The sequence below is a fragment of the Prinia subflava genome, chromosome 9 (genome assembly GCF_021018805.1).
Source record: "Prinia subflava isolate CZ2003 ecotype Zambia chromosome 9, Cam_Psub_1.2, whole genome shotgun sequence".
Lineage (NCBI taxonomy): Eukaryota > Metazoa > Chordata > Aves > Passeriformes > Cisticolidae > Prinia > Prinia subflava.
The window spans coordinates 6,592,907-6,714,288 of record NC_086255.1 but is presented as its reverse complement, the minus strand read 5'-3'; the positions used below and the strand labels follow the sequence as shown (position 1 = coordinate 6,714,288).

The window sequence follows — 121,382 nt, the reverse complement described above, 5'->3', positions numbered from 1 at the left end:
ACAGCCTCGGAAATAAGAGACCAAACAACTCTAATACTTGGTTTCCTGACAAGAGACTTAAATAGCAGAAACTTTTGCTTCAGATTAAATGCAGTTCAGTAGCAATTAATGGTAGACTTTAAACATGTATTGAGGTAATTAACAAAGGCAGAGGAAAAGAAAAGAAGCAACCAAGAAACTCGTAAACACATATCCAAATCATATACTTGCTGGGGGTGGGAAATATAGTACTCAGGGTAGTTTTTCATGATCCCTCAAGCAACAAAACACACAAAAATAGCATTTACTGGGTACAGACATCTTTCCGAATGTCACGGCAGTGACTACGTTATTCAATATCAAGCCAGGTTGCCTAAGTTACACACTCAGCTGTAGGTGTTTTGAATAATGCAGAAGGAGAATATTTGAAAGCATGTGACTGACTGCTAGTTTCAGAAATTAGACCCTTTTCCAGAGAGCTTAGTATGTCCTTTCAAAACCTAATGAGAGGAACCACTTAAAAAAAAAAAAAAAAGCATTTGAAGTAAAATTAGATTCTCAACTTGAAATATAAAATGAAGAACTAAGGCTCCTTAAATTTAATTTTGTTTTATAAAGGCAAAAAAAAATCATAGAAAAATAAATTATAGAACAATAAAATATTGCGCTTTTTCCTCATGTCATCTCTCTCTCCCTTGGAAATGAAAAAAAAGTACATTTCATGTGAAAGAAAAACACTTTTGGAAAAGGTCACCATCTCAAGTGAGCCTGCCCTGGGGCTGAAGAGGCTTCATTTTTGTTGCTTATTCCATAGGGAGTTTGTCATTCTTATGCTCATTTGCAAAGTTATTTGTAATCTGTGGTTTTAAAGATTATCTTATAAGCATAACAAAATGAGTCAAAATATAATGATAAAGATGTAAAAATGGATGGTCAAATTTTGAAAAGGATGCCATGAGTTGTCATCTACATCCTCTGTTCCTGCAAACATCTTGGCTTGCCCCTTGCACAAGAGTCAGTTTTAGTGTGGGTCTGGAAAGAGTTTCTTTCCTTCCCAGGGAACTGACATCACCTGGCTTAATACACTACAGGGTAAAGCAGCAGAAAGGAAGAACCTTTTTTTCACCCTGAAACATCAAAGTGGTTTTGTGTCAGACAACCAAGGCACCCATCAGTGTTCAGCTCAAGCACAAACTCAGTTGTTGTGGTGTTACTCTGACTATGGAGAAAAGCGTGATTTCTGCAGAAGCTTGGGGCAGTGTCTGCTGTTAATTCCCCTTTGCATCTGCTTGGGAGTGAACACCTCAGGAGCAATCAAGAAGTGATTTAATACACTGTACTCTTTGTCTGCAGCCCAGGTGATCCCTGAAAAGCTGCAGCCTCAAACCATTCCATTCATCACACAAAGGGTTCAGATACACTGGCACAAACTGACAGTGCAAGAAAAATAGCTGCTTAACCCAGCCCTGATTTTAGCAGAGCTACCACATGCATGTTCTCCATTAGCATCAATAAAAATTTCATGAGAACTGGAGATCACCACAGTGTCCTCTCAGGGCCATTCCCACACGTTGTAAGAGCTGCACGAAACTGTGCCTGGTCAGTGAAAAGAGCTATGTGCTTCTCACTCCTGAGCACCAGAGTCTAAGTGAGGCATTGATGGGTAGCACTGAGAATCAGTGAGCTGGAAACACCAGGCACAGAGATCTGGAACAAATACAGTTATTTGAATATTGTTTTCAATGCACCTGGCAACAAGGTGTGCACACATTATCACAGACAGAGAAACCAGTGAGCCACTGGAGCCCAACACCCGGTTCAGTACTGGCACCAGGGAGAGTTGAATCTTTAAATAAAATACACCACATTTAAAACAAAATAATAGAAAGCAGGTAAGCATGCCTTGCAGCTTGGCAGCTCAGGAACCCCTCATCAAGCACTGTGTTCATCTATTCAATTAAAATTCCTAGAGTAAAGGTTTCTGAGTTCAAAATTTCCTCTTGTGTAGTTTCTGGAGCATCACTAAACATACAATACCTGGTTTTTGTTTGTCACCTGTATAACTGTTATTGCAGTCTCCTCCTGCATTCCAGCTGTTCGATTTTTCACCTTTATAGCATTTTAACCTCTCAATTTCTGCTTATTCCTGGGATAAAAACTTAGTAATTATTTTTATTACAGAGCCAACTGGCAATCTGTTTCCCTAGATGCAATTTTATTTTCTCCCTCCCTAAAAACAGACTTTTATTTTAATACTCAAGAAATCTCTATAAAGATAAGAAGAACGCAAAACTATTCATCACTGTCACAGCTTTTCAATTAAGAAGCTTATTGTGCATGAAGGGACATGAAGGGTTTCTTCAAAAGGAACAGGTTATATAATTTTCACCTGTCTTACACATATCTCATTCTAATATCCCGACATGTGTTGGAAGTGTATCACTCTGGAAACACTGCCTGCAAAGAATTCTCCAGCATTTCTCAGCAGAATGGTTTTACAGGAAAACTGCTGGGTTGGAGATGCTGAAAGTGTGTTGTGCTCACAGATGTCTGGCTCACTTACTTATCTTGAGAGTGCTTTCAAGTATGACAGTCCTCACACCATCGAGGTGTGACCAGCACGCCAAAAAGATAAATATTCTATAGTCTCATGGACCCAGTGGGCTGTGGGAGCTGCTGTGTGCACAGAACTAAAAGATAAGTTCAGTCCCAAAAATCTCCACTCGTACTGTATGTCCTGAACACCATTTTTCCTTAAATTCATTGCCCTTCCTCTACCTTAGATGTATTAAAGCCAAAGCAAAATTAAAAAAGCACCAACCCACACAAACCTCCAACAAACAAACAAAATCCCAGAAGAAACAGATTTATTATATAACAATATTGTCACCCCATCATCTTTTACTCTCCAAACATGCACCCATGCATATACAGTAAAAAATGCTGTTCTGTCAAGGCATTTTAAAATATCAGCCAGATTGTGCATCCATATTGGCTTGTTTCACCACTCATTTCTCATCACTCTAAAAGAAACAAAGCTCTAAATAAATCAAACAGTTAACTTAGTTTTGTGGCATGGCTCTTGTGAACATTTACACTGCTTAAGTAAGTGATGAGCAGGTTGGCTCCCACTGAAGTCAATAAAAGTGGCAGATGGCTCAGCCACCTCTAAAACCAAGGAATTACAGCTGGGCAGGACAAAATTCTGCAAAATCACCAGCCTACTTTTTGTCTTATTTCTCTGTTCCAGAGAAAGATGTATATCTCAGGAGGCAAGATTAGGTAGCATTGTCCACACCCTTGCTTTGCAGACTGCTTCACTGAATTATACAGCATTAGCAAAATTGCAGGGTTATTTGCAGTGTAAGGAAGAGTTCTGTCCTTTAAAAATGTCCTGCAGCAGCTCAAGAATACAAAAATTTGCCAGAGTAAAGGGGAAAACGATCAGACTCATCCAGTGACATGGGAGTCCATTCTCTCACTGTGCACCTGTGACAGATAAAAATGTCATCACAGAAATACCCAGAACATGAGAGCCACCAGGCTCCTTCCTAACTGCTTTCTGAAGATTTCTGCGGGCCAATTAGATACTAGAAAGAAGAGGCAGCATGCTGAAAGACAGGCAACACATGATTGACATGATACCCAAAACAAATTGAATCCAAGGGGAAAATCCGAATCTAGAATTGTATGTAGGCTTCACAGACTGATTGCTCATAAACAGACATTTAGGTTTTATGTAGGGATATATCAGCAAATGGTTTTAGGGATTTTTCCCTAAGATGTTTCAGAAACTGTGTGGAGAATATCCAGACCTAATAAAAATGTCACCCAGATCCTCCAGATTAGTGCAGAATAAACTGGAAAAGTGGGAACTGGAATGCACATGATATTTTATCCATCTCACTCTCTGTCTAGGGGGCAGAAGTGATCCCAGAGACACACACAAACAGGAATGAAAGAAGTTTAAAGGCCAACTGCAGAAATGGAGGTGAGCAAAGTCACAGAGGAAATGAGAAATTACAGCAGAAGCTACCTGCAGTATACAGAGGAATCCGTGGCTCCACCTGAGGCTGGACAAACTGATTATTTACTGCAGTAAATCCTAAGGAATTCCACTGACCTCCAGCTTCCATCTGACATTTAAATGCAGCAGGGACATTTTAGATTTTGCAGGGAAATGAAAAATAAGTAAAACCCCTCTGACACTCTTAAGAAGTGCCTGGTAAATATTGGTTATTTTTTCATTACAAATACATTTTGATAGGTTTTATAACCTTTAACATTTCATATATATGAACATCATCTATATGAATTTTATATAATTTGAATTTTATTTCTAAGAATATTATTCAAAAATAAAAGGCTAAGCTCTTGTAACAGATGTACAAAGATATGTCTTGGGAATGCTCATGAAATATAAATCTGCAGATATAAGTGATGTTGGATATTTTTAGAGTATAACTTCTTTTAAAAAAATATTTGGCAGAAAAATAAATTTAGAACATCAAATGGTACTATTTATTCAGTCATGGGCAGAAATAGCCCAGTAAATCACACACAGGAAGGAAAAATAGAAATGCTCCTAGACATAGTAGACATAGATATTTTAGCATGAATCTACTGGTTGAAGTATGTTCTTACAAAACATTTTAGAAAATTCTGATAGCTAACACATTTGTAAAAATTAAAAAGCTGAATTGTCAGTCACCACTGTGAGTCATTTATTTACTCTTGGTTACGATGTCTGAAATGAATGGTGTCATGAGCATCACCAACATTTTCTCTAAATCTTGATGTGCTACTCCTCTCTGCACATTCTCTTTTAATCCCACATAGTTCTATTTTTGGAATCTTTAATGAGGGCACACACATATAAATGGAAGCACAGAATATCCCAAATGAACTGAGTGAGGTTTTCCACTCAATGTCTAATTTATCTCACCACAGGTTGCACAAGACCTCTGGTAATTTCTTTCCTCCCTAATCACTAAAGGCATGCAAATTCTATAAGATTATACCATTCTGTCACTTGTTTTAAAATCTCCCTGGGGAAAGACATCAATACCATTTTTTTTTACAATTTCTAAACATGGAGTGTAGTATGCTAAAATAAAGACTATGAATCAATAAGTTTTATTATTCCTGCAAGGAGGAGGGAATACCATGAGTAGTAGCAAGTAAGTAAAAAGTTGAATTATATAATAAGTAACAATCCAACAGTCATCTATTGACATGACTATTTTTAAGAAAAGTAGCTCATTTTACAAGATTAGCATCACTGAAACATCCAATCTATCTAGCTTCTATAAATGAATATTGAATTAATTATAACAGCTATATAAAAAATGGAAGAAAAAATACGCCATTTCCTGTATTTACACAAATGTAAATGAGAATACAATTTGTCTCTGACTTCAGGATTCAGTAATGAAAAAAAAATAAAGATAGCATAGCTCCACTACTTAATATGTCTTTGTAATCAGGAACCATGACTTAAATTTTGCCTTGGTGAAGCATAAAGCTGTGAGTTGAAGAAGTCCTACAATTTTTTTGTTCTCTTTTAATTACAACAACCCAAAATCTTTAAACTGGCACATACAATGCAAGGGACATCCTTCCTCCTATTAAACCTGTTGCATTTGCTTGAGGTGTTTTCAATAATACCCCATATCATTATTTTCAATAATTATTTGTTATTTTAGTCTTCTTTTCCAGCAGAAAAGAACGTTGTTGACATTCCTCTGAGTGTTTAGCTTAAATTATTACTAAACTGCTCAGGTCTGGTAATTCAACAAACCAAGAATTTGTTCAGGAGAAAAACTAATACTTGTTTAATATTGTCACTTTCTTAAACTTAACTACCAGAAAAATGATGCTTTAATTCCTTAGAAGAAACATAATGAAATCATATTAATTTCTTTTTTCATTGATGAAAGAAGAATCCCATAGCATTAACCCGTTAGTTGCAATAAAAGATGTGATTTTTATTTCTTGTTGAATATTACCATTTAGAAAATGACATAGATTATTATTTTACTACTCTATGTATACATGTGTGCCTTATAAAGCCAAGATTTTCACTGAGCACAAGAATACTGGAGGCCTTTTTGTGCTTGAGACATGAGGGCAAACCCTGGTGACAACTTCTTTCCTCTGGATCCAAAGCCTTTAAATCAATTGTAAATCTCCCAGTGAATTTTTTTGTGTGTTTGGTTGGTTGTTGTTTTTTTTTTAATTTTTTGATGTTAATAATTTTAAATCAAGTTAGGTGATAGCTGCCTTGGTGGCTGGGAATTGTACAATAGAGGGTGTAATATATGCTGATGTTTTTAATGCAGATATTCCATAGCCAGCACATCCTTCACCTGTGCTGTTACACAGGAACTGTGTGTTCATCCCCACAATGGCTGTCACAGAATTTGGATTCAGGTTTTTGAAGAAGGCTGCTACATATTAGGAATCTGGATTTTAAAAAAAAAACAGGGGGAGGTCATGCTGAAAAGGAGACTGAATTGCTCTCAGAATCCTGCAACACCAAGCAGATCTCAGGGAGGACATTTGGAAAACCAAACAGAGGGAATGCACTGAGATTAATGCATTCACACCAAAGATGATCTTTGTCCATCCATAATCTCCTGACTTTGAAACACAAGGCAATGAAAATAAATGTAGGGGCATCTTAAAATCAGTTCTGCAAAAGGTATCTGTCATATGGGCAGGGTGTAGGCACAATAAAAAAGCCATCACCACAGGAACCTGCATTTTGGTTTGTTTAGAATGGCAGCATAACGTTTCTTATGAAAAGAAATGCTTGACAGTGTTTGTGAAAAGTGAAATAGGTGTTAAAAAACTCTTCAAATCTATTTGACATCTCTCTTCCAAAGGACTGTATTTTCAATCTTTGACTTCAGCTTGCGTATGACTGCTCTGTTATTTGGAAAGTAGTGACCTTCTTTTTACTAATATAAAGAATGAGCAATTTTAAATTGAAATGTACAAACCTGCTGCCATTAAATTATAATTTAGTGCTGTGCTCAATGCAGAAGCAGTCCTCCTCCTGGAATAGCCTTCTTCCAAAGAAATGGAAAAGAAACAGTCAGAGGCAACAAGCTTAAATCATATCAAATTGTTCACTAACATAATTCTGGTGCTAGCATAAAAGTAGGGCTTCAGGTTGCATGACTTAAACAAAAAAGGGTAGTAAACAAAATAATAACTATGAAGATATGGCTAAAGAAACAGAAGGAGCACAGGGTGAGGAATTTACAGTGAGGAGTCATGGCCTGGAGAAGAATAAGCACGAGGAGATAAGAATAGTATTTTTGAAAACAAGGTCATTGCAGAAAAGGTTTCAGATTCCAGACTATGTTTATAGCCTTTGGTGTCAAGCTGCCTAAGAAGAGATTCAGAAGGACTGACTTTGTAAAAGTAAATTTTCTCTGTCATCCTTTTTCTCACCCGAGGTGCTATCTGTCAAGGCCTATAGACTTCACTGTAGATAGATTATGTTAATAAGACGTGAAATAATGTATATGGCTACAGGGAAAAAATAGGGTGCTTGTATCAAATACATTTTCCTGTTCACCAATGCAAGATCTGAGGGGCACTTTCTGCAGATAAATGGGCCTGGGATTATGTTAATTTAAAACTGTGTTCCCAGCTATAAACAGATCACACAGACAATGGACATGTAAGCAATCTGAACGTGGCCATAAATAACTCCTTACAGTTACCCTTCCTTCTTGGAACTATTCAATACTGGGTATCTAATCCATAGAAGAGCAATACACTCAACTCTCATCATCTCAATTTTGCACTTGAGGTAACTTAAACAAGGGGTTATAAAGTCAGTTTTTCACAGGAATCTGTAACTCATTTTCAATAGCACTGCATGGGAGCTCTGAGGGTTCCGTATCCCTCAAGACTTAAGGTCGGGGCAACAATAGTTCAGAAGTGCTCACTAATTCTGAATGGCTAATTTTAGATTTTCAAAGAGCCAAATTCACTGCTGCTTCCTCTGAGCTGCAGCTGCTGAACATCAGAAAGAGCACTTAGAGTACTTGGATATAGCTAGATGCCTATCTTGATTTTCAAACCCACAGAGGCACCTAATCCTTTGTGAAAATCACAGGAGATAATTGTAAAATTGCTTTTCAAAGCAAGCAGTAAAGTCATCTCCATTTCCAGGTCCTTTGACAACTTTACTGGCACAATAAAGACTAGCATAAGTGTCTTTCCCTGTAATAGATATTTCAGTGTACTCATGTGTTTGCAGGATTTTAGAGTCTGTTAGCAATTACAAGGATTTTTGCTGCAAAGAAAATTAAGTTTGCCTTGAGGTAGCTCTCTTAAATCTGTGACTTCCTACAGGCATTTGCAATTTTAAGGACCTTGAATGGGTGGACACATACAGTTATCACAGACAAAGAAGGGAAGCAGTTATACTTACATTTGAAATCTTGTGTGTTATGCGTGAACAGGTTTTATGTGGATACATGCCATATTTTCCCACCAATGTGGTAAAGTTTATAGGAAAAATACAATTTTAGGTGAGTAATTACAATTATTATTCCTTTCAATCCACTGGTGAGTCTCCTCCTTATGGACTCTTTTGTTTGTAATGTTTCTTTATGTGTGGCTGGCCCTTCTCAACGAGTAGAGCTGAGCAGGAGCAGCAGATAAGGGTGATGGACTGGCCTCTTTCTAGGCCCCTTTGTTCACTGGTCAGGGACCACTGCTCTCACCAACTGCTGCTGTAGCATATTTCTGTGTCTGCAGGTACCTGAATTGCTGCCAGCTGGCAGATGCTGATACTCCTGCACAGCCAGCAAGCTGCCTGCAGCTTCAGCTCCAGCTGAGGCCTCAGGAATAGAAGCAGCATTTTGAAAGTGTGACTTTCTGTGTTTTCACTGCCTGTGCTCTCTGATCCTTTTAAATGCTCTGAGCCAAAAGCTGTCCAGATGTGCATGGGGAGAGAGAGGTGCCTGTCAAACAGGTGTTCTGGTGTTCTAACATGGACACTTGAACTTTCTCTTGCCATCAAGAAATGCAGGTTCAGGACCTTTCCAAATCATGCTGAGGAAATACCAGCATTCTGCAGGCATGGCTACCACCTCCTTCATGTCTCCTGGTCACACACTCATGGTGTGTTCTCACAACATGATTTAGACATACCCCTAATTCTAGAAAATCATGTTTAGGAATCCAAATGGGAGTGTCTGCTTGCTCCAAGCTCCATCTTAGTTCTCGTCACAGTTCCTGATGTTCGTGTGTTGTTCAGTCAGATTTTCTCTCTAAGCACTGGCATATGTGGGGCTGCTCTGGGTCACCCAGCCCTTCCCTATAAACTGCTTGAGGGAGTTCTGGAACTGAGCACTCAGTTTAGCTACAAGGCTCACTGGAGACAAGGAGAAAGGCAGTGCCAGGGACTAAAGTGTTCAAATACCTTTAAAGGTCTAGGTTGAAGCCAGCTGGATTTCTTTTTACCCCAGCAAGAGGTCTTTTAAATACCTTCATGTAAGTAATGCCACTTGTCACAATAAATAAATCACAACAATAGGCCTGGAAAGCATTTTAAATCTTTAAGGGAAAGATCAGCTAAACTCTCTCTAAAATACAAAATCTAATGAGAATTCAGAAGAGTTTGTTAGTGTCAATGTGAGACACCCACCCTGAATATAAAAAGAGATGCAATAGTATGAATCCATTGAGGCATGAGTTTCTGCTCAGAATCTTTGTTTGTGGGTAACCAACAGGTAGACTCCAGCTTCACAGTTGTTTGTCTGACAGTCATCCCCACAAACCAGCAGGCATTCCACCCCCACTAAACAAAAAACCTACAAAGCTCAGCTAAAAAGGCCCAAATTAAATTCTTTGCAGAGTTTCCCTGGTACAAGTTCCTTGCCCCTTCCTACTGAAAACAATCATTTCTGCAGGAAAATCCATGAGAACAGAAAAATTATGCTCAATATCAAAAGCTCAAAAGCTGTACAACATGCAAGTTAAACACATTCCCATTGGCTCAAAGTTCCCTAAACCTTTGTAACCAACTCCCTCAAAGTTTAAAGTAGAGAAAGGATGCTCATGAGTCCCTAAGCCTGTACTTTTACTGTAACATCACCTTCTGAAGTTAGAAGTCATCCAGGCTTCTAAAATCATGCTGGATCCAAATTCTTTAGGACTTTGAACACTTGAATTATTCTCTTTAAATAAGGCAGCAACCACTTTCCACAGCAGTCAAAGTTTCCAATGACTTCAGTGTGTTACTCCAGATACCATGTACTCCACTAATCTCCTCAGGAGGTGATGGAGGCACAGAAAACCCTGTAAGGCCAACCTCTGAAAGGAAAGGTTGCAGACTCTTGGGCAAACAGGGATGATAAAAGCATTCCTGGCAGCTGTTGCTATCTAAGTGTTCTGGAACAGTCAAGGACATCTTCAGAATGGCACAATACCATCTTCAGAAATCCACTCCCATTATCTATTTTGTTTGTGCAATGCTTATTTGCCCCTCAGCACCCTTGCATGACCCTCTTTAAAGCTAATGGATGTTAAACATACTCAGGCAAGAACAAAATGGAAATCAACTCCTTGCAAAACATACATATATAATCTTTGGGTTGACAGACAAACCTGAACCCAGGAACATTTCTGGATAAACATCACTTTGATTTGACCCTCCAGACCCAATCATGTAACACAGAACCAAACCCACAATTGCCAACATATTGGCAATGAACTGAACATATGCTAAAAACAGAAACAAAACCACACACAAAATCCAAATTCAATATCAACAAAAATCTGAAAAAAATCTGAACCAATCTGAGAAAGCATAAGGTTGAGACCATGCCCTTATATTTCACAAAAGCCACAAGGCTTAGACCAAACCCTCTTTGTCCTTAGACCTGAATTTTACAGTAAGTTTGTATCCTTAGGTTACCTTTTCTACTCAGGCATAAATGAAGCAGCCTGGAGGTTTCATTCTGTGCTCTCTACAAAACCTGTAAGCACTCAACCACTGACAAAAATACTCATGCATTTGCAGTGTTATTCTCACTGTATCTGCTTTTGGGCATTCCCATGCCTGGCATTAAACATGCCAAAAAAAGTCTTATGACAGGAGCTCCAGAAACACAGAGCCAGGGCTTTCTTAATAGCCAATGACACTGTTCCAGCTGATTAATCTGTGCCCTACGATGTGATCTTTTTCTTTCAGCCAAGTTGATATGCAAGCTTACATTTGAGAAGGAAATCGGTCAAGTTCTGCCTACATTTCCAGCAGTGTAACCCTGAAGCCAGTTCACTGTTCCATTCCCAGTGTTACATTTTAGACCCACAGCACTGTGATGCATATCTAGGATCAGACACTGGTAATGCAGAAAGATTACATTTTACATAAGCAACAATGTCCCAATGGTGCACAAGGAAAACAAATGCAAGGAAGCTTCAGGAAGAATCATTTGTACACACAGTAAATTCCAAATGAAAGGTGTTGATCTCTTCTACCACCTGCAAACTCTGAGCAGAGTCAATGAGCAAGGAGTTCTCTAACAACTGTAATAAACAGCTTCCAGCTGCACATCATTGGGACAAATCTGACCTTTCCCAAACTAACCCAAAAGATCTCATGTATCTATACATAAATATGTGCATAAACACACACCGTTTAAGAACTGTATTGATTGCTCCTCGTTATCTTTTTAGAAAAGATTAGAAAATATTTTCAGATGCAAAAGGACAGAGGAGCCCCAAATTTTCACTTTCTTTTGGGAAATCTCTGCTGAAATATCATCACTGGAAAGTCCATACTTTTATCACATATTTGTTTTGCATATGTTGTTAACTATCCCATGGATTTAGGTTGTTCAAAATTCTTAATGTCATTTTGATGCTATGAAACACATTAGCACTGGTGGTTTCTCTGGATGGCTCCTTTAATCCTTTCCTAGTGGCCCTTCAGTTTTATTTTTCTAAAGAAGTTTACAGCTTATTCAGAATCATGCTGCTCTTTTAATCTCTTGCTGAACCTGCTGTTCTCTTTGTGATAACTATGTTATGTCTTGAGCTACATTAAGATGACTTGGAAATTGAGAAACAGGATTAAATCTTTGTTGTTAATCTTTATGACTGTAACAAAGCCTAATGGGAAATTGGAAGGGATTCAGAGAAGAGTGAAAATTATTAAGGTGCTTGGGTAGTACATATTTAATTACCTTCAGAAGGCAGCAGCTCACTAATGTGGGTGTAACCAGTGTTACCCCATCTTCAACACGAATCCGAGGAATATGGGGTCAGACTCACAGTAATGGGAGATCATTATTTACTGTTAAAAAAACTGTAAAGAGATAAAAGGATGAAAATTGTTTATACTAAATACCAGGAAGTATTTTAAAACTTTAAATCGGATGTTATGAACAGATGATGTCACCTAGGAAATAGTTTGAAGATGGAGGTGGGTGGCTGTTGTAAACTGCCCACCCAGGCTGCAGCCTGTCCCCAAGGCACTCTCATGAAAGGCATGGCCCAAGCAGTTCCTGGACTCTGTGACCTGCTCTGCTGCACAGCTGGTACCCCATGGCTGGAAACCAGCCCTGGTGTTCACTGGAAGGTGCTGCACATACTGGCTGCACCTGTGCAAGTTCCTCTTAAATGTCTGTTTGCACCATTTCCTGTAACCCACTGAGCTGGGATCTTTCTACAGCTCCTAAAAAAGCTGGGCTACACAACCCAGCAGAGTTTAAAGCTCAAACATTTTGCCTACCTTTGAAAATCTCAGCCAAAATGACCTTTTTGGTTTCTTCAGAAACAGCCCCTCTCACCAAAGTGTGTAACAGCTAAAATTCATCAGGCCTCAAGCTACAACACTTGTCCATTCAGAACTGTTTAGGGGAAGGGAAGGAGTCTTAATTCTGGAGTTTGTTTTGCCTCTAATCTAGCAGAAGTCAGCTATCAAACCACCCTGTGACACTCCTTCATTACACATTGGAAGAAAGTTAAATTTCAACAAATGTGAGAGGAGGGAGGGATGGGCTGTTCCCCACTGAAAACCCTGGTGCACTTTTTGCATACTCTTGTTTTACAATTGTTTTAAAACCATGCTGAGGATCATGGATAAGAATATTTTAGGCCAAATAAATAAATGGGACAGAGCAATTTTGCAGTGTCATTCTCCCCGCTCTCCTTTTTTTGTGCTTTGAACAGCTAAGTCCATTGCAGACTATTTGACTTGGCAGTTAACCACCAAGGCAAAAGGTCAGGTACAAAATCTTAGCTTCCAAGAAACACTCAGTTTAGCAGTTGCCACTAATTGACACCAAGAAAAGATCAGACTCCAAGCACTCAGACACTCCATTTCTCCCCAGCTGTCAGTAAGTTAATTGCTGCCTCTTTCTCCACCTCAGGAGAGGCACTGGCCTCTGAAACCAGAGTGCCCAGTTTTTGAAGGGAGTCACACACATTGACCCTGACTTTTGCAAATGGCCCTTCAAAAGCCATCCTCTGGTGCTTCTTACAAAACACATTAAAATTGTGATCTTTCTTTGCTGTCTCTAATTATAAGGCTAATCTAATTCTCACTAAATGTTACAACAGTTTTAATATTGGCTCCAGGAGCAGTGGAAACATAGAGTTATATTTAGCATCTAAAGATGATCTGGTGTTCACAAGGTCATGCAGTCTGGAACCCAGAAGAAGCTGCCACTTCTTTAAGTTTACTCTCATGCTCCAGAGTTTATTGCAAAGAAGCTGCTGGTGTTTTTCAAAGAGCTTCTTTGTGGATATATTTAACCAGATCCTTGGGGAAATCCTCCTAGTGCTAAAATTAGGATTCGATGAGCCTGAAAGACAGAAGTTTCAGTAACCCTAGGTAAAAGTACATTAAGCTAAGTTGATGTTCAGCCCGGTTCAGCACAGTCCCTGTCCTTAGCCAACAGCACACTGCCATCCTGTGGTTCAGGCTGTCACCGGCAACTGGTGGAATACCGGGATGTTTTCACAGAGCTTTCCTAGTTTTATTTCCTATTATGCTAATAATCTGCCAGCTTTATACTTTCTGGGTGTTTATTGAACGATTTTTTAAATGAAGCAATTAAGTGATTCCCTCTTCAGGCTAGAAGAGTCAAAAATGTTCAATAACATTATTCAAACTGTATTTTTTTTGCTTTACTTTAATAGTGGGATGTTTCTAATGCAGACCACTGCCATCCTTCCATTTCCTTCAACTGATCCAAAATTCGTGGTTTATAGTATTTTTTATGTGTCTTCACGCACATAACTTTACTGATCTGTTCAGTTGCTTCTCTAAACTGAGAAAGAAGGAATCACTTTCTAGTCATTCCCTCAATCAATTTGGATCAGTCTTCTAATAATTTTCCACTCTTCTCCCAGTTTATATTTGTGCCTGGCTTTACTCCATCCTAGGTGCAGAATCCAGCATTTGGGATTGTCAAATTTCATCCCATTAATCACTGCCCAATGCTCCAATCTATCAAGATCTCTCTGCAAGGTGTCTTGTCCCTCAAGAGGGACAACAGCACCTCCCAGTCTGGTATCAATAAATGTGCTTATGGTGCATTCCACTCTTACATCCAGATAATTGATAATCAACATATTGAACAGAACTGGCCCTAAAATTGAGCTCTGAGGAGCACTGATGATATTCTGGTGTGGTATTTTTTTAGGAATTTGAGTTTGAGGGGGTAGGCTGTCACCAGTTGTCACTCATAACTGAAACTGCACAGTGAACAAGCAACAGCTCACTCTAAAAGGCTGGCTTTATTTTTATTCAGAAGGATTGCAGCAGCACCTCGAAGGGACACTTAGTTGTTGCTATCAAATAAACAGCTTGTTTGGAGAAGATAGCATTCAAAGCTCATACCAGTTATTTGTTATTGCAGGTGCATGGAAAAAGGTTTTCCTGACTCAGGCACTACCACGATTACATGACATCCTGGAATATATTAACAAATATTTTTCTGAGCTAAAATTACTAAAAAGTAAAATTTGCTTTCCTTCTGGCACTTCTGTATTGAAACATGTAAACCTCATTGATGTGCATACAGTTATGTATCTATAAACATACACATTTACATTACTGTTATCTATTAGTTTTCTGTTTTATAGTGTAGCCCTTAGCTGTCGCACGGGGAGGACAGCTATCTCCAGGTTGTTCAGTCTGTTCTGCCATACGCTGTATGACCTCGCTTTCCCTCATGTTCCAGGGAACGGGGTTTATCCAGAAGCCTTTCCCAGCGGCGCGCCCTTCCCTCCGCGCTGCTCGCTGTGCCGGACGCGGCGCACGGCGCTCCAGAGGAGGGCGTGCTGTGGCTTTGCAAAGTGACCGCGTCCCTGCGGCCCAGGGCTGGCACAGCTCGGGAGAAACAGCCCCAAAGCAGCAGCGGGGTAGGGGAGGCAGGCGAGTGCAGGAAGCCAGGACAGTGCATTCCCCGCTCCTGGGCACACCGAGCGCTCCGTGCTGCCCGGGCTCTGGGGATGGTTCCGCTCCCGCATCCCTGCGCTCCCCGGCGGCCGGGAACTCCCCGATCGCCTGGATCCCAGCCTTCCCCCGGCTCTTCCTTGGACTTCTCCAAGCAAATCGTCACACAACGACCCTTGGAGTCCGAGAAGTTTTGTAGCGTGGGGCGTGTGGAATGAAAGGTGAAGATTCTAACCCTGGCCAGTTGTCTGAGCTGCTAAACACCGATGGCTGCTCAGAATTTTAGGCTGAACTCGATGAAAACACAATTTAACATTGAACCCCAGCCAGTTCCTACCAGAAAAGAGGTCCCATATCCCTTGATGAAAACGACTGTTCAAAACTGGACACTCAGCTGGTCATACAGTCACTAAAAATATCTCTTTTGTAAACAGATAGCACAAGGGACACCCCAAAGACGAGGTCAGGGCGTGGTGCTGGTAACACCAAAATTGTGGGTTTCAGCCCTGTAGGGGTCACTCATTTAAGATTTGGACTTGATGATCCTTGTGGGTTGCTTCCAACGCAGAATATTTTCTGTAAAATATTATGAAATAGGACGAGAACCAACACAAAAACTTATCAGAGGATCTGGATCTCTGAATTCAACAGAAATATCTGCACACTCTGCCCTCTCTAACAATTTATGAGATTTACTTTATCAATCCTACGCCTTCAGAAACCCTAAGAATCATGGAGTAAAAGTTCTTGAGTAAAAGTTCTTGAGTAAGAGTAAAAGTAAGAAGTTCTTGCCTTTGAATAAAAGTTCTCTTTTAAGTTTAACATCTTTCCGACAGTAAAAGAATATTTTTAAATGGAAGAAGCTAGACTTGATAAAAAAGCTTCACTAACAGCTGGCAGGCGCATTTTGCTTAAAACAGCAAATATATTTCAAACCATTCAGTGATGAAAATAAAAGAAAACTTATAGGAATGGTAAATTTAAATAAAATTATAATTTTTAAAGTATGAAGTCTTTTTTACATTATCAGCCTCCATATAACTATGTGATGCAGAAATAACTGTTATAGGCTTTTTTAACATTTAAATTCTATTGCTTTTCAATTATTTGATTTGGTCAGGATTTTTATTAATTGAAAGCTAGGATAGCTTTCATGTCTTCTAATGCATTCTGCTGTTGTATTATTGAAGTCAATGTCAGCTTGTCCATGGACTTGAGTAAGAATTGAACTTTACAGTTCCAGTCAGTGGGACAGATCTTAATTCTTAATCTTGATGAAAGGTGGGTACTTTGAATTGCTAAACATAGTTTTTGACAACTTTTGGACAAATTAATATCTTGAGGCACTTACCAGAAAACCAGACAATGCTGCTCTGAAAATATGCACTTTTACCTTTTCATGGTCTTTTAAATCTGAATTTCCTGTCTTGACCTGTGAACTGTTATGATACACAGTTAAACAATCGTGGCCTTTTATTTCTGTGATGTTTCATCCCACAAGACCTTCATTTCAACCCATCACATGCTGGTGCTGTGTCTGCAGCACAGTTTGCAAAATGCTCCGAGGTCCTTTCAAATGAAATATAGTGTGGATTTAAGATGGTCAAGCTGACCACTGTAACACATCAGAAAGCTGGCATAGTCCATGATATCTGACCAAAGAAAAATCCTCATCCTTTTCACAATATTCAGCAGGTCCTGCAATTTTTCTCTCAACAGGAGACAAAATGTTAGGTTACAGAACCCTTAAAATTCCCTGCTGGATCTCACAGAATCTGCAAGTCCCACCCTGTGGAGAATGCCACTTTGTGGCAGTCTCTGCACATTCCCTGAAAGAGTTCAAATTCTTTACACCAATTGAACGCATTTCTGTCTCGTTTGAATGGCAGAGTGAATGCAGACACTTGAGAGTTCTTGGTCGCAGACATTCTAATTGATCTCTTGGCTGCAGTATACTGTAATTTGTATGGAAATATGCATTTCTCTCTGGAGGCTGTCCTGCAGTGGACTAAGCATAGCCATGTCACCTAACAAGAGCACTTTATGAACCATAATTTTCTCTGTTCAAATTATATCTCTCAACTTAGGACATGCATGAAGAACCTTTTCCATATACACACACACACAGGAGAGAACCTGTCAAAACATGTAGCTTTGATAACATTGACTCAAAACCTGAACACTTAACAAGAGCTCTCTACGAAATAAATGGAGAAGAGACTAAAAACCATGTTCTCTTAGGCTAAACTGCTTTCCACACCATCTACAAGATGTGTGTGTCCCTGGTGTGAATCTCATTAGACGGGCTGGTAAGTTATGCACACAGAAACAGACTTCTGAGCATTGCTCTGCCAAGAGGGGGGATTGGCAGCACACAGAGCACACTTCCCTTCCCTCTCCCCATGCTGTGGGATCTGGTGAATCCCCAGCTGTGCTCTAAAGCAGACCTGTCAGGTCTCATGCACTGACTCACTCTTTGTGCCACACTCTGTCACCGCCGGCATTGCTCGTTTCCCCACGGCGCTGCCGCGGCCTCTCTCCCACTTTGGGTCCCACACATCAGATGCAGGTGCTCCTGTGCTGGGTGATTATCTGGCCAGCTGCTCTGATGTGAGGGTCAAGGAGCAGAGGAAAGGTCACGGTCCCGGCACTGCAGCTGGGGAATGTGCTCCTCAGCAGGAGCCGGCGCTGGCAGCAGCCCTGCTGGAAGGCGTGCTCCCCTCTCGGCGCTGTGCGCGGCAGGATTCGGCTCTGCAAGCACTGAGCAGTGCTCAGCACCCAACCCTGCACTGGAATCTGCGCCCCAGCACACGGAACCTCATGTCTGAACACCAGAGACTTCATAGGTTTGTTTCACAGGCTTATCCTTCCCATGAAATTTCTGCAAGAGACACGACGAGACCTCAGAGATCTGGCTGGTATTTCCACAAGAAACCTTTCGCTGACCTTACCTTTACCCTTGTGCTATTACTGATCAACTATTGGAGACACAGAAACAACAACATGAATTCAGATGATTTTTTAAAAACTTTATTTACAGAATAAAAAGGCAATAAAGAAGTACTTAGGTGAAGGTAACAGTTGTGGACTGATTTATGCCCACTTCTGAGTCTCTCTTGGTGGCAATCAAAAATTACATTTCATAAATACATGTTTGTATACAGTTACTTAAAATGAAAAAGGCAAGTTTTTCATTCCTGAGATTTTAAATGTCATCCACCCAAAAAAAGAACTGTTAACATTTTAGCTGCCCTCAGTAGAGGAGGCCAGTGACTGACATATGAAAAGCCTCAAGGCTGTAGTTATTTACAAATTTTGACTTTCTAGATTCTTCCACATGTTTAATTCTGCTCCTCACCATAAACTTTCCCACTGTATTTCATTGACTGGTATTTTAATAATTATTTCATTTATTCCTAACATTTCTTTTTCTGGCCTGATTTTTCATCTCCTTCAGTACTATGCCAAGCAAGAACAAGAGCTGGGAAATATCTTTATGCAGAAAACTTCTGTTTGGTCTTTTGTACCATTTATTCCACACTGATGGGTGCAGCAGGTTTTCACTGCTGCACATGACCCTCTGTGCTATTTCCATAAAAAACAGGAATAGCGCTGCCTAAGCAGAGGTGTAATAAATAAGCAGAATTTAACAATTTTCTTCAGAAATGTAGCCCTAAAATCCAGTAAAATAAGACTGAGGAAAAAAATAAATAAGCTGTATTTTACATTAATTAGAATCTTATGGTTTATTTGTCAGAAGAACTCCCTTCGGCAGAATCTCCACTGACAACCACATGTTGTTTAGGGTATCATATTTGTTGGAACATAGATATCTGTTCTTTTAGGCATTAAATCTTTCATTATACGTGAAAACCACAGTCTTCGCATGTAATGAGAACTTCTGATCTTAAAGATTAATTATTTCTATTACATTTCCTGAATCTCAATTAGTAATGTGCAATTGCATTTATTTTTATGCACTGAGCCCTAAACATCTGTGAGGCTGGAAAATCCTAGTGCATTTTAAAAATTTAATTTCATCTAGAGGTGCAAACACACACACACACAAAAAACAAACCATAAGAAACAACAAACAGGCCACCCTATCCCAAATAATCAAATCAAATAATCAATTAAAATAATAATGTTATTTTTGTATGGAACAGTGGATAAAACCCAAACAGACAGTCAATTTAAAACTTAAAAATAGTAATTCATGCTAAAAGAAACTTTTAAATGGAATGTGTAAGTATGCTATCCATCTTATAAGGTAAAAAGCAGTGGCAAAGCAACATAGGGAAGATATAAAAACTGTCAAATACTTCAAGAATTTAGAGTATCTTTCAAAGACAGGTGTATTAATAACCCCCTCAGTGTGTAAGAAAACTGTATCCATATTCAGAAGTCATTAATTACGATTAACCTTCAATAGCAGTCTGTCCACAATACTGTTCTGCAGAACTTAATGTGTATCTGCTTTCTCTAAGCATTTTCCTCTCTAGCTGTAGCATTTTCAGCTACCACTGTTGACTGCTATTTCTGATCAAAGTGAAATAAATATTAGCCCCTAGATTTCATTCACCCTCCTTTTTCCTATGGTCAAATGAATCCAGATATTCAAGAGGAAAACCAGCAATCAGAATTCCACACAAGATCTAAATTGTCAATTGTCAGGTTCCACCCAAGAACTTGAGCCTTCCTGTTCCCATGCCTTTATTTGCCATATTTCACCCACTATATTCCACTTGCTGCCTTTCCATGCGCTACCACCAGCTACAAGGGGGTTTGCTATTGTCATTTCACTAACCCTAAAGAAGCTTAACTCTATCTTCAGAGTCGTTGTAGGGGTGGAGTCTGAGGCACCTCCCACAATGTGGCTTCGGTAAAATAAAGCAGAAGCAGATAGGAACTTACTGGGCATTTTTTCTGTGTGTAAAGTTGTAACTTGTATGCAAGAAGATCTCAAGAAACCCTAAATTCTCCATAGCCAAGCACCCCTTCAAAAAAAATTCCTACCTGTTCACTTGTTTCTTAATTTTGCTCACAGTTCTACCAATAGTTGATCCTACACATCTACTTTAACACCAGTGGAAGAAAGGAGGAGATCTACATCTCCTGGGCATTACTCAGCTTTGAGTAATGCATCTCCATGCCTCCACTTAGAAAGGAAAATGTTACTGGAAAGGTTTGGCAGATGAGACACCTTGTGCAAAATTGAAGTTTTAAATATCTGGTTGCTTTGTGTTTTGTGCACTGCACACATTGGAACTAAGCCCAAAGGAACAGCCTCACTTCTCCGTCCTCAGCAAGCTTCTCTCCCCTTCCTCCCTTCTCCCCCCAGTGTTCCTAGTGAGTTAATCAGTTCTTCCACACCTGCACAAGGATAGCTTTTAAAAAAATCTCATTATTACACTTTGCAGTACATTACAATGGTGATAAAAGGGGCATCTCTGTTTAGCCTTACCTGCCTCTAGATTTCAGTCAAAAACCAGCTTAATTTTAAGGATGATCTTGCTACCTTCTCATTATCACATAAGATCCAGATACTACATTTCTGTCTTTATTAACTGATAATCTATGTTGTTCTGGATGTCCAGTACTTTATTTACTTAGTTTCCCAAAGAGAGAATAAACTATTTAATTCCTGAAAGCTTTCTGATTTTTCCCTCCTCAATTTTTTGTTGTTGTTGTTTTTGTTTCATTCTGCTATTGAACGTAAAACAGAAACACGTAATGTAACAGAACGTAAAACAAAGAAAGACAAGGATGGAAAGAGTGTTCTAATAGCCAGGATTAATTAATCAAAGAAAGATGACAATAATGTTTCCTACAGGCAGGTTTGCAACTCTGTGTTTTGTTTCAGTGGATCCTTAGCAAATCTAGAAATAAACACAGGACAAGGAAATGAAGAGGATGCAGAAGCTGCTCTGTGTCTGGGATTGATTCTACTTCCTCCTACTCATTTCCTCTACTATTTGAAAATAAAGAAAGAAAAGATACACACCCCATGACTTTTATTTATTTCCAGTTAAAAGATTTGCGCTTTTTTTTTTTTTTTTTTTGATGCTGTAAAGGCTGAACACTCAACTAACCCACTGTGTTTAGGTTTCCCTGAGTGCTTCACAGAGATTTGTTAAAGATATAAAATAGCACACCAAACAATGAAAGAGCTTGTTTCCCCAACCATTTCTGTTGAAAGCTACTTTGTATTTGTTCCTATGCAACAAAAAATTAAGTTTATGTGTAGGTGTTCCATGTTTTTACAAACTCTATACTCCTTAGTTGTTATAAGATTAAAACAATTTTCTCCCTCAGTAAATGCTTCCCTTGAAAACCACTGGAAGCACATAATTCATCTGTCCATTTATAGCTTCTATTTTCTTCTAGGCACTGAGAAACTACTGATTGTGATTGTTGTTTTCCCTTTTAAGAAGCTGATGTTGAACAAGTGACAGATAAGACAATTTAATGTTTCGGTGACCATACAGATCGATTTTTCATTTATTCTGAAGTTTAAGAGACAAAAAAGACAAGCAACTAAGGTATGATTGCAGAGATTTTGTTTAGCAAATTACTCTTCCATACCCAGAAAATTTAACAGGCACTCTCATTAAACCTGCAGGGAGTTTTAAGGTAGCTTTAGTACCAATATTTTTCAAAAAATGCAGTCAAAGATTTTTCCCCTGAATCATTTTCTTCTTTATGGAATCTATCAGAACAGTTTGGAGATACAGTATGAGTCTTTAAATGTGAATAATAGAAAAAGAAGAGGGAAAAAAGAAATTTATTGCCATTGGATGCAGAAGATCTCAGTAAAAAGATAAGTGAAAAGGGAACATTTTGGGGCATATGAATTGGACAAAGAAATGGAAAAACCATACAAATTTGGGAAAGTGTTTGCATGGAAAAGGTAGGGATTGGTATCACATTTCACATGGTTTCAAACAGTAAACACTGCTGAAATCTGCTGTTCTGCATGAAGAAATCCTTCTGGGGAGAGCAGGGGGCCTTGGATATCTGACCTGGTTTCCTCAAGAAGGATGAAGAACACCTAAGTCAAAATATTCTTCTTTCCATTTATTCTTCAGGAGACTAAACTTGGATGCCAGAACTGTTTCTCTGTACCGAGTCCTGATGTCAGGTAAGGTGGCATTTGCAGGAACTTATGCAGTTTTTATAGATAATACCCAAAAATAAAAAATGAGATGACTAATCAACATTGAGTAGTCAACAGAGACATTTAAACTGCTTTCAGTAATATCCTAAATAGCTTTCAGTCATATTTCAGTAATATCCACCATTTTCAGGTTACTGGATATTTGCAAGAATTTTAAAAATTATGTCAAGTTTTTGACAGTGATATCCCAAGCACTCCTAGAAATGTCCTGGACATACTATGTTGTTTTATATTCACAAGTCTTATTGTCTTTGCAATGTTAAACATCAGAGAATCACTAGAAAAACCCCAGAATTTTACACTCAGAAATCCCAGAAGTAATCCTAGAGATAAGCCTCGTTCCATCTATCTATAGACAGACAGATATAAAAAACATGAAGCTACTAAAAATAGTGTTGTTCTTTTGAAGCAATTTTTTTCTGCCTGATCATTTTACTGATGGGAAGCAGAATTTTACATCCCAGGGATCCATAACTGTGAGAATAATTTAGAACATGTGTCTATAGATAGTTATTTTGCACAAGGATTCACTATGTGATTTTTCCATGGGCTTAACTGTTATTCTCATTAGTAAAAATATTACATATTACAAATTTTAAGCCATATTAACTTCTATGCAAGTTTTGCAGTACAGTAGAATTACATCACTATCAGTATCCTAAAAATAACCATTGGCTCTGCTAAATGCTAGAAGCAGATTTTATTGCCTCATATACTACTCTTGACGACTTAATTAACTACTACAAAAGCTAATTAATTAGACATCACAGTCTCTAATCATTCTGGAATTTGCTCTATTATGTTCAGCTGGAATATCCTCTTTCCTCAACAGACCCCCTAAAGTTTAGATGAACACAATAAAGCACTAGGGGGTTTTATTTTCATCTTTCCAGATACTCAAGATCAGGGTTGAATATTTAGACTGACTATTTTTTTAAGATTTTCTCTCTGTCTTTATTACAGTGGATGTTTTTGTGGGCTTGAAAGGCTTCAGCCTGTTTTGGTGTCAGTGTTCTAGCATTTTAACCTAGCATTGCCAAAACACCATTCTTAAGAAGGCAAGAATTTCTTCAGCTTAACTCAATGACTGCCTACTGCTGCTCTATCACAACATGCATGTCACATGCACAGGTATTTTATCAAGTGACTTATCAATTAAACTCAAATCTGTACCTCCAAGATTCGAAACTGTTTTGTCAACAAGATGCAGCCGCTCTGTAAAGTCAGCCAGTGTATGGTGGTGGAATGAAAGTACCAATGAGAAACAAGCTGATAAATTGGTTTGACTAATCATTAAAACCCATCCAGTATAATCGTTTTAGCTGATCTCGTTTAAGTCATTCCGTGGAGCTGCCAAGAGAGTTCAGGGACAGGTCGATCTTCTATTCGCATCATGCAAGGATCAGGCAGATAAAATCCGATCAGTTACCTGACCATTCTTGCATTTATACGTAATTATTCCCTGTTGTTTTAAAGCTTCCATCTGGAGGAAAGAAATCTGTTCTGCTCCTGACCTTTTCAGACCTCATGTCACTGTATTTAGCTTTAACAGATGGATTCTACTGATCTGATATGAAAATAGAAATAAAAGATTGAAAACATGAAAAGAGCGGAAAAATATAGAATCATTAAAGCCCTGATTCACTGCTAAGTGCAGGTCAGTGGGTGAATCTTCACTGGATTCATGGGTCATTGGTCAGGCCTCACAGCTTGTTCCTGCCCTAAACTGCAAAAGAATTAAAGAGACTCTATTAAGAAGGTGACTGGCACTACCTTCCTCTGAGTGGGAGAGAGCAGGAAGGATGTTAGCACACACTGTATTCCCAAGGCCAGGACTACCTCCAACACACAGCTCCAGTCTAAAGTGCCAGCTCTGAACAACACTCAGATCTGCCTTGTGGCAGTGAGAGCAATTGCACAGCAGATTTCTGCACAAAAGCAGAATTCTTCCTGCCTGTGCATGTCTGTTCAACAATTTCTTCAATTTCTTACTCGATTTCACTGAATGCAACAGGTGAGTATTTGTTGTCTCCAAAGTGGAATGCTTTTTGAGTTGTCTCTCGGATCAGAGATAAGTGCAAATAAAAGAAATAAATAATTTTTAAAAAGGAAGTGTTTAACATCATTAATAAGAAGAGATGCAACTGCTTCCTATTTTAGTCTTCCTGTTTAAAAAAACCCTATACACCCTATCATTACAATGTGGCTAAAACTATCAAAGTGATATAATTTCCTTTATTGTTTCCTGCCCTTAATGCTATTGAGTATTATTAACCAGTTGCCTGTTATTATCCAACTGCTGCCTTTTACTGCAGCAGTGGTTTCATTCCATAGATGCCAAAGCAATTCCTGCATGTAGTGACTTCTATGTAAATGGGGAATGTCAAATTCATCAGCCTAAATTTAGGAGTAACAAGTCTTGGTTGTAAGTTCTATAAACCAGACACTTTCTGGAAATTATATTCACGTTACATTAAAGAAATCCAGTAAATTATTTCACCCTCCATCAGTCTAATGCTTTGTGCCATTTCTGGGTAAACCAGTTTGAAAATCTTGACTTACTTTTACAATGGTCAGCAATGGGTTTATGTTTTAAGGGCTATTTTATCAGTTAACATAAACTAGCATAACTCAGCTGAAGTCCAAGTGCTATTGACTAACTAAGTGAAGATTTATGTTTAAAAAGCCAATTCTCCAATAAGTTTGTGATCCAATTTTCAAGCCTCCTAAAACTGGCCAGCTGTTCCAAAACACATGGCCACATATGAAGACAGTCAGTGTGCTGCTGAGAAACAGATGAGGTTGAAGGAAAACTATTCTATTTTTCTCGCTATTTTTAAGAAACCATTTTTTTCTACAGTAGTGATGAAATAAACTTTTAAACATGTTCTAGGCTTTTGATTCTGACTGCAGAAGCATTTTATAAGTGTTACTCAGGGTGTTTATTTAATACACATTATTAATAAGGAATAGGTTCGCATCAAAGAAGTAGGAGGGATATTATTTATGCAAGGATCTACATTTATTCTTTTTCCTTTCCATATGTGGGCTGCCCAGTGCCTGGCTTCTGGAACCTGTGCTGTTTCTGCACCAGTGCCTAAGGTTTATTTGGGGAGGGCAGAGAGAAGGGCTGCTAATGGTCTCCCAGAGATAAATGAAATTGCTGATTTAGTCAAGCTCATTCTTGACCTTGACACAAGATGGGACAGGCAAAGGGAAGAGCTCAAAATAGAGCAAGTGTAAAAAAGGAAGATCAAACGAATGCTCAGGTCTGGCCAAGACCCCCCCTACATTCAGCTAACACCTGGCTGAGTTAGAAAACATGACCAGCCCAACCTTCCTGTAGGAGCCGATTGAAGCTGTCAGCTCCCGGCTTGTCACCCACTGCATCAGGAGGCCCCTGGGCTGCCACAAGAGCCCTAATTAGGCAGAAATGGCACTTCGGCAACTGACCCGCCAGGACCTTTGGCAAAGCATTTAACATCATTAGTTAACATTTTTATTAAAAAAAGTGTGAATGTAAATGAACAGCCAATGCATTTCAATAGGGTTTGTCGGTGGCATTGCACGCCCCCCCACTCTCCCAACCACACACACACTTTTTTGCATGAATAGTTCACTTGTTTTCTCTAAAGGGGGATGGGGAGGTAGAGACTGTTTTTCAAAGGGAACAAGACACGTTCAAAGCAGAAGCGAGGTCTTAAACAATCAGACACAAACTCTTGCCTTTTGGGAAGCGTGTTGGGGAGCGAACAAACAGCCAAACGAAATCCTACCTGCAACATGCCTAAGGGGACATCTGAAAGGGAAAGCAGGCATAACCCACACCTGAGCACAGAGATACAAAATCACATGTTCACCTGATTGTTCTAAGGGTATTCATTGTGTTCTTGTTCTTTTCTCTTACATCCAAGAATAGGTGCCTAATCCAGTAAGCCTGCAACCCTTTGCCACAGCTATCAAATACTACAGCAATGTAAAAGAATGAATGTCTAAGAATATACTGTCCTCCTCTTTCTTTGTAATTTCTTTATTCATTGCACATTACCTTTGACAGATTACTAAAAAATACCACTCAAGCACATTAGCAACCTACCTTAATTAAGACCCACTAGCAGGAGTTTATCTGTGAAAAGTTATTTGTTAATACAGAAGAGTATGCAGCCTTGAGGCAGTTCATTAGTACTCCATTTTTTCTCCAGGTTATTTAACTGAAGAGTTTCTGTAATTTATCAATATCTGCCCAAAGTCCTGGAACAGATTTTGGAAATAAGAGGCACATAAAAATTATTATAAATATACTTCCTAATAAAGAACTGGACAGGATTTGGAAATGTGTACTGCCCTGTGATATTTTATGTCTGCTTCCTATGAACATCCCCCAGTCCAGGTAACTTTTATTTTCTCTGAACCCATTATCTCTTTCTTCCTCCAAAGGAAGCTACAAAATTCAACACTAGGGCTGATTCTTTAGGCCAGATAAAGACCATATTACCCCAGATTATGGAATTTTCTCCCTCTACAACAATGGCAGTCTACAACAGCCATATGTTGCCAACAACACTTTTTTCCACCAAAAGAAAATACGTTTTCATTTGTTAGGAAATCATTCCATTACATTCTGTGTACATTCCATTACATTCCATTACATTCTAGCCACATGGCCTATCACTTGTGCTTTCTAAATAAAGTACAAATGTAAGAAGAGATTAAAATAGATCTCCCACAATTCGGGACTCAGGGACTGAAGATATTGGTTCAAACCCCAACTCATCATTCTTGCTCTGAAGCCCATGGAAGTTTATCCTTTTTCTCAGCACCTAATTTTTAAAAATGAAATAATAATATTATTATTTTATCACACATTGGCCTACCCAGAGATTCCAGTCCCTGACTGTTTCTGAGCAATGTACATGTCATATCAGGGGAAAAAAACAAACCAACCAAAACAACAACAACAAAAAAACTCCACCAAAATTTGGCTATGCATCTCTCCTGGTCTGAGCTGGGATAAAGCTCATTTTCTTCCTAGTAGCTGGCACAATGCTGTGCTTTGGATTTAGCATGAGAAGAATGCTGATAATACACTGATGTGTTTAGTTTTTGCTAAGTGGTGTTTACTCTAAGTCAAGGACTTTCAGTTTCCCATGCTCTGCCAGTGAGGAGGTAATCAAGAAGTTGTGAGGAAGCATGGCCAGGATGTGATCCCAACTTGCCCAAGGGATACTCCACACCACAGAAGTGGAGGGAGTTGGCCAAGAGCCACTGGTCTCTGCAGGAGGATGGGCCGGGTATGGGTCAGTGGATGGCAAGCAATTGCATTGTGTATTGTGTATTGTGTATCACTTGTTTCTCTTCTGTAAATGCTCTGAGATATATAGATTATGTCATGTAAATTCTTACTCTCTTTGTGTGTGTACCTATACACAATCAAGTGTTTGCATTCTCTTTTCAAACAAATGTGTGTAGCCTTTGAAACAACATGGAATTCTAGATATGCATTTTTAAAGCATAATACTAAGTTTAGAAATCCATGTAAGAAGCCTGGCTTGATCTTTAGACTCAGCTGTTGACAGTAAGTAAATAGGTAATTTTCGCAGCATTGAAATATTTTTTTACCAGTGAATTAACAAAAACAAAATCCACATCTTTCTTTCTAGAGCAGAAATAAGGCAAGATAGATATTTAAAAAAAAATTTGCTAATGATATTTATCTGGTGACTTGCCTATCCCCATGATGCAGTTTTTTAGCTTGAAAGCAGAATTAGCAACAACAACAACAACAACAAATCCTTAGGAAATGCCCAAAATGTGGAATCATACCAGGCTCAGAAAGTTAGTAACTGTAAAGAGTCTATATGTGACCCTTTTTCCCATCACATGACTGTTTTCCAGTCTAGTTCTTCAGTATGGCTTCTCCTCTCCTGCTGGGAGCTCGAGGGGTGGGTGAAGGCAGAGAGAGGTGACAGCTTATTGAAAAGCCAGTGCTCCCTGCCTGGTTTTGGCACATTTTCTGCAGGTGCCTCGCACTACAGCCACAATGGGCTCTGGAAGAGAGGATTCAGACCTGTCAACAGCTACAGGAGGCAACTGCAGGGCTTTGTCTTCCGGGCTAACTTCATTGTCCGGCATTGTGAACCCTGCAGCACAGGCACCCGTTAATGAGATGAGCCCCTTTCCCTCCATTTGTTCCTCCCTCTGTTCCTCTTGCCTTTCTGTAATGATTTAACTTGATCGCATTGGTTGCTTTCTAGTGAGGATTGCTCCAACAATCAGATAAGATAATTGCCTGTAGAATATTGCTCAGCAACAACTATTACTTCCTTTGCTGAAAATGTCAGAGCAATTGAAAGCTCTTAGTGAAGTTCAAGAACAAGGAGGCAAAGAAGAGGCAGCTCCTATATAGGTACCTATCTGTGTATATTTAGCAAGTTTGCAATGGCCAGCTCTCCTGGGTGATCTGACTTTATAAGCAACATTTTGAGCATATTTTATATTTTCATGACTTTTAAAACAACCTAAACAATGTAAACATATGCGCCAAGTATTTCTCACATTTACTTCAGCTTTGGAAGACAATATTATAGAATTGCCTGGTTTGCATTTCCCCCAATTCCTATTCCATTTCTAGAGACCAAACTTATGCAATTTCTTTTTAATCTTAAAATACTTTCTTTATACAAAAGTTTCTGAGGTGAAATGACAGCTGATAGAAAAGTGACATACCAAGAGAAGGTCATTTAAATACTGGACTCCAAATGTAAGTACAATTAAAATACCAGAAATAATTTGGGCCACTATTTAATTCACTTCTTCACCTGAAACACACACTGTCACTACAAAAGCCACGTGATGTTACACCCTGAAGAACAATTCAAGAGCACACCCACAGACATAATGCTTTTTATCACTAAAGTATACAGGCTCTAGAGGTTTTGTATGACATCAAGATCTCCATTTATTTGACTGACAGGGCAAATAAGCAAGGAAAAAAAATGCACATTCAAAAATTTACTCAGAGTACAATTGGAAAACCTGCACAAAACCTTATCCTTTATCCTTTTCCATTTCCCAGTTTTCCCATACTGCATATGCACTGTCAACAATAATACACCATCACATAGCCAAAGACATCAATGCTTTTTACTGTGAATTTCATAAAGAAAAAATAGCTTTTGAAAGCTTCTTAGAGTTCTGTGAAAAGAGTAGAGAGCTGAATCAGCAGCTGGATCATTACAGGCTATTCATATGCTGAGTTGCTGAGGAACCAACATTGGGAAATTCCTTATTCTTTGGAGAGGAACTCAACATAAGCTACCATAAGACAGTTGTTTTTTGCAGCATCACGGGATTACAGCACCCAAATCAGTGATTGATATCTGGAGAGACCAGGCCTCAGTCTTGCAATATTGTTCAACCAAACTTACACTAGTTTAGCTACATAGAGAGCCAGATGTACCACTTGTTTATAAACTGGATGTTTCAGAAAGTGAACACTATTTTAGAGCTAATTTCATGTTTATGTTTTGCTATATAAAGCTGCGTGCTGTAGGACTTGCTCTTTGAAAATATGAAATAATCATAGTGTGGGTATCCAATTAAACTAAGCACTGATTTCTGAAGTCTGTATAACTCATTCTGAATTACTTAGAGGCATTTGCTGGATGACAAGTTTTGCAGTAGTGAACTAAAAGGATTATGTAGACATATGAAATATAATTTCCTCTTATTCTTTTCATGAGTATTGATCATTGCAAGAGGCACAATTGTTTTAAATAGTGCCATAACTTGTTTATCAAAATTAAAGTTGAATTTAAACCTAAAACTTCAACATGAAGAATTGTCATACAGGAAACTGAGAATAACTGATCTCTCTTTGTGTCTGAAGCTTAGGCTAGCAATCTGACTCCGGAGCCCTTGACAAAAACTCACACTTCTGGAGAAAAGCTGGAAGTGGTAATTGCTACTGATGCTTGTCCTGAAACAACTTGGCCTTTGAATGAACTCCCATTACAGGGCAGACTAGTGCAGGAGCTTCACAAACACTTCATGACAATCTTGAAAAAATGGTCCTTTATAAGCAGGAAACACAAAAGAAAAGCTCTGCTATCTTCTGACAAGGAGCCAGGGAATTTAGGATGTTCCTGTGCTCTTTTTTTGATTCTTATCCTCACAGAATATAGGTAGAATTAAAACAAAATTGAGAACCATGTTTATTGAGATGTTTTGCTGCAAGCAGGCAGTAATCCATCTCAGATTTAAGCCTAAAAGCCTTTCAACTTGTAGATCATATGCTTGACATACACATGAGGTGAGGAACAGATGATCCAATAGCTTTTGTGGATTTCAGCTTTTAAGTGCCAGGATACCATTTAACTTTTAAAATAGAGCAATAGTAAGCACTTCTCAAAATAATTTCATTGTGTCACCTACTTATACACAGAATGTTTTAGTCTGTATGTGATGGACTGCTTCTCTCCCCATGCATGGAGCAGGTAACTGAGAATTAATAAAAAACTGGCACAGCCAAAAAACCTGAAGGTTTTACACTCTGACAAAGGCAACTGTGTACATTTGGTACTGCTCTTGGCTTAATCACTGAACACCAGCAATTGCCAAAAATTACATCCTCTTTCTTTGCTGAGAAACATGGTGAATTTTATGATGGATATTTGAGCACATTAGGTGTAGTGATTATTTTCTGGTTGAAGACTGATGAGTTTTACAAACAGTCCTCATCTATTTAGGGCATTTCACGAAACATACAAATGCAAATTTACCATTTTCTTCCTGTTCTACAAAGTCTTCTGTCAAAAACCTCTTTTTCTCACTCCTCCCCTCATGTTGTTTCATCAGCTATTTGTAAGAAATGGAGATTAGAAAGCAGGAGATGTGTATAAAATTAAAGGTACATTCCTATCAGTGCAATAGACAGAGAGTAGACAATATTTTCAGTGGATAACAAGCATATTTTCTAATAAACAATACATCCTGACAGAAATCTGACACTGAATTCTATTCTTCAGCACAATTCCAGTTACGCTCCATTGAACCATAACTTTTCTTCCACTAATATAATGAAATACACTGTATCAATACACCATAACCAAACAAGGTTGTGCAATTCCATCAGTGCAATTAATGCAAGAAAGAGAAGGACTTACTGGAGTGAGTCCTGTACAGGGCACAAAGATGATTAAAGGGCTGCAGTGTCTTTCATAATGGGAGAAGCTGAGACAGTTGGAACTCTTCAGATGGGGAAAGAGAAGGCTCAGTATCAATGTGTATAAATACCTGATGGGAGGGAATAAAGAGAAGAAAGCCAGACTCCTCTCAGTAGATCCCACTGGCAAAACAAGAAGCAAAAGGCACAAATTTAAAAATAGCACATTCAGTGTAAGACAAGAAAATAATTGTTGCAATGAGTGCAGTCAAACACTGGAGCAGGTGGCCTAGAGAGGTGATGGAGTCTCCCTGTGGGGACATTCCAAACCTGACTGCCCATGGTCCTGGGAAACCTGCTTGAGTGGACCCTGCCTGAGCAGGTGACATGGAGGAGATGATCCCAGGACTCTTCCAGCCTAAATGATTATGGGTCTGTAATTTACATCATGTGATAGCTCCAGGAAAGAAAGATCCAGTTTTGTGAAAATTCATTTGAAAGCTGCACCCTTGTGCTCTAGGTTAATATAATTAATATTAAACAGCATTTTCTTCTAAAAGTCATCATGTTAATGATCCTATTTTTTCATAGAGTTTTCAATTGTTCAGTTGAACCAAAAATATTTTCCAAAACCAAGCCACATTCAGAAAATAGAATATTTCTACATTGGTCCATATCTGTTAGCATTTTGAAACATTTTTATCAGTGTCTGAAGACAATGAATGCAGGTTTTGTATTAGAAACATTCCCTATCTCTATGTTTGTATCAGCCACTGCATAATTCTAGAAAACAGAGATACTTGAAATCTGAACTAATCCCTTCTGTGCAAATTCACCACGCCTGGTTATTGCGCCAAGAGTCACATCTCCTCCAAAACACTCCAACCCCACCACACTGACCTCATGGTCATGGAACTCTTTAATTTCCAGCCTTTCTGTCAGAAATGCTATGCATTTACAAGTGTCATCGATTTTCAATAGAAGTCAAAGGTGCACAGGCTCACTCAAAATCTACTGCTTTGAGACAAGCCACACAACGAGCTTCTAATGGGATTCTCTCAGTACAAAAAATTTATAAAAACAGTATTTCATGGATGAGTACACCCCCAAGCACTAATGGCAGTCAATAGATTCTTTTCCTACAAAATAAGGTATATTTCATCCAGCATAAGCTGGATGTCATTCAAACATATGTCTGAGTGTCTTATATGGATGTGTTAATATTATGTATTCTTCAGAAGTCAGACTTTGAAAAGCTTTTCAGTTTACAATCACATCTCACTTCAAAAATGTGCATAGAGCATGTAAGGTCATTATTTCCTTTTTTTTTTTTTTTTTTTTTAATTAACTAAATGAGTCTTGAAGTGAAGAAAACAAAGATAACAACAGAAATAGGGGAACATAGGGAATTTTGCCTCCACAGCTCACACAGCATTTCCCCAGCCCCAAGGGAACTATTTAAAACTTGTTATAGCAAGAAAGGGACCAAAATGGTTATAAATGTCATGTGACTTTCATAAAAGATATGAAAATTTTGCAGAGTTGTGTAAAAATACCACAAGAAGAGGCAAGTTTTTTGAAAAAAAAGCCAAACAAACAAACATATTTTTTAACTAAAGAAACCTAAATTACTGAAATGGAAGAAATGAAGTCAGTTATAAATTCGTATGATCTTATGGGCTTATCACGAAATGATAGTCAAGCTTTTGCTCCAGATGGTGCAATAGTGCTTGTGACATCCACTTTGAACTGCAATCTAGTTATGTGTCAAGCAGGAGAGTCCATTATTCACTGCATCAGTGCTGGGGAAAGAAGGTTAAAAGTTCAAGACATGCCCCAAGTGATTAAGGTTGTAAAAATCAGGAGATATACCATGGGGAAAAAATGCCACTCTTCCTTTTCTTCCATACTTGGTTTGTTCCCAAAAAAATGTGTTTAAGAAAAAAAACAAACAAAACAAATACTAAAACAACCAACCAAACCAAACAAAACAAACACCCCCAATCAAACAAAACACCAAAACCCCAAAACAACAACAAAAAAATAACAGGATGCAGAAATACCACAATTCCCTACAGTAATGTACAAATTACCTTTTTATTTGAACTCCTTAAACCATTCTGCTATGACAGAATTTTACCTAGAAAGAAGCATAAAGGCTTCTCTTAAAATGTGTCCACAAGTTACAGGACTTGAGAATTCCGTTAATGCTTTTTTAAAAAATCTGCAAAATTCTTCATAGTGAGAGTAATAAATGGAAAGTATTAAAAAAAAAGGGTGCTTTAGTGCTCAGAATCTTTGAAAAGGTATGAAGTAATTCTTTTCAGAAAGGTCTCTTCTTTCAACAAACAATTAGAAAACAGTAATTCCATTGTAATAAATTTTCTGTCTGCTATTTTCTAACTGTTTATTTCTAAGTTTGATTGCACATTTGTATAAATTATATTATGTATTATGTACTATAAATGTATTATGCCTGTGTTGCTGCATCCTCTTTGAAATTAAGTCAATACCTCATATGCAGTAACTGATCTATTAGCACACATTTTCATGTAAAGGAAAATATTCCATATGAATTTCACAAAATCTGATAACATTCTGAATATATTTGTAATTTGTTAACATTTCAGAGTGGCATATTGACAGTGCAGACAAAACTCCTTGTAATCCATCACATTGGGGTCCTTGAACTATGGAGGATTTAGTAATGCCCTAAAGTTCCCAATAGTTATTTCAAAATGCACATACAAAGAAATCCTGTAGCAAACTTCTCATATCCAAGACTAAACCTAGGACTAATCAACAACCTGTGCACTAGATTAAAAAACCTACACACTACAAAACCCATCTATACCCCACAAATTTGAGGACAACCTTCTGTAAACGCAAAACTGAGCTCAAAACCTTGTCTTTAAGTACTGTGTGTTCCAGATCCCCTCTGGAGTTGGAGTGATAAATCAGAACTGTGAGCTCTCACCCTGCATTCAGCAGGCTCCTTGGACAGGGCCAGGCTCACCCCTGGCACAGCAGGAGCTGAACAGACCCACAGGAAGGATCCTCAAAGTTTAGAGAGAAATTAGTACGAAAGCCCACTCAACTTGAAGTAACCATTGGAGCGGAGAGTGATTACTCAAGGCAAATGAACTCTCATAGGAGTACTTGGGAAATTAAAATAATAGTGCTGGGGGAGTTGGGGAAAGTCTTAAATAATTATTAGAAAGTTTCAAATATGAAGTATATATGTTATTTAAGTTCTTGCAAGTTTTAATCTAGACTAAAAGTCTAATCTAAATGTTGTGTTCAGCCATGTCCAAAGACAGAATCTTTTGTTTAATCTTATACATAAAGTTATATTTAGCTTTGTTACTGGAGTTTTTTCTTGAGAGGATACAGAATATTAAGAATAAACAAGAAACACTACAGAAGCATTTTAGGTATAGAAAGAAAAATAATTAAAAAGCTTCTTTTAAAAAATTGAAATGTCTCAAAAGCAGTAACATATCTGTAGAAGAGAATTTGTATCAGCAACCTAGAAAGACAATCCTGATTTTATTGGAAATGTCACGCACTTTTTATGTACTGAGAGCCAACTTCAAAGAAGGCCTTGTTAGGAATGCACACACATTACTCCTCTGTGAAATCCTACAAGAACACAGATCCTACAGAACACAACCCTACAGATGGCAGTGAGACCATGATCTTAATTGATTTAAGGGTCAAGTTTATATCTTTAAAGATGCATTTTAGAACAGCAAAAAGCAAATCCTTCATGCAACCCTTAAGCATGTGGTATTATACTTGGGTTTAGAGCATGCCTGATTAGCACCACGTATTTATACCCAAAGGAGGTGCACGTGAAAAAGGGAACACACACAACACAGTATCATAAACGAGGAAGAGCAGACTGTAATTTGTTTTCTGGCACAAGAGGTATAATAAAGGCTTGAGGTGAGAAAAACCTCTGAACAGTTGCTCTCAAAAGAAGCATGACCCATTTATCTCTGAAACCAAAAGAGGAGGCAATCTAGAAGATTTGGGGCAAAATCTGTTGAGAAGACATCAAAATATGATGTTACCCCTAGGAATGTCATGATTGCAATTATACAGATGGGGGTTTATAGTACATGTTGATATAAGTGAAGTACCTCCACTGTCTAAAAACAAATAAAAAGAACTACTAGAGGGTGTCATTTGTACCCAGTCATTTTTCAAAGGCAAGAGTTACACCAATCACAGGCTTTTCCTCACTGGGTTTGCTCCTTGGCTCTTGCTACATATACTTTGATTAGAGAGTTTTTAATTACACTTTAGCCTGTTAGCACCATGGGGCCAATAAAACTAAGAGAAATAGAACTAAATTCTTTTCATTCAACACAACTGGTAACTAAACACCAATTAATTACACCCACACAAGCCTAATGAAGATAATGGGGTTGCAGAGAGTTCAGGGATGGTATGAAGTGGCTTGTGGTATCCTAACCTTAATCAGTTAACTACTTTGTAATAGGGAGGATCACAGGATAAGCCACCCTCTTTCTACATGCTTACAATTACTATTACTCTTAATGGAAATTACATGGCCATACAGATAATTCTTGTAACATTCACTTGATCAGGAAACAAAAATGATAAATACTTCAGGGAACTCCCTACTAGTATTTCCAACAGTTTATTGAAAACAAGAGTGCAGGGTTAATAAATGAGTATAATTCTGCTTCATCTCATTGCTTCCCTTAAGGCAACCTGACAGATTTCTTCTTTTCCAGGGAGGAGGCATCCACATTGTCTCTGGGAAAGCTGTGCCAAAGCCTCACCAGCCTCACATTAAAGAATTTCTTCCTAATATTTAATCCATATCTGTTTCAATTTAAGGCCATTGCTCTTTCTTCTATTGCTACACACCCTTGTAAAAACTCTTTCCCTCATTCTTGTAGGGGGCCCTTTTAGGTTCTGGCAAGGCTCTAAAGTTTCCCTGGACTCTTCTCTAGGTTAAACAATGCCAACATTCAGCCTGTCTTAAAGCAGAGGTTCTCCAGCCCTCTGAGGATCTCAGCTGCTCTCCTCTGAACTCATTCTAACAGGCCCACATCCTTCTCATGCTGAGGCCCCCAGACACGGATGCAGTGCTCCAGGTGGGGTCTCAAACAAAGGACTGAGAGCCACTATCACCTGCCTTGACCTGCTGCTCCTCCCTCCTTTCCACGCAGCCCAGCCCACGGGTGGCTTTCTGGGCTGGCAGCACAGACTGCCAGCTCATGCTGAGCTTCTCCTCCATCCACACCTCAAAACCTGTCCCCTCAAACCCTGTGCTGAGGGGGAGCTCCAGCCACTCTCTGGTCACTGGCAAAGCCATTCAAGAGCCCAGGGACCAAGGGCAGAGCCCTGAGGGACACCCTTTGTCCCTGGCCTCCACCTGGACATGGAGCCACTGACCACAACTCCCTGGCTGCACCCACCTGGCTGATTCCTCATGCCCTGCACAGAAGAAGCAGAAGCAGAAGCAGAAGCAGAAGAAGAAGAAGAAGAAGAAGAAGAAGAAGAAGCAGAAGCAGAAGAAGCAGAAGAAGAAGCAGGAGAAGAAGAAGCAGAAGAAGAAGAAGGAGACGAAGAAGAGGAAGAAGAAGCAATAATAAAAAGAAAGAACTGTCTAGCATCTCAGAATGGTTTAATTTGGGAAGAATCTCAAAGATCATCTAGTTCCAACAGATTCTCTTCTGCTCTCTTTCTCTCTCCCTGAGATCTCTTTCCTATTTCTTTCTATCTCCCAGACATTTCTAGTTAAATAAAATCCATGTTAAATAAAATCTGTATCTTATCATCATATGGTCTCATTTGCACCTTCATTCGGGCAGAGGCATCTCTCCCAAATCCAACTGTAACACATTCCCTGCCCAGCCTGTGTGTGTGCTTGGGATTGCCCCAACCCAGGTGCAGGACCCTGCACTTGCCTTTTGGAACTTCATGAGGTTGATATGGGTCCATTTCTCAAGGGTGTCCAGGTCCTTCTGGAGGACATCCCTTCCCTCCAGCACGTTGACTGCACCACTCAGCTCAGGGTCATTGGAAACTTGCTGAGGGTGCCTCAGTCCCACTGTCAGTGTCACCAACAAAGATGGGTAACAGCGCCAGTCCCAGCACTGACCCCTGAGGACATCTCATGTCACTGCTCTCCCCTTGGACATCAAGCCACTCACCACAAACCTTTCCGTGTGACCATCCAGCCAATTCCTTATCTACCAAGTGGTCCATCCATCAAACCCATCTCTCCAGTTTAGAGAAAAGGATGTTGTGCTGGCAATGTCAAACGCTTTACACAGGTACAGGCAGATGACATCAGTCACTCTTCCCTCATGTACCAACACTTACTCCTTTGTTCTCTCAGTCCTTGACTCTTGCGACTTGGGTGGTGTAGCTGCAGCACATGTCAGTGAATGGAGGCACAATAGTCATTGAGTATATCAGCCTTCTTCACAGCCTAGGTAATCCCCCACTTCCTTCCAGAGAAGTCTGACATTTTCCCTGGTGTCCCTTTTATCTCCAACATGTTCCTTCATGGTGCACTTTGTTCAGAGCCTGTGAAAGGGCAGAAGCTGAGAAACTGACACAGAGGCACTAAAACATACCAGAAGGCACAGCTCTCACATTGGCTGGCATTACCCAGAATTTGATCCTGCTCAGAGACCACCGCACCAGCACCATGTTCCACCAGGAGCCTGTTCTTCCAGGAATATTTAATTAAACTGGAGCTTTCTGGGGCAAGCCTGTGCATGTGACAAATCTGTGGCACTATTTGACTACTGCCACCCAGGTCTCTGACTGCACAAGCCCCTCCTGAAGCAGTTCTGTGCCCAAAGGAGCAGCCACACACTGCATCAACTCCTCCTGAAGTAAGAAAATCTAACGAGGCATTCGCTACCCACTCTCCTCAAGGAACACGTAGTGTCAGTTTAGAAACTTTTCCAGAGGAAACAGCTTTTAAAAAAGAGGGTTTAAATCTCTGGACAGGTACCATAGTATTTCTAAAGGATGTGAAGGGAAAAGAAAATGATTCCTTAGGGATTTTTCTTCATTATCACCCCACCTGGAGAAGTGAGCACACAATGAGCAAAGGTCCACACATATTGATTTTAGAGCTGGGGAAGTGTGCAGCTAACAGCTTTTAAGTATCTCCATTTTCAGTTACTTCAACAAAATTACCAGTGAACAGTGTAAGAAAGCAAAAGTTTTTGTAGGAAATTGCGGTCTAAAAATGATCATTTAGGTCGCGAAATGTTTCTTTTCATTGAAAGTGGAGGGCTTTCAAACGTAGGAGTTACTGTGGGCGTTTTGCAGCGTCGTCTTCACCAGATATTTCCCAAACCACAGCCTGACCTCTTTCAGGACCGTAATCGTACACAGTTTTGTTGCTCGGAGACTTTTAAAATCGAGGAGAGCTTTGGTCGGTCCTGACTGGGAAGGCCATGACCGGGCTCTGAGGGAAGTGCGAGCACCGCGCGGCACTGAGGAACCAAACCGAACCAGACCGAACCAAACCGAACCAAACCGGGCCAAACCCACCCATCCCTGCTCCCAGCCCGGGGCGCTCCCGGGCAGGTCTGAGGGAGCAGAGCCCCGGCAGGTGTGGGCCGGGCACAGCCCCGAGGTGCCGCTGTCCCCGCCGCGGGTGGCGGCGAGCGGAGCAAGGGGCGGGCGCCGCCTCGGCCGTGTTGCCCGGCAGCGGCCGCGGCCCCGCGATGGAGGCGGCGGCGCGGCTGCGGCGGGAGGCGGCCGAGTATTACCGAGGGCACCGAGTGCCGGAGCGCATGGAGGAGGCGCTGAACGCCCTGTTCCCGCTGTGCCCGGAGGATCTCTACGGGGAGCTGGTAGCGCGGGGCGGGAGCAGCCGGGCGGGGCCGCAGCGGCCTCTGCAGGCCCCGCGCCCCGCGGAGGGGCCGTGTGGGTGCCCGCCGTGCCCGTGCCCCCTCCCGGCCCCTACCCTCAGAGAGGGAATTGGCGAGGAGATCGGCGTGTCTGTGCTGAAAGTTCAATGGTTTGCCCCCTGGCCCGGGCAAGGGCTGCGATGGCTCTGTGTTTGTGGCCAGTGGCACTTGGGTGCCGCGCCAAGTAGATGTCTGCAGCAGCCGGGCTTCTTGTCCTCTGCTGGTTGCTTGTCTCGACACAAAAACAGAGTAGTCCGCAGACGGAGTGCAAAACGGGTTTTGTTTGTCGCTAACAACACCGCTGCTCAGCAGGGATGGCTCCCGCGCCAGCAGCAGCGAGAGAATGGGTGCTCTTCACACTGCAGCTGCTCATGAAAGGCAAAGGGGCCCCACTGGAAGGGTCAAGAATCAGACCGATTTTATCTGTTCCCACTTGGCAAGATATTGTTGACAGTAGTCATAACAAAACCTCGATTACTGGCGGTACTGGAATTGCCAATACTAGAATAGTGAGCAGCTCTCAAAAGAAAAAATGATTTCTAGTATGGTCTCTAGTATGGTCTTTGATGGGAGAGTGTCTGTGGAATTGAATCATTTCATTCCATCTGACACTGTTTCCCATCTCCAGGTGTTTTGCCATCATCAGTGAAAGGGACTGGAACCTTGCTTTGCTTGGTAGCTGGCATGTTCCTCTTCTTTGTAGTCCTAAGTGTTTTGTAGTTTTCCCATTTGGTAAACCGTGGTTTGGTGACTCTCCAACACCAGATTAAATAATGAAACTAGTAAGGAAGTATGTAGAAACCTCAGGTAAAAATGTAATCCTTTTTCTAAACCAACATTAGTGTTTATTAACTATGAACAGAGACTCAAATGTATTGAATTATGATAGTTCATCAGGCCCATTAAAGACCATTTTGGAAGAAGAATGAGGACTCTGCCTAGCAGAAGTAATGGTTTGCACCTTTCTCACAGGGCTCTAAGCTTGATGGAATGTATAAATCATAGAATAATAGAATATTCTGAGTTGGAAAAGGCCCGTAATGGATTTTTTCAGTGGTCATTCATGGAATAAAAGCCTCGTGGCCTGGAAATTGACTTTTAATTGAGTTCTTTCTCTTTCATTTAAGGCTAACTACCTTTCTAAATTTTCAAAAGCTCCAGTAATATGCAAATTAGTTGGAAGAAAAGTTCTTGATGGAGTTGGTCAGCCAACATTAGAAGTGGAAATATACTGTACAGTTAAAAACTATGAGAAGGTATGCGCTGCTTCTTCTTGTTTCATTTATTTTACTAAGACAATATCTGAGGAGGCAACTATTCTCACATCCCAAGGAACGTTTTATTTTCCATCTTTATGGCAAGATATAAATCCCTGTGACTCAACAGTTGAGTGTTGTAACTTGCAAAAAAAAAAAAAGTGTCGTGAAAAGTTAGTGGCAGCAACTGTGAGAAGTTTTCTAGGAATTAGACAATATTTTGTGAGTGGGATCTGATCGTGTATCTTTGTATATTAAGTTCTTTTTCTGTCGTAATGATCCTGTGGGTTTTCTTGCACCCCATACTAACCTTATATGTTCAACTTCATTTCACCTTTTTCTTAATATTCAGATCTTTATATTTCTCTTTGTGTGACACTTTCAGGAAAGTACAGCACAGGTGAAAGACAGTATAGATAGAGGCACCTCTTTCACACAGAGCTAATTGGTTGATGTGGGTGACAGTAAAGTCAAACATACCCATTTAGCACCTGCAATGCAGAATTGATGGCTCATCTCTTCCTCAACCTGAAATATTCAAATTACATCTGCGCAGCTCTAGCTATCGTGGGGTAATTATTTCTGCTTTCCCTCAGTAAAACTCTGGTTCACTTAATTCTTGAATTACATATAACCTCATAGATCTTCATAGGATGTAAAGTTAATACTGTTAGTGCAGGCAACTGTGGGAAATTTGTAAATTATGTCTTCCTTAAGTGATTTTTTTTTAATATCATTTGTTCTTTGTCAGTACAGAAAGATAGGTTTCAATTATCTAAGTAAGACAAAGGTAACTGATCCTGAGGGATGGCATTAAACATGAATGCTGATGAATCATGGTGCAAGAGGCTACCAACAGCTTCAGTAAAAGGTGTCCTAATGACTGTATGGTCCTTAAAATAACTCCATTCTATTGTGATAGCATCATTATGTATAAGGCAGATCTGTCAGAGGGGATTTGCCTATGGAGCTATAATTTTAGGTCAAAAACTTGAATAATGTCTGCAATTACCAAAGTACAAGAGCCTAAAAAGAAGGTGCTGGATGAGAAAAGACAAGTGAAGTAAGTAGATTTGGAGATATGTACTTGTAGAGTTGGTAAGGACATACTTCTTAGTCTTTCAAATGACATTTCCAAGTTAGAAATTAAGTAGTGTTTTAAACCTTTTACATCGGTTTGGTTTTGGTTTGATTTTATGTTTTTGTTTGTTTGTTTGTCTGTTTGTTTTCAGAGGATTTGTTCTGCTGTAATGGCTACTCATTCTCAAATACCTGAAGATGCTTTACCTGAAACAATTGAGGCTGATGAGAAAGAAAGAAATGACTCTGTTGATACTGCTGTGGAATGGGTGAATGACTCACTGAACACAATGTTAAGGGACTTGGAGCCTACTGACCAATGTCAAGCTGATAAGATGCTTGGGTAGGTCTTGCTTATTATGAAAATTATTGAAAAAAAATTGAAATATAAAATATATTGACAATTATGAATGTTTGAAATATACACCATTAATTTATATTGTAATGAAAGATGTAGAATATGCAATTTTTTCTGCTTTTTTGAAAATATTTGTGAGATATAATGTCTGTCTCAGACCCATTTCCTTACATTATTGCCTGCTTTTCATAATTATGATATAAAAAGCATGCTGTTTTGGGCTGCAACACTGACCGCAGGCTGCAGCAAACAGAACCAATTGCCTTCCACATGAACTTGGGAAAACCTTGATAAAGGGAATAAGGACTCAGTTGGAAAGAGAGTCTAAATAGGATTTTAATGCATTGTTTACACTACTTTATATATCTCACATACTCAGTTTGCCTGAATTGGCTTTCTGTGACCCATGGGTGAAGATTTCACGTCATGCATGTAATTGAAATTCAGCCACCTCTGAGTTTGCAGCCACACAATAACCAGTGCACAGCTCACCTACTGCCTTAACCTAGGCCAGGCTGGTGGATGTCATCAAGCCCTGACAGGATCTTTACTACCCATGCAAAAGAAATAAATCCTTCATGCTCACACTGTCTGCTCAGAGCTCACTTTCAAACCAGAGTGATTTACAAAGCGTGTGCTGAGGTTTGCAATGCTTGCTTGTGGTCCTTTTTGTTCAGTCAGTGCTGCAGATGGCTCCCAAAAAAGAATGATATGATAAATTTATGGGCTTCACCAGCTTCACACAGGGCATCCATGGCAGAGGCTCAAATGCAAGCACTTAATCTACCTCCTAGCATGGTCTTTAGCCTGCATCACATCTGTCTACTTGTCACGTGTCTAACAATATTTTGACCCAGTAATTTTTATGCCTCTTCCCTCAGTGAATACTTTGCAAACAAGGTAGAAGAAAAAAAGGAACTTGAAAAGCCAGAGGAAGGAGAAGGAGAAAAAGGAGAAGAAAAAGCAGCAAAAGTTGCTCCTGCCCCTGCTTTGTCACCTCCAGCCCCAACATCTAAGCCAAAAAAGGGAGAAAAAGGTTTTACTTTATTTAATTTTAATATTTTCTGCAATACAGATATTCATAAAGGTCCTAAAAGACACCCTGTCTCATGTTCAAAGGGTTTGATTACTCTCTCCTGACCTTTTTGATCACAGCAGTTTCTGCAGCAGAATGAAGGAGGGGAAAATACATTTTCCTCATCATTCACATGCATTGGTTGAACAGAGTTTCTGCCTTTGTTTTACAGTTGGTTTAGACAGGAGGTTATTATTCTTCAGTGAGGAATAAGAATGGAGGAGGATGCAAATGAAGAATAAAAAGGAAAATGATAAGGAAAGAAAAGGAAATCACAGAACTGAGTGGTAAAAAGGAAATAGAATTAAGATAGAAGCTGAAAACAATTGAAAGAGGAAGGAAAGTTTCCTTCTAACACTGAGAAAAGGAGGAAATACAGAGAAATTCAAAAGAGAAAGAAAGAAGAGGGTGAGATGGGAGTGAAGGGTAGTATGGAGTAAAAAGGAAATAAGCAAACATACTACTAGAAGAAAAGGGAAAAATTGGTGTGAGACTAGAAAAACAAGGTAAGAATACCTGGCCAAAACCAAACGACCCAAAGGAAAAAACCACCATATGTTATTTCCATCTATACATTAAAATCAGACAAAAAAGGATTGTTGTCATTTGTTGGAAGGGCAGAAAATTCTGGCAAATTATTATTTCATGTCAGTTTAGTTGCAACTATCATATACTGTGAATAAAAAACCTCCCACTATATATGTTGGATGTGTGCACAGTAAATTCACCTTTGACCTGAAATTTAACTTCTGCAGTTGTCAGGTCCATCCAGATACCATTGTGGTGTATTTGATACTTCAGTCAACCTTCTGCTGATACATCTATTGTGTGTTTTCACTAATTGTGACATTCACTGTAGTATTATTGTCAGTCTCAGTGCCTGATTATTTAGAGCCAATATCAAACAATCCCCAGTGCAGTGGTTCTTGGGAATCAGATCATTTATTGCAGCTTCAGCAGGTGCTCCCTGTAAATGTTCATGTAAGCACTGTAGGCAAGAAATATAGTCGTGGGAACTGCTTGGTTTAAAGCATTTTGGACAAAGTTATTGTATCTGAAAGGGAAATGAATTCTTACAGAAATTTAATGTGTAATATTTAAAAGACTTTCTTCTCTTTGGGAATTCCAAATGTAATAGGCCTGAATTTTTTTTTCACAGTCATTATTAGAAGAAATCAAGTATTTGTGGTTATAATGTAATCTTCCATTTCTTTAATGCAAAATCTGAGCATTTAAGGATCACAACAAAGAAGACTGAAAACATGCTTTTGAAAGGAGCCTGAAAAATGATATAATGTTATTGAATTCAAACACAGATAAATAAAAATACATATTTCAGTGGCTGAAAGATCTCCAGAGAAACAGACTTGAAATGCATTTGAAAGCAGAGTAAAGACAAATTCTCTACTTACTTGTAAGGTCATTCCGTATGAAACATCTGCCAGAATTAAGCTTTTAAAAAATAATTAATTGTGTTTTAATACACTGAGTACACATTGAAATGACAGTACTGTATTTACTCCCATAACTCCGATCCATAAGGATGTATTTAGAACAAGAGAATATTTAGCTATGCTGTGTTTTAGGGAAGAAGGTGTTGGTGGAGGTGAAGCCCCTCCCGCCTGCAGAGCCTGCAGAGCCGGTGCTGTGTGGCAGCCTGGCCATCGGGGGAGCTTCACTCGCCATAGCAAAGGCTGGGGCCACCATTCGCCGTGTCCCGTTGTACTTGCATACTGCACTGCTGAAGCACAATCAGGTACTTGTGGCTCTTGGAATTGCCTTGATTTTGTCCCAGTTATCACAATTATCGCAGCTAGTTGTGACAGTGGTATTAAATTTGCCTCCTAGAATACACCCTTAACACCACTGCCTGTGTTCACTGCTTTTGAACCCTGTACCATAACTGAAATATATCAGAAATTATTCTGACTTTTACATTTTTTATTTTCACCTGGCACTCCCAATTACAGGAGTCACCTAAAGAAATGACTCTACCACTCCCGATGGTTACTCTGTTTAACTGTGAAAAAAAATCACCTACAAAACTGAAATTAGTCAAAGAAGTTATGCTTGTACCACCAGCTGAGTTATCAATCAAACAGGTACTGTTTCCTTTTTTTATAAATGTATTCTATAAACATCATACTAACCACATATGTAAATAAATATATAGGTCTTTTCAATACAGTCCTCACAAACTGTATTTTTCATTTTTTGTTAGCTTACAAGGCCAAAGTTTTAACAGATGTTAGGCATAATTCTGACACTAATAACATTAAGTAAAAAGATGATTTAAAAGAAGAAACATGAAGATTTAAGTTTAAAATGGAATTTTGTATAGAGGAAATCAGTGCATTGAAGATGATGTCAAGGAATTGTGTTACACAATAATAGGTTTTGCATTAGTAGATTATAAATATTGCCAATTGTTTGATATAGCATATAAAACAACAAAACCCATAACAAACTCACAGGAAAGCATAAAATATTTGAGAATAAGTTGCTTCAAAATGAAATTGTGACACTAGAAGGGAATACAAAGAGCAAGAAGGGTGGATGAGACAGATGGGATCAGCCCTCTCTCTTTTTGTTTAGCCATGTGTTGCATTAAAGAATGTATCTGCACAAGATGCCTCCATTAGGGCTGTGATTTCTACTTTGTGTGCTGGTGACCCGAACAAATAGCTGAGCTGGATTCTCTTTCTTTTTGCTTTTCCTTTAACTTTTCTGGATGTTCCCCAGAGCTGTTAACAAGGTCACTGATTCTGCCCCATTCAAGGCCAGGGTGCCTCCCGGTGCCCACGGCAGAGGGGGAAGGTGTTTGCTGCAGTGCAGAACACCAAGCTGTTTGTCCTGTGTTGTTGCCAGCTGTGACTGACTTCTGCCCCCTTCAGTATTCCTTTACTGGCACAGTTTGAGAAAATTTGAAATGTCCTTTACGAAGTTCACACTCAACATTTACTAGCTCAGCTGAAAAGGAAAAAGAGCCTTGCATTAAAAGCAATGAATTCATTTAATTGGAGAGTTCCCTAATATTAAAAACCAAGACAGGGATTTCTTTTTCCTGCTTCTTGGAAATATTCTGAAGATAAATGACCTCTGTCTTGTCAGAGTTTAGGAAATCTTAGGCAGAGTCACATTTGGGAACAGGGATTATCACCTTCCCACTTCTTGGATATAAATGCAGTCCCAGGTATTTTTTACTTGTTAGATATCTGAAGGGCTACTTTGGGGGAGGACACTGCTTTCCTTGACATCCCATAATCAAATATTCCACTGCTACTAACCCTTTATCATTGGATATTTGACTGCATTTTGTGGATGGAGAGATTGTGTTAAGGAGTCTGTAATGGTTTGGGCTTTTTTGAAGACTATATTTAAATTTGCATTTAGAATAAGTGTTGTCAGTCTTCTGATTTAAGCTGCTAAAACAAATTAATATAACTTTCTTTTGAAGATTACTGTTGTTTAATTTCAGAGCATAAAAAGAATTCTGGATATTCAGAAAGAAATGACAAGAGTGTTGGAGTCTCCAGGCAGAACGGTACAATAAAAAATGTGTTCTTGCAGTGAGATGTACTTCATTTTACTACCATTGGCCTTTTAAACATCCACATGGAACACTTAGCTTATTAAAGGCTTGTGGCACAGAATAGAGGATGTGTTCCTCTGACAGATGAATAGAACATTGGCCATTTGGTGATACTAAATTAGAAAATTCAGAACAAAACATTGTTCTAAGCATAAGGCGTTCTGTTTACCTGAAGAAATATACTGGGAGTGAATGGTATCAGAGGGCATATACAGTATATATTCTGACCTTTCTACACCTCTCACACACAACATATTTTATTCCAGGTACTATTAGTGTGGCAGTAAATCAGTCTCAGTGTGTGCATGTGCTTTTTGGGAAGCAGTGTTGTGTTTGTCCAGGTACAGAGTCTAGATTCTCATTTCTGAGATCCCTTGTATTTCTGATGGGCTGGATGAGAATGTCTTGAACAATAAATGAGGGTTGGACAGATGTCCACATAGAAATAAATATTTTAGATGAATAATCACCACAAAATAAAACTATTAAACTATTAAATAAAGCTATTTCCTAACTGAAATATTTACAATCTCTTTTAACCAAAATTCAGTCAATCCTTTTCATTTTTTCTCTTTCTTTCCCCTTTCCTTTCCTTTCCTTTCCTTTCCTTTCCTTTCCTTTCCTTTCCTTTTCCTTTCCTTTCCTTTCCTTTCCTTTCCTTTCCTTTCCTTTCCTTTCCTTTCCTTTCCTTTCCTTTCCTTTCCTTTCCTTTCCTTTCCTTTCCTTTCCTTTCCTTTCCTTTCCTTTCCTTTCCTTTCCTTTCCTTTCCTTTCCTTTCCTTTCCTTTCCTTTCCTTTCCTTTCCTTTCCTTTCCTTCCCTTTCCTTCCCTTTCCTTCCCTTTCCTTCCCTTTCCTTCCCTTTCCTTCCCTTTCCTTCCCTTCTTTTTCTTTTTCTTTTTCTTTTTCTTTTTCTTTTTCTTTTTCTTTTTCTTTTTCTTTTTCTTTTTCTTTTTCTTTTTCTTTTTCTTTTTCTTTTTCTTTTTCTTTTTCTTTTTCTTTTTCTTTTTCTTTTTCTTTTTCTTTTTCTTTTTCTTTTTCTTTTTCTTTTTCTTTTTCTTTTTCTTTTTTTTGTCATCTTTGTATTTTTCGATGGAATTGATTTCTATCTGCTTTAATTCCAACAGCCTGGTCTACAAACAGACAGTAAGAAAGGAAAAGCACAAAAAGCTGCGGTAAGAAAAGAGATTTTAATTCTAAGCCTTCAGCAAGGTATTAACAGCAGCAGGGAACTTAAAATGTTCTTAAGAAATGAAGCATTAATCTACATTGCCATTTTGGAAAGGTTAAGGCAAGAGTTAAATATTCCAAATGTTCATATTTTACATAATAATCTAGATTCCTGTGACTATACCTTCCATTCCTGGGGGACAGTAGAGGAAATGGGTGGAAATCTCTGGGATTTGGTAGTTTTTCTCATACAGAAATCCTGGTAATTTATCCAAATTTTGCAGGCCTGTAGCACCAGTAGAGAACTTTAGATCCTGTAGACCATTGAGCTGTTACCTGTCAGGCTTGTGGATTGTGCTGTTTCCTAACCCTGGGAGCATAACTCCCCTCTTATCCTGCTGCATTCAGTGCCCAGGTCCAGTCTGAGGTTACAGATAATGGCAGATCCAAACCAGGGCAGCACTCACAAAATTGCACAGGACATTATTTTATGTGGCTCAAATGATCTTTTTTATCCCTTCAAAACCAGTAGTTTGTCTATGAGTTTTCCAAAGAGTGGGATGGAAATGCCATGCAGGTTTTGCTCTTCTTTCTGAGATGATTTAAATATTATGAGGTGAGAACTGTAACTGTTGTGAAGTATAAAAATAAAGGATGAACAAAAGCTTTCCTATTTTGTTGTTGCTTGAACAACAAAAAAACCACATCATCATTAAGATGCTGATCAATGTTTTCCTGGTGGGTATTTTCCATATTAATACCACAATATGTATTGCAATCATAAGGTAGAATATTTCTGTAAAAGATACACAAAGAAACAGTGCATTAGATACTCTGAAAAATTCCATGTATTTCAGTAGGAGAAAACTAAAGGAGACAGTAGTGAAACTGAATTTAAAAATTATAAAAGCACTATGTTAGTTTAAACTTTTTTGTGAGGGAAAAAAAGGAGAAATGACAAAGTAGGCAATGAAGAAGAACTTATTTAGGTAAAGGAAGTAAAAACTGGACAGAGAAAAATGTTTTTATACAGATAAACAATGCTTTTAATAGAATATAACAAGGCACAGCATATGGACATCTTGAAAACCACATGAAACTGCAGATTGAACCTCTGTCTGAAGGGCAGGAAGACTGCAGCATTTTTTGCTGTCTGTTGCTGCATCTTTATCATCCAAAATTCCCAGACTTTAAAAATCAGTGTTTGTAAAACCTACAGAAAAACTGACAACAGAAGGAAATAGGTGAAATATTTGCTCAATACAGCTCTGCTTGTGGCTGATGTCCAGCAACACTGTCCCTGAAGCAGACAACTGTGTGGGCTGGAGGTGTTTCCCCTCTGTGAAATTCGTTCCTTCTCGAAGTCTTGGGAGATTCTTGAGGTTTCTTGAAGACTCCCCAGAGTCAAATCAATGTTGCAGTTGAGGATTAATGAGTAAAAGCTGTTTAAAGGGAGGATATGTTTTTGTGGCAAAGGGTTGGTCCATAGCACCAGAGCATTTATGGCAACCCAGTGGCTGTTAAGAGTGTTTTTAAAATAATTTTATAAACCAGTGCTACCCATACAAGACTGAGATCTGCATGACTAGACATATTTCCAAGGGCTATTGCTCTCTACTCGTTAGCACTTGATAATCCCTCTTTCCTTGAGAATTGTCCTTAAAGCTGCCAAGGAGATTTCTGAGAACAAATTTATAATTTGCTGACTAAATGCAGACTGAAATGACAACAAAAAAAAACCCAACTCATAAATATGTGTAATATATATGTGTGTAAATAAAGTGATTATTTTTGTTTTGCTTTCAGCAACCAATCTTAAAAGGAGTATCACACTTAGGCTGCCTGACAACAGGATATGATAGTCTAGAACAACTGCTACTCCTAATTCAAATGGCTTGCACCAACATAGGTCTGGAGCTAGGAACAGACATGTACTTAGCAATAAATTGTGCTGCTCATGAATTAATGAATTATGTAAGTTTTTTTTTCAATTTTGATTTTCTTGGGTTTTAAAATAAATGTAGCTGTTAACATTATTTATTGTTACATTCAAACTCACCTACAAGCTCCTAACTCCATTTTTTTAAAGTAGCAATCAAGCAAATGGAAAGAATTATCTCTGCATTAATAAATTCTGTCTGAATCTGCCTGTTTTACATTATATTAAGCTACATCTCTTGTTTTTTTTTCAAACTATCCTAATATTAGCATATGTTTTTACTATGGTATGTTTATGTACACATTAGTGCCCATCTCATAGTACATCAACATTAACTTTTAAATTTCAGTTTTTTAATGGTTTTATTTGACAAAATCTGTTTATCTCCAGACAAAGTCTTACAGTTCTTGTCCCTTATTCCAAGATCAATCAGGTTTTTCTCTAAGCAGAAAAAGAAACTTCCAATCCCATTTAGTACCTCATGAGCTTTTGTGTGTTTGGGTGTTCTGTAGTGCCAAAGCTTCCATTCCCAATATCTTTTGTGAAAGCAGTTGCTCTCCTGGCTGTGATATGTGTCCTATACCAGAACGTCCAAAATCTTAACCATTGAATTACCAGTAATTCTGTAACTTTACTGTTTTACTGAATTACTGTTAAGGCCACTAAAGCCGTGGATGTCCTGCCACAGTTTCACTGTGTGCCCTTAAAATTCCTCCCAGGCTGCAGTTTGTGCTTCCCAGAATGATGAGACTGGTTTTAAGATGTCTATTTTTAATTTTTTTTGAAAGGGGAAAGAGGCAGGGAAAGGCAATATCATGGTTTTGAGCACTGAGGGTGCACTCCTTGCCCCAGCAATATTTTCTTTATGAAACTGAGGAAAAAATCACCTTTTTTTTGGAAGAGAAAAATGAGATTTTTTTCATACAAGATTCAATAAAAATGTCAGATATTGCTAACTTTATGCTCTAATTGTATCAGACTGGCAACAATGCCTAGAAAATGCTGAAATAGATGTCTCTTCCTTTGGCAGTGGCATTGTTCAGAGACTTTGGCATGAACCCACTGGAACCCACGGTGTCATTTTAGGCAGAGTTTTCTGTAACAGTGTGCTAACAACTGAGACACAGAGTGAAGCAGATGAGTGAATGCCTCCTGATTGAAGCACACACAGCCCACTGCCTTTACAGAGATGTGTTCACTCTGCTTTTCAGGGTCCTACTTTCCTTATCTTTTATGCTTTTTACTTTACTTTCTAGGATAAAGAAAAATATGAAATACTCACTGGAACATTCAAAAGTCCTGATGAAATGGTTGCCATGTATGTGGAAATGATTAATAAATTTCCTTCTATTATTGCATTGATAGATCCCTTAAGAAAAGAGGTAAGATACTGCAGTCCAGTCCTTTAAAAACTAATGGTGCAGTTCACTGACCTTTTCTCATTTTTACAAAATGTGTAAAATGCAAAGCTTCTGATTTTCAAGTTTCAAGCACAAGAATATCACTAGAAAGTGCATCTAAAAATTTCTTTGAATATATTTTATTGGCAATATCCAAATTTTTCAGTACATTTGAGGTAATTTCTGATGGAAAATCCTGGCATGAACAGAATACAGTCAGTACACATACCTTAATGAATTACAAGAATTTGCTTTTTTATCTGATTCTACTTGCTGAACCACTGTTCTTTTGATTACATTTTCCTCTTTATATACACCATTCAAATTATAAGGTGAAATTGTAAAATTCAAGTGTATTACAAAAACTGATGTGTAATGCAATATTACATTAAGCTGGAGAAACAAAAATTTGAACATTGTTGTATATTCAGCCAAAAAATCACCAGAATATATTATTGCTGCAGTTCTTTGTGATGGATATTTATAACCAAAGTCCTGTCACTGGCAGCTTTGCTAGGCAGAATTTTCCTAGAGGGAGGAAGACACCCTGTATTTACCTCTGTGATCAAAGTTAGAGGAGTTAATTAGTGTGGCAAATTAACTACAAGAATAAAGCACAATAATATTAAGCATGTTATCAAGCTATAGATGGATAAAAGAGATTGTATTTATACATAAGGTTGAATTTCCATGTGTTAAAGAATAAAAACTTAATTGCTGCAGAGCCTGCAATTGCAGGCTGAGATTCTGCAGTTGCACAACTTCATAAAAATTTGCTCTTGGTGTCAAATGTCACTTTATCTTCTTAAAAATAAATACAGGAAGTTCATTTTCATGAACAAAACACAAAGACTGTGATTGAAGGGAGAAGCAAAATGATGTTGACTCTGTGAATCTGCCCAGTGCCTGAATCAATAATTCTAAAACCAATGAATTAATAAATCCATCTGATTTTGTCCTTAACTGGAACTTTAAAAGTTCATTTTTTGAATAACTCTGTTTGATATTACCTCACTCTGGTTGGCCTTGCCTCCCTGTGTTCTTTCAGCCTGACTCTCTGAATTACCATGTTCCAAAACACCAGGTTATTCCCCACTCCTGCCAGGGCTGCAAACTGCCTTGAGAGTTCTTAGGAAGGAAAATATTTGCAAGATGAGAATGAGCAGGAGAATTTCAGCAGACAGTGAAGTGCAGTTGGGAACTGAGGACAGAGTTAAGGGAAATGCCTCTCCTCCTCCTCCTTTTCCTCCTCCTCTTCCTCCTCCTCCCAAATCTCCAAGGTTTACCCATGCCACATCTTTGCCCCTGATAATTAGATCCTTGAGGATTAGTTCGGGTACCAATTCAATAATTCATTGCCAGACACCAGACCACTTCAGTGCTTAAATTTAAACATTTGTCCAGGAAAAATGAGAAAAAACTCAAGAAAACACAAGAAAAACTTCATTTTCTCTTATGCACAGGCTTGAAATCCATACAGGAATGGCCCTGATGTTGGTTGCAAGTAGATAAGTACAAAAAACTGATCCACAGACCAAAAGTAGCCACTGGCAGAATTATGATGTAGAGATCTTTTTAATGTGAGAACTTTGCATTCTGTGGACACAAAGCAAGCAAAATAATTCATAAATATCTTCTTTCAAATTCTTTACGTATCCTTGTCCTTTATTTAGCCTGGACTATGTACCATGTGGACAATGCATTAAAATAAAGAAACAAAGACCCTGAAAAATGGAGCTTTGCTAGAAAAGAGGGCATTGTATTCTGCTGTTCTCCCTGGGTCCTGCCACTGAGTCTGTGTCTCCTGTTCATCATTTTATGTTCAAACAATGATGACACTTGAAATATTAACACAAAAATTAGTCCTTTGAATAAACCAATAAACAATTATTTTATGCTCCATCAAAATGAAATAAATTTCAGGAGGGAAATCAAAATAGCAGATTCCTAGACTTAATTTAAATATTTAACTATAGTTTGTGCAAATAGCGTTGATTAATTTCAGATTAAAATTTATGTTTTCTAGCAAAAATCCTAAAACCCAAGGAAAATCCAAGTGGTTTGTTCTTCTTAGGCAGACAGATTTAAAATACATTATAAAATGTAACAAGTTTATATGAAGGGCATATTTAGGATTAATATTAATAAAATTAATTAAAATAAAATTAATATTTTATTGTTACCTCCTCAATTAGAGTTTTCATTCAGTTTAGTTTTTAAACTCCAGTTGTTTGCTCAATTTGTTTATGCAGGACAGAGAACAGTGGAGTAGCATCTGCTGTGCCCTTGGTTCCAAATGCTACCTGATTGCTGAAGATGCTGCCACCCAAATTTCCAAACTCACAACTGACCAAAGCACAAACATACCAATGTGCAGTGGTGTTGTCCTAAAATACATTAACCAAACCAAGGTGTCAGACCTCATAGAACTCACTGGAATTCTGGATGGTGAGTAGAGGGGGAATGGCTGAAACCAAACCCTTCAAGTCACACCTGTAAATAGTACATGTTCTTATTTAATTATTGACACTTCTAATTCAGAAAGCACTTGTCAGAAGAAACTGAAATTCAAGTTTTGATTCACAAATCCCTGTCAAGGGGCTTAAAACAGCAGGCAAGGCTTCAGCCATTGTCAGTTAATACACCATGGATGTTTTGAACGTGGGTGCCCTTTGACACTGCAGCCAAGTGTCATGCAGTTAGATATTGGAATTAAAGAAAATAAAAGAGGTGTGATCAATTCATCTCAATTTTGAATAATTTTAGCATTAATAATTTAAAAATTCAGACATGTACAAACTGTTTAAAATTGCATTTAGACAGATTATCGACTACATATTACTGAGCTTTTGCGGTAAGTACTAAGAACCTGTGCAGCTTCATATGTAAGATTTCTCTTTGTATCACATTTTTTCTTTATTTGTTTCAATACCCAAGGAATAGATGGACAAATTTAATATAGTTTAGTTTTTTTCTTGTTCCTTAAAAACACCCAGAATTGCTGTATCAAAGTGAGTAAATAGCAACTAAAAGATTTCAGTCAGGGTGGTAAATTCTTTTTTGAAGAGAAGAAAAATCATTATTATAGTGAGGAGCACAATTAAAATAAATAGCACAGCCTGATCAGACAGATGAGTGAGAGACACAGACCAGGACGGGTCTCTGTGTGAAAATAAAACAGAATGCTAATGTAGCAAACTAATACAGTTTACATTTTTATGTAAACTGTATTAGGTGCGGTTTACTCCTGTTTGTATTTAAGCTTCGATAGCCAAAGGGTAAAAAAAGAATGAGATGTCCAAACACTTTCTGTGTCAAATATATAAAATATTCCCTAATGAAGGTGTTCCCTCCCATTATATATAGGTCAAAGACATATTACCATATTAGGAAGTCCAGATGGAGAATCTTCAGATGAGAGCCTTGTGGATCTGGTAAGTATTGAAAGCTGTTCAATTGCAGAATTGCAAAAATACTGCTTTTAACATGTACTATTTTTTAAGGAGAAAGCCTTTTTGTGCTTGGAAAGAAACAACATTTTACAAAATGGGCTTTTTCCTGAGGGTTGGTTTTTTGTGCCTTTTTTTTTTTTTTTTCCCACGGAGAGTGGTTATTCTTTTGAATTTAAAGAGAGCACACAGGAAATTTGCCAAAGCAGGGAGTATATTCGAAAGTGTGTATGATTCATTTGCTTGCATTAGTTTATAAAAACCTGTGAGTTACTTAAAACATTCCTGCGTAGTAACAACACTTTAAGCAAACATTCTTAACACTACTATATTTAATCTTTTGCAAATAAAATTTCCTTTCATATGCCAGCGAAAATTACTGTTTGCATCCGGCAGATCTTTCACGGAGAGGTTTTATTTCCCCGTTTTTCTCTGCGGAGAGATGGGGATGTTGAATCAGGCTCAGGGTAGCGTGGTGAATTATTGGGAATGGCTTTTGTGGCCCAGGTTTTACCAGGGGCCCTCTCTCGTTGCAGGCTGTGGGCCTGGGTGCCAGGTTCCTCAAGTTGGGAGGTCTGTGCCGCGGAGAAAGGGTGGCCAAATACAACCGGCTGCTGGCCATAGAGGAGGAGCTGGCCGCCAAGGGAGCGCTGCGTACGAGCTTCTTTCTTACTTTGTTTTCAGCCTGCCGTGAATACGGGCACAAAGATTGGAGGGAGAATGATTGAAACTGCACCCCAGGAGGGAGGCGGAATCAAAAGGCTATAAATAAGGGCTGACAAAAAAAAACTAGGATAGCACTTGCCACAATGTATATTGTTGTCCTAATGGATTATCTGTTTACTGAATGTTAAAATAGACCCCTTCTTGAGGAGTAGCCTACATTAAGCTTTTTTTTCCTCCCCAGAATTAATTGGTTGTAGTCTTGAAGCCCACGGTGCAAAAGGAATAAAACAAAAAACCGTGCATATAATGTGTCGAAAAGCTGCCAAAATGGAATTTTAGGCCAAATACCCCACCTCCCTCGAGGCCTGAAACATATCTTGCTAACAAAACTTCATTTCACAAGCCTCTTTTGTATGTTACATTTCCAGCAAAATGTGTTTGGAAAGCTACAATTGCGTGGGTAAGCCTCAAATAAAACCCAAGAAAACCCCAAGTTGACGATGCACATTCAGCCTTACCCACTTGTATGCATCTGCCTGCCTGTTTCGGGATCTGCATCTTCTTTTTACACTGTACCAAGGCACTGTTAAATGCTGAACAGTTCATTAGAGCCACTTCTCACTTGCTCAGGTATCAATCAAGCCAGAATAAAGACATGCAGTCCGAAGGGGAGGCAGAGGGATAAGGAGAGAAAGGAAGGAAGGAAGGGGTTTGCAGAAATTGTATTATGCCTAAGAAAAGGAAACACAAAGCAGAATTAAGGCATTTTACTCTCTTGCTTGTAATACTTTCCAATATTCTACCCATAGAGCAGCAGCACTTGACATGCACACTGTAGAACAAAGCTTTTAGTTGAAATTTCTTTTTATTGAAAATATTTTGAGCTTTTTGAAATCTCCCACTTGCTCATAAATAACCATTGTAAAAAACAGAAACATAGAAATTCTCTTTTTTTTTTTTCTAATAAAGTAGTTTCACAGAAGGCACTTTTCAAAAATAAGATAATTATAGAACTATTAATTTTAACTGCATTAGCAGTATTAATATATTCCCTCCTCAAATAGTATAGTCTAAACAAAGGCTCTGGAGTCTGACTAATATTTAGACCTATATCTGATGAAACGAAACAGAACAGTCCCCGTTAATGCTTTGGCAGAAACAGGATCCGGTCCCTGAATCGGCAGCGGGGCAGAGTGAGAGCATATTTAGGATTAATATTAATAAAATTCATTTAAATTTTATTTATTTTAATAAATAAAATAAATGCTCTGAGCTGCACACCAAGCCCTTCATTTGGCCGGGCCGGAGCTGCAGTCCCGGAGAGCCGTGCCCGGTGACACCGGGGGAGCCCCCGGAGCCTGGGGGGCTGCAGCGGGCCCGGCTTCCCTCTCCTGGGAGAGCCGTGCCCGGTGACACCGGGGGAGCCCCTGAGCTTGTGGGGCTGCAGCGGGCTCCCCTCTCCCCCTGCCTGCCCCTCTCCGCCGCTCCGAGCCGCCCTTGTGCCCCACAGCCCCGCCCGCCCCGCTCCGGGCCGTGAGCGCGGCCTGAGGCGCTCGGGTGGGGGCGAGGGCAGCGGGGAGACACCGCCGGGAACTGCTGGGGACAGTGACCTGTGGCTGTGGCATCAGCACCGGGACAGGGCTCCTGTGAGGCAGGGGCAGCTGGTGGAACTCCGGCAAAGGCACCAGTGCAGGGGGGAAAAGATAAGGCAGCAAGGTGAGGTGATCAGTGAAGAAAGGAATGCAATAAATATCCCAGCTCAGGCTGCTGTGCACCATGTCCTGATCCTGTAATCAAAGTGTTCCTTCCTTTCTAAGGAAGGAACACACTATTAAAAGTGTTTCAAGTCTTGTAAGTATCATGTGGCATTTTCAAAACATCTGTGTGCACCAGAGAACATCACAACCCCATTACAGCAAACATGAACTGCTTTTTTTTTTCTTCTTCTTCTATTTCAGGTGAAGCAAAACTGGAATTCGTTGATTTTGCTGAAGAATCACGGGCAGATTTTGCTGAAGAATCACAGCCAGAACAAGTTGCTGATGCACTTCCTGCCCCAGAGCAGGATTAGCTGTCTCCAGTGCTCTCAGCAGCCCTGCAGATTCACAGCCTGCCTGCTCAGCTCCCAGAGAATAGCACACTAACCTAGCTGTTGACAGCCTTGTCAACACTAACTTTGGGATAAATGTCTAGAAAAAACATTTTACTAAGAAACTCATATATTAACTATTCCTAAATCCATTTATTTTCAACCAGTTCAGCCAAGTATTTCTAAGATATTTCAAATACTGGCTTCACTTTTTCCAGGGACCATTGCCTTCAGCTGAAACCAAATTAACTGAGCAGTGACTATAGTCTGAAAATACCACAAAATTCTGTGCTGTATTTACAAATTGACAGCACAAATACTGCTGTGTTAAATCCAAAACTAAATGTTTGTTTTGAGAAAATCAGAATCTCCCTCCATACAAAGAGCAAGCTGTTGACAAACATTAGAAAAAAACCCACAAACAGAAGACCACATTTTACAAAAAAATAAAGGCCTTGACTGTTATGCTGCTCCATCCCCCCACATCCCCTCAATGCTGCAGTGACATCCAGCCTGCAGAGGAGATTTTGCTGCAGTTGTAGCCCTCAAGGCAAGTGCAGCAGTGCAAACCCCAAATGCTGGGCACAGAGCTGCGACTGGCATCAGTGGGAAGCCTGCTCCAGTGGGCAGCAGTGAGTAACAAGTCAATTCCACAAGGTCTGGGAAACTTGTCAGGAGTCTTTTTAATAAGCAACAGTGAAAAGTTAAAGAAATAATTTATGTTCGAGGTAACAAAACAGTTTAAGTAAAAGAAACGCATCTTGAAAATCTTCTGGGTTTTGTACAATTTGAAAATCTGAACATATAATACAGCAGCAGTAATTTGAGGAAAAAATACATATATGAAATTTTGCATTTTAAGTTCAGTGGAACAGACAACTAAGTGAAAAATTAACAACCAGAACCAACTGCCCCCAAGAAATGAAAATATCAATGAGAGACAAATTTCCGCAAGTTTATGAACGGTATGTAATTCAGTAATTAGATCAAGTCCAAGATTTTCGTAGCAAACATGCAAAAACCACCAAAATAGATGTGAAACCACCACACTCATTACTATCATTTTATTTTTAGGAAAAGCACCAGACAGTTGCATGCAGAGCCAAACCAACAAACTCAGAACATTCATCCTTCAATACTATCACTGTTTCAAATAATTAAATAAAAAAGAATCCAAGTGCATTCAAGTACGTGCCCACCCAATTTCAGTTACACCAATCTTTAGGTAAATCCCTGATTCCATTTGTTCATTATAAAAGAATAAGATACTGTGTTGAGTTTAAAGAGACTACAATGGAATGTGAATTGGCAGTGCAGCAAATCAGTGATGTTCCTATCTCACCCTTGCCATAGGAAATAAGGGCTGAGGGAAACTGGGATTTGTGTTATCAAATCCAGACACCTTAAGTGTCACCTAATAAAGAAATTAATGCCACCAGTGTGTGCCAGGTTCAAAGCAAGGGCTCATTTGTTAGCACTGTGAGCTTTCAGCTGGGAGTTCTCAGAATGTTGATGATTCCCAATAACTTGCAGTTCCAGAATGAATCCCAAAGGCTGCACATACCCAGCGGAGCCTAAGGCAAGTTACTTTTGTGCAGCAGTGAAAACAGACTCCAGCTGCAGCAGTTCCAGAAGCTGCTGTGTGACACCGAAACAAAACCCAGGAGCAAGTCCTCCTCTGCAAAGCTTTTAACCCAAATGAGAGCACCAGTCCAGCCCACAAAGCCCTGAAGCCCTGGTACCACAGTGAGATGCTGCACTGCCTCTGCGTTTCAGTCTCTGTCCCCTGACAGAGCTGAGACAGAAGAGTTGTGCTTGTGCTTTTCATTCCCTCCCTGTGTGGGGACAGCAGGCAGGGAACCAACAAGATCTTGGTCTAAGTGGATATCAAAACATTTTCAGAGCAATGTGTCTAAACACATTTTAATTAATAATTAGTAACACCCCCCATACTGAAGCTGATGAGGGTGTAATCATTTACAGAGTCTAACCCAAACCTGTCCAGCTCAAGAGGGATACAAGGGGCTCCTGGCAAGCTTTGGAACAGACCTTTAACAAGGCATCTTCTCAATAAAAGAAGAGTTTAAAAAGCCTCTTCAAATCCACTTTTAAAGGTAACTGACACTATCTAAGAAATTAAAAATCATACCTGCAAAATTAAAATGGGAGAGGGATTTTGAGTGACACACAGTTATTTAACACTTCAGTGCATGTAACAGAAACTGCATACAAAAGACCATTTCAATCTGTATTATTTCTGTCTGGAGTACAGACCGTGGCCCCTAGTAACACACCTAAGCAATTCACATGTCCAGATAATGATTCCCAAAAGGTACAGCCTTGCAGAGTAACAATTAACAGCTAGAACTATCTGTTTCTTTTATTTTCCCAACATTAGCTTCTTTATGCAGTGGCTTGCTTTTTTCCTCTTTCACTTTGTTCTGGTTCAGGGCGTTTTCAGACATTTGATCCCCACTGGTGGACACAGGATCTAAAACTACCACAGATTCTGTCTCTTTTTCACTGCTAGAAGCTTTTCTTGTCAATTCTGTGTGACTAGTTGATCTAGAGGAAAAAGAACAAATATATAAATACAAATGACAAGTTCACATATTCAGAACAGCATAAAAACACAGAAAAGCATTTCTATTAGTAGCACATATGACCAAGACAGGTCTGCTAAGCTAATAAATAGATTTATGGATTTAACAGCTGTTAGGTACAGATAGCAGCGCACAAAATGCAACAGTCACGTTCCCCCTCCTGGATCATTTGCTAAGCCAGGCATGGAAGATGAAAAATGAACTCACAAGGCACTGAAAAATGGCTTTTCCACACCTCTACCCCAGAGCCACCTGCTCGGGGGCTGCACCGCATGACCGAGGCACAGCACAACCAGGTGTTCCCCTGGTCTCACTGGGAGCAAGCACTAATCTTTGCTGGAAATTCACCTCCTGGCTTTGCTGAGCTATCAAGGGCATTTGACCCACACACTGTGTGCTGCAGGAATGGGGTTACACCACCATTGTTTGCAGGGCAGGGATTTGTGTGCGTAAAAAGCCTCTGAGCAGGGAGGAAGGAAAGGTCAGAGACACCCAGGCTGTCAAAGCTGCCATCAGCCTATGAATATTAAATGCACTTGTCTGTATTCAGAAGCTTTGTACTGGTGTTGAAAACATGCAGGCAAATCCTCAGATTAGCTGGAATGCACCAGCAGAGAACATGGCAAACACTGGGAATGCTCAACCTGAACAAGTGGCAGATAGGAGCGTTCCCACTGCCACCTTAACCCTGCTGGGTGGGCAGACAGAGAGCCTGAGAGCACAGGTTGTGCCTCCTGCACCCTGCATTCCAGAGCCTGAGCCCTCCAGAGCCTCATCCCCCAGATACTGATCCTTCCAGAGCCTGAGCCTTCCAGAGCCTGTCAGCCCAAAGCCTGAGCCCCCAGAGCATGATCCCACAGAGCCTGATCCTTCCAGAGCCTGAGCCTTCCAGAGCCTGAGCCTTCCAGAGCCTGAGTCCCCCCAGAGCCTGAGCCTTCCAGAGCCTGAGCCTTCCAGAGCCTGAGTCCCCCCAGAGCCTGATCCCACAGAGCCTGAGCCTTCCAGAGCCTGAGTCCCCCCAGAGCCTGATCCCACAGAGCCTGACCCTTCCAGAGCCTGACCCTTCCAGAGCCTGAGCCTTCCAGAGCCTGATCCCACAGAGCCTGAGCCTTCCAGAGCCTGATCCCACAGAGCCTGAGCCTTCCAGAGCCTGATCCCACAGAGCCTGAGCCTTCCAGAGCCTGATCCCACAGAGCCTGAGCCTTCCAGAGCCTGATCCCACAGAGCCTGAGCCTTCCAGAGCCTGATCCCACAGAGCCTGAGCCTTCCAGAGCCTGATCCCACAGAGCCTGAGCCTTCCAGAGCCTGATCCCACAGAGCCTGAGCCTTCCAGAGCCTGACTCCCCAGAGCCATCAGCCCAGTGCCTGCGGGCTCAGCGATGAAACCCCTCAAGCTGAGGACATGCACTGTAGGCTTCTCCAGAGCCTTCCTTCCCCACCCTCCCCCCCTGCTTTTCTTTTCATTTTTCTGAATTTTCATGCTTATAAATAAGGAACAGTCTTTCATACTGGTAACACACTTGAGAGGAAAAGGTAGAATCAACTGGAGGGCAGAGGAAGAAATTCAGCTACAGGATCCATCTGCCATGAACTGCCCTTTATTGTGACAGTCTTTGTGCTAAAGAAAATGGCAAAGAAGAAAAAGGTCACCCCTCTCAACAATTAGAACGTTGGGTGGGGACTGCACCAGCTCCCACCTGATGGGGAGAGAGTAAAGGAACAGGTTAAAACCAAAAAGATAATCACAGAAACAACAGTTACTGCACTTTCCATTTCAGAAAGAATTTACTCAGCTTGCTGCTGCAGCGCTGGATAGAGCAAATGAAATTCCACGTTCAAGCTTTAATTACAAGAATTGTCTCTAACATTAGAATTTTGATATAAGTTAATTAATGCAGAAATTGGCACTAATAGATACAGTTTCAGACTCATTTGATTATCATCAGAAGCTAGTGATTTCAAAAGGAAAATAATGCTTATTTTATGCAAAAGTTGTCAATCATTCCAGAGAAATACAAGATGGAGTATTTTGAATGTTACAGCAAATTAAACTTTTTAAAGCAGTGTAACCAGAAGAGGGTTATTTTAAAAAGTGCTACTTTTGAAAAGCTGATTGCCCAACACTATAAAGATGGTCAAAGCCATAAATGCCAAGTTCATTTTTATTTCACTTTGGAGGTAACTATCTTTCAAATCCAACAGCTGGACTATTTAATACAATCTGGTGAATCAAAGTATAATTCTTCACTGGGCTCACAGTGGGGAGTCTGCATTAGTGTATGGCAGCATTCCAGCAACTGATGCACAGCCAAACGCTCTGAAGTCTGTTTCATTTATAACAAAAATGGATAAAATGGCAATCATATTTGCCACCTTCAAAGGACAGAAAAATGAAAGATGTCGATATAAAGTAGTTTAATGGAGAAAACCGGTGATTAAATCAGTGTTTGCAGCATAAAAATAAGAATTACTATCCGACTTTGTTGTACCAGTATTGCCTTCTTCAAATCCTTCACACTGGTGCAGCACCAGCCTGACAATGCTGCTGTTACAGCTGAGGCATTGTTAAAAATTATTAACCCTATTTATCAGCTATTCACACCTTACTTTCAACAGTTTGTCAAGAGCAGAATGTTTCAGTGTGAAGAATGAACACAATTTTGGTGCTTCTTTTCAAAAAACAGCACCTACTCGTACAAATAAAGCTGAGAAAAGCAATGAGTAGAGACAGAGTTTGCCACAGTTCTGAAAAACTCAATTTTGTCAAGCCAAGGTATTTGCATTTAGTTCTATGCAAAGCTCTTCCCTCACTGTGATGGTTAATGCTGTTATCAATGTTCTTGTTATTTGTCCACTATACAGTTAAACCAGAAATTGAGAGCCTAGTTCTATTGTACTCATTCACACACAGCTGTTCACAAGTCTGCATGTATTCTTCAATGACTAAACACATCAAATCTGCATTGTGAAATATGGGTTTAGATGATAAATACATTTGAGATTAATTCTTTGGGATATGCTGTGTTCCATGCTTTGTTAGGTAAGAGTATCAGAAGCAATCTGTTCTGTTTATACAGTCACAGAACCTACAGAAGGTGTAAATACTAAAGGGTTACTAAAGTCTGGGAAGTAGCACTGCTGTGACCTTTGCATAAAATCTACAGTAGGAGTACAAAAGGACAAACTAAGGATCAGACTGTCAACTGAGACTTGGATTTTCTTTGTTTCCTCTGGTAATATTAGAACCTTGGCATTATTTAACCTGGGTTCGTGTTCTATTCACGAAATCATTGTAAAATCATTGTGATACATATCCATTAGAAAACAGAATTTTATGTCAGTATTCATTGAGAATAAAAGCAAAAGCTGCAGATGTGTCTATTATTTTAGAATTCTTTACAAAGTAGGAGAATAAAGCAGAGAAGACCACAGGCTAATACTGAACAACAGTAAAAAATACACCCATTCCAAGGTTTCAAAGTCTGAGATGAACAAAGAATTCCACCACAGTACCACCAGTATTTGTCCAGCAGTGATTACAGGGCATATAAACAGTGACACTGGTCAATAAGCCCACTGTTCCCTACTAATAGTACCAGTGCTACCTGCAACACCAGACATCTGTGAAGGAAGTGCAAGAAATCTCCACCATTTCAGAATGCCCCTGCCAAATTCAGCTGAGTACAAAGGTGGTCAAGCACAGCAGCCAGCAGAACAGAACTGCAATCTTTAGCATGGAGGTTATTCCCATTTTCAGGTGCTTCTTTTGAAAAAGCTCAAAAAAGACAAGCAAATTTACTTAAATGAAGAATCTTGGAGAGCTTCTGCCTGCACTGAGAAGGCACACAAAGAGTACAAGCTAAGAAGAATGATTCAGTAGCTTTTAAAACAGTTAAAACTGAGGAGACCTCCAACTTCCAGAACATCCCATTGTTTTCTTCATCTGTTGTTTAAACTAAATTGCCCATGTTCAAGCTGCACTGGAAGACCTTTGCACTTCATTCCAGCTGAGCCTGAGCTGCTCCCTGCAGAGCTGGTAGATGATTTGGGGTACTAAGATTACAGCCAGGAGAGGGAGGACAAATCCTTTAATTGTATAAAATCATCAGATTAAGACTAACCCTCCCTGTAGTGCACTCTGTCAGCAGAGAGCTCTGCACCCCAGAAACACGATGTTTACCAAGTGCTGAAAAAAACCTCACAAACAACCAAAAACCCGGGGGCAGAGCCGGACACACCTCTCCCTTCTGCGCCTACACACTGCAGGGGGTCACGGGAACTCTCTCTGCTCCCAAGGAAAATAAATTGTCACCTCCTCTAAGCAGTTGTGCCAGAATTACACTCATGCTGGGTTAAACACTGGGGAAGAGATGTGCAGAGAAGTTACCTGCACACTGAGGTAAGGCCTCGGTTTCTCTACAGGACACACATTACTGATTTCTCACATTCCACACCATTCCTTAATGGCTACAGACACACAGGAACCTCTTGCACTGAAATAACACCTCACCTAGGGGTTCTAAACCCAGGTTTTCTATAGCAAGCTGTACGTTAAAATCCAGGTGAAGGAAAAACAATAAACCCTGCCCTGCAAGAGGGATAACCTGGCAATTATGAGACATGCAGTCCTCCCCTGTGATGTGAAAGGTTTGCTCGGCCGCTGCAAACAGATAAGGATGTCCCACCTTGGTTAGATTTCAGGGAATTATAAATGATGAGGGAGCTGCATCCTTTAACCTCAGGTGGGAATAAGGAGCAGAGGATTTCTCATGCAGCCCAGGCAGGGCACTGTGTGTTCAGGCTCTTTGGGAAAGGGAGTGATGCCACAGGAGGTGCAGAGCACAGGGCTCAGGGTGATTCACTGAACCAGCTCCCTGGTGCCCCCCCAGGACATCCAAAAAGGCTGGATCACATGCCCTGGTTCAGCTCCATCCATGCAGTGAACCCAGGGATCCAGGATGCACTAAGGGCACTCCAGAATACAAATCAAAGCTCAGCAAGCGCAGACAATAGTGAGATTTGCTTCAGAAGTGCTCTGCTGATCCAAACCAAGCTGCTTCCAGAGAAGCCCAGAGCAGTGCCTAATTACAGAGCCGAGCTGTCAGACCTGCTGGCCACATGAACTCCCCTCTGCTGCCTGTTTCCAACAGTGCTTTCACACCTCGGAGTCTGGGGGCTGCTTCTACCAACCTCTGCTGCACACAGCACCCAGGAGAGAAGAGAAAAGCAATTGCTCTGTCATTGCTGTGGGGCCTGCAGGTCACCCCAGCACCCCTGCAGCCTGGCCACACCAGAGTGGAGAGCCCAGCTCCTTCTCTCTTGCAGGAAATCCATGCCCAGGGATGAGTGTTCCCAGCTGAGCAGGTTTACACCAGTGACTCAGTGCAAGGAAGCCACCAAGGACTCTGGCCCACTACATTTGTTTTAATGCTTTAAACAGATAAATTAAAGTGAAATGTGTCTTTCAGGATGTCACTGAATAGGCAAGCTGAGAAATAAATTGAGCTTCACATATGCTTTTTTAACACATAACAACTGTGACTGTCAACACAAGATCCTTTTCACTGTCAATTCACCACGCATTCTGTGAGACCTTGGGGCCTGCAATTATTTCATTTCCTTTCTTGTAAATGCAATTTCCACTTAGTTCAGTGGAATAAAAGTACACAAAAGGTGGCAGGAGTTGTTTGTATTTTCTGGTTTGCTCAAAATCATAGACATCCACAAACTACAAACACAATTTTCAGGAACAACCTCACCTTTCTGTCAGGGTAGGCGTTCAAGAAAATGCAATGGCATTATTCATGTCAAAACAACTGCTGAAAATATCTTCATCTTTCTGATTAAATTAAAATGAAGATCATTTTTCTTCTAAGGATACTTAAATGAAATAAAAGGGGAAAATACATATGATTGAAAATGGCATTCTGCTTTTAATTCTCTGTGGGAATTAAATACAACTGTAGAGGACAAAAGGAAATTGGGCTCTTTATCCACTCAAATGATGAAAGTACTGCATAAGAGTGAAGTATCAGTTCATAAAAACAGATGCAAACTGAATATTCTGCTCATTTGTCATGACTTCCTCCTCTGAACAAAGCAATGGAGACTTGCTAGAATTGGTACTGGTGGTATTTTCTGACTGACAGAGCAGGAAATCAGAAGTCTAACTAGCCATAACTACAATATTTTTCCTAATCTGATTTGTCTCATCTCTTTCCTTTTCTTGAAATGACAAACTGACAAGCAACCTGGCAAGGCAACCGAAGCAAGTGCACAGTGTAATTCCAAAAGGAGCCTTGTATTGTTGGAGAACAACCCAAACCTCCAGGGAATCTGAAATAAATATTGCTGAAGTAGGTTTAACTCTGATGCTGGTTTCAGGTCTTCAGTTTGCTGTGATGGAAGATTCTGCTGCCCATCTGTGCAAAGGCAGCGCTATTTTTTTTAATTTGAGATTTCAAGGTAATTCAAAATTTTTACCAACGAATTTCTAAGAATAATAGTCAGGACTTGTTTTGGTTCAACAGAAACTGCCCTGCACACCAGCATACAGACTGAGATGACTCACATGGTTGTATTTTTTAAAGTATTTGTCAGAACTACTTTTAATCAAGAGTTAACAATATAGCTACCATCCCTCCTCAGGATATGGAAAAACCCCTTAGCCTTGTTATCCTTCAAAATCTCTTGAGGGCTTTTTTTTGACAGAGAAGATGAACATTTTTTGAAGAATGTTTATAGGTCTTAGAAAGAAAAAACTTTATTACAGAGAATTTAATTTCTCATTTCACATGAGACTGCAAATTATATGGGGAGTAAACAGCTGCAGCCTGTACATTTATCTTGTTAACCAAATCTGATATTAAATCACTTTCCAAACACACCAGCTAAACACATCTTGTACTACAATATATCTAGAAATCCATGTTCTACTTACTGTAAGGTAGGCTTGGAGCCTGTAGCACCCTTAGGCTGGCTGGGGACAGGACCTGAGTTGGGTACTTTGGAAGGGAATTCTGTCTCCAGGTCTTTCTTCAGCACTGCCTGTGGGGCACTGGCTCCCGAACCCAGCACAGGCAGAGACTTCGATTCTGATGTGGCCAAGATTCCAGTGGGACCTAAAACCCAAAGAGAGTTTAATGCTTTTGTTATCCAGATTGGTGTAGAAACAACTCAAGAGCAGAGCAGAACTCAAGCTAACTGCAGAAATCAAAACAGAATTTTAATGAACAGTGTCCAGTGCAGGAGAATATCAAAATAATGCATTTGCAGCTTCTGCTCTCCCCACCAAGATTTCCCTTTCTTGTAGCACAGGCAGAACTTGCTGTGTTGATCCTCCTGCCTTCTGGGGTCGTGGTCAGTCCTGCTGCCCACACAGCCCTACCCAGGCACAGCTTTGGTGCTCTCCCAGCCCGACTGCAGAAAAGCCTGACCTCAGTACTAATGAGGAGTCAGTGAACTGTCTGCAAAGTCCAAGACAAAACTCCACAGTGACATTCAAACCAGCCACCCCTGCAACAACTATGGCATGGACTTAACGCTTGCACAAGTTCTGTTTGCAGCCAAGGAGAACATCAACAGTTTCTTACAGAAAATGACAGTAAAGCACAGCGTAAAAACTGCAGACCCCTGGTCTGCAGAGGAGGTTAATTCAAATCACCAGCCCTAAATCTCATTTCTCTGGCTAGCATTACTTTCAAGAGTATTTTTACAGTAGGTTCAAGCAAGAACTCCAGCAATAACATCTGAGCTCCAGGCTGGAAAGAGGAATCTGAGTGTATGTGTTTGTGTGTGCAGAAAATCCTGACAGAAGCATCTCTTGGAAAAAATGGGATGAAAAGCAACAGGTGAGACAGGGAAGGGAGCCACTCTAGAAGAAGGTGAAGTTCTCCACAAGGGCTGCAGTGGTCTGGAAGAGAATGTAAAGCTTCAAGGGTCATTTAATTCAGAAAGAGGAGGAGGACTCCTTTGGGGTGCAGCACTTACTGCCACTGTCCTGGTCAGTGGTGACTTTCCGGCGCCGCAGCACTCGCTCCAGCTCTGTCTCACCACTGTCTGTTTCAAGGGACTTCAAGCTTCGGGAACTGGTGGATTTATTCAGTGTTTCCTACAGCAAGAAAAGGGCATGAGAAACTCTCTGAGGACAGATTATGCCTTGCCAAGCAGCTCATGTGCATAACTTCAGAATCTTTTACACACAAATCTAGAGCAGCATGCTGAGCTCTTCCATCGGTGGAGCGTCCGCTCACCATCCCAGCCTCACCTGGACTAATGAAACAGGGATAAACCACACTCACTACACATCAGGGGGCTGATATCAGGCTTAAAAGAGATGTCCTGTCCCTGCCACTAATGAACAAACTCTGATGTTTGTGGGAAACTGCCAACTTCCTCCATCTTAACGTTTGAAGGATTGTAAGAAACTGCTCGAGAGTTATCATGCACATAATTAACCTCTGATAGCAAAAAGCCAAAGATCCATCTTTTACTGCTCCAGTGGGTTTTATATTTTAGCATGGTCCTGTGTTGCTGCATCCTAGTGTGTACGTGTATCTGCAGAAGTCAGAATTTATCAGCTACAACTGCAGCATATTATATCCTATAATATCCTATAATTATATTCTGATCTGCCATAAACCTGACCCTTTGTCTATATACTTCAAAGCTGCTCTTTCACACAGAGTTAGATCTCAAGTTGAAATGTTTTTTTATACATACAGAACAGAAATAAATGCTGTTACTGCCTTATGCCAAGGCTAGCATGTGGTATCAGTGAAGCTGCAAGTCCAGGAGCACTCTTCTTAAAGTGGGAAGAAAAGAGGCTTTAAGCAAAGCCTGAAACTTCACAAACTTGCCTACAGGAATTTACACATGCATTTAGTGCATACTGCACCCATTTCCCAACTCACAACAATCATTTGCTGGATCAGAACCTACTTGATCGTAAAATTTGCCCAAAATGTTTATAATGCAACTGGAAATTTGGTACCCATTTACTATTTCATTCTCCCTCTGAGTCTTCCCATAAATCTTGTCTATTGAGCCTTCCAAAACATGACAGACTCATACAGCATTTTTCCAGACCATAAATAACATTCTATTGACATCTTTTGTTTATAAGCACATAACTTTTGAGCAGAAATAGCCAAGGACAAAAGGAAATAGCAAGTTGCAACAGCTGTGCTATTTTAAGGAGCCCTGCAAAGAAGCTCTTAATTCTTCACTCCTGCCAAGAAGTTAAATTTTTTTCTTTCAAAACTATTTGAAATTTAACTGAGCAGGTTATTCATTAGTAGTATGCTCCAGATCTGTACAAATGTATGTGTACAAAAGCAACTTAAAAAAGGGAGTCACTCAAACTCTGGAATTTGCACAACATAAATGTGTTTTGTTTGTAACAATTATATGGAGGTCTACACAAAATGCATAATTAGCATAGTAGTAACAAATGTTTACTCCATCACATTCCACCCCCATGTTTGTTGTCTGACTGTGCATAATCACTGCTCTCAAGGATAGACTGGAGTTGCATTTTATCCAGTTTGTCTTGCACTGCAAACACCCTGAAAGGCTCAAAAGCAGCGAGGCTGACAGAGAAGTGCAGCGCCTGCAGGTTTCTCTCTGCTCCCTCTCAAGTGCACAATCAAGACTCCCCTGATGTCAGTGACACAGTGCTGATGGAATAAAACATTATTTATTCAAACATTATTCTATTAGAGAACGAAGGGACCCTGGGCAGGACAGCTCTGTCCAACCCTCCCTGGTCCAAACAGCACAGCACATCCCACTGCTCCTGTAATTATGGAATTCTCCTCAAAGCACAGTCTCAGTGTTGCATTTTGTTCCTTTCCTATTAACTGCCGCATTTAATTATGAGTCCCTCTAATTAGGGCTCAGCATTGGGGTCTGGTGACTCTCTAGACCATTTCTTCCATTCCTCCCCTGCTTTCACATGACTGGAGAACAGCAACTTTTACCACATCACTGGTGCCTCACTGGTGATTTTCAATCACAGCATAGGCTGTGTCTACACTCTTCTGTACCATCCTGCATCCCTCAAAACACCACTGAACTGTTTTCTGTAAGGGCTGTTTAACCACAGAGAATGATTATCTTCACCTTCTGCAGAGTGCAAGTGAAGCATTTTGCTTCAATACTGGCAGAATTTCACCTGACGTGCCAAAGTGGCACTTGAAAAGCTTCAGGGTTACAGAAGTCAGGGAGCAAGAACTGCAGCTCCTTCTGACTGATAGGATTTTAGCTCTTGTGCAAAAGAAACAACCAGTTAAAAACAAGCAATGCAACACTTGAGTAAAAGACACAACAGGAGCAAACCACTGCTCTCAGCTGGACCAAATGTGCCTAATGTTTTTATTTTGTGGTAAGGGGTTATGTGGACAGCTATTCAGAATCTGGTTTTTTCCATATACAAATGCAGACAGATCAGAGTTATTGCTTTATTTAAACTTCACCTATGCTAACAAGAAATCTGCCACAGGAAGGATAGCTGTTGAGGACAACTCTACATCTGGTGTATGTGCAGTCCAGGGAGTTTACTTTGGACTAGATACAGACACTCAGCTCCTCTCCATCCCTAAGCATCCCCACTGGGAGTATTTGGAAAGTTTCCAAAGAATCTATGGCAGACACAGACCACAAAATCCCCTCTAGTGGCAGGAGCACACAAACCCAGAGCGGAGTGCAAAAACAAATTCTCCTAGCAAGACTAAAACCAATCCTTAAGTCAAACCAAAGTCGAAGGTGGAATTGGGGGATTTGCTCCCAAACTGCCCCATAGCTTCAAACCAAAATGCAGAATTTTCAGTTTGCACAGGAGGCCCTGTGAGCTCAGTGAGAAGAAAATGAAATACAATATGAAAGTTCCCTTACCAGAATCCCTTTGAGCTCTTTCATTGCACTTTCAGAGGGCTTTGGTGTTTCTGGCTGTAACCAAACACAACACACAAATGTTAAAAGCTGCATGAAATGGCCCAGGACAGTCTGTACCTGCAGACAGCCCTCACCCAGGGGCTGGTGCCCAGCCTGTGGGTGTGTGACACTCCTCTGTCCCCTCTCCTGTGGGCACAGGGTGAACATTCCATCTATTTCCTACTCAGATGAAGAGAAGAGCCTCAGCTCTCAGCACTGTCAATCACAGACTGTACATGAAGATTATGCTTTTGTGAAGGAGGTAAGCAATGTTCTACAGTAGCAACGTTCAGGTATTAGGTGTAAGTGTTGCATAAAAGAAAAAAAATGTTAATGCAGTCTACTTGTTGATCATCCCCTTTAACCACTTCAGGTATTCTCTCTGTGCTTTTATTTCTTAGCAGCTGTTTGTTTACGAGCTTTTCTGTGGCAAAGAAACTGGCCTTTATTTACTTACTGCTGCCTTCTTTTTCTTTGTTCTTCAGGTTTATTTTATTTTATCCAAAATCAAGCTAAGTAAATGAGGGGAGGAAAATGTATTCTTCTGAATATTTAACAGAAAAGTTTATTTTCAGTGTAAATTACTGTACTTAGCCAAAATTATTGATCTGCTGCTTATTCCAAACCTTTGTTTTAGGCCTGCTTGACTGGTTGACTGGTCTCAGGTGAACTCCCTTTTTAATCCTGTCCATCATTTCTTCCACAGCTTGCCTCTTCAGATCTGTAACTTCTTCACCTGCTAAAAAAGTCAAAGAGCAGATCACATTTCAGACAGGAACTGCAGAGAAATGGTACAAAGTAAAAACCATGTTCTAATTCTGGATACAGGGATCTTTGCTATCAGCTCAGCTGCCCCAGGCTCCTCAAGGATAAAATGCCAATCCACACTGAGGATCCTGACTTTGCCAATGCCCAGCTGCAGCAGTTTGGGCAGAAGCAGGGCCTACATCCTGAAAAAAACAAAGCTCCTGGAACAGTTTGGGAGCTGAAAAAGCTCCGTGCTCTAAGCTGAAGCACCAGGGACTGCAAGAACACAGCCCTGCTTCCACTGTGGCTCAGCAGGAATTTCCACAGCTCCACTGACAGAGGAGAAGCTGATGATGCCCCATGACTCCCAACCACACCTCCCATTTCACAGGGGTTTGAGGACCTGGCTGGAACAACACACCAACACCCCAGCCTGAACTAAACCACCCCTTCAAAAACACTGCATCAAGTTAAAAACTGAAATGCCATGAAAGGAAATGGCTGCTTTTTCAAGAGATTTGGTATCAGGACTGCAAAATATTCAGATGACATGGGAAGCCATGTAATGAACCTAAATAATACCTGTTAACTTATCAGAATTCTGGATAACAAAAGAAAACACCCTTAACATATCAGAAAGGGGAGGGAAGAGCATTTAAAGCAAATACTTGGAGAAATAGGGTTGATGCTATTCAAAGTTGCAACCTTGTACCTTATGTAACAGGAATTTTAAAAAGACTTCTGCTCTCTCACTTGTCAGGATACTATTGATGATTCATAGAAATGTGGTTTCTGTATTCTAAGCCGATTTAATGTCAGGCTTTAATTTCACAAACAGACTGTTTCAAATATAAGAGCTTAATTGGTGGTATGGGATAGAAACCACTCATTTTATGTCCTTAAAAGGGGTCAAAATAAGCCTCAAGTTTGATATAATAACTAGATCAAGAAAGAACTTTCTCCCTTTTTTTAAAATTTTTATTTTAAGAACAGTTCAACTATTAAGAGGAAAAACAGTTTATATGTAATTGAAGAAAGGTCAGAACTGTTAAGTTTACTAAAAAATAATTAAAGGATGGGGAGTAGAGAACTTAGAGTGAATTTCACAGTATTTCCTGCAATCACTGTTTGTGACAGTCCCAACAAAAAGGTGTAATCAAAACAGCTGGCATGCTTCAAGGTAAGGACAGATCAAGGCCCCATAACTGGACTTCTGCTGAAAGATGAGATTGACTCTTCACCAGAGATCTCACTAAAGTCATCTCTTTATCTACTCCATCCAGACCAACAACCTCATTTCTCTCACACTGGTAACCAGTTCCCGGAAATTCCCCCAGGGACCTGCCCAAGCCCCTCCATTCCTCAGCTCCTCACCTGAAAATGGGAGGAGCAGCAACACCTTCCTTCCCCCACCTCCTCCCTGCTGCTTCTACACAACAATCCAGCCTGACTTACATACCATTAGTCTGCTAACAGCAGGGGGGGTTTAACAGTTATATCCTATAATTTCAGCCAGGTTCCCTTCTTTGTTTAAGTGGCAGCAAATGAATTAAGCAATTCACTACAAACAAACTCCTGCTGTTTCAGAAGGAACAGAGAAACAGCAAGAAAACTCTTGGTTATTTAACTGGCAATGCCTGTCTAACTAGCTCTGACTCTTCAGGCACTCACAGTCATTTGTAAATCTGTACTTAACTCCTGTTCTCAACCTACTAAGTTTCCAGCTTCCATTAACAACAATAAAATGCAATTTCAGCTGTTACTTTGCATGCAGAGCCACCTTAGTGCAAGACTGTTTTGTTTTAGGTTTTCAGTGTTATTAAAGGATTAGAATTACAGTCAGCTCTGAGTGGTAATTTCACAAGATATGAATTGAGGGATGAAAACTGAAGTATTTAACAAACAAGCTCTGTGGAGAGGCTCTGGACATAAGAAATTGCCATGTGGAAGTTCCCTGAATTTCATTTGAATTCATAACTCAGAAATTATGAATATAGCCTGCTCTCTGTTTAATGCTCGTAGGTTTGGTCTTCTGCCTCTTCCAGGTAACAAAGCCCTGCACATGCTGCAGCTCAAGCAGGAAGATTAGAACTTTTCTCTAGTTACAGCAAGTGCGAGGTCTTCCCTTGAGATTTTTGACCTGCAGCCTCAAAGACTGTTTATACTCAAATCCTTTTGGAAAAAGTGAATTGGATGCTGATGACCAGTTCAGTTGTGGAGGCAGAGATGGCAGTGAGTGCCACACAAATGTACTTGGGATCTTGAGGAAGTTTGCAGTAGAATACAATGGAATGTTTCTGTTGAAGGGCCCTGCAGTGACATCTGGTCTGACAGCCTGACCACTTCAGGGCTGACCAAAAGTTAGAGCATGTTCTAGAGGGCCTCAAAAACTTACAAGCTTGGGGCATCAACAACTTCTCTGGGAAGCCTGTTTTAGTGTCTGACCATTCTCATCATAAATAAATCCTTCCTCATGTCCAGCCTAAGCATTCCTGGATGCAGCTTTAAACACTCCCACGTGTTCTGTCACTGGATCCCAGAGCTTGGCACCTCCCTGTTCCTTCCTCAGGAGCTGTAGAGAGCAACAAAGTCACTCCTCAGCCTCCTTTTCTCTGACCCAGACAAGCCCAGAGTCCCCAGCCACCCCTCACAGGAACACCAAAGCTGTAGCACCAAAGACACCATCACCTCCCATCTCAGTGCACGCATTCCTGGGCTGCAGGGCAGAGCAATGTGTGGGGCACAGAGAGCTGTGGTTAATGCTGACAGCCAGGAGCATCTGAACCATCTTTGTGCCCAGTTCCCTTCCAGCAGCTTTTCCTGCAGCACCAGTGATCACCACACGGCCTGAGAAGGGATGAGCCCTACCTGACTCCTGCTGAGGAGGCTTCTCCTTCTTGCTCACGTTGGTGTTGGAGTGAGATCTCTTGCGAATCATTGACATGAGAGACCTTGGGGGAAAATGAAACATGAAAAATGAAAAGTGCACACTGTCACTCTGTCCTGGGTCACCCACTGGCAGAATGAGCCTCAGCAGGGCACACCACCAGCCTGCTTATACCTGATTATACAGCCACTCACAAAAGAGTCATTTAATGGCTCTTGAATGCAGATGCACTGAATTACCCCCCACAATGCCTCCCATCAAAATGCACCAGAGAAATTTATTTCTTTTTAACAGACATTAGGCACAAATCAAAACACTCCAGATTTGAATATTAAAAGCCAGTGTCTCATTGTGACACATGACAAACAGAAGCTGTTCTGGCATAATAAACAGAAAGAAGAGCTGTAGATGTTGAAGTATTGTTCTCCAGAGGACAATTAAATATGGGGATCAGTATCTACTCACCATTTCCAAGTTTGTAATCTCCCTACAGTGTCAAATAATTATCCCCTCACTATATTCACAGTGTAAAAGTCCACACCAGCAAATGATTCACCTTCAAGAACAAGTACAAACTGCTGTGCACATCTGATGTGTCAGTAAGGCCACTCACTCCCTACTCAACACCCTTCCTTACACAGCAGAGTGACATCCCTGCCTAGAAGGTCAAAACCATCCCAGAAAAATGCAACATCCAGTGCCTATGTCCAAAAACAACTTATATCCACACACATCACAGTGCATGAGGAAATAGTCTGACTTTGCTACTACAGGGCTTAAAATTAATAGTTTCACCCATTCCAAACAGTAAAGGGCATACATTTAAACAAAAAACCCCACAACACCTTTACATTGTTAATTCATGCTATCCATCAGTGAGAAAGGAGCAGGCAGGCCAAATGAGTTAATGGACATAAAAGAAGCAAAAGGCCAAATATAATCTTTCTGAGCATGCTTAGTTTCTAAAAACAATGCAAGATGCACAATGGGATGAATTCTCCCCAATAATCACATCTATTCATATGTTTAACATAGTAGTTAACAAGATTTCTGGATGTTATTTCTATTACACAAGGTGCAAACTGTCATCAAAGTCCATTTATTTTTAAAACCAAGCAGACCGGATTAGCTGAGTTTTTAAAATCAACTAAACACCCTTTAGTGTTTAGTTAATTCATTTGGGTCTATTGCCTGATACATCAGCACAAACTGGTCATCTTTTACAGTCCTCTGCAGAAATCAAGCCAAATTTTGGTAATTTTGCCCAAAACTGCTTGATGACTGAGTGGCTGGGTAGTGATTTTCTTTTTTTTTTTTTTCCCCCTTTTTTTTTTTTTTTCATCCTTTTTTAAATTATGAAAGTAATTGTGGGAACTCAATGGAGTCTGCATTTTCATCATCAGTACCTGACATGAAGGGACACACAATAATCTAACATATCCTTTGGTTCAAAGGAGCTTTCTTGGCAATAGAAAGCATTTCACAAGTCTATAATTACAGCTATCAGGTGAATAGAGGAAAAAAATAATCTCCTAAATTTCGAGGAGACAGGTATCCCTCCTCCTCCCAAGTCACAGTCTAGACAATTTGTTAGGCTTGGCAAGGCAGACACAGTTCAGAACTGGATTGAAACCTTTAGAAAAATCAGAATATATAAAACCACACACACACACATAAAGTAGGAATATAAGCTTTAAGCTTCACACGCCCATAGTGCCGAGTTGTTAGTGTAGAAGTCCAGAGCTTCAGTTCAGAACTGGACAGGGTGTACAGTCTGGGGGCAGGCGGGGAATTGAGCGTGTCCTGCTGCTCAGGAGCCCCAGCAGGGTGGAGAAAGCCTATTTTGCCTTTAGAGACACTTTTCCTGCTGGGATGGCAGCCGATGTAAGGAACTGTGCTGGGCAGAGCAGCACGCTGTGCCCGGGTGTGAGCACTCACCGGATGGGGTTGGGAGGAGGAGGAGGCGGCAGAGGCGGCGGCGGGGGCGGCGGAGGAGGCGGGGCGGGATTTTCAGACTGCTGGATTCGCTTCTGGAGCTCATCAACTGCACAGGAGCAAGAAAACAAAGCACAGTCAGCTCCTGGGCTCTCTCACCTCCTCTGAGAACCAACGCAGATGGTTCAAGGGAAAAACTCTACTAATTAACTAAAGAACAAACAAGACTGAACCACACAACTGCCAGAAGCTCATTTTTTGATATTTTCTACCAAGAACAATACCAAGAACAATTCCCATTAAAACAGCTCCCTCCAACCTGAGTTACTACTGAAACTCAAACTCTCCCTCACACAGGATTCTTCACATAAAAGGACAGAGCAGGGAAAACTTGATCCCATTTCTGCAGCAGTCTATCTGAGGTTGTATTTGAGAATGAACTAACAAGAGAGGAAAGAAATGGACAATTTCAACCTCCAGACTTCTCTCTTGCTGATGGTGTGAGCCTTCCCGAAAAATGGTCAAAATTGGGTGGTGGCAGAATGAATTTTTTCTCTCTTGTTTTCATGTCAGATCTAAAATGTGGAAATTAGTTTTCTGCACCTGAAATCCTGTCAAATATAATTAACTGGAGAAGGGCAGAAACAGAGAAAAAAAAAACAAGCATTGAATTTCTTTCAGTTACAAAAATCCTTAGCAATTGTTCTGGGTACAGTAGGTTATAGCAGAAGTAAGAATATGATTTCCAAGCTGGATATGGTTCTTCGTTCTTGCGATGATGGATTCAAATTAAAATTACAGTATTTTAAACTTGCTTTTAAATTTTAAAAGGAAAAAAAATAAAATTCAACAGAGTGACTTTAAAGTCCAGGTATCATCTTTTGTGTCTTTCACACAGACACCCATTCCCATATATTTATCCATCTGTAAGACTCAGGGCAACCTAAGTACAGGATTTTTGTTCCTTACAGAAGTTTTACAAGGTTATTCCTTCACACATATTCTGGACAAAGTGTTTCTGCAGCTGAAGGCAGCTGCTGTACTTTACCTAGTGAAGCAAAGGTCTGGATCTCAGCTACACAAAAGCTTCTGGGGTCTCAAATGTAGATGAACACCAACCCCCCCCACACACACTTTACCCCTAAAATGAAAGTTATTACACAATTTTACCTGAATGCTTTAGGTCTCTAGCTTTTTCTTCTGCGTGCTGACACTTCAGCTCCAGTTCTTTTTTGTCTTCTTCCAAAAGTTCTAGTTGCTGTTTAAGGCGACTAATCTCCTTATGCAGTGACTGATTCTCTAGTTGCTCTTCTAATTCTTTAATCTGCAGTTGGCAAACAAGAGCATTCATCACAATAAAAGGCATTTTCTGTCCCTCCCACTGCCAAATAACCCACTAGGCACAGTTATGCCTGAAACATCATGTTATAGTATAGGAGTGAAGCACAAGTCCCAGAAAAAGGAAAAACTTTGAATGAGAGCTGGAAAGATTCTTCTGAGAGATGTCAGAATTTTCTGTTATGACCTCAACTTGCTTTATCTCTTCTTTAAAATGTCTTTAGCTCCAAAGTACTTAAGCTTTACGTTGTTCCCTTTTCTTTTTATAGAGTTTTTTATCACATAATTAGAATTTCATTTCAGAACATTTCCTCGTTTGAAGCACGAGAACATTGACATTTTTGTTCTCTTACTGCTTCCACTGACAGGCTCATTATTTAAACTCTCTTGTCTCAACTCATGCAGATACCAGTGGGGGGAATTATGGAATATCTGATTCAGAGGCAGCATTCAGATGCAGAACAGCAGTAACTTCACAGCTCCCTAAATATATACATTTTGCTCTAGACTTCAAAGTAGCCAAAGATGCAGAGGCTTTCTATGAACTGGCAATTCTTCCAAAACACTCATTCAGAGCATTGAGACTGCACAGTCTTAGTATTGCTGCATTGATGAAAGGACAGGAATTGTTTACCTACCCCTAGTATTACTCTGCTAACAGAGTTTCAGGAACAGGCCTCAGGGCTACAGCAAAGCTCATTTTCAGGCTTTCCTGAGAAGAAATGGTGATTTCTCCCAGTAAAGAGATCAACCTCGTCCAGTTTCAGAGAATATATTTGTTTATATCCAATCAGTTTACCTCCTCTCACACCACTTTGCAGATTCACCTCCCCACTCCAGTATGTCTGGCTTTCCCCCATCCATTTGTTCAGCAAGACCCAGAGCACTGATGTGCACTGCCTACCCTCTCCCCTCCTGCTCTTTCCTTATACCCCCAAGACACCCTTTGTGTTACTCAGTGTCCAAAATATTCTCTTGTCATTTTTTCACTTGATGGAATCTGACTCACTGCTTGTAACTGCACTTTACTGGCACCCAGAATAAAACTCTTCCCTGAACCAGAGCCTTCAGGCTCAGGAGCCTTCCAGTTCTGTACTCATATCTCAACACTGACTCAGAAGAAGAGAATCACAACCTTCTCTGAAATATTGTTCTTCAACTCAAAGCTCTTACCAGGGGATATGATCTCAAATAGACACAGCACTCCTTAAATTCAGGAGGTTTTCGAAGACTTCAAGATGAGATGAAAAGAAATGCCTTTTTACCTTTTGCTGGTGTTGAAGCCTCTCTTCTTCTAATGTGTGGGTTAACTTAGCATTGTCATCTAAAGCCTTCAAAAGCTGTTGATCAGGAGCAGAATTTTGCAGGAGTAACTGGCTCTGTCTTTTCATCTTGTTTTGTTCAATAAACATCTGCCAAAACAAGCCCACCCCAACAAAAACAACAGTCAGGCAGGCACAGTCTGATGCTAAAACAGCAGTTGGAAAGAAAATGAGATATTACCATGGTGTTAATGTGGTAGGAATAATGAGGAAGAAGCTGAGAAGGAAGGGGAGGAAGTTTGAGAACGAAATTCCCAAGAGCTAAGCTCACACTGAAAGGAACCAGGTGTTTGCTCAGAACCACCCACTGCTACACCTCAATCACCCACATGTTGGCAGCATTCAGAATATAAATACATCTCTCAGTTGTTTCCTGGAAATGGGAACAACCTGAGCCCCTTCTGGGAGCTCTGGAAACACTAAAAGAACTCTAGGTGGAAGATAAAACATCTATGAATTCACAGGCTATATCCTCAAACACATCTGCTAGCCTTGGCATAAAGCCACTTACTTGAGGGTGAGCTGCATATGTGAATGATGGAAATTCATTTCTTCAGGAAACAAATTTCAGTCCATATCTGTGTAATCAGTGTAGGCACCTGCCCTGGGAAAAGGCTTTTTTAGGACAATTTCAGCCTTTTAGTTCTGATCCTTGTGTTCCTTCCTCTTCCCAAGTTACATTTTTGATGCAGCAAATGAATGCATTGTGGGGAGCAGGCAAAAATCAAAAGGTCTAGAGACTGACATGGATAAAAACAATCACACACTCTTCACTTAAGAGGTGCAGAAGTTGTCAGCATATGCAGTTTCCCTATGAGATCTGTTCCTCCCAGACTGTTTAGGTACTAGGAAAAAAAAAATTGCTTCCCAACAAAAAATTCCTAGTGCATTTATTCTGCACCTTGACATCTCTTTCAGGTAGAGGTTTTGCCCCAGGCACCGCAGGCTTCCACTTGACAAACTCAGCTGTGCCTGCTCTTAGAGCAGAAACAGGGACTGGGTCATGCTGAGGTTTCATCTGAGTGTGCACAGGTCAGCAGAGCCACTTCTGGCAGCAGAACAGAGCACAGCCTGAGAACGCAGGTACTCCCTCAGACTGCAAAAACACTGTTGCAGAGCTCAGCAAAAGCAAGGAGACATTTAAAAAGCACTAGAAATACAAAAGTGCCATGACATCTTTTCAGATTCCCATCCTATTTATTCACAAACCAGAATTACAGATAACGACATACGGTTCCTTCCCCGTTGGTGCCACTGGAACGCTCTGTGATTTATTTCTTTTAATACAATTAGATATTAAGTATGAGCTGATGCTTGTGGCAAGCATTCTTTGCACAGACGCTTCAGCTGAGCCTTCCCAGCAAGCAGCTCCCAGCTGTCTGTGCAGACAGACAGAGAAAACATGAACTTTTTTTTTTGCTGAACTTTTAGCTCCCCTCGCAGCCTGCCTGACCCTGCATGCCAGGAAGAGTCAATTGATGCAGCCCTAACACCAATGAATCCTGCACTGAACACTCCAGTGGGCAAAGCTGTGCCATGGGGCAGGCAGCAAAGGACTGGAGGCATTTGATGGAGAGGAAATGATGAAGGCAGGCGCTGGTGCCGCACTTTGTTAGAAAGAGAACAGGAACAAACTGCTGACAGTGCACAGCCAAATGTGCCCTGGACATCTGTCCCCACATCCTGCCACTCAAACCAATTTATGCTTATATTACCTTATACTAGCAGGGCTGTGGCAAAAACAGTTCAAGGGCAAGAGAATTTCAGAATCAAAGCTACCCACAACAATCCATAATAAAGGTTTGCCTTTTTATTGCAACTCATTTAACACTTCATATTCTTAGAAGAAACAGCATCTTTGAACATTGAGAAAGGCCTCTAAAGCACTGCAAAACAACTCAATACTGTCTCAAAGTTTCCTGTGTTCCTCTTAAGTCACTCACAGAAGTTATTTAACCCTGACAGAAAACAACCTCTCTCCAGAAGCCAACCTCAGCAAACATCACAGTTTACCCACTGTGAACTTTCAAAGCAAAGTGAAAACCTGAATTTTTTTTTTTTTGGAATCTGAAAATTAGTTTAAGGTGATAAATTCCAGATTTTTATTCACCAAGTTTCTGTCACAAAATCCAACCAGAGTTGTTCCAGCCTGAGGGAGCAGAAAGCTGCCAAAACAAGAAGAAATCAAGTAGAGCAACTTGATTTCTTCAACTTGAGCAGATACTTCACCAAGTGTAGAAAATTCATATTCACTTTGTTTCATGTACTTCTGCAACAAAACGATAAAAATCCTTTTGAAGACCTGGATGAAAACGTTTTCATTCAGAAACTTTCACTTCAAGTCCTGCATTTTCAATTAGCGTTACAAATTGCTTTCGTGAAATTGCAAATACGTTCCTGCTCACAAGTATGAAAGTGTCTTCAACATCACAGAAGAAAATTTTGATTATTTGCAATCAGACAGATGGGAACCAAATTCTCATGAGGAGTCCCATCCATCTCAGAAGTGACTGACACAATTTCTCTAAGTGCCAACATATTCTAAGTGCAAGGGACAAAACCAGACAGGACAGTTGTGTCAAGCAAGCTGGTGGTACTGATTCCAAGTTTTTGAGAGGCTGCACTGTTTCACATAGGACAAAAAAGACCCTTGCAAATCAATTCCAACCTAAAATTTAAAAAATCAATTCCTGCTTCAGCGGGGCGGAAACCTGACCGTCTGCAGAACCCTGAATATTAATTAAAGTGACTGCTGAAAGGGCAAAACAGCTACTAACAAGATTATTTGGACTAGGTGGAATTTAACCAATTGATGGATTAGTTCCGACTCTGCCACCTGCTAGACAGTTATCTGCAGAGCATCCCAATCAGTGCTGGACACACAGGTCGATAGTGCAGGAATCTGCTGGAAACCTGCAGCTGAAGGCAGATCACAAAGAAAAACAGTTGGCTTACACCTATCAGTGTAATTTTTAAAATCACCCATTTTTGGGCAAACCAGTTCTGGAGCTTCCACTGTCTGAGTTTACAAAGAGAGGCTGCAAAGTACAGGAAATCTGGGAGCTGGCCACTTTCCATCAGCAAAGATTTCATGAGAACTGGGAAGGTGGAAAAGAAGGGGGTGAAAATAAAAGAAGTTTTTCTCTTGACCTCAGTGAGGCCACACCTCATTCTCAGCCCCTTGCTCTAGGCCCTTACCCGACAGAGTGTTCACTGCAGCTGTTTTCTGTTTACAGCAGGGCTGAAAAAGGAATTCTTCCTCATTAAAAAAGTTAGAAAGCAACTCTGTTAGTGTCAAATCCCTGGGAACACCAACCCTTGTTCAAGTAAGGTTCAGGATACAACTGGATGCTTTCCAGCCAACTCTTCTCCCAGGAGCAAAACAATGACAAAGGAAATTCTTTAATATCCATGTGTGGCTACACTTCCATCTACCTTGGGTATTTGCTGTGAGCAATAACCTCTTTGTCTTAGTTACAGTTTGAAGGGAGAAAAATGTCCCAATACAGCAGATGTTGTTCTAATATGGTAATCAATGGTTGCAAAAAGTAAAATAAAAATCAGTGGCATGCTGTCCATTATAAATAAATTAACCAAAGGTAAGTAGCAAGGCAGAGTCAAACTTGGGAAGTGTCAAACAGAAGAGAAAATCACTCCAGTGAGCAGCTGGTCCTTTTTTTAATGCACAGCAGCACTGCCCCATGCCCTGCACAGCCTAGTGAGGAACCAGTGAGTCACAGAGGGGTAACCCATTCACATTTGTCACAGTTTGCAGGAGCTGATGCCTTTTGCATTATGTGCACCCTGAAGCCTTACAGCTTGTGTTCAGACCTCAAATAAGTCCCAAAAGAGGTAGGATCAAGGCATTTGTATCTTCCCAAAAGAACAGGCTGATTGAAGGATTTTATGTGATGGAGAGGACAGAATGATCATGTCTAATTATGGCTTGACAGGGCACTAAGTGGCTCTAAAATTAGGATTAAAATACAACTCCAAGTATGGTTTTTAGTTCACCGGCTAATCAGAAAAACAAAAATATATAAAAACTCTTTTAGTGGAGTCAAAGTCTAATCTAGTTGTATTAAGTGAGCAGCGTGACCATGAGAAAGTGCATATGCATAATATGGACAGCCAAGAGTCACTCACTGATGATTCATCATACTTCTGACCAATGAAGACACAATCCAATTGATTTTAGTTACCTGGCTAATTGCCAGACAGCTTCTGAAGGGACTGTTTCTAAAGAGCATGAGGAAGTTTTGTGGCTCAAAAGAAGAGGTTTAATTCAGTCAAAATGGGAGAACTGGAGTAGATGAGTTAAGCCTACTTTTTGCCCATCATTTGCTTCTCACCACAGAGGTACTTGGAGCACGTACTTCTGAGTGTGAGCAGACTGCATTCCCATCAACAATGTGACTTCCTTAAAAACAGAGCATTATTTCTGCACAAAAGGGTTTCTCAAACTACAGCACTCATTCTTCACTTATGAGGCATAACTGCACAAAATACAGGGGGAAACTAATCTCTATTGTTATTTATTTCTTCATTTCCTGCAGTTTTCTTTTTGTCATGGTAGAAGCATAGTGATAGATTCTATAATGCTCACAGCCTTACAATATTTAGACACAGCCTAGGAGATTCAGAAGTAGATCATACACCACATAAAAAAGGAGGAAACCTCTTCTTGTCCCCCACAGACTAATTGCCTGAACAAAAAGAGAAGGGGGGGAAGAGAAAGAGACTAAAGAGTTTCCTAGAGCATACATCTGTTACCATTCCCCAAGCCTCTTCCTGGGAAAAAGCTTGATGAAACATATTAGCATTACATCATGCTTCAAAAGTGGTAACATCCAAGCTCAGGAGAATTCAAGTACTAACTACTTATGTCTCTTTAATTATTAAATCCAGTTCAGTCAGCTGGACTGCAAATTATCTTCAGACACCAGTCTCCTCAGTAAAGCACAGAGTGTGGCACTTGCAAGCACGTTGTTGCTTCTCCAGTGCTGCTTTTGCACTCACAGATGTAATAATATGTTACTGCAAAAGTCCTCACAAATTAACCCAAAAGGTCTCAAATGCATCTGAGGTCTTTGGGAGCTCATGTCATCAAGATAACCAAACCCACTGCGTGCAGCCTCATGAGTGGTGCACACATCTGCTAAGGGTGACAGTGATTTTCCCCAAGTTGACAGCCACCTTTTATCTTTCAATAGGGGAAGAGTCAGTCCCAGAGTAAGTAAAGTCACTCGTGCACTGGCCCAGGTGTGTGATGCAAGAATTTTGAGGAAAAACAAGTTAAATACACACATTTTGTTGGGCAATAGTTAAAAGCATAAACAGCTGTAGGATGGTGTAAGCATTGAGGAGGGAAAGTCAATGAAAAGATGAATAATACATATTAGAGATTCACTGAATTCTTTTAATTCATCTGGATCATAGTTCCTCTGAATGCAGCCTTCCAACTTCTTAACAGCAAACTGTTTTACAGGTTACCATAAACACCCGGGAAACCTTTCTTTTCTTTTTCCAGCTGTGCATTCTGAACAAAAGCCTGTGCAAGCCTCAGAAGTGAAAGGAACCCCAACAAACTGCTCAGCAGTTTGACACTTCTCTTTGTCGAAGATACAGAGGGCAGGAAAACAGTGAGCTCAATGTCAACTTTGAGAGCTCACTGCTTCTTCTCTATGAGGTTTCCAGAGCATTTCAGGTGCAGGGATTATCTCTCCACCAGCATACACTAATAATAAACTGTTCATTGTGCTGCTTTTGGCTGGAATTTCTTCATAGTGGCTGGTATGGGGCGGTGTTTTGGATTTGTGCTGAAAATAGTATTGATAATAGAAAGGTATTTCATTATTGCTGAGCAGTGTTCGTATGGAGTCAAGGCCTTTTCTGCTCCTCACCCCACCCCAAGTGAGTGAGCTGGGGATGCACACGGAGCTGGGGGGACACAGCTGACCCCAGCTGCCCACAGGGACAGTCCAGACCCCGTGGCATCGTGCTCTGCATGTAAAGCTGGGGGAAGAAGAAGCACAGGGGGACACTCAGAGTGATGTTTTTTGTCCTCCCAAGTGGCTGCTGTACCTAACGGAGCCCAGTTTTCCTGGAGAAGGCTGAGCCTCTCTCTGCCCATGGGAAGCAATGCATGAATTTCTTGTTTTGCTTTGCTTTTGGGTGCAGCTTTAGCTTTACTTAGGAAACTGTCTTTATCACCACCCATGAGTTATCTCATTTTTAACTTCCAATTTTCTCCCCCATGTTACTGGGGGAAGGTGAGCAAGCAACTGTGTGGCACAGAGTTGCCAAGCTGGGCTTAAACCTCAACATCACTTTACAAAATATTGTTGCAAGGCAGGATGCATGTTTAATAAACCATTCATGCAAGATTATTTTGTTAAACTCATGAGATTTTTTACACGGCTAAGAGTTTCAATTTGCTTCTCACACCGTGTTATTTCGCTTTTGGCTTGCTTTGGCTGCATGTATTGTATTTTGCTCATCTTTGTGAGAGAGTGCTTTTCAGGGCTACCTCTGTATTATTGCAATGGCCTTCAAGATACGCTCTGCCTTCCTTTGTTTTCTTATAAACTGCTCCACAAACAGCTGAGAGATCTTAAAGTGTCTCTTAAAACCTGACACTAGAATTCTGGTTAAGCTTGCCAAGATTCCTGTGTTAACAACCCTGTTTTATTCAGGTAGGTACAGATTTTTCCATGCCTCCGCCCCTTACACACTCTATTTATTTAGTTCTTTTATGCAGATTCCTGTACCTTTCACAATGGATTGTGACTCACTTCAAAACCTCTCTCCTCTTCCTTCCCCCTCTCCACACCACGGCTGACAATATTTACTCAGTTTCTTTAGAACCTCTAAAGAGCATGAATTCTAATGTTTGAAGTTGGATCGCTTTTGATTAATTAAATATATATTATGGTGGTGCCAGCAGCATGACTATAATTAAAGCTGTATTGGGGTGTTTTTTTTATTTTAATCAAAAGCTCTGATTTTCAAGTGTTCCCTCACTCCTATATGTGCCTGCTCCCTCCCTCTCTTGCTCCATGTCTCTCGTCTCCCCCATCTGTGCTCCCTTCTGCACACAGGCTCACCTGCCCCTTATCTCTCACACCTGCACTCCCAATGCTCCTGTTCTGTGGGGAATCCTCCTCACCTGTCAGCAGGGCAGCAGGCCAAGGGCATCCCTTTGAAAAGCAGCCCCCACCAGGCACTTCCCTGGTTCCTCCCAGTGCAGCCATAAGGCAAAGAGAGAAGATGAAGCCATGGAGAAAGGGGAAGGGCTGAGTCTGAATGCTTGGGCTAACCACAGCATAAAGGCAAACTCAAGGTGCTTCAGCCCCTGGACAGACAACGTGCCCACCACCACACAGGCACCTCCACAGGCAGCAGCTCTGTATTTTACTGAGCTAAAACACACAGGTGGCTGCTTGAGATATCACAAACACTAATACAAAACACTGAGATGTGCCATTTTTCAGCTGCAGTGACAGCCACGTTACTTGGAGCCTTCTTCCTTTCTCCAAGTGCTCCAAACAAATCCAGAACAAAGCACTGAAGGTGCAGTGCTGCCCTTTACTCAGAGCTCTTCCTTCTCCTGACACTGCACAGCTTATCACAACCAACTACTGTGGCTTTCGCAAAACCCACGCGAAAATCCAGCAGGCATTTTGAGGTTTAAAAGAAACATTTCACAGACAAAGAGAAAACAGGAGGGTAATGAAAGCAAGCAGAAAATCCCTGAACATCCTTAGCACAATCCAAACACAGCTACTGTGAGCACATCCTAGGAAACTCAGCTCTCCAAACACAGCGGTGACCTTGCGACACGATCCCTGAGAGAGAAAGCTCCCACAGCCTCACTGGAGCAGAAAGCTGCTGTGGATGCAGTTGTGGGCCAGAGCCTGTCTAATGTCTCAGGTCACTCAGGGGGCACCAGCAGTGTGAAACCAGGCCAGTGATAACAGGTTTTTAAAGTAATTTTAAATATTGGTTCCATAAACATGAATCAGCAATGCCTTTGTTGTCACTTGGTCATGTATTTTAGAAACTGTTCTGAAAGTCTGTCTAAACAGCACAATACCACAGGAAGATAAGCAGGTACAAAAAGGGAAGAATAATGCAGGCCTGAAGCTCACTGTTGCAGTGATTCCATTCTGAATAACAGAACTTTATGGAATGAAAACCTTAAGTGAACGGCTGCTCTGACAGTCTGCACCAACAGGGGCCCACATTCTGGAGGAGGCAACAACTAAATCATGACAAAACCCAAGAAACACTTATTCACAAATAATCAGCATTTCCTTGGCATTGTATGTAAGTTGCATGTCAGCTCGTTAGTCAATTACAAAAAGTACTTTCAATATAATCTTTCAAAATGTGTCCCTCAATTCATGCTGTAGTTTTGCAACACCTTTTTTAGGAACCCACATATTCTTCAGGAAAAAACAGTCCTTCAAATTACATCACCAGAAAGACAACTAACCCCTCCAGGTTCCAACCACATCTTCCACATGGGGATGTTGCAGCAAACTAAGCCCATGATAAATTTAAAGCCTTGCCTTGAAAGGGAACACAGGCAAGACTGCATGAATAATTCCAACGTGCTTTATAAATGCTTGTTGAAACAGTAAACTCGTTTTTATGGATGAAATGCCATTAGATGTTACCTAAGTAGTATCTGGGGCTGGACAAGAGTTGGGAATTGAAATCAAGTCATCCAGGCTTTTAAGGTTTTGCCCACTTGCAATGTCTTCATTTTTACCTTGACTACTCACCTCTTGTGCAAATGACTCTGCTTTCTTCCGCAGGTTCTTTTCCAGCTCAAAGTTTTCATGAAGCTCTTCATATTCCTCTACTGCCAGCACAGACACTGTTCATAAGAATAAAACAAGATCAGAAGGAGAAGTAGAATAGATCAAAAGAAGAAGTCCTGTTTGATTTACTCAGATAAGCTGCTATTCCCTAGCACCATGAATCCTTGACTGACAGCATGACCTAGTTTTACATTTCCATATACAGTCTTTGCAATATTTGTCCTAAATCTCCCCACATACATGCACTGTTACTAATCTTCTGAACAGAGTAATACTCCTCCTCTTCAGACTCAAAATCTCCAGTAACAGGCATCAAGTACCACAGACTGTATTTTGCCTCTCTTTGCCTCAAAAGAGCTTTGCTTAATCCATCAAAGATTATGCTATTCTCAAGGAATTCAAATTTGTTTGCCTGGTTTGGAGATGAGCATAACAGTTTTTAAAGGTAGGTACAGTAAGTGGTAATTTAGGCAGTGGGATACACATCCCAGGACACCTGACTCTCAAAGTGATGCTAACTTAAAAAAGCAAATAAACCAACCACACACACAAAAAATACTCAACAAAACCCCCACATAAAGAGTTAAGATAAATTCATCAACTCTGACTGAAATGCACTGAAGGCACAGTTCCAACACAGTGCCACATAAACACAGGATACAGGAGGTATTGAATACTTTGGTAGCTCATTTCATGCAAACAAAAAAAAAATCTTGCTTTAATTCAACTCTTCCATCCAGGAAAACAGGAAAATATGAAACTAGGGGTTGTTCTTTCGATAATGGTTACAAAAAAGAAAAAATGTCAGAAAACGTTCATCTGCCACACTACCCCATGAAAAGCTTCAAGCTTATCTGTTTAATCAACTGTTCTGAAGTCTGGTGTTGTAAGAGCTTTCAAGTACTGCCTGTCACAGGTTTAAGAGATGCAGACACATGGAAGGGGTAAGAGATGGACACCTGGAGGAAGCTTACAGGATATGCCCTACTGCATCTCAGCCAGACCCATTGTCTTCCACTTCAGGAAAATGGGAAACACATAATGAGGCTTTTTATCAAACTATTTTTAATTTCTTAAGGCTTAATAAGCAACAAGAGCAAAGGGCAGAGTAATCCAAGGCACTAAAAACTTTTCCCTCTCCTCTAAACTTCTTTGGGATCAACTATTACTCATGTAGAAGCACTCACCTTCATTAAGCAAAAGTTTTCCTTTTCTGAGCCATATCTCTTTTTAGACCTTCCTTGCCCTGGCTTTACCTCTGTTCTCTTTCCAATAAGGAAAATTTCTGATTTTCTTCCATAACTTGGAAATTTGATTTCTCACATTCTAGCACTCCTGCCTTTTTCTCATCATCCTCTGAACAAAAAACAAGTTCCTCCCAAGACTTTAAACATTCAGGTTTAGAAGCTGCATCCTAACTGAAAGGAAGACAGGTGTAATGATTTAGGAAAGCAGGAGACTAAGGTTCAAACCCCATCTCTGTGAAGGACTGTGCCCCTGCCCTAGTTTGCCACTTGTGCCACACAACAGGTTTCCCTCCTCTCACCCACCACCTGCTATTTACATTGTCACATTTTCCTGGGGTACAGAGAGCCTGGAACAGTCCATGAGCTGACGCAGTGCTTGCAGCAGTGACCACAGTCACTGTTCTGTAACCTCCTCTTTGTACTGCTACAGAAAAGCTCTGCAGCTCCTGCAAAGGCTGCAGCAAACCCTCAGAGAACCTGCTGAGACTACACACCTCTGTTACATTTCTCCAGCAGCTTTTGTTGCTTATTAACTTCGGTTGTCAAAACAGCCTTTTCTTCTTTCAACTTATTTACCTAGGAAAGTATAAAGAACAGATCAAAACCAAGAGCATTTTAGTTAATGGCATGAGGCATACAGCACATACATAATGCAAGCAGTATTTTGCTGTCAGTAGCTCTGTTTCTTAGGTTTGGCTTGCTGCTGAGGTTTCCAGTGGGATGGAAAGCACTTTTACTCCACCTTACAGATGTTATAACAGATGTCACAGAAGGGTTATGAACTAATCTTCCCATGGCATGTTCCAGTCACAGCTGCAAACACATGATCCTGAGAACCTTGCAGGATTAGGTGCCATAGCACCAGGTTGAAAAGTTACTTGACTGTTTGCATTTAATACAGTCAATACAGTTTGCATTTAATACAGTCCTGTTTTGTTTTTTCCTGGGCTCTGTTTAGTGTCCAAGTGCTGTCAGCTGTGCCTTTCTGAATGCAAGTGTTGCATAGAGAGGAAGAGCCACTAAGTCCTGATTTGCATCAGTACATGGCTCATCCAGTTTTCAAGCAGGAATGAAACTGCTGGCTTGAAAAGCCAATTTGCTGGTCTAATTATCATGACACAGCACTGCCAATGGCAAAACTTAAGGATATACTCAATGAAGTAGCACCAGTGATTAATATGTGTCCTACAAAGGTATTTCTTACATATCTATGGGTTTATGAAAATCCGAAAAAGCCCTGTAGGCTGTGATGGGTGAGGGGCTGTGAGGAAGGGGAGGTGACAGCTGTAATATGGGCTTTAGAACAGATCAAACAGGTAAGGAGAAGTCATGTGCCAGCCACAGTGGACTGTGACACAGAGGGTCCCTTCCAGGGACATGCCCTGGGTGATCCATCAGTGGCAGGACTGGAGATCAGGCAGCATTCAATTAACTTCACAACTGAGCGTTTTTAGCAAAAGAAGCTCCACAAAGTACCGACTCCACACTACCGTGGTCTCGCCTTCCATGCTACAATACATACTTCTTCAATTACTTCTGCAAGTTTGCACCTCAGGTTTTCCAGTTCAATGGCCAGGGTCTTCTTTTCCTCATGAACAGACACGATTTGATCTCGCAGCTCTACAGTTTGAGCAAGGAAATGAAGAATATATTCAATTCGAAAAACAACAACAAAGGAAATGTCACAGCAATGCAAGTACAGGTGAGCATGAAACACCTGAACTACGGATCAAGCATCAGTTGTAATCAAGGAACATGCTCAATAATTTATGAGCTGTGCATAAGTGTCAAGTAACAGATCCATAACTAGGCCACAGTTTCAGATTTACTCTGTTGAGGTAAGCTCCTTGTTCACTCCTGCTGTCTTTTATTTGCATTTTGAATGATTCATTTCCTGCTATAACAGGGACAATCCTGCCACCACAGAGAGTCCTCAGTCCTAGTCTTGAGACTGTCACATCACAGATATTCTGGTATGGAGGCAGCAGAAAGCAATTTTAAAGCAGCATCCTTTAAAACAAATTAATGCACTTGAATTCTTTTTGGATTGTGAATTCTTGTCACAAGGGAAATAAACAAAACAACAGGCAGTTAATACTTGGGAGGTTTTCACAGAAGAAATTGTCCTGAACAGCTGCCAATTTATAGTCTTTGTAACATTATGTGAACAGAGTCAGAATATAACCTTTACTGATGGAAGAGCTAATGCTTGTAATTTTCCCCTCAGAATTTTTGTTCCTTAATTATTAAAATATGAAATAAATTAAATTCACAATGGAATAAAACATTTGATTATAATCACCTCTTAACAGGAGATCAGTTTGCATACATAATATATCAAGGTTTAGGTTAACATAAAATCACCACAAAAATCAAAATTTATTGATATATATTAGCTTTCAGTAAGTGCTCTCATTCCCCACCTGCTTCCAGTATTTCAAACACTGCTGTTCATTGAATACCAGCCATGAGTTGAGAAAATTGTGGGTAATCAATTGCACGTGATGATGACATGCTGGATTGTCACTGTTTGGCCCCACATCTTGAAAATGTTCATTCTACACCAGCATCCCCCCTCCCAGTTCTGGAGCCTCAGATTTATTGTCTTCTAATTTAAAAGCATACACTTTCTAAATAAATACAAAGACCTGTTTTCCCAGAAGATTCTTGATATGCATTGTCCATCTTACAGATTTGTGCTCTCCAGAGAAATTAATGGGGGAAAAAAGTCTCACTGAAATTTATGGAATTTGGATTAATTCTGGTTTTACAATACATGTATCAACCTCACTATGCAGAGAAGAAAACATATCCACACACCACAGAGAGCCTCAGGTTTTACTACCCTATTAGTGTATCCTTAAAGAAGAGTGCTGGGAGGGAAGAATTCATTCCAAGAAACATCCAATACTATCTGGAATGGTGAGAAGGCTAAAGGACTTAGAAGATCCCCAAAATACCACTTTTCATGCTTTAATGAATTGTTCTTCAAGACAGAAAGCAGATACAGCAAAACCTTTCTTCAATATTTCTCTAATTTGACCCTGCCACCCTCCTAACAATGCTCCCATCTGATCTGCAGCCAGTGTTTGCTCTCTAAATGTATTCTTGACACCTTCCTCCAGTGAAAGCAGGAGGTATTCCAGAGTCTCATTTCCCATTCAGATGGGTTGCATGGTGTGCATCACACCATTTGCTGCCTTTTCCTACATCTAGAGGATGGAAAACTGTTTCTAAAAGGGTACTATGACACCAAAAAAGAATCAGAAATTACTGAAAAAAAAAAAAAAGGCACAGATCTGTCTAATCAATCTATTTCCATGTTCTCTAGCTTTGCTGTTTTACCCAGTACAACAGTCCCTCTTTAGCTGCTTTTTTGGTGATAGGTCTGGAACATGAATGAATTTTGTGCATACAAAGGTTCATAATGGCAACAGAAATGGAGAGTTCTGCCTGATAAACTCTGAAATAATGACATTGCAGTTGAAGGTGACCTTGTCCTTCTGCTTAACTTTGATTTTCTTAAGGGTTTTAGGAAATGTTTCTTTTACTGATTCAGTAGCATTGAACTCTCTTAACTGGGTAGATCTCATTTTCCTATTGCATTTAACTTCCTCTGCAGGCTGTATATCCCCCACCATTTATGTTACACACCATGTTAGTCATTCCTGGAAATCCTCTGATTCTCACCACTCCCAGAAGCAGGACCAGCCTCTGCTCCACACCAACACTGCTGTTCTTCACACAACTTCTGCCTTGCATGGTGATGCAGGATCAGCAACAGTGCTCACCTTTTACTTGCTGCTGACAGTGCACAGAATTGCATGATCCAGAGGTAGCTTCTGTATCCGTGGATGATTCGTCCTCATCGATGTTAATCTCTTCAGTGATAATTTCTGGGCCCAGTTTGGCCATACAAAGCATACTAATTCTTTTCAAAGTTTTGTTTTCTTTGTTCAGCTGAAAGGTGAGAAGTACAAACAGTAAGAAGCTAGTTAATCTGTCTTTAAGCTGCTGGGCAACAAAAAAAGAAGTCGACTGTTTTTTGTCCTTTATCATTAAAAGATCAAACAAAGAAGACAAAAGTAACATTAGATTAAATTCCATTCAACATTAGAATGGTCTGAGGATGGGGTGCTTGTCCACTTTTTCCTCTGAGAGGCTTGAATTCAACATGATGCTTTATCCATGCCTTTTTTCCCTCTCTAGTACTTATGTTTAATAAATACTGTGTAGGTTTAAATAAATCAAATCAACTATCAAGCTAACTTAATTCTACACATGCTTTGTGACAGCTGCTTCAGCTCCTCACCTTTAAACATGTACTGGAGTCCCAGCTGAATGACCTGAAGAACAGTTTGTGCCCTTGAAAGCTCATCTGGTTTTCCAAGTTGGATCAATTGGTTAAATAAAAATTCTTACCCTCTCCTATGCCCTACTCTGCTTATAAACTACAAATCCTACCATTACTATATTCCTATTCACAACAGAATAATCTCAAAATTCTTTTGAGTTATTACTGCAGTCAACATAGATAAGATGAGAGAACATCTCGTGAATCAATTCTTTATGGGTCACCCCACAAGTCAGAAACCACTTTGGGCTGGATGCTTCAACAGGACTGATTGGTGATGGCACAGAAGAGATTGTATCTCTGGCATCTCTGTCTTGGTCAAGAAAAACTGAACAGGAGTCACTGCAAATGTTTAATTCTCATCATTTCTCTCACTGTCCTGCATCCAGACACCCTCAGCAGCAGCTCTCTGCAGGTGCAGCACAGCCCCAGGCGTGCTCAGGTAAGTGTCAGGGTGATGCCCACCAGCCAAGCACTCCCTGTGCTCAGGTTTAGGAATGAGAATCAATTTTCTACTAATGGCACACCCCATGCCAAAGTCAACACAGACTTCAGAAGTTCAATCTGTATCTTCAAAGAAAACATACACAGTACAGTCCATCTGACCCTGAATTTTTACCTGAGCAATCATCTCTGATCCCCCTTATCCTGAGCCCTTCAACTTTGGGAGATTCATTCACGAATTTCCATCTTGTTCCCAAAGAATGAAAGTGAGAAAGTGGGGAGAGTGATGTGAGAAACCCTACATGGTGCAGTCAGCTCACAGACAAACAGCCCCACGGAGCACAGTGAGTCTTTGAACTGCCCTTGGATGTGCATTACAGGGAAAGTGCAGAGAAGAAGACAAGTTGCATAAATGTGTTCATTTTCTTACTTATATGCTGATTGTCTATCTTATGAATTCTAATATAGTGTCATTATGCAAACAATTAAGTAAATACCTCCAGAAAGTACATTGCTAATGCATCTAAATTAAAGTGATTTCTTGCTGGTGTGATTTTTACCATATCTAAGGATGTACTTTGGGCAGGGAATGGGGAGGGAGGGAAAAAAAAGAAAGAAAGAAAAAAAAGGCAGTCAGCATTGCTAATGAAATTTGGTTCAAAATTGCTGTAATCCATTTTCTGATGAAGTGGCTCAGATGCATTTTACACAACCAAAAATATATAAGAGAGATAAAAACATTCTTTAATAATAATGCACTTCTGATGAGATGGAATATAGAAAATTACACACTTGCTAAATTCATCAGACTAGACGCAATCAACAGAGCAGCGGAGGTCACCTTTCCCCTGCCCTTGCTTTGCTTTCATAAACAATCACCTGAAATGTAATGCAGTGGTTGACTTTTTCCATTTGATTTAGACACTGAAATGCTCATTATTGTTTTCACACAGAGGAGTTCTAAGACTTATTTTCCATTTAACCTAAATGCATATGAAAAGTAGAGATCAGGATGCTGGTCCATGAAAATAGAAACTACATTAAAATGGGTATTTTTTTTCTTTAAAGGCAGGAATGGTATTTTGCATCTGGCTATTAGTTTTTTGCCACTTCCAAACTATTTCACAGCTTCACAAGATTATACAGAAACATATAAGGGTCATGCATACAATCTCAAGTTTTAAATAAATACACAGATAAACAGGTGAATAAATAGGTCAGAAAAAACAGCATCATCATAATTCTTCTCACCTTGGAAGCCAAAGCCTCAGCACTTTCACGGCATGTCTTCTCAATTTCAAGATGGTTCTGAATACAGTTCACTTCCTCAATAACCATGTGAGAAACTAAGGGAAGAGTTCAAGAATTAGTCATTATTTTCCTGAGATTGACACATGCCTCCCATGATCAGAAATAGCACATCTTCTTTTGCTAACTTTCATTGCAAGCATTTCAAACACAGGGAAGTACATGCTTAGATAGTCTCCACAGATAGGAATTGTTCTGAGCATTGAATATTTGGGTTCTTCCTTTAAGCAATTCTCTCAAGCCATGTTTGCAGCATTAGAGGGGCAACTGTAGAACTGAGCATAAACTTTTGGAAGCAGAAGACCAGCAGCAGCCTCCTTGACCATCCTCATTCATCACCTTTATTCCACTAACACTCGAGGAACCACAATGACACCATTAGGATAATCTCTTAAGATTGCCATCGTGACATTTTCAGAAGACTAGAACCTCTGTATTTTCAAACAGCAAGATTAACTCAGATGTATTACAAAGCTTCTTTGCACTTTCTGCTCTGTTTCTTATTCCACATCTCTCTGTGCTTGAGCAGCCCTGAAATGAGCACCACAGTCTCACCAACCTTCACTGTTCACAACACAGATGCCAACACACTCACAAAATCCTCCCTGAGAGCAGGGCCAAGGCTGGGCTAGCTGCACCTGGAATGCATGGCTGTACATTTGATCCCACAGCTGGAACAGCAAGAGACACATCTGTCCTCTGCACTTACAGAATCCCTGTTACAATTGTGGGTCCACATGGCTCTGTCAAAGACAGGCAAAGGAGTGACCAAAAAGTTCTGGAACAGATCTTGTTTTGTAACATAGGAAAGCAATGCGAGTCAGAAAGAATTTAAAAGTACAGGTACATTCTGGGTTGCAATTCCATTCAGCTTCCAGCAGTACATGTGTACTTTAGTAGTGTTCAAAGTCTAAAACAGGTTTAATGTTGCACAGGGAGCAAAGGAGAAAACCCAAGAATAGCTCTCCATTTCTCAGGCTCATTGATGCAATTCCCCCTTGGCTCCTGGCATCCTCATCCAATCCTAAAACAGCAAACAAAAAAACCCTAAAACATCCAAACAGCAGCCCGGACCCTAACTCAAGTCATTGCAGGGCATAAATTCCTTCTCAGCCCAGTGTCAGGATTTCAGTGCACAGAAAGGAACTACTTGCAGCAGAACAACATTTTGGAGCATGAGCAAGGCTGGAAAATACAATGTAAATACGGTGGACTTTTTTCTAGTATTTCCTTTTAATCAAGATAAGCTTTAAAACCTAGAGATTTTATACCACTGGGTAGAAAATCCCCCTTGCTCTCTTCCAAGAGTTTTGGCCAAAGACTGAATAGATGTTTTTAAGCACTCTTTGATATACAGAGGTCACCTTAATGATTGCCAAACAGGACTTCATGATAGGAAAAAGAAGGCCATTAACAAATGGTTTTTGTGCAGCTTTATACTCCAGTATCAACTGAAGTTCTCATTTTTAAAGTTTTGTTGTTACCAGAGGAAACTAACAGCACACTGGTTCACTGAGTAGCTGCAAGAAAGATGCAAAATCTGAAAAAAGAAAAGGCAGGCACGTACTGGTAAATCTTGGTCTGAAAACTACACTCACATGAAGTCTTCTACCAGCAGAGCAACCAGACCTCTTTCTTTGATTGTCTTTTTATTTCCATTTCTCCTGACTATGGAGAAATTATCTGCTCCAAATGTGCTGTACTAGCTGCTGTATTTAATTTGAGAGAGGAAAGGTTTCAGGTAGTGCATCTCCCTACCTCTTCTGTTTTTATTCTACTGAACCCTGGGAGCTTTGAGCAGTGAGATGCTTTGGGCTGGATGAGGGAGCAGTGGAGATACAGAGCTGCTTCCATTTTACAGACAGGAATCTCAGGGCCTCAAGCAAGGCTAAAGTTAGGGAACAAGGATCAGGCTCTCATGGCAGAACTAGGGATTACTCTTGGTTCATTTAAACTTAATTAACCTGCAATTATGATTAACTCAGGGGAAAAAAAATCTTTCCAAATTAAATACAAAAAATATATTATTTCCTAAGTCTGTCCAAAGTTCTTATTATGTTAATATTAATATTCATAAAGAAGCACTAAGTGGCCTGAAACATCTCTAACCTTGACAGTTTTTTTCAGGGGTAATAATAATCCGCAGCAAATGCAGGCCAACCAAAAACCACTTAACTAATTAGTAGTTGCAGTCACCGAGAAAACATGAATCAACACTGTTATTACAAGTGGCACATTTGAGTGGCATCTAATTATGACTTGATGAGCACGATACTTGCATTATCAACATTACTACTGCATCCCGTCAGGGACTAAAAGCCGCTGATGGCATTGACTGCGAGAAACTCCCCCTCAATGGTGCTGCAGCACCCAACAATCTCCTTGGCAGGGGCACCCTCACTAAATGACATGTTAAGCATAATTACTGGTAGACATTGTAAATAAACAGGATTGGAAGTGAAAATTGTACCAAGTGCATAAGACACAATCTGACACATTGGAAGTGGCAGCCTTAATTGAGAGTTTCTTTGACTGCTCAAGATCATTTCAACTGCATTTCTCGGAGGACAGTGATTATAACTGTGGAGACAGACGGCATAATGGTATCAGCACTGCTGACAGAGCAGTGAATTAAATTGTATCTGCTGTTGTGTGAAAGCCTTGATGAGAGGTACAGATCCTTAGTGGTCTTATCATTATAACACAATGGTCATGTTGTCATCAACCTTGCTGGCTCCAATTGAAAAGAAATGATTGTGTGTTGAAGCTTTCCCCCCCACCACCACCTTCTATCTCTTGTGCTCAATAGAACCAATTTTCAGAGAGCTATGAAATCACGCAATAGGGCCTAAAATGCAGCTGCTTGGCATACAAACGGGGCCCCATTAAACTGGAATCACACACAATATGTGTTTATGCCAGGAGAACAAATAGAAGCTGAGTACAGGCCAAGTTTATTCACAGACACAAAGCCAATGTAGCTCTTCATCAATATAATTGCCTTTTATATTGTCGTTTAAATAATGGGCTCTATTATTGCTTTAAAATCCTAATATTCCTGGCATTTTATCACTATGTTTACAAGGTATGTCCTTTAAAAATGTGAAAGGAAGATAAAAGAAACCTATAAAATCTTACAACATCAAATATTACCTCAAATTTTAAATCTTAACTACTTGACATTTTCTGCCACACTCCAGTATTCCTCATATCATAACAAAAACAAAACAGGCAGCCGTTTTTCCAGAGGAATTATACTTCTCGGAGAACCTTCTTGCTTCACAGAACAGTTACCTAAGATCATTCAAGGCAGGAGACTATTCCTGTTGATTTTCAGATTATTTTCCATAATTGTATCACATGAACTATTATAAAACAGAAGTGAGCAAATTCCTCTATTAGCACAGTCACACAAAAGTACAGACCATGTGATTTCCTTCTCCTGCATTAACTTCATCCACATTTCTGATGCTTCACCGTGCAGCTCACTGTACTGGCACAAACCAGACATAACAGACCACAATCCCATTGTAATTGTCTCTTCTAAGGAGCTATTCCACCAGGATACTTCCACTCCCATTAGATGTGCTTTGTTGCTTCCAGACACCATACGGTTTCAATAGAACCATTACCATAAAAGTGTAAAACTGAATATTGACGTTCTCACAGCCCAGATGAGATAGAACCAGCTCTAAAAATTACCTTGTCAGAGCAGTTCATCCTAAAAACCTTTCCTGGTGTGTCTGCTTAAAGTAGCATTAGTCCTTCATGAGAAAATATTGCCATTATTATTATTATTAGGAATCTCAGCAACAGCATCTCATCACTTCAAGCATGCATCATTCCAAAAGTCACTTGCAGAATCCAGGTGAGATGGAGCCACACTTGCACCACTGCATGTTCACCACTTTCCACCTTGAGAATGACTACCTGTGCCAGAGAGTACAAATGCTGTAACAGCATTTATTCTGACTGTGGGCAAAGTCTCACTGGATTAGCTCCTTAAACTCAGCTTTCAAGGAGAAACAGCAAATGGACCTGAACCTCAGCATTCTTAACTCTGCTGTGGAGTGTGCAGAACTATGTTATAATTGTCTACATCAAGAAAATCCCACTGACATTATCAGCTTACTTTTCTGAAACTCCTCCAGCTTTTTGACAGCCTCATCTCGTTCCTGCTTGATTTTGTCACACTGTAGGAGAAGAGAAAAATGAAATGAAACACTCATCCCAGATATTTAATTAGCAGTCAGTCACAACATGCAAAATCAACCAAGATCAATTGCCAGCGTAATAATATGCAGGAGCCTATCAAAGCATTTCTTTTTCCTTTCAGCCATGTAAGATCGATGGAAATTATGCATAAAAAATTCATTACTCAGAGTATTTCCTAGCCAAACTGGCATGCTGTACTTGATTCAGGTTCTGATTCAGAGCTACTCTGAAAATATTTTAAAGACACATTACCCAAAACTGATACAAACAGTTACCCATGTTAAACCAAGAGCAGGAGCAATACTTTGCATGTCAAAATAGGCTTTAAGTCTAGTTTCTTTAACACAAATACAATCAGAAAAGAGGCCTACATTTCTATACACACCATGTGCAAGGAAAATCTCAAAGACAATCATCAGGGACATGCTGTTTAATTTCATTACAACATGAGCAAAGTTTCAGCTTTGTAGAGAGAAAGGCACTCTTTTTCATGCTTTAAGGAGTTCCCATCACCCCAGTTTTATTAATTTTGTGGCTATTGCTGACACTACACAGGCCTGCAATCACTGATCTTATGATGGAACAGCTTCTTCAACAAGAAAGAATGAAACAGATGTTAAACAGAGTTCTCTAAGAAACCCCATTCTGTAAGTAAATGAAAAAACTCAAAGAAATGAGTAAAATTCACAAGAGACACAGTCAGTGATTAAGCACAGTGTGAAAACCACATGACCCAGGGGGAAGTATGACAGGCACACAAGGTGCCTCACACACACATCCTTCCTCACATGGCTGGCCATGTTCACAGCCATGAATCAACACAAGAACATGAGTTAACTTCTGGAAGAGATCTGTGTGACTGAGCTCCTTACAGAGCAACTCCAATTACAAGGATGCTGGCCACTGGAACAGAACTGGGTTTAAAAAAAAAAAAACCAAACCAACAAAACCCAAAAAAGCAACCCTGAAATGATTTTGCTCGATTTTCAGTTTTTCCACATGAGGAGCCACTTTGAGTTAGCTGGGAAAGGAGCCTGCTGTTAAGCAACAAGAAGGGGGAGAGTGATTCAAAGGCAGCCAAATTCAAGAGAACTCTTCTGTCAGCTCCAGAGGACCTTGGATGAGACCCAAAGAAGGATCCTGCTCTCAGGCAAGGCGAGGATGCCACTGCTGCTGGCTCAGGGGCAGCTGGTGGCTACCTGGGGGAGCAAAGGGAGCTGCACTCAGCCAGCAATCTCTCTCCTCATGGCACTGGGATGATGAGGCTTCGAGGGACAGGGCTCAGCAGAGAGACAGGTCAGTCACCAGCTGCTGTAAGGGCTGTGAAACAAGGCAGAGCTGCAGAAGGAGCAAAGACGTGCTGAGCAAGCAGTGCCAGATGAGGACTCACCATTTCCCAGGGCCCTGCTAAGAGAATCCTGCAGAGGAGACGTGGGGAAGGGAAATCTGTGCCTGAGTCTCGCCGCCTTCCCTTGGTTTCCTCAGCAAAAGTTAGTGTTACCTTCTGGCAGAAGAGCAGACTAAAAGCAGCAGGCAGTGAAAGATGCAGAAAGTGCTTCTGGCTGCTGTGCAGGGCACAGTTCTGCTGCAAAAGGGGAATTGGTGCGAGCTGCTGCCTCCTCAGACTTCCCAAGAAAGCCACTGGAGCCACACTGACATACCTCACCCACGGATTTCTGTGCACACTGCAAGCTTTCAGCCCACTGCACACGAAGTGAGCAAAGGCCTTCAGAGCTCAGTTTAAAAACCAGGAACATTAGCATTTTAAGGATCTCATCTGTTGCCTGTGGAAGTCAGCAACTTTCCCACTGATGGAAACCTTGATGTAGAGGACACAGCACACTCCCTTATCCCAACGACAGGAAGAATTCCTTTTACAATCCTCCAGGCAGCACGCTGTAAGGCGAGGCAGCTTTCCCTGTGCAGTGAAAGGGGAAGTTAAATGACCTATTCCACTTCACCTCGAGTGCTATTTGCAGAGAGCTCCATTTGGACCACGGCAAGCTGACTATTCTCCTCATAACTGCGACATTTCTCTGCACAATCAGGGTCTCCAGGCTTGGCTCTCTGCAGAGCAATTCCTGCTCCCAGTTGCAGTTTTCTCAATACCTTCCTTTTGCTGCTACTGTGCTTCAGAATGAAAGAGGAGAAAGAAAAGGAGAGCGGGAGATTGCTGCCCTTGCTGAAATGATCAGTGGAAAGCACTTTGCCTTCTGTCTTGCAATCAGAGCCATGCAAGCAGAGCTGTTACAGGTCCTTCCAAAAAATACCTCCGTTTATCTTCCAAGAACTAGAAAAATTTGAGATTTTCTTTAACTACTTAATCTGTTTTAAATTTGAAATTTACACACAAATAAAAAGCCTATAAACTATGTTTCATAATAAAAAATACTATTATCCTTTAAAATATATCAACCTTATCTTTAAAACTAAAAAGTTTAAAAATCAAAATTTAGACGTATTAGCTGCTCATAAAATACTCGACAGAAGCCTTAAAAGTTCCTAACCATCTCACTTTTCAAAAAAGCAATTTGAGGCATACACAATAGAATCATTAATGGACAAAAGTATCACTATTCCTAAATATTAAAAGGCAAATAAAGTAACATTACTATAAAATCTACTGTTCACTTTCCACATTTGAGCACATGCAACTGGCTGAGGAGAAACAGTTTCCATATAATTACTGTGCTTCCCCTTTTCAGTGTTAAGGGATAGCTACAAACTAAAGAGTACCCTTGAAAAAAAAAATTAAAAGTTTGTAGCTCCTGGATTGCCAGTCAATTTTCTGTTTTTAATTTCATTAAGAGTTCCAGCTTCTCTGCAAAGTAAAATAAGCATTTATTCTATGTTATTTAATATATCTAGTATTAGTAATATAATATTTATACCATCATTATCTCACTTGTAAAAACCCCAACAATGTAAACAGACAATGTTGTAGTCCTGAACTGGCTATAGGAGTCAGTAATCATCTCCTAGCAGTAAAAATACATTGCATCTGTATTTTTAGAAATTAACAGTCCAGTTGCCAAATTTAATTTTATGAATAACTCCATATATTCTTCATCTTTGCAGGCACAAGTTCAGAAGATCTGTCGATCCCACTCCTTTCAGATTTTAGCCTTTTAGGTACCCAGTACACAAGGCAATACTTTAATTTCTAGTTTCTTGTCTATTCTCTAACAGGCTTCTTTTTTGCCAACTATTTTGCACATAAGCTCCTACAGAATTCAGTAAAAGGTCTTCAAAGGGCAAAAACAACAAGGAGATTGTTCAGTCCAGATATTAAGATGCAAGAAGTTCACGTAGTAGTCATATAGTCAATTAAACCATTGCTAAGCAACACAAGACACAATTCTTCCCCATTTACACAGATTGTGAAATGTATGCAGATTTAATGCTTGTTCTAAAATTGTGAGTTTGGTGCAGTGCTCAGAAGTATCCAATGACATTTGCAATACTCCACTTAGAGAAACAATGAGCATGTCATCAAGGCAGAATCCCTTCCCCATTCCCACGTGGAGACAAAACATGTAATCCACTCCATCCATGTGCTTTAACAGAGCAAACACCATGAATGATGTATCACAGACACAGTATTACACCTACTGTTTTGGATAGCTGTCTTCCTTTTTTTTTCCCCTACTGGCAGCATGACAAAACACTGTCAAAACCAGTGTTCAGAGTCATTTCTGTCTGATTAGCAAGTAGTCAAATATTTATTCATGATCTGACTCTGAATATGTCAGAACTGCATATTAAGCTACCCACATTTGTGAGCAGCTGACCATTAGTTACCCATTTTTGGGGGGCTGGTATGAATGTTTTGTTGGCTACCAATAAAAAAAGGTGACCTAAGTGATGTAATCTGCCAATACAATTTTGGCTCCATTGTTTCTAAAAGTATTTAAAAGCACTAACAAAAAATGTCTGGGGAAATGTTGTCAGTGACTCCACCAGTGGTCTCCAAATTGGCAGTTTTGCAAGGCAATGAGGAAGAGACGCTGTGGATCAAAGATTTTGGATTTTGCTCCTGAATTTTCATGGTTATTAGCATCCCTTTAAACCAGCAGTGCTTTGAAGAAAGCAACCCACGTAAAAGTCAATTTACTTCCGAATTTTAAGAAAAAACATGGAATAAAGAGCATAAATTTTCAAAAATCAGAGTTGTATCTTAAGTTAGCTTCTCATTATCCACTAAGTTCTGTGTGTCTAATGGAAACTAGGACAATTTCTGCATGCACAGCTCATCTTTCACAGCCGTATCAGTACAGTAGTGACTTAGTATTCCACCAAGTGTACCAAAAGCACATACACACACACTGCTATTTAATTCCTCTGTGGCACTTTCCACACAGTCTGCAAGTCACCTGCTAAAAAAATTAACTCCTCATTCTCCTGTCAACGCAATTATGTGACCACAGCTGATAGAGAGGAAGGCTTTGCTGACATTCACAGTGACAGACAGTGGCAGAAACAGGAACAGAAGTCACCCACAACTTCCCAGACCCACAGGCAGAGAAAGTCTGTGCTACATTTTTCCAGCAGCAGGTTTGATTCTGCAAAGCACAAACTAAGATACAAAGCAAGAGATGCTAAGGACTTTTAGGATTATTCTGCCCTGCCATAATGCAAGGAATAGTTTCTTCTAGTATTGTCACTGAAAGCAAATATAACCATGAACTCTGTATCAGTAGATTTTTTTTTTTTTTTTTGTGGAAGAAATGCATTTAGAGCCTCACACTTAAACCACTTGAGTCCAAGCACTTGAACAATGAACCATGACTGCTTACACAAACACATCAATTTGCAGGACGGAGTTTCTGGAGAGAGAAAACTTGCGTAACAACTGAAAATCCACCTCTGAGCACGTGTTTAACTGATTTGCTCAGCTGGGAATGTAATCCCCACGTGCTCAGGCTTGGGGGATTTTTGGGTGTTATGCAAGTATTCTGAAAAAGTTCAAAGCAGCCTCCAGATGAAACACACAGAAGTAGCTGGAGATATGCAGCTGTAGGAAAGAAGTCCTGTGAGAGAGAGGAGCAAGGAGGCAAGAAGAGCAGAAAAAACTACCTCAGAACACCTCATTCCATCTCAATCTCAGAAATAAAATTCTTCATTGAAATTCCCTTTGAAGAAAAAAAAATAAATAAAAATGTAGCTCAGGGAAGCCTGCCCATTCATCCCTTCCCAAGCTACACAAAGCTTTGCTGAAGAAACACCAAAGCTGGTGTGATGGGGCTCAGGGCAAAGCTGGGGAGCCTGTTCTTCATGGGGTGCACACAGGTCCTGGCATGGCACTCCCCACACGTGACAGAAGCCAAAGCCAGCACGGGACAAACTAAAGGAAGAGAGCAGGGCAGGATGCTGAAATCACTCCCAGGCTGCAAATGCTTTGGAGACTGCAAGAGAAACCTGCCCAGGTGTTAAACATGCTTCTACATGCCTCCCTTCTGCTGCCAGGGACTGCATGCTGGCCTGGATGGAATCTTGCTCTAACCCACTTTTATTCTCATTTTCTTCTGAGCATTTCTTCCAAACAGCAACGACAGAGGACAGATTTCCCAGGATATCTGAGACACTGGTGAAGGACAGCAGAACAGGAATGCAGCAACAACCAAAGTGAAAAGGACAGGGAGGTCAGAGGACAGGAGGGAAGGAAGCACAATATTCTGACCTCAGTAGAAATACACAAAATCTTTGCTAAATTGGGAGTGAACATAAGTTTCAAATTTTCTTTAACAGTAAGAAAAAAGTTAAGGACAAGGTCTTCTCAATACAGCCTTGAATTGAAACATTTGTAACTAAAAATGACCCTTCCAAAATCATTTCAGAAGAAGCTGCATTAAACCTACATGCCTTGGCAGCTGACAGGGACTTGAAAACTAACAGGTTTCTTACATCTTCAGCTCACTCATACTGGGGAAAGGAGAATTTTGCTTATAATACAGTGTAACACTGACTCCCTTGCATTCCTCCCTACCTTCAGAAATCACATTCCTACACTCTGAATGTTCAGAAGCTGAGGGAAGTTGTTCTCTTTTTTTCTTTTCAGTAATTAAGTCCCCTGTGCAAACGCAGTCGTAATAAAACAAGACTTAGATCAAAGAGAAACAATTCTATCTGAATACGTGACTTGGTCTATGCTGCCACTATAATCACAAGCAAACCTGGTAAAGCAGCAATCATTCAAAATACATTTACAGGAACTTTTCAGCAGTGGGACAACCAGAATAGTTGTGAGAGCTGCACTCATTGCTCCTTAAAACATATAGGAACAAGTAATACTTATTATTAATAAGAAACAATGAACTCAAAAAAGCAGTCAACAACCTGCCACAGTGCACAAGGTATTCTGGTATTTAGCATTTCAGTATTAAATGAATAATTGATATATACAAACCTCTTCCTTCGTTTTCTTATTTTCTGCTCTAAGCTCTTCATATTCGCCAATAGCTACACAAGGAAAAAAGAACAAAACAAGTTAATGTTGCAGTACCTCTTTCCAAATTAGCTCTCCATTTGATTAAATTGAAAACTCTTCTGTTTGTCTACACAGACTTTTTAAATAACACGGGTCATAAAATTAATTAATAGCTTATTAATATCCTATGAACTGGACAGCCTTCTAGAACTGAAGCAATTAGGAAGTCTCTGGAAAAGACGGTAGCTCCCAAAACAATCAATTTTTGATCAATGTAGAGTTAAACAATCTCACTGTCTGAGTTCAAAAATTACAAGGTGAATATACTGTTTGCAGTGACCATTTTAAACCCACATGGCTCAGGTTACAGATCAGTCCTAGAAGGAATGGTTGGTGCAATACATGGGTACCTGCAGAGCAGCTGATCTGTGCACCAGAAAAACCAGGTTCCCCCATCCATCCCTTTGTCTCCACTTCTCCTTATGCACCCAAAATCCTTACCTACCACCCATGCCCAAGAAGCAGAAAAAAAACCCCAACAAACCAACCCAACAGGTAGATGAACAAACAAGAAACCACACTGGTGAAACAAGGTATTTCCTACACAGGAGCACAAAGGCTTTGCCTCTTGGTCACTGCTCCACTGCCCAGCTATTCCCTGTTCCCTTCAGGAAAATAAGGGAAGAGACTTCTACTGTCCAGATGCAAGAAAAGGAATGAAAACTGTACCAACAGATACAATTTGAGTCTCCTCATACTTGATAACTGCTTGGGTTTGTTTGCCTTTAAAGCAAACTCATTCTTGCCATTTGATACTTTACAAATGACTGAAAAATGTAAATACAGATTTGCCCCACCCTCAACAGCTCTCTTCACACACTGCATGAACAGAGAACTCTGAATCATTAGCCCTGAAGGAGAAAATAACAGAATATTCTGGGCTGTAGCTCTGAACCCACCCAAAACGTTTTCTCAGCCAACCCTGCTCTTCCTTATGGTAAAAGTGTAAATCCCCAAAATAGCCAACATGAGTGAACACAGTATGTTCCTTCACAAAAATGACCTCACTTGTGCACCAGCTACTCACTCCACAGCTCAGCTGGCCAGAAGGGACCATCCTGTAAACATATTAACAGCCTTTATCAGCATTAAATTAAGTAGGTAACTTTGTATGCACATGCTCCTTTAATTATAACTTAGTCTTTTCATTTTCAGTTGTGAATCTCTGTCTCCTGAACCTGAATTTCCCAACAAAATGTAAGTATTATATAAATTAGATGTTTTATATATTAGGTACTTAGTATGGCTGAAAAGGACTTATTACTAAAACAAGGCTGTAAGGGTAAAAGTATATAATGACTATAATTCACAATGAATAACAGGAAAGACACCTTCATTTACACACATTGAGGTGGTGCCTCTTCCTACTCTTTTTATTAAAAAATTAATTAACCCCTTTCCTGTATATTAAAAAACACTAATCAAAGAAAAAAACCCCCAAACTTTAAAAATGCTACATGCATATACTTTAGTATTTATATTGCAAACCAGGCCGGCCTTCAAGTCGATTGAGAGCCATTCCATGCCAAATCAATAAGTAATGCCACTTCAGGATTTCAAATCTACTTATTTACTCAACAAATAAGTGGAGCTGTCAAAGCAAGCATCACTCCACTGTTTTTGCTGCCATACCACGGACCAGGCATGTCTTTACTGGTACAGGCAAGAGAAAGAGCTGATGGTGCAAGAAGCCCTCTGCTCTGGGTGAAACAAGCTATCCTAATTAAGTCATATTTTGTTGGTAGAAGTAAACTAACACCTGGCTTTTTGGATATATCATTAGAGACAGAATTACCCCTGTCAGCACCAGAAGCTTTAATGGAATTGCTGCCATCACATTGCTCCTTGCAGTGTATATGGAATAGGAAGAATCAGACCAAGAATGTGGTGGAAACTCTCAAACAACAGTGGCCTCCTGCATGTACAGCATGCACAAGACTGTGAAGTGCTGTCAAAATGATAAAAAAAAAGTGAAAAGCAATCAATTTGTCCCTTGTTCACCATTTTAGGCTCAAAGATCCCTTCTGCTAAATCCAACTAATCGGTATTTTGACAGGATGCAGTAAGGCACCAGCAGCACCAGCCAGGTGCAAACTATTTTCCAATAGTGCCTGGGTAGCATTTTTAACACCTCCTTCTGTCAAGGGGAACGTACAGGACAGCATTACACTCACCACTTTACAATGACTCCAGATCCTGACCCACAATACACAAACCTATTACCAGGCCTAAAGCTTACATGGGCAAACCAAGCTTTTGGTCAGATATCAGTTGCATTTGCTGAAACCTACACAGCTCCATTACCTAACTGTTGTTAAAAAAATAAACAAATAAAAATCACCTGTGTAAGTACAGAAAGATAAGTGTTGGGTACGAATACTGTACAAAGTCAGTTCCTGCATCTGTGTTCCCATATGCCTTGATTTAACTCAAATCTGTGAAAGTGTGTATAAGTAAATTTTATTGAACCCTCAATTTGCATCTTGCAGTCTTACAGCTTCCTTGAAAAAACAGGGCAGGAAAACTAAACACACCACTGCCTGATAAAGACCAACCACTAACTTCACACCAAAAGATTTGCCTTCACAAGTTTCTAAAAAAAAATATAGAGTTCAACACAAGAAACTGAAGTGAGAAAAACATTTGAACTCTTAATACCTTCAAGCAGACTGGGTTCTGCTGGGGAATGATGGCTGCTGTGTATGAAAAAATAAATTATAGAGAGGTGACTACAGAGGGGAAGACAGCAGCCAACAAGGTGTCCTGAGAAATTCCTCTGGCCACAAAAATTACCCATCTGCCACAAAGTAGTATAAATTCATCAGATCACATTAGGAGCTTGTCAATAGTATACATTTAAAAGGTACTGCTCTGACATACTGCTGTCGAATTGGCAGTCTAGTCTGTTCCTAAGAAGATACATATAAGATGTTCCCTTATTAAAAGGTGCTGACATTATAACAAAAAGTTTTAAGAGATCAAATAGATCATAATTTTAAAAAGAAGCATAGTCATAGTGCTTGGGACTAGAGACTGGAAATCATCACACTTCATGAAATCCAGCCAACAAACATAGAGCAAAGTTAGACCTTTTGAAAATGAAGAAAAAAATCCAGGAATAGAAATACCTTTAGTATATGTGTGGTTAACAGCAGTTGTTAAGCACTGTAATTCAGTAAAGTGACCAGAAATGTGGCTATGACAGTGGCAGTGCTGAAGTGTAATTTTACCTAGTTTATAACTCCACACACTTTGATCACTGACTCCTGTTTCCAACTGGAAAAAAGAAAGGGACTATTGCAAAAGATTACTCTGTCTTTAAGGGCAAGGTACCAGCAGTGCCAATAAGACCAAAGACAAACAAGGCAATCTTCCAGGCAGGCAGTCAACTACTGTTATGATTCAGCTGTTCAAGTTTCCTACCATTCCTCAGGTTCTACAACCAATGACTAATAACACTAATAAAACAAAGTTTTGCCAAACTGCTTTTGTTGTTTGTTTAACTCTTTACCCATAGGAATATAAGGGCCATGTGAACACAAGTGTGCATTACTGGAAACATCACTTAAAGCACAGTTAGGCAACAGTAATACTTATAGTGAAACTGCTTTATTAAACCATGACATTTCAGAAGACTATTTGAGGATGAAAACTCAAACAACACTTTTAAGTCCAAAATATCATCAACACAGAGATCTTGTTTCTTCATGATGCTCACCTTAAACTTGGTAATGGAGCAAGATGAAGAATGATCAGTATCAGGTATCTGAGTCTAACACACAGGACTTGGAAAATTCAGCATGGGTGAAAGATAAGAGTATCTTGCACACAGACAGCTTCAGTGTCCTTGTTGCTGCTCAGAGCTCTGCCAAACAGCCAAGCAAATTTGTCCAAGCCCCAGAGAGCTTCACAGCTGCCACTGAGAATTGAGAGGGCAGCTATAAAATACCTGCCTCAGGTTGCATCCCCTGACCTTGGTTAGGAGAAGCACAAGCAGCAGCTGAGATGTGACAGCAGACAGGCACAGGCGCTGCTACCTGCCTTCCCCTCTCCCACGGCACCGCTTCTCAGACACTTCATTTACCTGGTGCCAGGCAGGGCTCTCCAGGCTGGAAAAATACAGCCTGGAAAAGAAACCAAGGCAACAGCTACTGAATGAACGTTTTCTGAAGCCTCTCCAAATCCATTTGCCTTTTTCAGAAATCTCACTACACATCAAAATGTTACGAGAATCTGAAGCTGTACACCACTCTGAACAAAATAAAGATAGGCCAAGTCTGTGTAGCCATTACTCCAAATATTCACACCCAGCAGATCCTTCCACCAACTGCATTTATTTCCAAAATAATATTGTTATCTACATTTGGAAGCAACAAGCAAGAAAATTAAGAGACTCTGTTAACATACCATCCTAAAATTACTTGAGGGAAGTTGGTAGTATCTAAAATAGTCTTGTTTTATTATCACTAGGAATGGAGGGGATACTATCTAGTCCAAATTACAGTATATAAAGAGTGAGAAAATTTACTTCATCTACAGTAATAATGTATTTTCCTATTAGAATAATTTCATTTATCTCATTAGCTTTTCACTGCTTGAGTTTTTTCACTATAGGCACCAGACTCATCAGTTAACACAACTACTCATTTAACTACGTGTGCTACCATATTTTTTGCATAGTTTGAGATGTAAAACAGAAGAGTATTTTAATATTTTTACATAAAAATGGAAGCCTACATCAAACAACTTTCTCACCAGCCACATAATCACAAAAAGTGTTATCCCAAATAACAACAACACACTAAGACTCCTGTGTTTAAGGATGAACATCCACCAAGAACAGAGCCTTACAGGCCTGGGTCTGCCAAGTACAGCTTCTATTTCAACAGCTCAGGTGGATCTGGGACAGCCAGTCCTCAAGTTACAGTAACTTTCCCTTGAACTAATTCCTTTAGTCCTGTAAAATTTCCTTAGACATTAAAGGATACCCAGCCCACTGCAGGAGAAGACTTTCAGAGAGCGGAACTGAAGCCTTGCTCTAAACAATTTCAACAGGCTCAGTTTTCTCTAAAGAATAACACAAACTTGTATTTTTTGCAACTGATTATTGCCTTTTTAACAAATGCCCTCTTGGAGGCAACAGTACTGGAGTGAAGCAGTCAGTCAGCAAGACAACCAGATTTTGTGCCTTATTTTTTGGTCTCAGACTATCAAAACTCACAGCTGTAAGATTATCATTTACACCTAATGAGTCCTTCCAAGGCAGAATCTATCTTGTACTGATGGAAACCGTGAATTTCCAAAGCTGAACGTACAGGAGAAACCCAAAAAGTGACACAGCAGGTCATAAATAGTCCATTAAGAACCAAATGAAACTTGGTTAAAAATGGCTTCTACTATACAGGAAAAGTGATGGACCACATTTATGGTCAGAATGAATGACAGAAGAACGGGCACTGATCACACCCCTGTAATTTCACTCTTTTACACAACTTTGTCCAAAAGGTCCTTTCCAAATTGCCCCTGCCTGGACTGCAGGAGACCAGGAGAGCTCAGCTGTGAATTCCAGCGTGGCTCCTTCACACCTCCTGCACACGAGGCTGTGGCACAGGAGGCAACACCGACTGCTTCATGCACAGGAAGATGTTCACAACTCAAACAGATCTTCAAGCATTTGAACGTGCCTACCTGACCAGCTTTGCTGGATCAACCTGGCTCAGGGACAGACTGACCACAGGGGAGTTAAAAAATGGTTTATGAGCACCCAAACTCTTTTCCATGAGCCTTCTTGCAGAAGATTAAGTATTACACTGTTCTAGTTTCCGAGTCAGACTATGCACTCATGAAACTGAACACGCTAGAATTCTGGCCTTTTCTGTTAAAGAACCGAAAGTGACACACACGGAACCAAACCAGCCCAGGATGGAATTACCGAAGTGCCACAGAAAGCGCCAGCGGATCGGGACGGGCCCTGAGCTGCCTGCGGGAAGCCTGCTGGCTGATGGGGACTGGGATGGCAGGTGTCTGATGGGTCAGGATCGGATCCTGGAGCACGGAGCGGGCGATGGGACACGCTGGCACAGCCCCGCTCAGTTCCACGTAAGGCTAAGCTCTTCGGCGAGTCAGCGGGGCGGACAGACAGCCACGCCTGGAGCTGTGCGGTCCCGCGGGCTCTGCGGTGCCCGCTCCCCGCAGGGCAGCGCCGGGCGCGGGCAGCCCCGGCCCATGTGCTGCGGCACCGCCATCGGCCCCCGCGACGGCCGCAGCGCCGCTGCACCAGCCGGGCTGGAAAAGCCCTCTGAGATCACCGAGTCCGGCCCATCTGCAGCCACAGCGGGCACCTGCGGGGCGCGCCGGGCGCCCACATGGGGAAGAGCCGACACGTTCCACTCCCCTGCTTTATTTCATCAAGGCTTTGATTATTCCCCTCTGCATGGGCAGAGCAAAGGGCCTGGGAGCGGGGCCGGGGGACGCCCAGGCCGCGCCCGCCCCGCCGCGCCCCGTCCCCCCGGCCGGGCGCGGAGCCCTCGCCCCGCGGCGGCCGCGCTCCCGCCCGCCGAGCCCGGGCCCGCGGCGGAGCGGGGGGAGCCGCTTTCTCCAGCGCCGGAGGCGGCGCCGCCCGCTCCTACCTTGGTCCTTCAGGCTGGCGAGGAGCTCCAGCTGCTTCTCCTCGTCGGAGCTGTTCATCCTGCCCCGCCGCCGCCGCCACGGGCCGGCGGCTGCCCCGCTGCGCTCCGCCCCGGCGAGCGCCGCTTCACCTGGCAGCGGGCGGGCGGCGGCGGCCGCAGCCCCGGGGCGCGGCGGGCGCGGCGAGCGGCCCGGCCCGCTCCGCTCTGCACATGCCCAGACTCCCGCGGCGCCCCAGTGAGCATGTGCGGGTGCGGGCACGGCGCGGGGCCCGCGGGCAGCCCCGGCCCGGAGCTCTGCCGGGGGGACGCGCTCCGAGCGGGGGGCCCGGCCCCGGCGGCGCACGGAGCCGCGGGTCAGTGCGGCTGGAATGGACTTGTGAGGTCATCGAGCCCAAGGTGTGAGCGAACACATCCATGTCAATCACACCATGGCACCAAGTGCCGCGTCCGGCTTTCCTTCAGTACCTCCAGGGACGGTGACACGTCCCTGGGCAGCCCATTCCAATGTCTAGTGACTCTTTCTGTGAAGTTCTTCCTGATGTCCAACCTAAAACCCCCCTTGCCTTAAGACTGTGCCCCCTTGTTCCGTCGCTGGTTTCCTGGGAGCAGAACCCATCTGGCTCCAGCCTCTTTTCAGGGAATTGCAGAGTGAGAAGGCTCCCCGGAGCATCCTCCGGGCTGAACGACCCCAGCTCCCTCCTCCTCACAGGACGTGTGCTCCACACCCTCCACCAGCGCTGTTGCCCTTCCCTGGCTCCAGCACCTACCTCAGTGTCCTTCCTGAATTGAGGGACCCAGAACCGCACACAGCACTTAAGGTGCAGCCTCAGCAGTGCTGAGTACAGGGGAAGAATCCCTTCCCTGCTCCTGCTGCCGCACTATTCCTGATACACACCAGGATGCCTTCTTGGCTGCTGGCCAGCACCCCCGGGTCCATTTTCCAGGCTGCTTTCCAGCCACTCTTCCCCAGTGTGTGCTGCTGGCACGGATTGGTGTGGCCCAAGTGCAGGACCCTGCACTTGGCCTTGTTAAACCTCTTGGTCTTGTTCCATGGATCCCAGGCAGGGTCCCCCACAGTGTCAGTGCCCCTGAACTGGGGTTAAGCCCTCCTGCTCCACTCCCCACACAGCTGCAGTTTGTTGCTGCATTTTTAATGCACCCTTTTGCACAGCTTTCCACTGAGGATCCCTTGCCCAGAGGAGTGATGGGGACATAAAACAGCTGTTTGAATGCCTTGGTACAAAGAAAGCTAAAAGGTTTTTTAAAAAAGTGGAAGGTTGCATTACTGTTTGTAATCCAAATGATTCAAGGATCCAAGGCATGCCAGTGTCCAGCATTTTAAGGAAACTTTGGAACATTAGGGCAGAGGGCTTTGACAGAGACCTGCTGTATTCACCTCACAAGACCACACTTCTCTCTGCTACTCTCTGATGATCCCTTTCTGAAAAAGAAAGGAATCCAGTGATAATCTCTGTATTAAAAGGGTTAGCTTACCCCAAGGCTGACAGTAAGTGCAATGCAGAGTTGGTTTCTGTTTGTACATTTTGCTGAGCTCCAGCAGCAGTCAGCTGAGCAGCAGCTATCTCCAGCCTGGCATGGGCAAAGGTACAGTTCATACACCTCCCTACCTCCTTCTTTGGCAAACACCCATCAATCCCTGTGGCAGGCAGGTCAGAACACACAGATGTGGCAATGTTAGTTAGAAATATCAGAGAGTGAAAGGAAAATGAGCCTAGTACAAACAGTTGCTCAGTCCTCCTGCCTCCCTCCTCCCATACAGTATCCTCTAGTTTTCCCATTTTTGCCTAGTAAACCTTTAAAACATGAAGAGACTCTGTATTGATGCTTTACAGCACTTTCTGTCCTACAGGCAGTTAATGACACGTGTAACATCCTGGAAAAAAGCCATAGGAACCACGTGAGCGGTGCTGGTGTCTCAGAAGCGTGGTATGCCCCATGTAAGGCAAAGGAGGCAAGTTCATAAGCTAGTCACCTTATTTTGAACTAGTCAGCACAAACCACCTTTAACTGTACCAAATGGAAAGTTAGGAATTCGTGCTCCTAGTTGTATGCAAAGAATGGGAAATGACCTTGGAAAACGAAGGCTCTGTAGAGGAAGTGGAAGGCAAAGTGCAAGTAATTATGTAAGTGCTGTCAGCAAGGTATTGCAGTAAAAGAACGGGGATATGCTGACAGCAGGGTAAAAAGTTTCTTCTGTTACATGACAAGACCAAAATAAATTTTCTGTATCCAGTTCTTCCAAAAAAAGGTACAAAAAATTTACAGAGAAACACAAGAGAAGAAAAAAATGGCCTAAGGTTTGAGGAGAGTGCTTTGCAAGGAGGGACCTCAAACCCTCAATCTTTTTAATTGAGCAAAAAGGGAACAAATTATTTGGTTATGGCAATTTCGATACTTGAGGGCTTTTCTGCCCAGTGGAAAAGAGTCAACCAGAATCTATGTCTGTAACCAGAAGCTGAACATAAAAGCTACAAATAAAGCCACATATCAACAAATGCCTCCATTTGAAGGAACACAGAGATCCTGTTTAGGTCCTTGGAGTTCTGGGATGACCTTGGTTTTGAATAGCCCCACTTTAAGTCAGAGCAGTTTTGCCAGTGTTTTACTTTTTAGTGTCCTCTCTTGAGCTGCCTTGTTGGCTTCCCTTCAGCCACAGGTCTCATTCCAAGTCCCTCTTCCCACTGCTGATATCATTCCCTTTCATTTCCAAACCAATTTCCTTTATGCAGTGTAATAGCAGGATTTGCAAAAGAGTCATTGTAGGGCTGCTTATCCCTGCCCAGTGCCAAGGCACCGGACATTTTCACCCTCCAACAATGTTCTGTCTGTTGTATGCAGCCAGAACAGGGCATAAAATCCCTTTGATATCTTTAAAGACAGCAAGGCAATTATTCCATTATTTATTTATTTACCCAAGTTAAAGTAATATATCTACATCAAGAGAATTCACTTCCATTATCTCTATATTAGGGCTTCATAATTTTTCTTTTTGTTTTTGTTCACTTCCATTTACATCCAGTTACAATACCTTGAAAAGGCAGCATTTAAAACAAGGATCTCCTTGTTTCAGACTGTGTTGGTTGCAAGAATAGAATGGCTGTCACTGCAATAGTATTATTTATTATTATAGTAATAGTAGGAGTAATTGTAATAATAATATATTAATCCATCATTGCTAATATTTTTCTAAGTTAGGAGACAGCTGAAAAGTTAACTCTATTACTAATATTTGATGTCCTTTGGGAGCCCAAAATTCAGATGGATTCATCAGATCTCTAGATTCCACCAACTCATAGCTGCAATGGATGAGAATCTGTCTGGTGTTCTCAATTACACAGTAGCAATCCATCATATAAAGTAGCATACTTACAGAAAAAAAAAAAGAAAATAAAAAATACTGGAAGTTCTAACTTTGTCTTACTTTGGGATAGATCTTAGTGAGATATTGGAGATCTCCTGTTATTGACTTATGCTTGAACCTGATGCAAATGATCAGTTCCCAACAAGTGTGTGTAACTGAGGCTGTTGTACCTGCTTGCTTATCATTTTTTCAACTTTTTTCATGGTTCACCTCATGGATGAGTAGTCAAATGGTGGACTTGGCAAGTTGAGAATATCACAGAATGACAAACTGGAGCAGGTTGCAGTGATTAATCACATAACTCCGAAATTCATGGGATCTAGAGTGAAGACCTAGGAATTCATAGTATAATAGAATATTTTAATTTTGAATTTTGAAATTTTGAATAATAAAATTTGAAACAATTATCCTGTGAATGAACAATTTTGTCCTGGGACCACCTAGAGACAGCAAAGTGTGAACTTTATCTATAAATCCTTAGAATTCTTTTTTTCTCATAAATTAGCTATTTAGCATAACAACACTCATAACTGGGCATACAGAAGTAAGGATTTGGGTACCCTATCAAATAGGTACAACAGTCAGGAATTTGATGTGATTGTTTATCTGTCTATCTATCTGTCTGTCTGTCTATCCATCTAAAATATGCATATTCCCATTCCCCATTTGGGGATAAAATTTTCTCGGAGCTTTTAATGGATTTGCCTCTCCCACACAAATGAACCCCCAACATCTCCACCAACAAAGAGCGAGGAAGGGGCAGTGGACCCCTCTGGCTGGGAGAGAAGGGCGTTCCCTTGGGAGGCAGTGCAATCCAGCAGTCCCTGCAGAGCCTGCATGGAATCCTGAGGATTCCTCACCCTCCTGATAAGGAGAGCTGCCTGGTGGAAGGAGCTGTGACTGCAGCCTGAGCACCCTCAGGGCACCACTACAGCCCTGTACTTTCACAACAGATTTTATGAGAAGTAGGGGGACAAGATAAAACAAACTACATAATCACTGCATGGATAAACAACTATCAATAAATGGAAAAAAAAAAGAAATGGCAATAGCTATTTGAGCATCTAATTAATAAGACTGAATAAGACTAAGTAGCTTGTCTTGCTGAGGTAATGTATATTTTTCCATCAAACCAATCAGTGCTGAATAATGACCGGCATAATATATCAGGGTAAATATAAGCACTTCTTGTCTCCCTAGGATGGGAACTGACTAATCAGCACACATTCAGACTGGAGTATAAGTATGATTAAAGATTTAAAAACTCAGATAATACAGATTCATTTGAAAAACTTTAACCATTTGATTAGGGACATAGCATGATCTTTGCTAGTCATCCCCATCTAGGATGGCAAACGTCTGTCTCTCTGCACAGCAAAAAGGCACAAACTGATTGGGGGATAAATCAGAGGAAAATGAAGTAATTATTGTGACATTTTTAAATGCTCTAATTGTACCGTAATTGACAATCCTGCACATTGAATTTGCAACTCTAAAATATAACTAGGCAAATTAAATCTAGTCACCCTTCCTAGCAGTTCATTGTATTTTATGGATGCTCACCTCATATAAATAATTTGGTTGAAACAGGTACCTCCTCTATCTTAAAGCACAGACAGGTGGTGGATTTCACCCACTGAGGTGTGAACATGTGCCAACACCTGCTTGGGCACATATTTAGAGATAACAAATAGCTCACTAGTGAGATCTCCCATGCTTCCAGCCTGTCACAGACAAATACCTCTCTTTTGGAGAGTTAGAAATGGAGTCCCTTTCCAGACCCCTTTCCTGAAGTGGGGGACCCTGTTTCACCAGTGTCACTGGTGAGGCTGTTCTTGCAGTGGCTTTTATGAGCTCCTCTGAGGTTCTTTGCTTTGCTCTGCAGCAATTTGGATAACTGGGCTGCCAGAGCAAAGAAGAACAGAGGTTGTATAGGAACCCTTAAACAACTAAGTGTTATGTAATAGTAAATAACAATAGTAAAAAAGTCCTTTTTTCTCCCTAGGAGAAAGGTGTGATCTACTAAAAAAAGAAAAAAAAAGGAAAAAACAAACAAACAAACAAAAAGCCATATAGGATTAAATATATCTGTGTTTATAATTTCCTGGTGAAAAATGGACATAATCTCATTTTGGTGTGGACAGATATTTCTGATGGGAGAAATCTTAGGGAACCACCACTGCAAGCTGATGAAGTGTCACTGAATACAAAAACTTATTCCTTGGTAAGTTATCCCTGGAGCCTACAGTGCTATTTCATACTTTGTTCTTTCATAAACAACTAACATCATGTCAAACTAAAGAACAAAATCAGTTAGTTAGGAACTTAAATACATTTCTATACAACAGTCAAGGTCTTTTTGGTACTGATCATAAGCATCTTAATAGACCATTCATTATGCATAGCTTTCGAATTCAATGGCACTGTTATTTTGCCTACATCTTTATTATGCTGCTCTGCAAAGTTGCCATCATAATTAATTTCTACAGAAAGGGCAAGTCAATTCACTTTTATTAAGCAATTTTGGAGCTTATGAAAAATAACCCATTGCCCTGCTTCCTCAACACACTTTCCATCTAGTACTTATGTGCAACTGGAGCCACTTTGTCCGTCTCTCTCTCCCTCTCAGTTGAACTTTGCATAAAGCTCAACAGCAGTTGATGCTTTTGTTCCTGTTGCAGACTTGTCCCTTTTCTGGTGCTTGCACTACCTCCATTTTTCCACATAATTAGGGTCAGATGCTAGTTCCCTGAATTAAAAGGCATTTGGGCTCTCCTTCCAACAAGCCTTTCTACTCCCTTCTTGCAAAACAAAGCTGTCACATGCATTCTTTAGCTGGTGTTGGATTACATTACACCACTTGACCACACTTACTGCACTAAGATAATTATGCCAGGTATTTTGCTGATAAAAATCACCATGGTGTTATTGTGTGCTGTGGAACTCTATAAGTTCATGCCAGCAGAAAATTGGGTTTTTTATAAGAATTTAGAGACAAACTTCAAGGTTGCCATAAAGATTCTCACCAGCTTACCCAGCATTTCAGGAAGTTCTTCAACAATGCAGAAGTAAAGGGACCAAGGAGTAAGCACATTTATTTCCATAAAAATATCACACAAACTTTCTGCCACTTGCCCAACAGTACATCATCAGGTAGCAGGGAAATACATCCTTTGCAACACTTGATTTTGATTTGAACACTTTGATTTGCAGTGCCACAGGCCAGCTCTTACAGCTCACACAAGCACTGCTCCTGGCTGTGCTATAAACAGAGATAAAGAAATTGTGTAATGAATCTTGAATTAGAAAGTCTGAGAAGCTTATAAAGGGCTGCTCAGGAAGGATAAAAAACTGTTCTCAGTGGGGTTTTACTGGTACTTAACTTGGCCCAAAATGTTAAAATTTGAGAGAACGCCCTGCTCTTGCAGGACAACTCATTTTTGTGGGGCTGAGCCATGGGTCAGCTGGAGCTGGGGGTTGCTCTGTGGCTTCTCAGCATTAAATGGCCTTTAAAAAGCTGCAAGTTCCCACCAGAGGTTGAAACCAAGAATCACAGCCAGTGAAAATGGAATACAGTGCACCACCAGGGACTGCTCCCATGGAATGTCACAGGACACCCCAGTGTGTCTTCTCTATGGAAGCAGGTCATACAACACCTCCTAAGAGTGACACTGAGGATAAAAATCCTGCTTGATTTAAAATCCTGAGTTTAAAATTATTCTCGGGTCACCCCATTTTAACAAAACTAATTCCTTGGATGAGAGTATAAACTATTTCTATCACTAGAAATAGTATATATGATATTGTCACTCTGCCAGTGCTTTTGATTGGTATTATTTTTCTACATTAAGTAGAAATAGATGACAAATTAGGCACTAGCCACATCCTTGGGTCTGATCAGTCAATTATGTGCTGTCTTAATGGCATTACTTTTAACTGGCTTCCTTCACATTCCAAATATCAAGCATATCATTACTCATATATAATAAATGCACAATAAATATACAATAGGTAGAATAAAGCACCCTAAAACTATGTGAAAATACAGCTCTTATGAAAAAAATGGAGAGTGTCAGAGAAGAAAGTAATTTCCTACATTGTACAAAACTAGTGCAATAAAACAATCTAATAAATCAGAGTGTTCTCACAAGGTGAGTTGTTTTGTCAGTTGAGTGCTTGAAATGCTATCTAATGTCTCTGTGGAAATGGCTGAAAGAAACAACAGATGTCTCAGATTTTTGCCTTTCATGTCTTATTAAAATCAAGAGTAGATGGAAAGGCAAACAAAGGGTTACTCATCATTTTTCTCCCCCTGGAAGTTCCTCCGAACACCGCCTACAAGAAGAGGCAGTGATAACTGAAAGACAAAAAGCAATTTAGATAATGATGTACATTTATAAAAGAAAAGATTCATTAAGAACACTCTTCCCAAGGATAAAGGGTGGAAAGGAGACAAGAAATTCTGCAAGCAGCTCATGTGAATAGTGTGGCAGTGCCACTGCAGCCTTGGGCAGAGCCATCTCGTGTTGTTCTCTGCCACTCGCGTTCAGCCGAGGAACCCTGAAGGAGAGGCTTGTGATCTGATTTGTGCTGGATGTTTTTGACTTCACTCCTGCATTCAGCCTCGCAGCTCTGGCCTCTGAGCCACATCCCTGCTCTGCAGGGACTGAGAAGCCCTTACCTAAGTAAGGCTCAAGTGATTTGGAGCATCTCGCTGGATGTTTACATCAGGCTCTTCCACTGTCATCGCCTGAGATATCTCCAACTCCTGCTTTCATCAGCTCCCCACGCTGCCTTACATGTGAAGCAGCAATGTTTGCCATTGTTGGTTATCTGCTAAACTACAAGAAATATTAAAATCTGCTTCACATTGCTATGGTAGCCACTTACACTTTGCACTAGAAGCCAAGGTAAACACCCAATCCCTTATTCTGTTATTTTCTCCTTCTGTTGCTGCAGGAAGATGAGTGTGTAAT

General features: G+C 40.6%; 2 protein-coding genes across 5 annotated transcripts; one reads left to right on the top strand and one right to left on the bottom strand.

The window, feature by feature from the left end:
* The first annotated feature begins 39,411 nt into the window (after positions 1-39,411).
* ENO4 (enolase 4) lies at positions 39,412-58,256 on the top strand. 3 transcript variants are annotated; one of them, XM_063405233.1, is made up of 14 exons: positions 39,416-39,620; positions 40,805-40,933; positions 42,166-42,356; positions 43,253-43,407; positions 45,033-45,202; positions 45,417-45,548; positions 46,925-46,990; positions 48,163-48,210; positions 50,012-50,179; positions 51,401-51,526; positions 53,797-53,992; positions 54,911-54,978; positions 55,530-55,647; positions 57,618-58,256. In XM_063405233.1, the coding sequence occupies exons 1-14, from the start codon at positions 39,492-39,494 to the stop codon at positions 57,728-57,730; spliced, it is 1,809 nt and encodes a 602-aa protein (XP_063261303.1). In that variant the 5' UTR covers positions 39,416-39,491; the 3' UTR covers positions 57,731-58,256. The 3 variants fall into 3 exon arrangements, with proteins under 3 accessions (XP_063261304.1, XP_063261305.1, XP_063261303.1); XM_063405234.1 differs by lacking the exon at positions 55,530-55,647 and having other exon boundaries at positions 39,412-39,620; XM_063405235.1 differs by lacking the exon at positions 46,925-46,990 and having other exon boundaries at positions 39,414-39,620.
* Positions 58,257-58,784: 528 nt separating this feature from the next.
* On the bottom strand, positions 58,785-113,230 carry SHTN1 (shootin 1). Of its 2 annotated transcripts, none has more exons than XM_063405231.1 (17): positions 113,025-113,230; positions 106,315-106,367; positions 99,826-99,886; positions 95,637-95,731; positions 93,379-93,547; positions 91,110-91,207; positions 90,082-90,163; positions 88,302-88,396; positions 79,456-79,602; positions 78,023-78,176; positions 76,856-76,961; positions 74,899-74,981; positions 71,910-72,022; positions 71,245-71,298; positions 68,341-68,461; positions 67,292-67,472; positions 58,785-60,313 (listed from the first exon to the last, which is right to left on the bottom strand). In XM_063405231.1, exons 1-17 carry the CDS (start codon positions 113,080-113,082, stop codon positions 60,103-60,105), a joined length of 1,881 nt encoding a protein of 626 aa, XP_063261301.1. In that variant the 5' UTR covers positions 113,083-113,230; the 3' UTR covers positions 58,785-60,102. The 2 variants fall into 2 exon arrangements, with proteins under 2 accessions (XP_063261301.1, XP_063261302.1); XM_063405232.1 differs by having other exon boundaries at positions 71,910-72,019.
* Between the last annotated feature and the right edge of the window lie 8,152 nt (positions 113,231-121,382).

What these genes read in the sequence shown, in the direction of transcription:
- ENO4 (XM_063405233.1), top strand. Translation starts at nt 39,492, where the DNA reads ATGGAGGCGGCGGCGCGGCTGCGGCGGGAGGCGGCCGAGTATTACCGA. An exon ending in CAGTTAAAAACTATGAGAAG is followed by an intron (nt 40,934 to 42,165) that starts GTATGCGCTGCT and finishes GTTTGTTTTCAG; the next exon opens with AGGATTTGTTCTGCTGTAAT. An exon ending in ACTCACTGGAATTCTGGATG is followed by an intron (nt 53,993 to 54,910) that starts GTGAGTAGAGGG and finishes CATTATATATAG; the next exon opens with GTCAAAGACATATTACCATA.
- SHTN1 (XM_063405231.1), bottom strand. Translation starts at nt 113,082, where the DNA reads ATGAACAGCTCCGACGAGGAGAAGCAGCTGGAGCTCCTCGCCAGCCTG. An exon ending in GCCTCCTCAGCAGGAGTCAG is followed by an intron (nt 72,023 to 74,898) that starts GTAGGGCTCATC and finishes TGACTTTTTTAG; the next exon opens with CAGGTGAAGAAGTTACAGAT. An exon ending in AAGAGCTCAAAGGGATTCTG is followed by an intron (nt 68,462 to 71,244) that starts GTAAGGGAACTT and finishes TTCTTGCTGTAG; the next exon opens with GAAACACTGAATAAATCCAC.